Source organism: Megalobrama amblycephala, linkage group LG13, assembly GCF_018812025.1.
Source record: "Megalobrama amblycephala isolate DHTTF-2021 linkage group LG13, ASM1881202v1, whole genome shotgun sequence".
Classification (NCBI taxonomy): domain Eukaryota; kingdom Metazoa; phylum Chordata; class Actinopteri; order Cypriniformes; family Xenocyprididae; genus Megalobrama; species Megalobrama amblycephala.
The window spans coordinates 4,741,334-4,885,512 of NC_063056.1; the positions used below are offsets into that span (position 1 = coordinate 4,741,334).

The following is a 144,179-nucleotide window of genomic DNA, read 5'->3' on the forward strand; positions in this document are numbered from 1 at the left end:
TGAGTCCATGTTGGGCTGCTTTAGAGAAGAGGAAGAGTTGTTGTAGTAGAGTGTTGTTGTCATGCCGTCATTTTACACCGGACTGCTTCACAAACAATGGTCAATTCAACACAAAAGATTAACATGACGGCACATGCTAGTGGATGAGTTGAATCAACTCCACAGCAACTACATAAATTTATCCACTAACCATTCAGAAACGTCCAGTTTCATTCTAAAAGTTGTAACTTCTTCCTGAGTCTCTCCATCAGTGTCGACTCCGGTTTGAACAATGTAAGGCTGAACACCGTTACTGACAATCCTCATTTTGGCTGCGTGAGATTCTCCAGCTTTGTTGTTGTTGAGCTGTTAAAGCTCCGCCCTCTTCTGGAAAGGGGGCGGGAGCAGCAGCTCATTTGCATTTAAAGGGACACACACAAAAATGGCATGTTTTTGCTCACCCAAATGGGACAAATTTGACAAGCTATAATAAATGATCTGTGGGGTATTTTGAGCTGAAACTTCACAGACACATTCTGGAGACACCAGAGACTTGTATTACATCTTGTGAAAGGGGCATTATAGGCCCCCTTTGAGAACACAAACAAATTTCTGCTCACTTTAGAATATTTAATCAGCTAGAAACTGCTTTTTGTCAGTGCAATTTCTTAATAAAATAAAATACTTTTCCAGTAATCAAGAACTGGGGAAAGTCATGGACATTTTATTTCTATGGAAGAAAAAAAGTTAATCTATTTGACGTCTTTAGAATTGTTTTCAAAATATGACAAATTCCACCACTGTACCTTTTGGATATTTTGACCATTAAACTAACAGAAGTGACGACTTGCTCCAGATAGTTTAAAACCCTGAATGCTTTATTGAAAGTATGTATACATAACACCTCTCCTACAGAACATTACATAATAGTACAATCACTTAGAATAATAACACACTGAAATGCAAAACAGATCCTCAGATCCTGACTGCAATAAACTTAAGTCTCCACCAGAACTCCACCCAGGGCGCTACCGTTGCCCCGCCGGCTCAAGCACATAAAGTCAAACTAAGACTGAAATGAAACACAAATATCCAGAAGAAAAGGAAAGTTCAGTTGCATAAACCAGAACGTACAACACCACGATTCTGTGATATCTCCACACGTGTGAGGGTGTTTCTGCATGCACCTGTTCTTTCTTTTCGCTTGTGCACGTCAATCCTCGCTAACGGAACAGGTCTGGCTGGTCAGGGTACGAATAACCTGTACAAGGAGTTTACCTGATGCAGGTGAGAAACGGTTAACATTTGTAAGGGAGGATACATGGCAAGAAATACACACACGTATGTTTTATATATATATATATATTTATATTCTATAGATTCTTCATATATATGTATATGAAGAGCACATAATTACAGAATAAATCATAGTAGGCAAAGTTTCTTTCGCTCGACTGATGAATACCTAAATTATTTCAGGGTACACCTGCGTGTACTAATGCGTAATATGGTACGAAAGTATAAGAAATTCACAAATAGAAAAAAGCATTTAAGAGGCCACTTGCCAAGACATCCTTTATATGATAATATGAGGGAAAAAAGCCAAACAAATTATAAATCAACCCAAAATAAAAGCAATAAAACTAAGAAAATCATAGCTGATGAATAATCGTATACATGTCCAGAAAAGCGTTAAAAAAAACATAAAAAGTCCAGATGTGATAATATGAAAGAGGAAACGAGACCCAAGAGGAGAATATGACGCAACGAACATGATGGAAACAAACATATTTGAGAGTCCGTTCGTTCAACATGCAGTCGTACTTACCGTCACAAAATCACTCCTCTCACACCAACAGCCTGTACTTTCACTGCAAAAATGACCTGGACCAAGTCACAAACACCTACGAAGTCAAAGTTTGCACGCTGCAGGCTGATATTTACATGTGGAACGTGACATCAGCTCATTTGTGTGTCATTAGCAAGACGACTATAGCAAGCCTACATGGGTCGCAGGTGCGTTTTCAACCCCGTTACCAAAAAATAACCATCTTTCCACGTCGGCTCATCTCAAGAATAAAGATTAATAATCCATCACCTCTAGAAAACCTTCCCCCTCTCAAAATGAGCATAATAAAGTACCATAAGCAATGAAAAAAAAAACTGCGGATCGGGGTCATGACTGGAATTTTCGAATCGAAACGAATGTCTAACTGTTAAAAATGCCTGTAAATTCAGTCATTTAAAAATGCCGTGGGTCTCAGAGGGAAAGGAAAACGATATCTTATATCTCTGCTGGTGAAGACACTTACTTTCAAGCATACGAGGTGGCTTAAAGAAGTTCATGCTGAAAAACAAGGATATGATTTGTTTGCTCTCCGTTAACGCGTGCGTCTTTGAGACCACGGAGAAGTTCGCACATGCCGGAAAAGCATTTTTTTTTGTCCCTTGGCTGAAGTGAACATCGTACAGAACACAAAGCAAGCCTGTGGCCTTGATTCATTCACAATAATAAATTAAAGCCGTAATAAATAACGTTGTTTGTCCGTGTTTGTGTGTGTGTGTGCGCGCATGTGGGTTCAGGAGGCAGTCGTCCACTCAGGATGCAGTGTAGAAAGGAGGAGGAGGGGCTTAAGCCGAGGAGGGGCGTGTCCTCGGCGTGTCCGTTTCGAGGCGCCGCAACGGCTTCATGTTGTTCGAGTGAAACGGCGTCTCCGCTGCGCTGCGGGTGGGGGATGTGAAACCGCCAGGAAAAAACATCCATCTGCCGTTAGATTTACTTCATTTGTCATTTTTCATTCACAAAGTCTATAGTGTGTCTCACTGTATGTTTTCCAAAGTGGACATCTGCTCCAGAGTCAACATCAACTGTCCATGCTGTAGCATTCTACAGGAGAAGAGAAGCAGAGACTGAACCACATCCACACCAAAACAACAAACAAGTCATCTAACGTGGTCAGAACTTACCATTCAATTCAGCTCAGTTTAAAGTGCCCCTTTACAGATATTACCATTAATGGAGTGTGTAGTACAGCCATATGCGTAATTTATGGGTGGCACATGTCCCCACCACTTTTTGAAACATCTCGCAGCACAGATGTACCTAATGCAAAATAAAGATCTGCCGCTGGGATGTGTTTTTGAAATCACGCTGAGTGCCCGTTGCCGCTGTCAGTGGCGCAAACAGTGTTCGGTTGGCGCTTATGCACACTACACAGAATGGAAGCTTGTTTCCACCACTAAATAAAAAAAATAAAAAAGGTAATTGCGACTTTTTCTCGCAATTGTGAGTTTGCAACTTTACATCTTACAATTCTGACTTTTTATCTCAGAATTGCGAGATTTGAACTGGCAATTGCGAGTTATAAAGTCAGAATTGGGTGATATAAAGTCAGAATTGTCAAAACTGCGAGATAAGTCACAATTCTGACTTTGGTTCTCACAACTAAGTTTTTATCTCACAATTCTGCCTTTTTTCCTCAGAATCGCGAGATATAAACTCGCAATTGCATCTTATAAAGTCAGAATTGTGAGATATAAACTCTAAATTATAAACTTTATATCACGCAATTCTGACTTAACTCGCAATTCTGACTTTATAACTCGCAATTCTGACTTTTTACCTCGCAATTCTGACTTTTTACCTCGCAATTCTGACTTTGTCACGCAATTCTGACTTTATATGCAATTCTGACGTTATATGGCGCGCCAACCGTTTTTTCGATGTTAAACTAGAAAAAAAAGTGGATTCAGACACGGCCTAAGTGCACCTGTGCCATGCGCTTAGATCGTTAAAATAGGGCCGAATAAGCTGTTAAAAATGATTTCTGGACAATGCAATGTTATTCTTTCTGCAATTGTAATTTATTGCATTACACACACACACACACACACACACACACACACACACACACGCACACGCACACTCCTGTTTCAAGCACTTTTTTTTTAAAAAAAAGTAACGCAAGTGAATACAGCTGTTTATGAACGTAAAAGGTCTGAAAAGTTTCAAAGATCACAGTGCAGATTAATAGAGTTTTTGTTTCCCAAAAGAAAGAACCGATTCTGAACGGTCTTAAACAAGTCATCAGTAATTTCATTCTTACTTCCTGCTCGAACCTACGTAGGTTTGTAACAAATCTGCATAATGCCAGTCTATGGTCTTCATTGGCTGCCCGTAAACAGCTTCTACTTTGACCCTCAAACACTGTAGTTGTAGCTGAGACCTGGAAGAGTTTGGTTTGTGTTGTTTATGTCGAGAAGCACCGTTTTTAGCGATGTGAATCCACTTTGCACGCATTTCAAAAGGACGAGGACATGCGTTGGAATTGATACGGTACAACTGACGCCATCATTACTGTTCGTATCACTGTGTATCAAGTGCTGAAGATGATCTGGAGCTGAAATTCAGATATGCTAAACGTTGTTTGGTTTCTGGCATGTGCTTTAAGTGGTCGACCAATCACAACAAACTGGGCCATCTGACCAATCAGAGCAGAGCAGCCTCTCAGAAAGGAGGGGCTTACTAGAGATACTGAATCCTATAACGAACCGTGTCAGACACTGTGAGAAATGACGTGATGCTGCAATAGATATTATGAGAAACCTAAACTGATTTTTGACCTTGGATGCATGTAAACCTTCAAAATAACATAATGGGGCACTTTAATTCTGAATTTGAACTAAACTTATTTGAATTCCAGAAGCAAATTAAAAAGCAATAATTAAGAATTGTTCAGATCGTTTATATGTATTGTAAAGTCCAGATTAGATGCCTATTTTGTGTCAAGGGAGCATTTTTTTAAATGACTTAACTATTAAGCTATCTGCTCCAGTTCAAGAGGGTTAAAACACAAAGTATCAGTATCAGCCATAACAAGCTTGGTTTTAGTTTCTGAATATTTATGAAAACATAAAAAGGAGTTTCAAGAAATGGCTTGACAAATGTAACAGTCTTTCCTGTATCATTTCCTACTGAAACAGGAAGTCTGAGCAAATGTATGGATTAGCAAAGCTGAGCAAAATGTCTTTGTTAAAGCATTACACAGCAAATGGGTAGTTGACATGTTGCATGTCCATTCAATTTTTGAACATTTATTTGAACGTATAAGCGAAAGTGCATACTTAACTTCATATAATTGCTAAAAATCGCTATTTTATTCAGTACATTTAGTTTTTATCCCTATTTTAAGTGGTCCTGATGTGAATTCTTTTTTATAGTACAAATATTCCATATAGTCTCTCATTTCATAAGAGTTCATAAAATCTGCATGCAATACATTGACAAGATCATTTAAAAATGCTGTTTAAATTCAGCCAACTAAATATTTTTAGTTTAGCAAGTCAAATTTATTTTATGTCAACTACCCACTTACATCAAACTAGGAGCATTGTCCAGTCAGATGAGGAGGTTCATACCAGTTAGGCCCTCGGTCTCCTGGGAGTCCAGAAAGGGGGCGGGACCCCAGACCCTTACGGTGCCGTCATCGGAGGCGCTGGCCATCAGGCCCGGCAGCACCGGGTTCCAGCTCACGCAGTTAACGGTGCGTGTGTGACCCGTCAGCTCAGCTATGGGCAGCTCGCTGCGCTTGTGCCAGATGTAAACTTTGTGGTCTAGAGACAACAGACAGTTCACAAAACCCCATCAGCTCTCTGCTGGAATGAGTTCAGTCCATTAGTCTGAGGTCTACGCATTCTTACCTTCACTGCCACTCGCAATAAAGTCTTCGTTGTAGCCACCAAAACAGGAGTGGATGGTGTAGAAGCCCTGAGTCACACCTTGGTACTTCCTGACTAATACCCGGTCCTGCAAGTCCCACAGATGAACTCCCTAAACAAGCCGAGAGAGGAACATACGGTGCTAAGTTCACACTCAAACACTTCACAGTCTTCACTGCAAAATTATGAATTAAATATAGATGAATCCTTATTAAAGCTACAAAAGTTATTCAGTCAAGAGCAGCGAGTGATTTTCTATTTCTCTTTTTGTTCTTTGATTAACATTAATGACACACATCAGAGCAGCAGGTTTATTAGGCTGCTGTCACTTTAAGACACATGACCCGGATCTGACACATTCAATGTCCTCACAACTCTTTATGGTCATTTAAGACTTTATTTAAGACTGTGCTTACGAGGATACTTGACAAAACAGGCATTTTGGCATACTTTTGTGTGTTTTTGTCCGTTTAAGTGTGAAAGAGAAGTCAATGCTGTGCTGTCACACAGAAAGGATTCACAGACAGCACGCCAGTACAGACTTAAGTTATTTTTTTGCATCTTATCTCACTTGAATGGTTTAATAGCAGTTGAATGAATGATAGCGTGATCATATAATGTAATGCTAGTTAAAGGATGACAGAAAAACTGGATGCTGCATAAATTGCATAAAATATTTTTAAAGCGTTAAACTAAAAAAAAAAAAATTGCATGTGTTAACACATTAATTTTGACAGCACTGGTTTATAATATTTATTTTTGTAGGAAATTCAATGAAAAAATGGTTTCTCTTCTAAATAATAAAATAATTGGATATAATTTAAATAATTGGAAGTACTGTTGCCAGATTGATTACAGAAAATTCATGTTTTTCCTGAAACAAAACAATTTTCCACTGAATTTTCCAAAAATCCATGGAAAACATATCCTTCATATTTTTGACAGCCACATATAGGCTACATTATCTGGCAACATTATAAACATTGATAATGCGTTATGAAGAAGGATCAGAGAATGAATTTCAATTTCACAAATAAGGTATGAAGACTTTTGCAATCTATACCTGCTGTGGTGTATCTTATTTGTCGACTCTGATTTTAGTCATGCCCGGTTCAAAAAATATCCCCACAGGCTGTGCAGATGTCACTGCTTTTTACATTCAGGTACATTGCAGTTGGGTTGGACTCAGGTCTAATTTTATTTAAGCACATCCAGTTCGGGTAAGAAGTGATTCGGGTGGGGTACAGATTTTAGGACATGAGAAGACATGTAATTCAGATCTGCTTCCATTTAGTTAGCAACACCCAACTTCCTATGATCCAATCAATTCCCCAGGATGAAATCAAGCCCTACATTTTTTTCTCATTCCAGAAGCCGTTTCACTCTGATATACGTCACAATAGGGAAGAAAAGACTATTGCCATTTCCGTTTAATGCTAACTTTAAGTTCACTCATCTATTCAAGTGCAGACCTTTTTTTCATTTATCTCCTAAATAACTATGTCTATGAGGACTATTTTTAGATAATACAGTAAATTAAATATTCAAACTTCATCTCCTTTGACTTCTCCGTTTTTGGTGCGTTTACACCATGTTGTAATTACTGTAATTACAAAATGACAACCGGACATTCTACTCTGAGTTGTTCACATCCTCAGACTCAGAATTGTGGCAACACTATAACGGCAAAATGATTCAGTTTGAGTAATTAATAAACAAAACCACAATAAAATGTTAGCATAACAGCCGTTATATAAATTATTAATTATTATTATTATTAAAAAGTTCGTAGGACATTAGATATCCAATTTTGTGCTCACTACATTAAACTGTATTATATATTTTTATAATACAGGCATGTGATCAGCTAAAGACAAAAAAGAAGGAACCCAACCCAAAATGCAGCTCATATTTGTTGCTTTCAGCGACATGAACTCCATGAAATCTGCATATAGCGCAGGAATTGAAGATCGGATTTATATCCATTTTGAGGAGCTATCCGATCAAAAAAAAAAATGCATGAAGTGACCAGGTGTAAATAGGCCCAAACACACAGAGTAGCATTTACTGTGAATCAAAACTTAAAATGAACACTGTGCTGTGCACTACTCTGAAACACGCAGCACATCAGACTACATATTTATATAATTACATCACAACCATTGAAATTTGATGATCGCACTAAGCCATATGACGTTCTCACAACCATGCATTGTCAAAATTCATTAAAAAGCTACAGTTACCCTGATTATAGTTTATTTTCAGATTAATCTTGCATTATTAATGCAAGATTAATCTTATTATTATTAATGCAAGATTAATCTTGCATTAATCTTCATAATCTTGCATTATTAAGACATGAACATGAAGGTCAAAACCTTCTTATGGTCCCCAAAACCCGCTTTAAAACTCGGGGAGACCGGTCCTTCCAAGCAGTCGCCCCCAGACTCTGGAATGCCCTGTCCCGTCACTGCGAGTGGACGATTCTGTTGATTCTTTTAAAAAGCAGCTGAAGACACTTATTTAGACAGGCTTTTAGTTGATTAATTTTTATTTATCATAGTTTTATCTAAGTTTTATTGTTCTTTTATTAATATTGTTGCACTTTGTAAAGCACTTTGTGATTTATATCTGTGAAAGGTGCTATATAAATGAAAGTTTACTTTACTTACTATGAACGGACATATCTAATGAGCGCGTGAACACATTGGCCAATCAGAAATGTTTAAGAATCCGCTCAACAGTGCTCAAAACGTTAGGGGGAAATGCTGGTACTGTCACATTTTTTTAAATTTCATTACCAACTTGGTACCGAATTTGGTACTTTTGACAACTCTAGAATCACACCAAGATCAGATCAGATTGTTCATATCAAATTAATAATAAGTCTGGCATCAATGCAAAAACCGCTTCACATTACGAAACACTTGAGATGAAATATAAGCAGATAAAAGCAGCCTGTCCAGGTCTAGTTAACACTCACCTGAGTTGCGACATTTAACAGAGCTAATCTTCCATTCTTTGACACGGTGAAGGACATTACAGGGTGGTCCTCTTGAACTCTGTAAGAGACCACAACCAAACACACACCAGCACATCCACATAACTCATACAAACACTGTCAGAAAAACCAGAACAAGATCTAAAGTCACAAGTGCAGTCAACATACATGTTCCTGTCAGTCAGATCTTCAAAGTTGTATCCACGGATACGCTGGTGTGTATCAGAGGCCAGCACTGTTCGACCGTCATTCAAACACCACAGGCACTGCACACGAACACCCTCCCAGGAGTCCAGCAAGTTCCCATCCAGATCCTGTCAATAACATATTGCTCATTGACCACCATCACTTATGAATGTATGCGGTAAACAGTCACTAGAAACAATAAACCTGACACCTGGCAACAGGAAACTATTTAAAATATTCTTAAATGGATAGTTAATTATCCCATGATTTACTCACCCTCAAGCCATCCTTGGTGTATATGACTATCTTCTTTCAGACGAACACAATTGGAGATATATTTAAAAAAATATCCTGGCTCTTCCAAGCTTTATAATGGCAGTGAATGGGGGGCGTGTTCTGAAGCCCAAAAAAGCACATCCATCAATCATAAAAAGTAATTCATACGACTCCAGGGGGTTAATAAAGGCCTTCTGAAGCGCAACAATGGGTTTTTGTAAGAAAAATATCCATATTTAAAACTTTATAAACTAAAATAACCATCTTCTGGCAGACGACCGTACACATACTGCGCAAGTCGACGTGCGCCAAATGAGTAATCCTCTGACGCAATGTATGACACAGGATGTAGTAGCATCGTAAACTTAAGACACCTCTTGTGGTTTAAACGAATAGGGCTGTGCAACAAATTCAAGTCCAACCCAAGCTCCGAAATCCTCCAACATTTCTCTTTAAAATTCTCGTTTTAGACTTCTAATTCGTGACCGGTGTTTTGTTTTGCTCTATTCTGAGCTTCCGCATTCGTCAATACGTCAAGCATCAGGTCAGGGGTCACTCTTCCGCCACAAATCGATGCGTATGGTCGTCTGTGGGAAGCTAGATATTATAGTTAATAAAGTTTTAAATATGGATATTTTTCTTACAAAAACCCATCACTTCACTTCAGAAGGCACTTATTAACCTGCTGGAGTCATATGGATTATTTTTCAATGGATGGATGCAGTTTTGGGGGCTTCAAAATCTCACTCCATCCGCTACCATTATAAAGCTGGGAAGAGCCAGAATATTTTTAAATATATCTCCGATTGTGTTCATCTGAAAGAAGATAATCATATACAGCTAGGATGGCTTGAGGGTGAGTAAATCATGGGATAATTTTCACTTTTGGTTGAACTAACACTTTAACGGATTAGTCCACTTTTAAATAAATTGTTCCTGATATGTACTCACCCCCATGTCATCCATATAGTAGACTTCAATGGGCACCAAACAGTTAAAGGTCAAAATTACAGTTTCAGTGCAGCTTCAAAGAGCTCTACATGATCCCAGACAAGAAATAATGGTCTTATCTAGAGAAACCATCACTCATTTTCAAAAAAAAAAAAAAAAAAAAAATTTTTTATACATTTTAACCAGAAATGCTCATCTTGAACTAGCTCTCTTCTTCTTCTCTATTAGAATTCCAGCAGTGTAGACGCTGCTAAGTGTATTACTGCCCTCCACAGGTCAAAGTTTGAACTAAATTGTTATATACTTGCACTAGCATATTGTATATGACAGTTTACTTCAAACTTTGACCTGTGGAGGGCAGTAATACACTTAGCAGCATCTACACTGCCGGAATTCTAATAGAGAAGAAGAAGAAGAGAGCTAGTTCAAGATGAGCATTTATGGTTAAAATGTATAAAATTTAATTTTTTTTTTTTTTTTTTTTTTAAATGAGTGATGGTTTCTCTAGATAAGACCCTTATTTCTCATCATCAGGGATCATGTAGAACAATTTGAAGCTGCACTGAAACTAATTTTGACCTTCAACTGTTTGGTGCCCATTGAAGTCCACTATATGGAGAATAATCCTGGAATGTTTTCATCAAAAACCTTAATTTCTTTTCGACTGATGAAAGAAAGACATGGACATCTTGGATGACATGGGGATGACAGGAAAAGTTTATTTAAAAGTGGACTAATCCTTTAAGGGGTGAATCTTCAAATGCCTGTCAAGAACATGTCTGAGTCATATTTCATCACACATCACTGTTGTTTTGGTTTAACTGAATTTAATGTAAGCTGATTTTAATCATGAAAAAATAATTGTGTTTGTTTGATTAAATATTAAGAAGACTTTTTTTTTACTTGGAATAAGGCGAATCATGCAGAATAAGACTGCAATTGTGCATTAAAAAAGTAAATAGTTACTACCAAACTTCAATACCTTATTGTTATGACTAAAATGCTCTCACTCAATATCATTTCATATTGTTTGGCTAAAATATAACCAGGACATTAGTTGAAGAGATTCACCCAGTTATAGTGGAGAAGACTGTAACTGTACAGCAGCACTTACACACTGGTAGAACTGGCCTCGCTGACCTCCGGTAACAAAACGCTTGCCGTCTGGATTCCAGGCCACGCTGGTCAGGCTGTCCTCATGGGACTGGCTCATTTTGGTTCTCAGTTCCCCTGTCTGGGTGAGCACAGTGGCGATTTAAAGGCGAGACGAGCTGCTGGAAAGAATCTGAGAGCTGACTGTAGGTCAGTGTCGGTGTCTGAGCGGGCGAGACCCTCACCTGAACGTTCCACAGCCAGAGCTCTGAGCAGTCATCTGGGCCGCAGGCTATCAGATACGTGTCATCAGGGCTCCAGGCCAGATAGGAAACCCCATAGGCATGACCCTCCAAAGTCTTCAGCTGCTTGAGCTGATGAGTTTCCTGTCAAAACATCCCAAACCATCAAACTCTTGGATCAGGAGCGTAGTGCGGTGTTATTTTAATGGTGAAGGGGGGGAAAGGTTACTCACGGGGTCAACCTGCCAAATGATGACTGTTGTGTCTTTGGACCCCGAGGCCAATTTGGTGCCGTCATTGGAGAATTTGCAGAACCAGACTTCATTGCAGTGCTCTGTCAAGATTTGCTGGGTGTAGCAGGGGAACTGTTTCCTGGAGATAACAATAAATGCATTTTAGAGATGGCTGTCTGGAGAGTCGGAGCTTCAATAAGCCTGTCTAACTTTGAACTGGCATTCAATCAAGAGCCTACATTAGACTATACTGACAATCCCCAGGAATTGTTTTTTTTTTTTTTTTTTTTTTTGCTTACACTTTATTTTTTTAAATTGACCCTTCGCTGGGAGTTTGATTGACAAGTGATCTAACCAATCATAACGCCAAATCCGCAATTTTGTCTGACAAAGCAGTCAGGAGTTAGATTAACCTCTGTGAACTTGAACTTGAAAAATGGTGTGTACTGACATCTTTCCGTGTTTGAAACAACATTCCTTCTGATGTTCATTCATGTTTATTTGATGCTATAAATTAACTAGTAGGAAGAGATGATCGGTTCACGAACCGCTTGAGCTGAGGCATTACAGAAATCTGTCACGAGACATTAAAGAGCCACAAAACAGTTTTTATTGTTTGAATTTCTTAAAAAAAACGACACAGTTTGAAAGCTTGGACTTTGTTAAATATCAAAAGTAACCCGCTTTGTCTTGTCTGCTGACGTGTTGTCAGTGTCTTCTTTGCTCTGCGATGTATTTTTCACTGCGTGTGGCGTGACAGCGCCATGGCTTGTCGGACAAAGCAACAGTAACTAAGGGGGGCGGGTCTTTGTGAAGGGTCAATTGTCTATGTTAGACATTCTACTAACTATAAGTAACTTTGCAACTACATGTAAACTAACTCTCATTAGAGTACTAGTAGACTGTTAGGTTAGGGTTTGAGTTAGTAGAATAAATTTGCAAATGTACTTATAGTCAGCAGAATGTCTGTTGGGAGCATCAAAATAAAGTGTTAGCAGATATTAAGCAGACAGTCTACCAATACTCTCATGAGAGTTAGTTGACATGTAGCTGCAAAGTTACTTATAAGTAGTAAGTACTTATAATATAGTAGAATGTTTAAAGTGGACTATCTATTTTTTTTTCCCAGATTTAGACTAACATACTGGATTTTATCTGGAATAAGAAGGTCTCCAGGTTGCATAAAGTATATTTACAGAGACTCAAACCACTGGGGGGGATTTGGATTACCTAATCTGAGGTTTAAGTAAGTAATAATTGACAAAGGGCTGTTGAATTATTAGAAAATAATGCACACGAGTTACACCTCGGGTGTGCATTATTTTCGAATAATTCAACATTCCGGTGTCAATTATCCCACTTATACTATGGTTACCACACCTCAAGACACTGTTCAGATGTTGTATTTCAAGACATTTGTCCTTAAAACACTCATGTGTAGGAACAATTTTCTTACGCATATCATCTAAAGCCTCCAAAGGTTTGAGCCTTGATAGCAGACTAATCAGGGTTGCCAGGTTTTCACAAAAATACTCTGCAAATTACTACTCAAAACTAGCTCAAAACTAACCCAGTCGTGTACTGGGGGGTAAAATCCGCATTTTTGGCAGAGTTCCCGTGGTAAAATTCTCATTCCAGGGGATAAATATCATGTTACTTGGGGTCACTTCAACCTGTGGATATGAAAAACAACCTGCGGCAACAGCCCAACTCTGCAGACTTAGGCAACTCTGAGACTACTACAGTTGATACAGTTATTAACGCAGTCGAGAGAGAGAGAGAATAAGCAGATGTGAATTAGCCTACCTAAGTCTGTGCGTCTCTCATTGCAGCAGTGTCTCTACTAATAGCAAAACTATAAGTTTATCTACCTCAAGAACTGCACAATTACCTCGCTAGTGAGAAATGTCATGTAGCTTTTAAGTTGCTAAACTATTTTACTGATTAATTAATCAGAGCAGCGCTGAAAAACGTTTCTGTGCGAGTGTGTGTCAGCACTATACAGTATATGTTTACATTTGAAAGAGAGAGAGAGAGAGCGGGAGAGAGTATGCGCTTTCAGGACACAATAAAACGTATTTTATGGCAAAAGCATGACAATAATTTGTTGTTTTTATCCTATCGTTTACTATATTTATTTGCTTGGTCGGTGTTGTTGTGGGTTTTGGTTCTTTTGCGGTGGTAGGCTGTAAGGACCTAACTCATTTCAGGAAATAACTGAAATCATTTGGTGAAGTGATATGGAACTGCAATGCAGTCAAGACCTGCTAGAACTACTTTAGCCGTGCGTTTCCCTGAAAATAATTGCATACCTTAGAATGTTGGTTAACCAATCAGATTTGAGAATTCAACAGGCCCATAGTATAATGAGTTTTAAAATATTGGATTCAATATGGCCACGTACACGCTGCCAATAAATCCAGTTGTCAGTTCACTTTTTAGTGCTTAATCCTGTTCTGTACATACATTTGATGACTTTAACCTGAGGTAAATTATGAGCAGTGTGAAACGTGAAGCAAGATAACCCAGGATTGAGTTTACCTGGAATTTAGAATGACCCAGGGTTAAACATTTCAAGTGTGAAAAGCCCTATTTACTAGTATTAGTATTATTTTTTATTTTAGTATTGACTTGGTACTGGTTCTTTTGACATTGTTCTAACTAGACAGCATGTTTCACAAGTATCACAATAATGCCTTGTTGTGGCTGAATTCTGAGGCAGTTTCACAAAAAAAATCCTTCAAATATAGAAGGCTCTCAAAATGCACTGCGACAAGTTCAGTGAAAAATTTTATGCTATATTTAGGGCCGGGCGATATATCGCATGCGATTGTCACGCGCATTTCGTCAGTAAAGCCGGTTCCCTGATTACCGCTAAATCGCCATCACCTGCTTTCAAATGGAGCGGCATTTAATAGACAGAGCCGTAGATCACTGACAAGCTACGCAATATCGCGTTCATTATCGAAGGCGATTCATCTGCAATAATGAACGCGATATTGCGTAGCTTGTCAGTGATCTACGGCTCTGTCTATTAAATGCCGCTCCATTTGAAAGCAGGTGATGGCGATTTAGCGGTAATCAGGGAACCGGCTTTACTGACGAAATGCACGTGACAATTGCATGCGATATCTCGCCCAACCCTAGCTATATTAAATTTTTAGAGATTATAAATACACTTTATGCAAACTTTTACAGTGTCATGATGAAAGGGTCTGAAACACTTCAGAATGCAAAAACGCACAAAACCGAGCTTGCACAGCTTAGAAGCATTTGTGTACAGCAGGGGGGCAAAGTTTGGCTGGCTAGCTGTAGTTAGTTCAGCCCCTGCTGGTAGATGCCATAACTGCACCTACAGCATGCATTCAGTAGATGGCGACGCAACTCACTAGGGTTTGGAACAGAGTCTGATCTTGTTCATATCATTTTATACTGACAATACTAGGGTTGCCCCCTACTAAAGATTTTTCCAGTAGACTAGTAGTCGTTCATTTAATCCATTAGCCGACTAACTGCACAATTATATTAATTTAATTACTTACATAAATATTGTGGGGAATACCAAATCATAATGAGCGATTAATACATACAGGCATAACATATAGCCTATTCCGCATTCAAGCGTAACAACTGTGAATGTGGTGGAAAAAAATTTAATTATTTATTAATAAACTTGTTAAACTAATAAACACTGCTATAGAGAGAAATGCACGTTTTTTCTGCTGTTATCAGGAAAAAAATGCAAGTGATAGTGCCGGCACCTCCATGTCTCGCAGTAAAGAGTGCTAATACTTTAGCTTCCAAACTCAGCGCAAACACTTGGATATGCGCCTAATAATAGCGCACATTTATCTAGGTTAACATTAGAGCGAGTGGCCATGTAAAGTTGCTACTTCTTATCCATAAAAACGTTTAGATTTTCTGCCCAACATACTGTAATTCACAAAAATTAAAAAAAAAAAAAAAATCTGACGGGCAACAAAATGCTCAATGTGGGTGCTCAACTACAGCGAACAATAAAAATAAAGAAAAAGTTGGCACACCCCAGCTCCAAAAGTATAAAAGACTTTAAATGTCATGTTTCACAAATATGTGATGTTTCAGGTCTTATGGCTCTTCATCAGACAGACATACTGTAATTACCACAAGAACCCGCCGTTAATGATCTGGTCCATCACGGACTGTGTGACTTTGCCATTTATTGTAGAGTTTTTTGGAAATTTAAGTTTCCTCATGTACCTGCTGCACACGTGGTCTATGAGCAGAGACACATTGTCCAGTCCACTGTCCAGTTTGGTGTTGTGGTAGAGACAGCGATCTCTCTGCAGCTCCACTGCCTGACGCAACAGAGTCTGCAGACGGCGGGGCGGCAGCATCACAGACGGGGGCAGGTATGCTGTATGAGAGAGATGACAGACAGATACAGAGATGGAGCATAGAGGTCATGGAGGGTTAGACTCAGTTTCATCTGAATTCAGCCAACACAGGACATAAAGTGAAATTCACATCTGGGACTTGAGACTACGCCGGTCCTTCAAGTTCTTTAGGTTACCGCCCACAATTCAATTCATCTCCTGAATTGGCTGAACTGAAATAGAACTGACCCGAACCCTAGCTGAAAAAAACAATTACATGAAACTGTAAAAAAGAAAACAAAAGAGGGAATGAAGAGAGGAAGAAGTGAACAGAATAAATTAAAAAGTGAATAATGTTTACACCGATAATTATAATAATAGGTTTATACTTCATATTAAAGGGTAAGTTCACCCAAAAATGAAAATAATGTCATTTATTACTCACCCTCATGTTGTTCTACACCCATAAGACCTTCGTTCATCTTCTGAACACAAATTAAGATATTGTTGATGAAATCCAATGGCTCAGTGAGGCCTCAATTGAGAGCAAAGCCATTCAAACTCTCAAGATCCATAATGGTACTAAAAATATATTTGAATCAGTTCTTGTGAGTTCAGTGGTTCTACCTTATTATAATGTGAATTTTGATCTGCCAAAAAAAACCAAAATAACAACTTTTCAACAATATCTGGGCCGATTTCAAAACACTGCTTCATGAAGCTTCTGAGCTTTATGAATCTTTTGTTTCGAATCAGTGATTCGGATCTCCTATCAAACGGCTAAACTGCTGAAATCACATGACTTTGGCGCTCTGATTCACTGATTCTATTTGCAAAGCTCTGAAGCAGTGTTTTGAAATCGGCCCATATAGATATTGTTGAAAAGTCTTTATTTTGTTTTTTTGGTGCACAAAAAGTATTCTTGTCGCTTTATAATATTAAGATAGAACCACTCAACTCACATGAACTGATTCAAATATGTTTTAGTAGCTTTATGGATCTTGAGAGTTTGAATGGCTTTGCTCTCAATAGAGGCCTCACTGAGCCATTGGATTTCATCAAAAATATCTTAATTTGTGTTCTGAAGATGAACGGAGGTCTTACAGGTGTAGAACGACATGAGGGTGAGTAATTAATGACATTATTTTCATTTTGGGGTGAACTAACCCTTTAAAAGTGTCCTTGTTATTGATTTAAGTACTGAGTAATAATTAACTACATGTCCTAACTGTAGGATTAGGGTTTGGTTTAGGGCTAGTTACATGTAATTATGTATAATTTATAGTTATTACTACAGTAACTACATGTAAAGTGTAATACTTTAATAATCTCAGATATCTGGGTCGGTCTTTTGTTTTGTCAGAGACTTCAAGCAGAAGGTTTCCATTTAATGAATTCGCTAATAAATTAAATAATAATTTAATGAAAGTTTGTGTACTTAATATTTTAAGATGTAGTAATCATAGAATAACAGTAAGGCACTGGTGTACCTGCTGTATTGTGAATATAGTCACTATCCACCTTATTTCGTAACATAAGAGCAGAGCGGCCATTTGTAAATTGACTATGTGTGGCTTCCAGTGTCATTTGTGATTTTTAGCTGTACAAAACAGCTTGTTATGCTGCTTGATACTGCAAACTGATATTTCTTATATTATTATTTTAATGTATTGACAATTATAAACACACTGGTGTGTAGCACAAATAGTTTTAACGTTTACTGCATTTTGTTATACTTCTAGTTATTTACCTTGAGTGGCTGAAGAATCAAAAGTTTTGCTCATTTATAGAAAATAGCTTACTTCTGTGTTGAAAAATAAGGCGGATAGCTATGACTACAGTCACAATATAGCAGCCTCTCGTACCTTTTGCTTATACATAATGCATAAATATTAAACTCACATTTCCTAAAAGATAGAAATCATATTCGTTTTCCTAGGTGCAGTGTGTAAATTTTAGCGGCATCTAGCGGCGAGGGTGCGAATTGCAATATAGAGAAGCTACAGTGGCCAACACAGGACAAATATGTCATCGCCTGAGACAGCAGGGAGTAGCCAGTCATTCAAATGTGTTCTGTAGAGCAGTTTGTCCATTTAGGGCTGCTGTAGAAACATGCCAGCGCAAAATGGCGACTTAACATGTAAGGGGACCCGTGGTGTATGTAGATAGAAATGGCTCATTCTAAGGTAATAAAAACATAACGGTTCATTATATAAGGTCATTAAGCACCAATGAAAACATAGTTATGTATATTATATTGCATTTCTGTCAATAGATCCTCCTAAAATTTACACATTGCACCTTTAAGTGAACATAGAAGAGAATTTCAAATAATTTGAGCCAATGTTTTGTAATTTTTTGTCATGCGTTACTTATTCATACAATTATAATTAAAAAAAAGATTATTATTATTTTCTTTTTTAATTTGATCTGAAATTTATTATTAATTTAATTTTTTTAAACAAACCATTGTCATGGAAATATTTTAATTGATAAACAGTTCATAGGTTTTTCCTGTGCCCAGTATCACATCTATCCAATCTTTTAAGCCCGGGATACACTGCATGATTTTTGGCTGTCCCAGACGAAAGATTGCCATCGTGAAACAATCAATTTCTGTGATCGTGGCTCTTAATCGGTGGTCTTATGTCGTACAATGAGAGGTTCAAAGACGGTTGTTTTCCTGGTCTTGCGACCAAAGGTTGCCTACGATCATTTTCTGACAGTGTCAGAAATTCAGCATGATCAACACACAGTGTGTTTGCTGCTACGACCCACGTCTACTGACCAGCCAATGAAAATGCGACATGAAATCAACGCGACATGGCGCTAAAACTTAAAACTGCTTACCTCGCGCTCTTTTACCTTCTTTCGCCGCTTCCTTTTTTCAGCACACATAAAAACTACAACTTCCAAAGTGTGATTCAACATGGTCTTTTTGTTAACCACTACTGAATGCTGATGACGTTTTATTCTTCTATAGAAACTTGCATCGTAGCCTACGAGTCAACAGGTGTCATCATTGTACAGTTTACATGTGTCGTACCCAAGTTTAATAGATCCATGTCGCACAGTGTGATATGTATCGATCTTAAAGGATTGCTTAAATCGTGCAGTGTATCCCGGGCTTTATAATATTACTTTAACTAATAATGACATCATTTTTGGAGGGGGGAAGTTTTAGCAGTGGACTTTATGAACTGTGTAATTTTGTGAAATTAGTTAGTCTGTGGTGCTTTGGCAAAAGAAAAATACCAAAATTCAAGTGAATTGCACATGTAAGCTTCCAACCTGTTTTAGCTATTTATTTCATCCTGTCATCATCAATGTTTTTTCCCACATTGTGCAATGATAATACAATTCTTTTGTATATAAATAAATAAGTAAATTAATAAATCAGGTTAAAGTGTACAATAGTGACCAAAACTGCTGTCCGGAGGTGGTTTGTATTTAATGACAAAATATGAGGAAAATATTTTATATGAAGGAAGAACAAAACACTACATTTGGTTAAGGTATTTATCTGACAAAATTGTTTAGCAAAAAAAGCCAAACTACAGCTAAAGGTTTTATTTTACTATGCAAAACAAAAAAATGCATAGAAAAACAAAAAGCTCAAAAAGGAAAAAGCAGACATTGGCAACAACATAATCGGTTATTAATATTTGGTTGGTCCTCTCTTGTTTTTGCATGTGTTCATAATTCTTTCTTTGTATGACAGCCAGGCCAAAAATGATGTCTACACAATTTCATTGCATTGTTATCAAAAATAAAATAATCAACTCCAAGCGCAACTACGCAATATGCTTACAAAATCTTTAACACATTCATAATAATATTTGAATAGAGATGTCGGTTTTCCTAGGCCTGACATCACTTTTGGCCACTACTGTATAAGCATCATCAGTGCATTTTTCTGAAAGTTCGATTTGCCCATACATAGAAATTACAACACAAGCATCTTCATTTTTCAGTGACAGGATTTAGGTAGCATAACCGGATTGATCCGGCTGGTGTTGTTTGTTCATACGGGTTTAGAGTAACTCACTCTGAAGCTTGTCGAGGAGTTTGGATCGTGAGGCCGTCCCTTTCCCTTCCCACTCAGCTTTAGCACGCAGGTCATCAGAATTACTGCACATCAGGTACCTACAGCACAGGCAAACAAACAGCACAAGCAATGGATCTCAAGAGCTGCATCGTCTTTACGCACTGATAAAATCAGCCTGGAGTCACAGAGCTATTCAGTGTGAATTAAAGCAAGAAATGGTTCTTTAGTTTAGACGGCAAAAATAAAATAATAAAAAAAACAACTGGGACAGAGGAAATGTTTCAATACTGAATCTGAATTAATATTTTGAGTTAACAGTATTGTTTTTCATAGGCACAGAGCTGGTGTTGCTTCATGGCATGCAAATCATATTAAAGGTCCCGTTTTTCGTGGTTTTTTGAAGCTTTGATTGTGTTTATAGTGTGCAATATAACATGTGTTCATGTTTCGCGTGTAAAAAAACACAGTATTTTTCACATAATTTACTTATCTGTATACCACTGTTTCCACTGTCATAAAAACGGGCTGATGACTTCCTTGTTCTATGAAGTCCCTCCTTCAGAAATACGTAACGAGTTCTGATTGTGCCAGCGGTTCCTGTGTTGTGATTCGACAGCAGCTTAGTGCTCCTTGCCCGGAAAGGTCACGTCTCTTACCATAACGTGGAGATGCACGCGCTCAGTGTTATTGTAAACATGTCTTTAATTTTACCCTATCAATTTGAGCCGGAATCAGACCCGGTGATTGGACTGCGGGATGAAAATAACAGCGTTTCGACGACATGGCGACAAACACACTCTACAAACGCAACTCTTGTGTATTCCTGTGGGCGGAGGTTAGTCAAAAAACTGTTTTAGTGACGTCATTAAAGAAGGAAGTAGAGGGATGTAGTCCAAACTGGCCGTTCGATGTAGGCGACTTCTGTTAAATAAAATATCTCGCTTGGCATTGAACTTTGAGCTTTAAAATTTTACAGATTTTATTTATACTCTAACAACAACATTACACACTAACTAAAGTTTGAAACATGGGATCACGAAGAACAGGACCTTTAAAATGGGCCATATCTAGGGTTGCAAAATTTCGGGAATTTTCAAAGCTGGAAACTTTCCATGGGAATTAACAGGAATATATGGGAATTTGCAAAATTGCAGGTTAGCCTATAACAGGGTACTTAAATGTAGTTGGAAAAAAAACATCTTGCATCATAATTTTGGTTAAAACAACCATATTTAATGCAATTTTAGTTTCATTTTTACCCTGCACATTCCTCACACAGCACACTGCTTACTGCAGGGCTATTGAGGCCACACCCCCTGCATGCACTGTGCATTCCCCCAGTCCATAACATGCACATTTGATCAAAAATACAGAAAAAAACTGTAATATTGTTAAACATAACTACAATTTAAAATGATGGTATAATAATTGATACACATAAAAACGTATTCCTTTGATCAAAGCTGAATTTTCAGCATCATTTCTCCAGTCTTCAGTGTCACATGATCCTTCAGAAATCATTCTAACATGCCAACACAACTGTTTCCAACAATAATAACAAATAAGTATCAAATCAGCAAAATTAGACTGATTTCTGAAGGATCATGTGACCCTGAAATAACGCATAACAATTGCTGCAATAAAAATATATTTAATTTACATATTTACTAAATTAGAATTAATTGAATGCAAAAAATAAGTAACTGTTATTTCATGTTATGACCAAACAAAATGTTTATATTTGTTTTTATATGATACATTTTATATAAATATTATAAATCTCTATAAATTTCCCAAAATTTCCAATTAATTCCCATAAATTCCCATAAATTCCTGTTAAGCTTCCAAATTGAAACTTACCGGAAACTTTCCACCTCTTTGCAACCCTAGCCATATCATACATTTTTTATCATTTTACTTTTCTCACTGAGGTCCACTTATTATGTCATTCATTTTTTCACCAAAATCAGTCAGAATTTAGTTATTCATGACACGTTTTCTGCTCGTCCATGAACACTTAAAATTCAATTTGCCAAATTTTTGCTGCTGTGCCTTTAAAGTCAACACATCATTTTTGCAACAGATTTTACATATATCCAGAGAAACAGGACAATAGTAGTGTGGCACTTGATTTTAGAGAGGCGGATTACATGTTGACTTTAAAATTTTGTGAGCACCTACGATACACATAAAACACAAAACATAAGCTACAAATATTTATAGTTTATTTTTATTAAGCATTTAAGATATGTTTTTAGAATAGCCTGCACAACGATATGAATGAAACCATGATTTCAGACCTCTGTGATTTAAACTACACGTCTCACTTCAGCTGAACTTGCACCTGCACAATGATATTAAGCTGTTATTTTGGTCTTGATAAAGGTTTCTTTCAAGCAACAGACCAGCTGGCGGCACACCCCTATTAAAAAGAAACCTGAAAAGATAAGGATTTAATTGGGGTGGGCGAAGGAGGATGGGCTAATAAAAATTAAAGATTACCCAATGAATGCTTATTAGTTGAGCAAATTCGTAAACAGGTTGGAACAGATTGTATAAGAATGAGACGGTTAGATGTTCTACAGGCATCTCGGCTTTGTTGTCTCCACCATTAAAGTTTAAAGCGGAGTTTTTGAAGAGTGTGCATGTGTGTACGCCGGAGAAACCTATGACTGAAGATGCCATATCCGTATTTTATAGAAAAAAAATTGGGCATTAATTCGATCTCAAACGTATTAAATTTAAAGAAGTTATTACTCCACCACCTGCGTGACATCATTAACCAACGTGGTTGAACGACAAATTCGCGACAGTACAGTTTCGGGAAACAGTCGTGACGAACTAGTTGATTTCTTCAATGATGCATCGTACTATGGTAGTGAAGCAGCGAGTTACATCGTTGTACGGGTAATGCACCCCTGTTTAGTTCCTGTCTCTGTGAAGCCCCTCCTTCTGAAAAGCACAATGTACTCTGATTGGTCAGATGAATCAGTGTTTTGCGATTGGTCAAGTGCTTCCAGCATATTTGGAAAATGTCCTGCCTCTTACCATAACCACCAGTTTCAACACAATCTCAACCAGGCCCCACCCCTTTATTCTGCGTATGAATTATTTAAATAAGGAATATTGTGACGTGTTCGTTTCCTGGAAGAAAACTCAAGACTACAATGGAGGCGTTTAAAGGAGTTCAGAAACAGTGACAGTGATATAGAGAAGAACTCCCGCTGGAGGGACTTTGTGACTTTACAGACCTTTTTCATGCTCAAACAGCAACATTACACACTAAAGAAAGAAAAAGTAAAAAAGCATCAAAGGACCCCGTTAAAAGCATGAACATTTTTTCTCTGCAGCCTCGGTAATAATGCAAAGTTGGCAGGATGCAGGCAGAATTTCTTTCAAAGGTCAGAGCAAATTTGTTTTCTCATTATAGGGGAACCTAAATATGCTATTTAAAAAACAATGAGGAAATGACATTGTTGTTCTAATGCCCCCAAAATAGGACTGAAGTATGATACCCGCTGAGGACGTGGATTCGTTCAGTGTTGTACTTCAGGGGCGTGAGCTCGGCTCTGAGAACCTGCAGCGCTTCTAGAACCTTCCCGTCCTCCAGATACTCCAAATACTTCTGCTGCAGGAGCAGGAACTTCATCCGCTGAACAACACAGGAGGAAATCAATCAGAACATTCGTAAATCTGATGGTGGAGATGTTTAGAGGACTTTGGACTCTCACCACCACAGCGCTCGGTGAATGCATCAGTGCTTTCAGCTCATTGAGGTCACTCTCAGCCTGTCATAAAAAATAAAAAAAAAAAAGACAGATTAACTGAGTTTTCACAAGTTGACAAACCCTTATCTGTTGCTTGTTTGGTTTGTTGTGACCCATATGACCATTACATACACAAAAAGGACAAAGTTTAGAAACACTCATCTCATAAGGTGTAATCTTACTAGCTATTGATGGGAATCATGCGCTGTTTAATGATTCTGATTCCACTAAATTACTCTGTAACACTCTAGCCTGTCGTGTTTTAATGGATTGTACTTTCTAAAGTTGTTGAATAGATTAGTATTATTATGTATTATAACTGTGGTTACAATTGTTCATGAGACCATACAATGCATTATAAGGCGCATTACAAGGCATAATTACTGTGTTGGAGCCATCTAAGTTTGAATGTTTGAAGTGTATTAACTTAATTGTTGACTTAAACTATGATTTAATACATTTTTGATGAATATAAAGGAGACTGATTTTGTAAGGTGACTGTATAAGGAAGAGGGCAGATTGGAATAAGGTGGGAAGGTGTGAAGGTGGAGAGAGCACACAGCTTCAACCATACATTGTTTGATTGACCAACATTAACATTTCATTGTTTTCTTTTGAAAATAAATACTTAATTTAGCATTTACATTGGTATGGAAGTCATTTCTTGGATTATGCGCAAAGAATCCCTCAACCTTTACTCAAGATGTGTGGGTTTAATTTTGGATTAATTATAGACAAAAAGACCCTACATATTGCAATAAAATATTTTTTATGATACATAAAGATTTTAAGTTCTGGTTCCTTTTCGTGTGGATCTGAAGTGATTTTTTTTCTTTTCTTTTTTTTTTTTCCCCTCGGGTGGAGGGGTTGGGGTGAAATTGCAAGCACAATAAACCTTACAGGAATCGAAAATGGGCTATTCCCCATAGACTGTAGTGAGACCATAGATGTCTCTTTAGGTGTTGTGATCAGGATCGCCAGGTTTTCACAACAAAACCTGCCAAACTGCTACTCAAAACTAGCCCAATCGCGTTTCGGGGGGGTCCCCTGGTAAAAATCGAGCTCTGCGGGGGAAAATCCGCATTTTTGGTGGGATTCCCCTGGTAAAATATGCATTCCAGGAAATAAATATCATGTTATTTGGGGTCGCGGAAACAGTGTTAAAGTAGCCTAATTCTGCAGGAAAAGTGCGGACTTGGCAACATGGGTCGTGATCTTTCTTGGCGCTTTGTGGCATGACAGATCGCTGTAGCGCTTCAGTTCAAGCAGAGCGCACGTGAACCGATCATTTCTTCTGCTTTACTAGTTACAACATGAAATAAATATGAATGAACATCTGAAGGTATGTTGAAAGAGAAGTACAACTTATCATGCCACATGTAATCGATCAACCAGTGTTTCAACCGCGGAAAGACGTCACCAAACAGTTGGTAAAAATGTCACCTTTACCGTCAAATTTACCTCAGAAAAGCCGTTTAGGGTCCAAAAACTCATTAGTCAACTACACAAATGAACTTAGAAAGAAGCACTAAAGGCTATTGCATATTCATTGTATTTGTGCTTCAATATTGAATGTTTAAATCCGTTTTATGACAGCCACCATTTAAATGTTTAGGCCTAACGTTACATTAAAAAATGAGAAGAAACATAATTATGTCATTAAAATTTTATTATAACATTATTAAAGATACTTTATATGTAATTTATATGCAAGTAGCTTACAAATCAATTAATTTTAACCTTTAATATTATAATGATGTACCAGCTGTGGTTCCCAGTATAGTTTACAGCATTTGTATATATATTGTAAGATATTTCTTTTCCTGCAAGGAAATATGCCATGTACTCCTCCTGATAGGGCCCAAATTAATCAATATTGAATTGAAGGTAATCAAATCGAAATCAAATCACAATTTTCTGAATCAAAATCTAATCCAATTGTGAAATTTGTGTCAATGCCCAGCCCTAGTGTCAATAAATGTTAGGGGTTATTTTTTTTATTTATTTTTTTTTACTTGAAGCAAATTTTTTTTTTTCCATTTATTTTCTTGTCAGAGTGCACCAGAATGCTTCGTTTACATGTTAAAATCACAAAAATTCTCTCATGGGGGAGGATGACTCCAGACCCACCTACAACTATTTAGTTTGTAAACATGTCAACTTTTTTGCTTGCTGGTAAGTTTTTTTGCCTTTATTATGACAGGACAGTAAACAGACAGGAAGCGAAGTTAGAGAGAGAGGTTACACGAAGCGCAACGCCGCTATATGTCACGTGCTGCCCATGAGGCTGTCGGCAGTGACTTATTCTGGTTCCTTAACAGTTTTGTTAACAACGGTTTTAGTAATTTAGTTGAAGTATGAAATATGGTTGGAAAACAATTCTTGCTGCTTTCACTATACTCAAAAGCCTGTTGTTAAATTGAGATAATTTCAGATAACAAATAAAATATAAAAATTCACAATTCAGAGCTTTTATTTTTAATGTCCATCATGTCTGAGATTCAGCACTTATATTAAAAAAGGCATGAATGTTAATGACAAGATATAACTTAAAAAGATGTCACTTAAAAGATTCACATGACAATGACTATCATGCTTATTATTCAGACATGTGTCAGTCAGAGTAATACCAAGCCATTCTTTAAGCTTCTTTAGTCCTATGCAAATACTACGGTAAACGTCAATCACTCAGTAATATGGCATTAAAATCGGATGCCATCACTGTACCGTGGTACCATCACAGTACTTTTTTCTAATGATCGTCTTTGCATTGCATTTGTGTCTCATCTGCGTGCCACAAAACACTGTTTCTTCCCTTCTTTATTCTTAAGGCAATTCTAGACGATTTCCAAAATTTCAATAACTACAATTTCTAGACAGGCCATGTGAAGATTCACCTTTTCCCACTCTCCCTCCATCACATGATTCCGGAACTTGGTAGCAGCAGGATGCTCAAGTCTACAGCCCGATTCCTGCATTAATAGGTCCACAGTTTGACTGAAACATGACAAAAAGAAATGTTAATTAATAACGTGAAGTGTATTCATATTCCTTTCACATGATAGCACCAGGATTAGAGAACTGATTCAATATACTCCTTCACACACACACACACACACACACACACACACACACACACACTCACAGATACACACACACAGTTCCAATCTCCTAGCAACAAGTCAGTGTTTGATTCATGAAAACAGTAATTAAAATATAAACTCCTGAATGTTTCATTTCCTAGAAAGGAACACCTCTCCCACTCTAGTCACTATAAACGGTGTGGAGCACCAATTCATCTGGTTTTCTACTCCAAAAGAAAGCAAATGGCACTCCTAATAAAGATTATGCTAGGCAAGATGCATTACTGCAACAAGCTATTTTACTTTGCTTTTAGCTTGTCAATATGATTAAAACACAGATTTCAGATTTTATTCAAATTCAGAGTTTTTTTCATTTTTGTTATATGAAGGTCTTACAGGATTTGTACTATGTCCAATCCTGGCTATTTATCAGTACTATAGCAACATTAAATTATACTGTAAATAATGTTGTACACCACTGACACCATCATGAAAATACTACTAAAACCAATAAAATTCACATAAACGTTAAAAAACACCGTCACCATCACGAAAGTACAAAAACACAACTGACACAATCATAAAACACTACTAAAACCAATAAAATTCACATAAATGTTAAACACCACTGACACCATCACGAAAGTACAAAAACACCACTGACACCATCATGAAAGCACAAAAACACCACTGACACCATCATGAACGCTCAAAAACACCACTGACACCATCACGAACGCTCAAAAACACCACTAATACCATCTTGAACGCTCAAAAACACCAGACACCATAATGAATGATCAAACACCACTGACACCATCTTGAATAGTCAAAAACACCACTAACACCATTGTGAAAGCACAAAAACACCACTGACACCATTGTGAAAGCACAAAAACACCACTGACACCATCTTGAATAGTCAAAAACACCACTAACACCATTGTGAAAGCACAAAAACACCACTGACACCATCATGAAGGCACAAAACCACTAACACCATCATGAATGATCAAAACACCACTGACACCATCTTGAACTCTCAAAAACACCACTGACACCATCATAAAACACTACTAAAACCAATAAAATAAAAAAAAACCACTGACACCATCATAAATGTACAAAAAACACCACTGACACCATCATGAATGATCAAAAACACCACTGACAACATCATGAATGATCAAAAACACCACTGACACCATCATGAAAGCACAAAAACACCACTGACACCATCATAAAAACACTACTAAAACCAATAAAATTCACATAAATGTTAAACACCACTGACACCATCATAAAACACTACTAAAACCAATAAAATTCACATAAATGTTAAAAAAAAAACACCACTGACTGACACCATCATGAACGCACAAAAACACCACTGACACCATCATAAAAACACTACTAAAACCAATAAAATTCACATAAACATTAAAAAAAACACCACTGTCACCATCATAAAACACTACTAAAACCAATACAATTCACATAAATGTTAAAAAACACCACTGACACCATCATGAAAGCACAAAACCACCACTGACACCATCATGAAAGATCAAAAACACCACTGACACCATCATGAAAGCACAAAAACACCACTGACACCATCATGAAAGATCAAAAACACCACTGACACCATCATAAAAACACTACTAAAACCAATAAAATTCACATAAACGTTAAAAAACACCGTCACCATCACGAAAGTACAAAAACACAACTGACACAATCATAAAACACTACTAAAACCAATAAAATTCACATAAATGTTAAACACCACTGACACCATCACGAAAGTACAAAAACACCACTGACACCATCATGAAAGCACAAAAATACCACTGACACCATCATGAACGCTCAAAAACACCACTGACACCATCATGAACGCTCAAAAACACCACTAATACCATCTTGAACGCTCAAAAACACCACTGACACCATAATGAATGATCAAACACCACTGACACCATCTTGAATAGTCAAAAACACCACTAACACCATTGTGAAAGCACAAAAACACCACTGACACCATCTTGAATAGTCAAAAACACCACTAACACCATTGTGAAAGCACAAAAACACCACCGACACCATCTTGAATAGTCAAAAACACCACTAACACCATTGTGAAAGCACAAAAACACCACTGACACCATCATGAAAGCGCAAAAACACCACTAACACCATCATGAATGATCAAAACACCACTGACACCATCTTGAACTCTCAAAAACACCACTGACACCATCATAAAACACTACTAAAACCAATAAAATAAAAAAAACACCACTAACACCATTGTGAAAGCACAAAAACACCACCGACACCATCTTGAATAGTCAAAAACACCACTAACACCATCATAAAAGTACAAAAACACCACTGACACCATCATGAATGATCAAAAACACCACTGACACCATCATGAATGATCAAAAACACCACTGACACCATCACGAAAGCACAAAAACACCACCGACACCATCATGAAAGCACAAAAACACCACTGACACCATCATGAAAGCACAAAAACACCACTGACACAATCATAAAAACACTATTAAAACCAATAAAATTCACATAAATGTTAAAAAATACCACTGACACCATCATGAAAGATCAAAAACACCACTGACACCATCGTGAAAGCACAAAAACACCACTGACTTATGAAAACAATAACAGCACTGACACTACAGTGAACGCACAAAAGCAGCACTGACAGTGTCAGGAAACAATAACAGCACTGACACGTTACAAACAACACTAATCACACCACACTGTAAACACGGAATCACCACGATCGTTAAAACACAAAAACACAGTGACAACCCTCGCGAAAGCACAAACGCACCACTGACACCGTCATGAAAGCCGCACTGACAGCATCATGGCTTCATCGGACCAATCCAATAATAACCCGATGATAACACGCAGATAATATCAGCGCTGAGCTCTACTCACTTGAGTCCCAGCCCGTGTAGATGTTGTCCTATGAGCCTGATCACATCCTCGTCGCTCTGAGACAGTCGCTTCTTCTTCTTCATGCTGGTGTCAGGCGCCGGGCTCTCGGTGGACGGCAGCCCGTTATTAGCGGAGGACAGCAGCCCGTTGGAGTGCACCGCTCCCGCGACGGAGGACGAGGACTCTCCGTTCCGGCAGGACATCTGCGGTTCCGGCTCCTGCCCTCCCGTCCCGTTGGCCTGCATGTTATAAAACGCGTTTACACTGGCGGATCTGCGCGACTGCGAGCTGTTATTAAGACGGATGGCCGAGTGCTGGTGGGGGGTTGGGAGAGACGCCGCAGAGAGGCCCGTGATCCCGGCAGCAGACGCCCCGCTCTCTCCTGCTCCCTCCGCCGCCGAGACTCGGCTTTTCTTCCGCGGGGGCGGCGAAGCTCCGCCGGTTTCCGAGTCGGAGGAAGAGGCAGCGGAGGCCAGAGTTTCCTCGCCGACAATGTCAGAGTCGAGATGCCTCACGGGCTTAATATCAGTGCGATTACAGACACGGAAGCCGCTGCCGTTCGCTCGCTGCTCTTGTTATTGTTTGTCACTGAACAGCTGCAAGTCCATTATGGACGTCGGTACGCGATGACGTCACAGGAAGCGCCGCAACAACCTTGAACTATCTCGAACCATAAAGCCACACTACAGAAAAGTTGTGACTGCATGTTGTCTTTGTGCAGTCCGTAACAACAATAGTTTTTTTTTTTTTTTTTAGTGAATGCACAAAAAATAGAGTTTGAGATGTTTATAATACATAGTTTATGTGTATAATACTCAGAAATTAACAACAATACACACCTTGTCAGAGAATAATGAGTTAATAATAACTTGCAAACGACAGAAAATAAGAAAGATAGAAGGGAAAAGAAAAAAAGAACATATGGGTAAGAAATTAGTAGGCATTGCAAATTTAAGTCGTCCTACTTGATTTCTTATTTACTTAGCATGAAATGGTGTTGAAATACTTTTTAAATTCTTTAAAAAACGGTTTTGGATATGAAATTTGCATAGAAGATCCATTAAATACATAAAGCAAGCATTGTCTTCAGTAGAGTCAGATTCATAGTGTCCTAAAGTAAAGTCTTTCAAAGTTATGGTTACATCTCGTAGGATATTATTATCATTAGTACTGTGGCAGTAGCCTACCATAGTACAACGATGCTATCAGATGGTAATACACTGAATGAGTAACACCATGAACTCGCATTACAACGTTTTAACACTTCTTGTTTGGAGGGAGTGGACTTACAGAAAAGTTTTGTTTCAGTACCATGGCCCACTGGTTGATTGTGTCCAGTAATACCACTATACAAAATGATTACCTAGTACCACGTTATTTACAGTAGAAGTCATGTATTTAAATAAGTACCATGCTCAAAAACATGAAATGCGTATCCTCAAAGCTATGGTAATATCATGGTAATTTTGGTATTTTGTTGCTCTCCGGCATGACCTTTACCCTGAGGAGAGGGGGTTTAAAGAAGACTTTAAAATATGGAGAGAAGATTTCTGAAATGGAAACCAGGGACATTTCCTAGTTTAGTGGTCAAAATATCATTGAAATCTCACTTGTTATTATCTATAAAGTAAAGATACGGTGACAGTACATTTTTGTATATTTTTGAATACACACCGATCAGACAGAACATTATGACCACCTTCCTAATATCGTGTTGGTCCCTCTTTTGCTGCCAAAACAGCCCTGACCCGTCGAGGCATGGACTCCTCTAGATCCCTGAAAGTGTGCTGTGGTATCTGGCAGCAAGATGTTAGCAGCAGATCCTTTAAGTCCTGTAAGTTGTGAGGTGGTGCCTCCATGGATCGGACTTGTGCGTTCAGCACATCCCACAGATGCTCGATTGGATTGAGATCTGGGGAATTTGGAGTCCAAGTCGACACCTCAAACTCGTTGCTGGGCTTCCCTTCTTCCCATAGTGCAACCTGGTGCCATGTGTTCCTCAGGTAAGCGACACACACGCACCCGGCCATCCATGTGATGTAAAAGTAAGCATGATTCATCAGACCAGGCCACCTTCTTCCATTGCTCCGTGGTCCAGTTCTGATGCTCACATGTCCACTGTTGGCTCTTTCGGCGGTGGACAGGGGTCAGCATGGACACCCTGTCTGGTCTGCTGCTATGCAGCTCCATACGCAACAAACTGTGATGCACTGTGTATTCTGACACCTTTCTATCAGAACCAGCATTAACTTCTTGAGCAATTTGAGCTACAGTAGCTCATCTGTTGGATCAGAACACACGGGCCAGCCTTCGCTCCCCACCTTGGCCGCCCATGACCCTGTCGCTGGTTCACCACTGTTCCTTCCTTGGAGCACTTTTGATAGATACTGACCACTGCAGACCGGGAACACCCCACAAGAGCTGCAGTTTTGGAGATGCTCTGACTCAGTCGTCTAGCCATCACAGTTTGGCCCTTGTCAAACTCACTCAAATTTATGCTTGCCCATTTTTCCTGCTTCTAACGCATCAACTTTGAGGACAAAATGTTCACTTGCTGCCTAATATATCCACACACTAACAGGTGCCGTGGTGAAGAGAAAATCAGTGTTATTCACTTCACCTGTCATTGCTCATAGTGTTATGCCTGATCGGTGTATAATGAATATAAAATATAATAATAATCATCAAACTAATCTAAACCCTATCTGGTTTTAATAGGCAATTCACTAAAATCACACTATTAAAAAATAATAAACAGTAATCATAGCAAATAGCAAAGGGTTACACTTTATTTTAAGGTGTCATTTTTACAGTGTAATTAAACCTTTAAATGCTGAATAATATTAATGAACATGTACTTACTATAGGGTTAGAGTTTTGTTTAGGGTTATTTACATGTAATTATGCATAATTTATAGTTATTACTACATTAACTACATGTAAAGTGTAACAAGTACACTGTAAAATAATTTTTACCAAATAAAACAACATAAATATGAATATATGATAAATAAAACTGTCACAGACACGCCAGGCTCTAGCACCCTCCAATCACAGCGCACACCATCCCCGGAATACTAATCACCGTCACCTGCACCTCATCAGCACGCTCATCACCAGCACTACTTAAGACACACTCGCACACAGTCACATTGTCCGGTCTCGTTTGCATCAAAGGACTTACCTCTATGCTTACCTCAAGGACTCCTCTGGCTACTTACCTGTACTCCGTGTACCCTAGCTCCTCTCAGTCTTCTATCTGGTGTGAAGTGTTGTCTGAAGTCATCTACTCCATTCAGCAAGTATCATTCTCCATTGTCACTCTGCAACCACAAAAGGACTGTGTCACGGTTGATCAATCCGCTGTCTCATTCTGGTGTCTGTGTGTTTGTGTGGGTGTGTCTGGTTGATTGTTCTGTGTGGGCGTCGCCGCTGATTGTTGATCAGCGGCAGCTGTGTGCAATCATTATCTGCCTATTTAACGCCTTGTCTTTCGTCTCGTGTTTGTCAGATCGTTGTTTGGAATCCTGGTGTTGTGTCCTGTGCTCTCTCGTGTTTGTTTGTTCCCCGGAGTGGATTACCTCGTCGTTGTTTCCTGTTCCTGTTCTCCGTCGGACTCTCACTTTGGATTGCACTCACGGATTCGGACGCACGGACGCACGGACTCACGGGCTCACGACACCATCTCACCTCACCACAGGATTTCCAGCTGCCCATCGAAGTCCCTGCGTCACCACTCTCCTGCTACTGTCTCTTCTCGTTTTATGACTAACTCTGGTGTGAAGCTCTAATAAAGAGATTAACTTGCACTTGCATCTGTCATTCTTTCCGTGACAGACTGTGTCATTCTTCATATCATTCATCAGTCACGAACTTGCATCTGTTTACTCACCTGTTGTCATCCATATACTCTGCTTGTGTTCAATAAACTACCTGTTAACCTATCTTCTGTCTCCCGGCTGGTCCTATTGTAACAGAAGACCGGACCAAAACAGCGGAACACAAGCATGAGTCAATCGGATCCTTTCCAGGATTTGGTGGACGCGTTTCGTCGCACTTTCAATGTGCAACCACCATCACAAATGCCACCGCCAGCTCCAGCTCCCACCATCACTTCCGCATCCACCGTCACCTCTTCCTCACCACCCACGTACGCCAGTCCCATGGCTAAACTGGCGCCCTACTCTGGTTCGGCGGAGGACTGCAATGGATTCCTCCTGCAAGTCTCTCTGACCCTGGAGATGCAACCGCACCTGTTCCCCACTGACTACTCTAAGGTAGCGTTCATCATTTCACAACTTTCTGGCAAAGCTTTACAGTGGGCCGATTCCACCTGGTCGCAAAACAATCCAGTGACGCAGACATATTTAGGCTTCGTAGAACACTTCCGGGAAGTTTTTGGAAAACCATCTTGGGATTCTTCTATCGGTGAGAAACTGTATAACTTGAAACAAGGAAAGTTGTCTGTTAATGAATATGCTCTGCAGTTCAGAACTCTCGCTGCTTGGAGTGGATGGAACGAACAAGCGCTGCTGACGTCATACCGTCAAGGACTGGATCCTCGAGTGCGGTTGCATCTCGCTGCATACGAGGATACCATCGGGCTCGAACGCGTCATCCAGCTGTCAATACGCTTCGCCACTCGTATGCAGTCGTGTCTCGAAGAGCACCAGGGTCAGAGCCTCCACAACACCTTCCTCTGCCGGCCAGAATCCGTCAGTACTCCAGAACCAGCCCAAGAACCCATGCAAGTGGAATCATCACGGCTGACTCCAACAGAAAGACAGAGAAGGCTGACCCAGAATTTATGCCTATATTGCGGATTACCAGGGCATGTACTCTCCTCATGCCCTACACATCCTCCACGCCCCATGGTGAGTGCCATTATCTCTACTTTCCAGACGCAAAAGCCACTCACCACGACTATAACTCTTACTGCTGCCGATGTTTCTCTTCCAGCATCCGCCCTCATCGATTCTGGGTCAGCGGGAAATTTCATCTCTGGCACCCTCTGTCATCAGCTCAACATCAAGACCAAGAGCACGCCGACCACTTACCAGATCCACTCAATAACAGGCAGACCTGTGAGTAATAGACGAGTCAGCCGCATCACGGAACCTGTTCATCTACAAGTCCGAGTACTGCATCACGAGTACATTCAACTGCTGGTTCTGGAGGGTTCCACCACTGACGTGATACTAGGGTGCCCATGGTTGCAGCAACATAACCCCATCCTCTCTTGGAACACTGGAGAAGTCCTGAAGTGGGGCGAAACCTGCTTTCCCAAGTGTTTCTCCGACCTGCCTGTTCCCAAGTCTCCTCGCTCCAACATTCTTCCAGTCTGTGCCACATCCGTTGAGAGTCCCCTCGAGAAACGATCTGTGGACATCCCGTCCTGCTACGTCACCTTCAGTGACGTATTCTGCCCCAAGAGAGCTTCCAAGCTGCCTCCACACCAGCCATGGGACTGCGCCATCGACCTGCTTCCGGGTGAGTCAGTGCCAAGGGGTAAAATTTACCCCTTATCCATCCCGGAGGAGAAGGCCATGGTGGATTACATCGAGGAGGCATTGGCTCAGGGATACATCTGACCATCTACTTCCCCTGCTGCATCCAGCTTCTTCTTCGTGGCGAAAAAGGACGGAGGCTTGCGGCCATGCATCGACTATCGAGCTCTCAACGCCATCACAGTTAAATTCCGGTACCCCCTTCCTCTCGTCCCAGCAGCCCTGGAACACCTCCGCGGAGCCACTGTGTTCACCAAGTTGGACCTCCGCAGCGCCTACAACCTGATCCGGATACGTGAGGGGGACGAGTGGAAGACCACCTTCGTCACGCCCACCGGCCATTACGAATACTTGGTCATGCCGTACGGCCTGGTCAACGCCCCCTCCGTATTCCAGGACTTCATCCATGAGGTGCTCCGGGAGTTCCTCCATAAGTTCGTGCTGGTGTACATTGACAACATCCTGATATACTCCCGGAGTATGGCCGACCACCAACGCCACGTTGTGGAGGTCCTGCAACGCCTGAGGGACTTCCAGCTTTTCCTCAAGGCTGAGAAATGCTCATTCCACCAGCCCTCAGTGCAGTTCCTTGGATACAACATCGATCACAGTGGCATCCGGATGGACGAGGGGAAGGTGGCAGCTATCAAGGAACTGGCCAACACCCACTACCGTCAAAGAGCTCCAACGTTTCCTCGGATTTGCCAACTTTTACAGAAGATTCATCCATAACTACAGTTCCATTACCAGTCCACTCACAAGCCTCCTCCGCAATAAGCCCAAGTCTCTGTCCTGGACTCCATCTGCCACAGAAGCTTTCAACACCTTGAAACAAGCCTTCACGACCGCTCCACTCCTGGTGCACCCTAACCCTGACAAACCTTTCGTCGTGGAAGTCGACGCCTCCACCACCGGAGTTGGAGCGGTTTTGTCACAGCAGCAGGGGAACCCGAGCCGACTCCATCCATGTGCCTTCTTCTCCCGCAAGCTCAACCCGGCGGAGGTGAACTACGACATCGGCAACCGAGAACTCCTAGCTGTCAAGCTGGCTCTCGAGGAGTGGAGGCATTGGTTAGAGGGAGCTCGGCACCCATTCCTAGTCCTAACGGATCATAACCTGGAGTACCTCCGAGCCGCCAAGAGGCTCAACCCCAGACAAGCCCGATGGGCTCTCTTCTTCACACGTTTTAACTTCACCATATCCTACCGTCCTGGCTCCAGAAATATCATATCATATAAAAATCATATAAAAATCTCGTATCCATGCTCCAGATGAGGTTACTGAAGAACCTGAGTCTATCCTACCTGAACAAATGATCATCAGTCCCATCACCTGGTCTCAAGAAACTCTCCCTCCTTCCAATGCCTCCACCAACACTCCGCCGGGTTGCCCCCAGGGCTTGCAATTCATCAACCGAGCACGGCGCACTCCACTGATCCATTCTGCACACTCTTCACTAGGCACTGGCCACCCGGGGGTCAATGAAACCCTCTCGCTGCTGAAAGCGCTTCTGGTGGCCCAACATGGCCAACGACGTCAGAAGGTACGTGCAGGGATGCAAGGAATGCGCCATGTCCAAGAGCCCACGCCATTTACCATCCGGCAAACTTCTTCCTCTGCCCGTTCCCAACCGACCCTGGTCACACCTAGGAGTGGACTTCGTGACAGATCTCCCAGCCTCCAACGGATTTACCTGCATCTTCATGGTTGTAGACAGGTTTTCCAAATCCTGCCGACTCATCCCTCTAAGACGCCTGCCCACAGCCATGGAAACTGCTGAAATTATGTTCAACACTATCTTCAGATACTACGGAATCCCCGAAGACATCGTATCCGACAGAGGACCTCAATTCATTCGGTACTGTCACTGACACGCCAGGCTCCAGCACCCTCCAATCACAGCGCACACCATCCCCGGAATACTAATCACCGTCACCTGCACCTCATCAGCACGCTCATCACCAGCACTACTTAAGACACACTCACACACAGTCACATTGTCCGGTCTCGTTTGCATCAAAGGACTTACCTGTATGCTTACCTCAAGGACTCCTCTGGCTACTTACCTGTACTCCGTGTACCCTAGCTCCTCTCCTCGTCTTCTATCTGGTGTGAAGTGTTGTCTGAAGTCATCTACTCCATTCAGCAAGTATCATTCTCCATTGTCACTCTGCAACCACAAAAGGACTGTGTCATTCTTCATATCATTCATCAGTCACAAACTTGCATCTGTTTACTCACCTGTTGTCATCCATATACTCTGTTTGTATTCAATAAACTACCTATCTTCTGTCTCCCGGCTGGTCCTATTGTAACAAAAACAATATTTAACATATATTTAACATATATTTAATATTTTTTTTTTTATTGCTTATCTGGTCTTCAGTCATGGATCTTCTGTCATCTGCTCCCAGTCCTTTGTGTGCCTCTGTGTTCAACCGCCAAGAGATACTCTAGTTACTCGTCAGCTAAGTCATTCATTGATTCACTTGAACTGCTATACTTACCATTGCTGCTTCCTGATCCTGTCATATTCTCAACCTGTGAAATAAACTGTTTATATATTACTTACCTGTCTGCTGCCTTCTGTTCCGTGACACTATCATTGTCAAACATTCATCTGTATCAGATTTCCTTGAAACAGCAGAACTTTGTATGTTATCTTATTTGATCGATGACCGTGTTGTAATGGGGTCACTGACAAATAATGCTTCAAATTTTTTAAATCTTTTCAAAACTGATGTAATGCATATTTTAGTCATGAACAAACAAGTTTGTTTTAACATTAACGTATTTAAATTCATTTTTTGACTGCTTTTGTCAAGCGGTACAACCAAATAGTTGTACAACCCGAATTCCGGAAATGTTGGGACGTTTTTTTTTTTTTTATTATTTGAATAAAATGAAAACTAAAAGACTTTCAAATCACATGAGCCAATGTTTTATTCACAATAGAACATAGATAACATAACAAATGTTTAAACTGAGAAATTTTACAATTTTATGCACAATGAGCACATTTCAAATTTGATGCCAGCTACAGGTCTCAAAATAGTTGGGACGAGGGCATGTTTACCATGGTGTAGCATCTCCTTTTCAAAACGGTTTGAAGATGTCTGGGCATCAAGGTTATGAGTTTCTGGAGATTTGGTGTTGGAATTTGGTCCCATTCTTGCCTGATATGTTTCCAGCTGCTGAAGAGTTTGTGTTCGTCTTTGACATATTTTTCATTTAATGATGTGCCAAATGTTCTCTATAGGTGAAAGATCTGGACTGCAGATAGGCCAATTCAGCACCCGGACTCTTCTACAACGAAGCCATGCTGTTGTAATAGCTGCAGTATGTGGTTTTGCATTGTCCTGCTGAAAACACACAAGCCCTTCCCTGAAATAGACGTCATCTGGAGGGGAGCATATGTTGCTCTAAAACCTTTGTATACCTTTCAGCATTCATAATGCCTTCCAAAACATGCAAGCTGTCCATACCGTATGCACTTATGCACCCCCATACCATCAGAGATGCTGGCTTTTGAACTGAACACTGATAACACACTGGAAGGTCTCCCTCCTCTTTAGACCAGAGGACACGGTGTCTGTGAACAAGAATGTCAAATTTGGACTCATCTGACCATAGAACACTTTTCCACTTTGAAAAAGTCCATTTTAAATGAGCCTTGGCCCACAGGACACAAGGGCACTTCTGGACCATGTTCACATATGGCTTCCTTTTTGCATGATAGAGCTTTAGTTGGCATCTGCAGATGGCACGGCAGATTGTTTACTGACAGTGGTTTCTGGAAGTATTCCTGGGCCCGTTTAGTAATGTCATTGACACAATCATGCCGATGAGCGATGCAGTGTCGTCTGAGGGCCCAAAGATCACGGACATCCAATAAAGGTCTTTGTTGCCCTCGTGCCAACTTTTTTGAGACCTGTAGCAGGCATCAAATTTGAAATGAGCTCATTTAGTGGATAAAATTGCTCTGTTTAAACATTTGTTATCTATGTTCTATTGTGAATAAAATATTGGCTCATTTGATTTGAAAGTCTTTTAGTTTTCATTTTATTCTTTTTATGTTAACAACTGTTTATTGAATTTTCTTCTGTGAACAGTAGTAAAAAACAAAAAGCAACTGTGCAAATTTAGAGCCCATCCCAACCCATCCCACCCCTGGTAGACTTAAGGGTAGAGAAGAAAAATAATATAAAGTAATACATAAAGTAAAATAATTAATAATAAAAATAAATTAAGTAATATTAATACATAAAATACAATAAAATATTTACAAAGATTTTAGAAAAGATGACACAACATTAAAAGATGAATTCTATAAATAAACAGTTTTCACATTAGATCCATGTATGCGAGAAGTTGAGAATTCCATCGAGATAATGTCCAACAAATATACCGCCCAGGTTCGTCTGTCCATTGTGTGAGGAGGATTCCAAGGGTTGTCTAGCAGCTTTTTTGCTGCAGTGAGAGCAGCTAACAATAAACATCTTTGTTGGACGGACAAGGTGAGGTCCCAAAAGTCATTCATGAAAAAATGGCGTGAAGTCAAACATATCTCAGTACCCAACAAATAAGAAAGGTCCTGTGAGAGCTGAGTCCAAAAAGAAGAGAGAGAGAGGCACTCCCAAAAAAAATGCAAAAATGTGCCTAAAGATCCTTGCGAACAGAGATCGCACTTAGGTGAAGATGACAAATTCATATGAAAACATTTCATTGGAGTCAAGTAGACCCTATGCAGCAATTTCCAATGAATCATTTGGTGGTTAGGGTTTTTAGAAGACCGTTTAAACATTCCCCATATCTGATCCGAAAATAAAACATGCACATCCTCATTAAGATCCTTAGCCCAAACAGTTGTAATAGATAAAGGTTTGTATGAATGCTCAAGAAGAAAAAGATAGATGACTGAAGCAGAAGAGGGAAATTCCTCAGAGGGAAGGATTAGTTTGTGCAAAGGGTGAATAGGCAGTTGAGAGTTCCAGGGAACCCCGATCTAATGTGTAAATACATCAAAAAAAATAAGTGCCTGGCAGATTATATTGAGTTTTGAGATTCTGGAAGGATTGTAAACCACTATCATCATAGATATTTCCCAGAGTGTTTACTTTATGATGAGTCCATTGCGGACAATGGAATGGAGTATTGCCTGACAAAAGATTATTGTTGTGGAAAATTGGCGAATGCTTTTTTTTGTAAACGTCTTTCAACATCCGTTCATGTGGAGAGGAGAAGGGTTACAATGGGACCAAACCTAGATTTACACTGCAAGTTCCACTTTACAAGTGGAACCCCCGAAAAAACAAGATGCTTCAATTTATATGGATAAACAATAGATTCCTCAATTTCTCTCCAAGATACAGACGCATCAGGGTCAAACCAAACTGATACAGGGCGGAGGGAAAAGGCTTGAGCATACAGTCTAAAATTAGGGAAAGAAAGTCCTCCATGTAATCTACTTCGTTGTAAGGTAGTCAGTTTAATACGAGGACGTTTCCCATCCCATATATACAGTGAAACACAAATGCGTCAAGTTTGTTCCAGTAGCCAACTGGTGGAGCGAGAGGAATCATGGAAGAAAAGAAATTAATACGTGGGAGAACATTCATTTTAATCACCAATATACAAGCCTGAAGAGAAGTAGGAAAAAACTTTTCCAGTTTTCATTTTATTCAAATTTTTAAAAAATTCCCAACATTTCCGGAATTCGGGTTGTATATACAGGTGCTGGTCATGTAATTAGAATATCATCAAAAAGTTGATTTATTTCACTAATTCCATTCAAAAAGTGAAACTTGTATATTATATTCATTCATTACACACAGACTGATATATTTCAAATGTTTATTTCTTTTAATTTTGATGATTATAACTGACAACTAAGGAAAATCCCAAATTCAGTATCTCAGAAAATTAGAATACTGTGAAAAGGTTCAATATTGAAGACACCTGGTGCCACACTCTAAACAGCTAATTAACTTAAAGCACCTTCAAAGGCCTTTAAATGGTCTCTCAGTCTAGTTCTGTAGGCTACACAATCATGGGGAAGACTGCTGACTTGACAGTTGTCCAAAAGACGACCATTGACACCTTGCACAAGGAGGGCAAGACACAAAAGGTCATTGCAAAAGAGGCTGGCTGTTCACAGAGCTCTGTGTCCAAGCACATTAATAGAGAGGCGAAGGGAAGGAAAAGATGTGGCAGAAAAAAGTGTACAAGCAATAGGGATAACCACACCCTGGAGAGGATTGTGAAACAAAACCCATTCAAAAATGTGGGGGAGATTCACAAAGAGTGGACTGCAGCTGGAGTCAGTGCTTCAAGAACCACTACGCACAGACGTATGCAAGACATGGGTTTCAGCTGTCGCATTCCTTGTGTCAAGCCACTCTTGAACAACAGACAGCGTCAGAAGCGTCTCGCCTGGGCTAAAGACAAAAAGGACTGGACTGCTGCTGAGTGGTCCAAAGTTATTTTCTCTGATGAAAGTAAATTTTGCACTTCCTTTGGAAATCAGGGTCCCAGAGTCTGGAGGAAGAGAGGAGAGGCACACAATCCACGTTGCTTGAGGTCCAGTGTAAAGTTTCCACAGTCAGTGATGGTTTGGGGTGCCATGTCATCTGCTGGTGTCGGTCCACTGTATACCAGGAAGTTTTAGAGCACTTCATGCTTCCTGCTGCTGACCAACTTTATGGAGATGCAGATTTCATTTTCCAGCAGGACTTGGCACCTGCACACAGTGTCAAAGCTACCAGTACCTGGTTTAAGGACCATGGTATCCCTGTTCTTAATTGGCCAGCAAACTCGCCTGACCTTAAAAATCTAGAAAATCTATGGGGTATTGTGAAGAGGAAGATGCGATATGCCAGACCCAACAATGCAGAAGAGCTGAAGGCCACTATCAGAGCAACCTGGGCTCTCATAACACCTGAGCAGTGCCACAGACTGATCGACTCCATGCCACGCCGCATTGCTGCAGTAATTCAGGCAAAAGGAGCCCCAACTAAGTATTGAGTGCTGTACATGCTCATACTTTTCATGTTCATACTTTTCAGTTGGCCAAGATTTCTAAAAATCCTTTCTTTGTATTGGTCTTAAGTAATATTCAAATTTTCTTAGATACTGAATTTGGGATTTTCCTTAGTTGTCAGTTATAATCATCAAAATTAAAAGAAATAAACATTTGAAATATATCAGTCTGTGTGTAATGAATGAATATAATATACAAGTTTCACTTTTTAAATGGAATTAGTGAAATAAATCAACCTTTTGATGATATTCTAATTATATGACCAGCACCTGTACCACTTGACATGGAAAGTGTACCATCCTACCTATACTTACATTTATATACCTACACCTATACTTATACAGTTTTAACCAGTATTTGAGAGAGCTCTACAAACCTTTTCACTCTGCCAAAGGAATCAGCTGGGCTCCTCTGGATGACGAATTCTCATGTTTACCGTTATTACCTCTTGACAATTCATAATAAAAAAAAAAACATGTTTGCAGATGTGCCACCCTGACATTTGAGAATTGTCAAATCGCTAGGCAAAAAGTTTTCAATCATCTTTAAAACTACTGATATTTATAAAAATCTGTTTATATGAAAGGTTTCAAACCTAAAGTGATGCCATAGTATTTAGTTTTTAATTTTTTATTATTAAGACACCATTTTAAATAGTTTTCTTAGTCTGTTTATTTGTTCGGACAGTTGCACCACCTGACATTTTGGGGGTTTAAAATATCAAAACATAAAATATGCATTATTTAAATGTACTAAAAATGAATTCAAACCCAATAGGTTTTATTGAATAAATTCATTTATCAATTTATTTTAAAAGGAAATAATGCACTAGGACACAAAAATATGCACGTCATGTCATTGACCCAATACGATGTGACCAAAATTTTTATTGTAGTAGCAATAATTGAAGTAGCTATGGTGTTTGGTGAACCATTTTGTCAAAGATGAAAATATTTGTAAAACTGAAAATCATAGTCGGAGGAAGAATTAACGTTTCTTTTATAATCCAAGAGCGTTCGTTGTAACATTTCAATGAAGGTTAAAATAATCAAACTCAGACAGCAGCAGGTAACAGATCATTCAAAGTGCCATTTTATTCCATATCTAAGGATAATTCAAAAATATCAAATTTTAGTCTGGTATCAAACCACAGAAATCGGCCACAATGTCATGCCCTCATAAACCATTTTAACATACGAAAGTCTAAATCAGATGTGACTTCTGCTTACCGATACAGAACGTCCCTGACACTGGCAATAAATGAACTGTCTGGCCAGTTTTTAAGACACACCGTTCCAGCCTAACGTCCGGTCTCTTTGTACAATACTCTTTAACTACAACTTTTACATCATAATATAAAAATATGACTTGCTGGGAGAGGAGGGCTCTTTTTAAAACTGTACTGGAGAGCAAAATGGCGTAAAAGAATAAACTATTGCACATTCATCTAATCTTTGAGGAAAGACACCGTGGGGAATATATTCTGATTTAAGAAACATTCATCCCTGCAATACTGCCATGAATGTAGTGCGGACAGACACACACAATGAACCCGTTCACAGTGATACTCCTACACCCCTGCTGACCTCTGACTGCGTCCTCAGAGTACCACAAACTGACGCACATAGTGGCTTGTATTTGGCACATGAGGAACACTTTACTAGAACGATAGTGGGGTCCAAAAGTCTGAGACCACCAGTGAAAGTGCTTCTGCTTTTATTTTAAGAATTTAATACAAAGTTTTTACAATTTTAAATATGCATATATTAGTGCTGTCAATCGATTAAAAAAATTAACTAATTAGTCGCACATTTTTCTGTAATTAATCATAATTAATCGCACCTAACTATAAAGTTTTTAATATATTTTTATATTGTAATAATTTCACATATAATCTCCGAATGAATGTTAGAAACAACATAAAGACAGTATATTTTAAATATTTGGTAGGAAATATACAGAAACTGAAAAAAATAATCAAACACAACAGTCTTCACTGCATAAATTATAAACTGAAAATAGATTACACCTTATTAAAGCTACAAAAGTTATTCAGTCAAGAGCAGTGAGTGATTTTCTCTTTCTCTTTTGTTCTTTGATTAACATTAATGACACGCATCACAGCAGCAGGTTTATTAGGCTGCTGTCACTTTAAGACCGGCCGCACATGACGTGGATCTGACACACATCCGATGTCCTCACAACTCTTTACGATCATTTAAGACTTTATTTAACTCATTTAAGACTGCGCTAACAAGGGTACTCGACAAGATGCGCATTTTGGCATAATTTTGTGTTTTTGTTCATTTAAGCGCGAAAGAGAAGTCAATGCAGCCAGCGCGCTGTCTGAAACGGCTTTCTGTGCGCATGAGTCGTGTGTTTGTCACACAGACGGGATTCACAGACAGCGCACCAGTACAGATTTAAGTTTTTTTTTTTTGTCTTGTGTCACACTTGAATGGTTTAATAGCACTTGAATGACAAGCATGATCATATAATGTAATGCTAACTAAAGGATGACAGAAAAAAAAGCTAATGCTGTGAGAATTCTGCTGCGACGCTCGCGGCCATGGCAAAAATCCGCATATTGCCCGCAAAGGGGGCGCTCGCGAGCACCCTTCTGAAACCTAAAATGACAACTGGGACACCCTATTGTCTCATAATATGCTCTTATAATAAATACTGCAACATTCTGTAAAAAAAAACAATCAATTTTGATTTCATGGTGACAAGTTAACATGGTAACGCAATGTCTAATTTCAAAACGGTTTCACAGGATGAATTTTGAGTGGTTAAGCTTTTGAATGATGCCTAATTCATGATGATTGATAACATATCTGATAAGGGAAAAGGCATTAAAAAAAAAAGAGCGCCAAGTGTCCTGCCACCAGGACAAAGACTGTTAACAAGCTATGTATTATAGAATTATTTTTAAAATCTTTAAAATCCTAGAACTGTATAGTTAAACTGAATAAAACCCATGATTTGATGTGGTCTCAGACTTTAGAACCCCGTGTATCTCCATTATAAATGGATGCGAAGTTAACAAATAAAGAAAAGGTGACTATAGACTACAGAAATGCATGTCTATACACACACACACACACTTCCATAAGATGCAAAGGCAGTCAGTATGCTTTCCTACGCAGGCATTCAGAGAAGCTTTTCAATTGCAAACAACATTCAGATATACTGGACATTCAGGGTAATCTTTAAATAATAAAGGATTAAATAATAAAAGGATTTCAAATGAAAGAAGAACAAAAATAGGTTTCTTTGAGCAGCGCAGTGTGTAATATACAGTAGAGTTCATTGTAATCTGTGTTTAAAAACAACCTCCTCTCAAACTGTTTATCACTTCAGCAGCCTATTAAAATCATTCAACTTTTGTTTCATTCATTCGTTGCTGTGCACACTTTCAAAAATTATGTTTTATAGTACTTCTCTTATATAAACAGAAAATCTGTCATGTTTCCCACCAAAATTTCTTTCCTCAGGCTAATAAATAGAGAAAACACATTTGAAAGTACTAATTACTGGAGCACATGTACTCGGCAGAAGAGGTATGACGTGAGGTGTGCACGAGCAATTTTGAAGAGTAGGACAGTGTGTGTGTGCGCGTGTTGGTCAAGAGCTGTCCACCACTTGGTGCGGCAGGGTGACAAAAGAGCCGTTAATGAAGGAGCCTTGTTTTTCACGTCCCTTTAAGAAATAGGTGAGCAGCTCTCCTTTCCCCTTGACAAATATCGGTCCCCTCCTCACGAAGCGGAAGCCATAGTCCTTCAGGATGCAGTAGCAGTCCTCCACCACCTGGGGGAAGCAGAGTTTGTTTAGCTGGAATACAGCAGTATGACAGTTACACTACAGTAATGAGTCTTAAAACAAGAACCGATGAGATTTAAAACTTTATATTTTTATATCTTCACTTGTGTTCCAAAGATGAACGAAAGTCTTACGGGTTTGGAACAACATGAGGGTGAGTAAAGGATTCAGTTTTGGGTGAACTAACCCTTTAAATGCCATTTTTCAATGATTAGATTACATATGATGAATGCATTTATAGTCCCTGATGCAGAATATTTCAACTTAATTTAGGAAGTGTGTGTCCAGAACATTAATACAATGTGAAACCCATCACCTGGATGTTTCCCATCACCCCTGTGGACTCCATGCGACTGGCGACATTCACAGTGTTTCCCCAGATGTCAAAATGAGGTTTGCGGGCACCAATAACACCAGCTAAGACGCCCCCTTTATTCAACCCTGTGGAGAAAAGATTTCACAATGCACACAGAAAACATTAACCATAATCATTGTGTCATTTGCACATACAGTACTGGCCAAAAGTGATGTCCAAAGGGGATATTTGTTTTTAATGACCCTACAAGTTCGATTAACCATCAAAATGTGAAGAAAATACTTTATATTTTATAAATAATTTAAATAGGGGAGAACAAAACACTAAACTTGGTTATGGTATTTATCTGAGAAAATTATTTGGCAAAAACTACAGCTACAGTTATTATTTTACTATGCAAAAAAAATACATAGAAAAACAAAAAGCTCACAGGAAAAAGCATATATTGACTACAACATAATCAGTCACTTCTCTCTTCCTTTTGCATTGTATGCCAGCCTGGCCAAAAATTATGTCGGCACAATTTGGCATGTTTCATTGCATTCTCTTATCACAAATGAAACAAGATGTCAATTTTCCTAGGCCCCTCGGACACTACTGTAGATGGATGTCAGCCCACTAACCGATGCGGAGCATGAAGTTATTAAAGGACTGGTAGTTGATGTTCATCAATGTGACTTTCATGGCCAGAGCAAAATCAGCAAGATCTGCCAAGTGCTGCCACCGTTCCCTGTCTGAAATTTCTTCTTTCTGTAGGGAAGGACATAAAAAAATCCTCTTTACACTGTTATCAGCACTAGATGGATATATTGCTTCTAGAAATCCCATCTGCACCTCCTTTACCTTCATGCAAGCATAACCGTTAACAGTGTTACTGTCTGCAGTGACTCCTGATGCTGCCATGTAGGTGCTGCCAATAGTCTTGATCTTGGTTATGAAGCGAAACTGTGGCTCATCTAAAAGCTAAAGAGCACAAAAGCAAACAAACAATGATATAAAGTCTCTTCTTCTTATTTTAACTGGAAACAATTTGGTGAAATTTAAACTGTAGAAAAAAAACACTTCTTACACTATCAAAATCAGAAATAATTTCATTGAGGAACCTCAGACACTCAATCCCGCCGTTGTTGATGCTTTCCTCCGTATAGAAATCAGAGAAATTTGGGATAGAGGCGAACATGACTCCAATCTCATCATAGGATTGGCTGTAGAGCTCCTGGGAAACCAAACCAGAGAATTTACTTGAGTTAGGCTGCATTTGTGCATGTAAAACATGGAAACGGAGGGCCTGTTTACACCTGGCCACTTCATGTGTTCTCTCTGATTGGATAGCTATCCGATTGTCAAAAGACCAGGTGTAAATGCCCTCTGAAACGCTTTCAAGACAGATTTAAATCCGATCACTCAAACCACTTCAGGAGGTGGTCTGAGACGCATTCCAGATGAAACTGGACAAGTGTGAATGCATCTGGTTGCTGATGCCACATATGTAAATTTTACTCCACCCAAAACTATGGCCCTGTTTACACCTGGTATTAAGAAGCATTTTGGTCGTTTGGATCACAAGTGGACGAGGGAGACACATTCCCATTTACACCTGGTGTTTTAATCCATCTCTTTTGTCCACTTTCAACCACTTCTGTCCTGATTTCTTCGAGGGGAGGGTCTGTGGGCGGGTAAATGTCTTTCGATCTAATGGGAAAAAAGCTTGTGCAATTTACATATGAATGTGACAAGAGATGATAGAAAAACAAATGGAGAGCAGTAGCTTTCATTTCTGCTCTGACAACCTCAAGAACGGAAGAACGCTGTGAGTGTGTGTTAGAAATCAGGAATGGTGAGAGAACATTGTGCTTGGTACATTTTTCATCTTCAAAACAAACTTGGGTCTTCAGCTGACAAATCCCATCTCACTAGCGCGCTTCCCATAATGTTTATGCATTAGGTCAGTAGGCGGAGAGGATGTGGTCTTTTGTGGTTGTTCAAACACATGAGCGTCTACACAGTGTTGGGGAGTAGTTAACTACATGTAGCGGTGCTACTAGCATTGTTCAGTAGCTTGTATGTAGTTCAGCTACTTTTAAAACAGTGTAGCTTTTCCAGTAGTTAACTACATTTTCCAGCAAGTAGCGGTGTAGCGCGACCAAAAGCTACAAGCTACTTTCCGTTTTGCGTTCTGACGAGCCTAATTCATTCATTAAAGGGGTACTTCACCCATGGAAAGATGAATGTGTATTTAAAATTGGTCATTTATGTAGTAGAAATGTGAAATTATTTTTGAATTTGGAGCTTTCTAGATTGAGAAAAGGCAGAAAATGTATTTTTGACTAATGTGGATGAAAGACAACAACTCCCAGAATGCACTTGTTTTGCTGCCCTTGCGAGGCCACGCCCAAACCACGCCTATCGGTTACAGGCAGCATTACCAGGAAAATTCAAACAACTAGGCTTGCTTTGTTACATATTAATTCTATAAATCGTGAGTTAGTTCATACATTTACAGCGAAATGGTGCTAAATTGCTTTGTACCTGGATGTACACCCAAAACCAGGAAAGGACAAGTAAGTTTCCATCATTTTCCGATTAAGTTAAAGATTTGGAGCGATGTAAACAGTGTGGAAGTGTGGAGATGACACCGTTTTAGAAAACCTAAAAAAACCGCAGAATATGTAGTCTCCATTTCAAGCACGAGGACTACGAACCAAATATCCTTGCAATGAAGAGAACCATTCTGAAGGACACCGCGATACCATCGATATTCACTTTCCCAGAGGACGAACAGCCTGGGCATCTGGTACGAAGCGTATTCGCCTAGAGGTAAGACTCGCTGATACTAGACTCTATTTCTGATAACACAGTAGCCTATATGTAGTGTTGTAGGTAGCAGTAAAACTGCAAACTTAGCAAAGTAACGTTAGATAGACAATTACATATAAGTTGCACGTAAGTTGACTGTTATCAAAGTAAAGCCTCTGTTCTGTAAAACTGAGTTAGTCTATTTATCTATTTATGCTAACGTTACCACAAAAGCCTGTTGCTGTATTGGTTGAGATGACTGCAGAGACCGATAAATTTGCGAGATGAACCACTGATGTAGTGCAGACAAAATACAGTTAATTACTGTAAGCTTAAAAATATAATTGACACCCACTTTTGATAAAATCTTTGATCTATGTCCGTGAGTAACCTCAAACGCGCATATGTATGGGCGTGGTGAAAAAATGAGGAACTACCTGCTATTACTGGCTGTAGTTTTATGCCTCTGGCCAAAAAAGCCTCCGATGACGCAAAATGACGATTTTTGCGTCATCGGAGGCTTTTTTACAGAATAAAAATGCATAAATCTCTCATCTCGGGCTGATATGAAGGGGGAAAGCACAGTAATTCGAAAATACTAGTGGTATTCTACTAATACAAAGCTTAATGCTAAATCCTGAAGTAACCCTTTAAGTAGCACAGCGTCTTCAGATCACAAACTAAAATCGTGCATTACCGCCATCTATTGTTATATAACGCATCTTGCGGCTTTATCAGTTCATCAGCAGTTCATCGAGAAGAGATCGCCTGATGATTATGTAAAGGACAAAGCATCCGTCAATTGAACAGAAAACAAAATCGCGATATAGTTTAGTGCGCTTATCACACGGCAAAGGCTGATCTAATAAAATCGGTCACTCGGGTATAAGAATGTTCACGCGAGAAGCACATGATTCGTGTCTCAAAGCTTCATCACTGCATGTGCTGTGAGTTTAACCTGCATTTTTCTGTGTATACAATTTAAGTTCCGGTTCGGTTTAAGTGCAGGTCCGGTTCCAGAATCAAATCATTGAGGGTGCTTCTGAAATTAGTCAGGATGCTATAGTAAAGTGCAGATGTAATGTGTTAACAATGGCTCCACCATAATAAGAATAGCAGTGTATAGTGAGACATTTAGGATTTTAAGTCATTTTACAAATAATTGGAATAGAATTTAAAAAATATAGACACAAAAATTCTAATATTTTTCTAGTCTGCATTTACATTTCTTATTATTATTCTTATTATTACATATTTTTGTTCCGTGTTTTGGTTATGGTAGCAATTTTTTGTGTGAATCCTGCATTTATTTGTAGATATCACTTTTGAAACTGCAGAGTGCAACTGGTCGTCAGTCCTCTCATAGCATGAAAAACAAAACTTATATTAAAATTCTGAATGTATTATTTATAAAGCGTGCAAAGAGAGTCAGTGTGAGATATAGGCTACATTTGAGTATTGTATCTTTTGATATAGTTTACAAAATAAAACAGTATGCTTTGAAATCATAATTGTAGTGCATTGCTTTGTTTTAAACCCCAAACATCTTACTTAAACATTCTTCATTAACAGCTATCCAGTTATTTGTAATAAGCTATGTCATTAAAAAAAAAATGTAGCTAGCTACTTTTTGATAGTAACTTGTAGTGTAGCTAACTACTTTTTCAAAAGGGTAGCTTGACTGTAGTTTAACTACTTTAATTTATGAGTAGCTTGTAGCTTGTCAAACTACAGTTTCAGAGTAGCTTCCCCAACACTGCGTCTACACTACGAAACCAATATCTGATTGAATGCGTTTCCGACTGCGTCTTGAAGTGGTCAGGAGTGGACAAGCTCAAAACGTTTTAGACCTCGTTTACACCTGTATTTACTGTCGACCACTTGTGATCCGATCGACCAAAATGCATCTTAATACCAGGTGTAATCAGGGCCTAAAGGTTTGAGAGCATGTTGTACCGGCTCCTGGTAACCACAGATATGGGCCGCCGCAGGTGAGTAGCTGAGTATCTCTTCAGCAATCCGATGCACAAACTGCCGCAAATAAAACAGAAAGTTTGGCATCGCATCCTGAAGCTCAACACACAATCATCTTCAATAAAAGTAAAGAGACTAAATGATGCATTGCAGGCTTTGATCTTAAAATTAGCTGATGCTAAATAAAATCCAGTGCATATCTGTTGCTTTTGGTGATGTGAACTCTGTTGAATTTGCATATTGCGCAAGAATTATTTTAGTTTTGCAGAGACACATTTTATGTGGCCAAAAATGGAACACTTTTAACAAATCGGATAGCTATCCGATCAGTAAAAACGCATGAAGTGACCAGGTGTAAACAGGCTGTAAAACTGAGCGACAGGAATTTCTCACCTCGTCCCTCTTCTTGGAGCCCAGGAAATGTCGGGCAACATGCTCCGGAAGCATATTAGTGACCAGAGCCTCGTTCCAGCGCCTCATCTCGTACACCTTCTCCTTCTGCTCATGCACTTCAATCTTCCACAGGAACAGTGTGCGTGCGAGCTTCTCCACCTGAGTGACGCCAACAGAAAGAAACAGTGAGAACATCCAATAACGTTCAAATGTCAACGTGACATTAAAGACATTTATAATGTTACAAAAGATTTCTGTTTAAAAAAATGTGTATCATGGTTTCCACAAAAATAGTTTTCAACATTGATAATAAGAAGAAATGTTTCTCGAGCAACAAATCATCATATTAGAATGATTATTGAAGGATCATGTGACACTGAAGACTGGAGTAATGATGCTGAAAATTCAGCTTTGATCACAGGAATAAATGATATTTTACAATATATTTATAGAAAAATGGTCAGTTTAAATTGTAATAACACTTCCCAATATTACTGTTTTTACTGTATTTTGATCAAATAAATGTAGCCTTCTTTCAAAAACATAAAAAAAAATCTATTCAACTACTGAAATTTAGTCTACTTTAAAGGAATATTTAACCCCAAAACAAAAATTCTGTCATTAATTGCCCAACATCATGTCAATCAAAAAAAAATCTCTTTTGTGGAACACAAAAAGTGCATTGCTGAACAATATAATAATGCCAGTAAATGGGAACTGGCATGCCAAGCTCTAAAATGAAAAGCTAAATGCCATAAAAGTGCAGCAAAAATAATTCATATGACTTGTGCTCTACATCCCAAGACCTTTATAGCCAAATGATAGCTTTGCATGAGGAATGTTTGTTGAAAGATGTCCCCTCTACCCAAGCAGAAGAACAGACAAAAAGATGTGTTTATGTCATCTAATGTGCCTTTTAACCAAACATCATTGACATCAAATCTGACAGAGTGCATCTAATGTGCCATATTTAATTTGAGAGCTTTGTTATTCACGATTTTCAGGTGAATAACAACTAATTGTTTGGTCTGTTTCTCAAACCAAGTGACGTCAGAAGACTTGGAATATTACACTAGTCATATTTTTAAGGTGTTTTAAATTTTTTAACTATGCCTTTAAGAATTGTTCAGAGAGAGAAAGCTTAATCTTACATGTCGGGAGAAGTAGTAGAAGCTGACCATCATGATGAAGATCATCACACTCATGGTGTATTTGGAGGGCACAAGATAAACTCTGTAAAAAAAAGAAATGAAGCCTGACATATGAAATAACAACCAGAAAACTTTTTATGTATAAATGGAATAATATGTCTTGGTAAGATGATATTTAAATGCTTAGTTTTATGATCAAAGCTCTATATTAAAACATATAATGCAATCCAATACAATGAAAAGCCCGATGATCATATTTGATTGCTTACATTTGAATATTTTTCTAAAAAACATTATGTATACATTAAGTAAACCTAAGTTGTTTCAGTCCAGTAAGTGTTCATCATGAAGTATTACTGACAAAATAAAAGTTATTCTTATGTTTGCTTTGTAAAAAGACAAGCTGAATGTGGACGTTTTTACAAATATACTGGCTAAAAAAGTGTGAACTATCAATCAGATGACAGAATGCTTGTAGAAAATTGTGTACAACAGGTTTTTCAGCAAAGCTTTGATCATGTTGATCAATTAGAAATTTGCGTATCAAATATGATAGAGTAGGCTTTATAAGGTTAAAAGTGACTGACACCCCATTTCTCTCTGATATTCTAGGGCTTGAGAAAGGACTGGTCCACTATATATGGTCAAGAGTAAACTTTCAATCAATGTAGGTTTGATCATTATATCATGCAACAGGTGAACATTTTCTGAAGAAAAATACTTTGTTCAAGTCCCTAATGCAACAGTAGTAGTGATGCTTGCCTTGAAAAAGCCCAACTAATACTGTAACGCAGTATAATATTTGACCCTGATTAGCGCTTGACCCACCTGTATTCCTTAAAACGAGCCTGATCGTACAGGTCAAAGATGTCCCTCCAGCTGTAGATGTTGACTACACCTGTAGCTACAGTGATCAGCAGCATGAGCGTGAGTTTGACCATGTGGCTGACCTGCACCAGCATGGTGGTGGCAATAAGAGCCAGTACGGCGATGTAGCTGTAGTATTTAGGATTCTCCGAACAGTTCCTGGCGGCCGCTGTGACCGGAGGGACCGCAGTCACCTCTCCTGTGGAGGCCTGAGGAGGCCGACAGCTTAACTGCAGAAGACATCAGATGTGAGACAGAAGTACTGAAGCACAGTGTTCAAAAACAGCATCTTAAAGGTGATGTGTGGTATTGTTTCAGTGTTTTAGATGTTAAAAATGATGTTTGTCCAGTTTGGGATTCGTAAGATTTTTGCAATGTTTGTGAAAGAAGTCTCTTCTTTTCACCAAGGCTGCATTTATTTGATCAAAAATACAGTAAAACAGTAATATTGTCAAATATTATTACAATTTAAAATAACCATTTTCTATTTGACTGTTTTAAAAGGTATTTTGTTCCGGTGATGACGCAGCTGAATTTCCAGAACATTTTTTATTATTGTCAATGTTGAAAACAGTTTTGCTGCTTCATTATTTTGTCCAAACTGTGATACTTCAGGATTCTTTGATGAATAGAAAGTTCAAAAGCAGTCTTTACTGCAAATTTTGATCAATTTAAAGGATTAGTTCACTTTCAAAATAAAATTTCCTGATAATTTACTCACCCCCATGTCATCCAAGATGTCCATGTCTTTCTTTCTTCAGTTGAAAAGAAATAAAGGTTTTTGATGAAAACATTCCAGGATTTTTTTCCATATAGTGGAGTTCAATGGGCACCAAATGGTTAAAGGTCAAAATTACAGTTTTCAGTGCAGCTTCAAAACGTTAAACATGATCCCAGATGAGGAATAAGAGTCTTATCTAGAGAAACCATCACTCATTTTCTAAAAAAAAAAAAAAAAATTATATACGTTTTAACCAGAAATGCTCATCTTGAACTAGCTCTCTTCTTCTTCTCTATTAGAATTCCAGCAGTGTAGACGCTGCTAAGTGTATTACTGCCCTCCTCAGGTCAATGTTTAAACTAAATTGTCATATACAATATGCTAGTGCAAGTATATAACAATTAGTTCAAACTTTGACCTGTGGAGGGCAGTAATACACTTAGCAGGGTCTACACTGCCAGAATTCTAATAGAGAAGAAGAAGAAGAGAGCTAGTTCAAGATGAGCATTTATGGTTAAAACGTATATAATTTTATTTATTTCTTTTAGAAAATGAGTGATGGTTTCTCTAGATAAGACCCTTATTCCTCGTCTGGGATCATGTTTAACGCTTTGAAGCTGCACTGAAACTGTAATTTTGACCTTCAACCATTTTGGCTCCATTGAAGTCCACTATATGGAGAAAAATCCTGGAATGTTTTCATCAAAAACCTTAATTTCTTTTCAACTGAAGAAAGAAAGACATGAACATCTTGGACGACATGGGGGTGAGTAAATTATCAGGAAATTTTAATTTGAAAGTGAACTAATCCTTTAATGCATCCTTGCTCAAAATTGTTCATTTTTTACTGATCCCAAACTTTTGAGTGGTACTTTATATGATCCACAGTATGTTAAAAAGTAGTATTTTAAAAGTACAAAAAGTTGTGGAAAACAAAAGAGGCTGTTCAAAAAAGCTCATGATTGACAGACAGACAGATAGATAACATTTGCTGAATTAGAAAAAAAAAAAAAAAAAAAAAACTTTTTTTAATTCATTCACTTGTTTCTTACCATATCCACTATGTCTGCCATTGTGACTATGAAAATGGCTGCCATGGCCCAAGTGTTGCGAGCCCAGCGCGTGTGATCAATCCAAGTGGAGAACGACACCAATCTCTTTGGAAATACCTGAAAGCAAGACGAAAAGCTTCTTAAACATAAAAATCCACACAAACATCCAGTCATAGCAAAAGGTTTTAACAGGTCATGTGCGTACAAGGTTATCACAGTAAGTGACCAATAAAATCAATTGAAAGGCCTGTGATCTAATCACAGTATGTATGCGTTTACTTCAGCCCTGGGGTGGCTGGATGTACAGTGTTTGTGGAAACAATTGATTTCATCCATAACAACATGATTTTTAAAATCAATAAATTTATATGTCCTTTGTCTGTTGCCTAGTGGACGAGTGTGTGACTGTCTCTCCTTTCAAAATCACTTTATCTCTGCACTTGCTGAGTCTGTGTGTGTGTGTGTGTGTGTGTGTGTGTGTGTGTGTGTGTGTGTGTGTGTGTGTGGCTATGAGGGAATCAATACTGGTAACTTTTTGTTGACCTAACTAATGAGGATGAATCAGATATACTGGTGCATGCTGGAACAATAACTGGATGAGGATGAGCCTCAGGGACAGCATTTCACTCATGTAACTCGTCACATTAATATTACATAAGAAGTTGACAAAGATGCATTAGACATGGAAACCTTGTTCGGCAGAACGTGGATCACGACCCCAGAGCCTAATGGAAAGCATAATCATGCAATGCTCAGGAAATCTCACTGCGAAGAAGAACCCTTTACACAAAAGCCAGAACTTTTTTTTCAGGAGTGGCCAGGTTGGGGTGGCAAAAATAAAATTAATAAATAAATTCTGCTTCAAATCTAGAGAAAATCACTTGATATTCATCTAACGTTGAACCTGTATATCCTGCGTGGACTACCTTAACATGGATGTGGAATGGAACACACATAATACAGACTTGGTGTAACTGCACCTCAATAAACACGGGTCAAACTGGCCCCACTGCAATAACAGTGCTGCAATTTCACAGCATGTGACGTGGCGAAACACTCTAGCACATCGATGATGCGTCATAATTATTCATGAGACTGCGTTGTCTTATCATGCGAGAAATAATAAATATTCATGACAGCACATAGACTTTCATATGACAGATGCTTCAAACTGAGAGATCATACAAAGAGTAGTTGGCACGTCCTGATTTTGCAGAGTTAGACATGTTCCTGGGTAAACATATTTTGTTGACCCTGGAACAACATTCCTGTCTGAATATGTAGTCCTAACCCTATCCCTACCTGCAGAACCTGATTTCACCAAGTACAGCATGTTCCTGCATCAACTTTTTGTTGATCCTGGAACAACATTCCATTCAACCAATCAGATTTGAGTTTACAGTTTACATCGACTTTAGGTTTACAACCAGGGTTAGGTGCTTCTATATCAGTGATGTTCTCCTATCATGTCCCTCTGATTTTAGGGATGACTTATGGGTAGGGTTAGGTTTAAGCAGGGCCGTAACCACCAATGGCATTGAGGGGGACAAGTCCCCCACAATAATTGGAAATGGCCAAATTGTCCCGCCCAATATTTGATATTTCTTAAAGGTGCCCTAGAACCAGTTTTAACAAGATGTAATATAAGTCTAAGGTGTCCTCTGAACGTGTCTGTGAAGTTTCAGCTCAAAATTCCCCATAGATTTTTTTTTTTTATTAATTTTTTTAACTGCCTATTTTGAGCCATAATTATATATGCACCGATTCAGTGCGCGGCCCCTTTAAATCTCGTGCTCCCCACCCCCGAGCTCGCAACTATAATACAGTGCATAAACAAAGTTCACACAGCTAATATAACCCTCAAAATGGATCTTTACAAAGTGTTCGTCATGCATACTGCATGCATGCGTCAGATCATGTGAGTAAAGTATTTATTTGGATGTTTACATTTGATTCTGAATGAATTTGAGGCTGTGCTCCGTGGCTAACGGGCTAAAGCTACACTGTTGGAGAGATTTATAAAGAATGAAGATGTGTTTATGAATTATACAGACTGCAAGTGTTTAATAATGAAAATAGAGACGGCTCTTGTCTCCGTGAATAGAGTAATAAACGATGGTAACTTTAACCACATTTAACAGTACATTAGCATCATGCTAATGAAACATTTAGAAAGAGTTTACAAATATTACTAAAAATATCATGTTATCATGGATCATGTCAGTTATTATTGCTCCATCTGCCATTTTTCACTATTGTTCTTGCTTGCTTACCTAGTCTGATGATTCAGCTGTGCACAGATCCAGACGTTAATCCTGGCTGCCCTTGTGTAATGCCTTGATCATGAGCTGGCATATGCAAATATTGGGGGCGTACATATTAATGATCCCGACTGTTGCGTAACAGTCGGTGTTATGTTGAGATTCGCCTGTTCTTCGGAGGTCTTTTAAACAAATGAGATTTATATAAGAAGGAGGAAACAATGGAGTTTGAGACTCACTGTATGTCATTTCCATGTACTGAACTCTTGTTATTCAACTATGCCGAGGTAAATTCAATTTTTCATTCGATGGCACTTTTAATGCTGCTCTCCATTACACAACACTTTGTGTGTTGTTAGGATGACAGACAGTTTAAAAAGTTACATTTTTAGGCTGGTCTTCCTCAGCTGTCTAACAGCACTCGTCAATGTCAAAATGATGGCCAATCATCACAGTAACACAGTGATGCAAACTACACAACTTTTTGATGGAATTTCTCCATTTTTAATTGAAAACATGCTATCATTTAAAATTATGTCATCCAAAACTGAATGTGACGAGCAAGGTGTTTTTTACATTTTTGACATATTAGACATACAAACAAGAGTGAATGTGTGCATATTTTTTTTAAAAATAGAGTTTAAATTGACTACTTCACAACTATAGGCTACAAATACATTCTTATCTCTTCTTTATTCCCTTAAATCCATTTAAATCTTTTAATTATTTCAATTATTTAAATAAAAATCCCTTTTTATTAGGACTTTGGTTCCCCCAATGTTCAAGACATGGTTAGGGTTTAAGGGTAGGAATATGATTAGGACTAAATTTTCAGACAGGAATGTTGTTCCAGGATCAACAAAATATGGACGTGTATCCCTACCCCTAAACCTAACCCTACCTATAAGTTATCCCTAAAATCAGAGGGAAATTATAGGAGAATAACACTGATGTAGAAGCACCTAACCCTGGTTGTAAGCCTAACCTTGACATCAACTGTAAACTCAAACTGTAAACAAATCTGAGTGGTTGATTGGAATTTTGTTCCAAGAGCATCAAGATCTTGATCCAGGAACATGTTGTACTTGATAAAATCAGGTTTTGCGATTAGAGATGCATTCAACCGTCTAAATGAGTGTTTGTTTCCATGGTGTAAGAGTTTAGGAGTGTTGCATGTGTTTCCTCACCATGATTGTTCCCGACTGTTCCCACAATACAAATTACATTCAGAACAGTTCAATGAACACAGTTTAAACAGTAAAGATTTTATTGTGCAAAAACCGACAAATGAATTATAGGCTACTAGATGTTTTACGCAAACTAAATCACTGATATCCAAATGGTGGACCCCGGCATGTTTCCATCTAGACCGCGAGACAGAACGGTAGCACCATTTTACTGTTTCTAGTAGAAGTGAGCAGTGTGTCAAAACAGCGGTGCGGATCACACCACCACATCACGCCACATTAATGGTACGTGTCCACTGGCGCAGAGCAGAGAGAGTGTTTTTAATTTATTCCAATGAATTAAAGGGTTAGTTCACCCAAAAATGAAAATAATGTCATTTATTACTCACCCTCGTGTCATTCTACAGCCGTAAGACCTTCGTTCATCTTCAGAACACAAATTAAGATGTTGTTGATGAAATCCAATGGCTCAGTGAGGCCTCTATTGAGAGCAAAGCCATTTAGTCTCTCAAGGTCCATAAAGCTACTAAAAACATATTTAAATCAGTTCATGTGAGTTCAGTGGTTCAATATTAATATTATAAAGCAACAAGAATATTTTTTGTGCACCAAAATAACGACTTTTCAACAATATCTATATGGGCCGATTTCAAAACACTGCTTCATGAAGCTTCTGAGCTTTATGAATCTTTTGTTTCGAATCAGTGATTCGGATCTCCTATCAAACGGCTAAACTGCTGAAATCACGTGACTTTGGTGCTCTGATTCACTGATTCGATTCGTAAAGCTCTGAAGCAGTGTTTTGAAATTGACCCATATAGATATTGTTGAAAAGTCGTTATTTTGTTTTTTTGGTGCACAAAAAGTATTCTTGTCGCTTTATAATATTAAGATAGAACCATTGATCTCACATGAACTGTTTCAAATATGTTTTTAGTACATTTATGGATCTTGAGTTTGAATGGCTTTGCTCTCAATAGAGGCCTCACTGAGCCATTGGATTTCATCAAAAAAATCATAAATTTGTGTTCTGAAGATGAACGAAGGTCTTACGGCTGTAGAACGTCATGTGATCGACCGATATAGATTTTTTAGAACCGATTAATTACCGATACCAGTAATTTTTGTGTTTATGTGCGCAATATATGCAGAACCAATATTTATTTACTGTTATACTTCTGTGTTGACACGATTACAACACCACTGAACTGAACAAACCATTTTATTTATAACAATCATTCCCTCCTTGCATAGAAAACAAATCTTATTTTACACCAATAAATTTTGTTAATTTTAAACTTCATATTACGAAAATAATTTTATTTATACAAAGCATCAGCAGCGACACTAGTGTTAACAATAAGCAAAATGAATGTAGAATATCTAATGTTTTCAAATGGAGAAAATAAATTAAAGACAGGAGTCATATCAACTTTGCAGAAATGTAATACTTCATTTAAACTACAGTTTTAGTAGATTTATAAGCTGTTTAACAGGCTAAAGTAAAGAGTGAAGAATAATTCGCTGGATAATGTTAAATAACTGTATGATATTCTCTGAAATATTGGAATATAACAAACAAAACATCGTATTTTATTGCATTTCTCAACTTGTATGTTATATCAGAATTATTAATAATGTTTTTGTTGTTCTAGATTATGAAATATCTGCTGACAAAGCGCTGTTTATCTCTGCATTTACACAGAGCTATACTCAAACTGCAATCGCTCGCAGAGATAATAAATAATGAATTTCCATAGAGTTGTGTTTACTTGGATGTTTATTAGCAAATGAATGGTTATATAGTAAATGTTTATATAATTACGGTGTTTTAAACGAGTGAATCGTGTTAAAAGTTACATGCGATGGCCGTGGAGCATTTCCTGAGCATCAACCCGCTGAGTGAAGAGCAAAATACAGATGACTTCACGAGACTAATGATGAGCATAGACAACAGAGAGAGAATTAAATTCAGCGCTTTTATTTCCAACATGTGCTCATTCATAGCTGTATTATTTAATTCATGCAAACTTAATTGGTACAGGACGGATTATCTTACGTGACTCCGTGAACTTATCTCTATTTGTTAGAGACAAGCTGCATAAACTAGCTACATTTCAGGCATTTATCTAATTTGTGCATTAATGGCTGTTATTTAAATAAATAAAGTTTACTAATTACAGCAAAGCAGGTAAGTATACATGTGCACGCCGTTTTCTCGTCTCCCCTCAGATGCGCTGTAATTGCGATCCTGTGCGCAATTCTCAAAACACCCACAAGATGGCGGCGTTTATCTGTAAATCTGATATTACAAAACCTATATCCGATTATGGTAAAATGCTTAAATATCAGGGAAAATATCGGTAAATCGATATATCGGTCCTTCTCTAATGAGGGCGAGTAATAAATTACATTATTTTCATTTTTGGGTGAACTAACCCTTTAAATCCCCCACCCCAATGTTTCACTGTAAACATCATCCGATGCCAATTTGGTAGACATTGCCCAACCCTACTGTGATTGGTTATGGGAGGTGTTAGAACAGTAACTCACCCGTGGGAAAATGGCGGCCAGCGAACAGATAGTAAGAATAAGCAGCAAGACTTCCCCTACGGCCAGAGTCACATAGTTTGTAACCAACCTGTGCAGAGCAGACAGGGGAAAATGAAAAGAAAGACACGAGAACACACAGTAATACAGCAATAAAAAACACACTGGCATCACACTGGCCGTTCGTTTTAATATGCCTCTGGTCATAGATGGATGTTGAGGCTTTTTAGATCGGCTAGAATCTGCGATCTCTGACCTAGTTTGTTTGTTGGCTTCTGTGGCTTCAATACACTGTGTTTCTTCCGCCAAATGGCAACCCGGGGTGTTAAAATACTATTGGGTAAATTGGCAGTGGGCGGAATCACACAGACCAAAACAAAACAGACAAAAACAGACATTCTGACACGAACACACATTTCAAAGTAGAATAACTGGAAGAATTGTTTTTCAGAGAAGTATGTGAACTTAACATATTTCCTAAATATCTGCAAACATATGTTTTTTTTGTGCTTTAGTACACTAAAAAAAATCATACAGCAACTTTAAGGGTATAGGGGACGATTTCGGACACAGCCCTAGTCATTCATTAGTTGTCATGGTTTCTACTTAGTCACACCTGTTCCCTGTTGTGTTAATGATCTTCACTGTGTATTTAAGCCTTCAGTTCATGTTCTTGTGATAACGTTACGTTGATTTGTGTAGTGTTTATTCATTCCCGGTGTTTATTAAAAGTGTTATCTTGGTTCATTCTGTGTTATCTCTCATATTGGTTTACTATAAGCAACTCCTGACAAGTACACTTATTATGATGTGTTGACTAACATACTAAATCAAATGTAAAGTTCTTGATTATAATTTTAACTTTAGTGTGTTGTTTAACATTACATTTAAAGTTTAAACTGCGACTTCATCATTAATTACAAATATTTTTGAATACATGACATACAAGTTTCAATAGAAATGACATTAAAGTATATTTTAGTTTACCATAAAAGTTTGTCAGTACATTCACTTAACTAGGTTTCAATAGACAATAGAAATAATTAAAAAATACACATATAAGTCCTACTTAAGTGAGTCATAAAAGCACTTTTAAGTTCAACTAATTGCATTTAATATACATTTAAGATAAAATAATTTAATTTTAATTATAAATAATATTAAAACATTTACATAAAACATTCAGTTTGCACTTAAGTACATAGTTTTAAAGTTAACTGATTTCCACAATAAGTACTCCTTTTAAAACTACGCTAAAGTGTACTTCTTTTTCACAAGGGTCTGCACAGATGAACTGGAATCAAATCAAAATCAGAATCTAATTGAATCAGGAAATCCGTATGATTCCCAGCCATGAATGAAGGTGGATATTTCATAGCCAGAGACAAAGGGAAACGCTAAGTAGCAACAGGGCCTTATTTTTAGACCAATAAACAGATGCTATAATAGCTGTAAATAGATTATGACTGGCCTTTGTTGACCTTTGGCTGCTAAAACAGCAGGCTTGGATGAGGCCGACCGTGATTTGTTAATAGTTAACTGACCAGGGGTCAATGAGGGCCTCCATGACAGCAGTGAAGAGCAGCACCACACACGAGCAGCTGAAAGCGGCTCCACTCTGCTTCTCCTTCTCCACCGAGAAACGCGTTTCCAGCTCCGGATCGGTGAAGCGCAGAGACAGAGGATTAGTGTACTTCCCTTTCAGCCTGAAGTGCACAAGGAAACACACACATAGGGTGAATTCAGGTTGATTGGGACACTTTTTCCAAGTCATCTCAATGGTAAAAAGTGTCCCAATCAGCCTGAATTCACCCTACAGGAGTTCAACACAACCACTGTGAAAAATACATGCTCTGAATGTGCACTTGTAATGTACTTCAAATCTTAAAAGTATCTTTTTAAAACATTGTACTTGCTGACAATATAATAATAATGTAATAAAAGGCCAGCACACTTTCATGGATGTAAAAGAGAGTACATTTTCATGACTATGCTTTAGTACACTTTTAAAAAGTGGATTTTTTAAATAATATCAAATTAAAGTTTTACTTTAAAGTATATTTTAAATCATTACTTTTATAATTTTTTGCCGTGCTTTAAAGTATACTTATTTTTATGTGTTGAATAACACAAAATACTTGCTTATAATTTTAAAGGTGCTCTATGTAAGATTGACAGCTAGTGGTTGAAATGGGTACTGCAGTCCAAATTCAAAATATTGTATGCCCCGCCCCCTCCTCCTCAGACTCGATGCTCTTGCAGTTTGAAGACACGCAACAGGAGCGAGCTCAATTGACAGTGGAAGGCGAGGAGACTTACACACTGTAAGATAATTAGTTGATTTATTGGTTTATGATGAGTTGATATCGCGTTTTCATATGCTCTCATTCATAGAGATTTTTAGATGGATGCTGAGGCTTTTTAGGTCGAGTCTGAGATCTCTGACCCAGTTTGTTCGCTGGGTTCCATGGCTGCAATTCGCTGCATGTGTTTTCGCCAACTGGCAACCAGGGGTGGCGAAATACTATTGGGTAAATTGGCAACGTGTGGTCTTGTACAGACCGAAACAAAAACAGAAATTCCGACACGGAACGCAAATTTCAAAGTAAAATAACTGGCTGTAGCAATGGTTTTCAGAGAAACGAGTATGTGAACTCAGCATGTTTAATAAATATCTGCAAACATATCATGGTATTTTTATGCTTTAGTGCAGTCAAAAACTTACATAGAGCACCTTTAACTGTAGTGTGTTACTAGATATTAAATTGAAAGTTAATATATTTTGAATGTACTAAATTGCAACTTCATCATTACAAATGTGTAATTACAAATATATTTAAATACACAACATACTAGTTTCAATAGAAATGACATTAAAGTAGATTTTACTTTACCATAAATGTTCGTCAGTGCATTCAGCAGTACACTTTAACCATATATTTCAAAGACAATAGAAACAATTATGAAAAAAATACATATAAAGATGTACTCAAGTCCTACTAAAGTGTGTCAAAAACACTCTAAAGATCAATCAACTAATTGCGTTTAATATAAATTTAAATTATAATATATTTTCATTTAACATGCAATTAACTGTCCGAAAACATTACATTCAGTTTGCACTTCATTGTGTTCTTTTTAAGTATATTATTATTTATTATATAAGTTCTTAATCTTTTTAAAAAGTATTATATGTATTTCTATTGTAAATGCCCTCCTGTAAATCAGTGTTTACAGAGGCTGTCCACACACACACACACACACACACACACATAAAACGTACGCTTGTACGGTCTCTCTCTCCAGCAGAGCTTCATTGAGGAGTTTATTGAGCTCCTGCTCATTCTCCTGAGCGTCGATCACTCTCTCAGCCAGATCACGCAGACGTAACCGACGCCGCGGGTTTGGAAATGAGGGGTTCACCACCTGTGACCAAACACACACATGATCACATGAGAACATGTCTATGATGTGTGATCTGCATGTGTGATCACTTATTTATCCAAAACCATTATCATGCCAAATACATAAAAATTCAAGAGCAACACATTTTCAGCACGACAACATTGTTAAATGAAACAATGCATCCCTATAGATCCCTTCACACTAATTATGAAATGCCAGATTATGGAAATAGAGTACAGTTCAAAAGTTTGCGGTCAGTAAGATTTTTTTTTTATGTTTTTGAAAGTAGTATCTCTTGCTATTATTTGATAAAAAAAAAAATGAAATTTTGTAAAATATTATTTATTTGTTTTGTTTTACTATTTTTTTATTTATAAATCGTATCTTATTTATTTTTATTTTATTATTTATTCTTTAAATATTATATTATACATTATACAATATAAAAGAACAGTTTGGTATTTTTTTCTATGTGAATATATAGTAAACTTTAATGTATTCCTGTGATCAAAGCTGAATTGTCAGCATCATTACTCCAGTCTTCAGTGTCACATGATCCTTCAGAAATCATTATGATATACTGATTTGCTGCTCAAGAAACAATTCTGATAATCATCAATGAAGCTGCTTGATATGTTTGTGGAAACTGACTTTTTTCCTCCACTTTTTTGGAGGATCAGGATTCTTTGATGAATAGGAAGTTAAAGGTGCCCTAGATTCAAAAATTGAATTTATCTTGGCATAGTTAAATAACAAGAGTTCAGTACATGGAAATGACATACAGTGAGTCTCAAACTCCATTGTTTCCTCCTCCTTATATAAATCTCATTTGTTTAAAAGACCTCCGAGGAACAGGCGAATCTCAACATAACACCGACTGTTACGAACAGTCGGGATCATTAATATGTATGACCCCAATATTTGCATATGCCAGCCCACGTTCAAGGCATTACACAAGGGCAGCCAGTATTAACGTCTGGATCTGTGCACAGCTGAATCATCAGACTAGGTAAGCAAGCAAGAACAATAGCAAAAAATGGCAGATGGAGCAATAATACCTGACATGATCCATGATATCATGATATTTTTAGTGATATTTGTAAATTGTCTTTCTAAATGTTTCGTTAGCATGTTGCTAATGTACTGTTAAATGTGGTTAAAGTTACCATTGTTTATTACTGTATTCACGGAGACAAGAGCCGTCGTTATTTTCATTTTTTAAACACTTGCAGTCTGTATAATTCATAAACACAACTTCATTCTTTATAAATCTCTCCAATAGTGTGTAATGTTAGCTTTAGCCACGAGGAGAGTCAAACTCATTCAGAATCAAATGTAAACATCCAAATAAATACCATACTTACGCGATTAGACATGTTGCATGACGAACACTTTGTAAAGATCCATTTTGAGGGTTATATTAGCTGTGTGAACTTTGTTTATGGTGTTTGGGGCATGGAGCACGAGATTTAAAGGGGCCGCGTACCCTGAATTGGCACATTTATAATGATAGGCATTTAAAAAAATTAATAAACAAAAAACTATGGGGTATTTTGAGCTGAAACTTCACAGACACATTCAGGGGACACTTAAGACTTATATTACATTTTGAAAACATGTTCTTCGGCACCTTTAAAAAAAAGCACTTAATTGAAATATTTATTTTTTGAAACATTATAAATGTCTTTCACTTTTAAGAAATTTAATGCACCTTTGCTGAATAAAAGTGTTAATTTATTTTTAAAAAATCTTACTGACCAAAAACTTTTGAACGGTAGCGTAAATAGGTTGTAAATGGTATTTCACATTAACTTTAAAACATATAGATATAATTTACACACATATCAACTTTATTACAACCATAACACTATTTTAACATGATTATTATTAACAGAACTTTCCTTCATGTATGCACATTTTTTCAGGGACTGATGCAAAATCCTTTGCAATTATATTTGGTAATTAAAGAACCTTTTAAGTAAGAACCGAATTAAACAGATTCCGTTAGTCTTAGAAAAATTCCAAATGTACGTAACTACGTATGTTTCCATCCAAAGTTGAAAATTTTACTTGTGCGCAAACTTGAAATAAAGCATAAATCATTTGTGAATAAAGCACCATTTCCATCCTATGTGTTCCTGCAAAATATCTAATAAAATTAAAGTTGCTGCAATTGGGGAAGAAATTGCGGCAGACGAAACACTACAAACGGTCGGATGCTGGAGTTTGGGAACGTAATCGTGTGAGAAGCTTCTGGGAGGGAATTAAACCAAATCTTTCTGATGACAGACTTTGGCTCAGGCATTTCAGAACAACCAAACCAACATTTGAGATGCTGTGTGATGCGATTGGTCCGCTGGTTAGTGATGTCATGTGAGTTTTTTGTTGCACATCCGATGAACCTATTCGGTAAATGTGTTTCCATCGTAGTTTGTCCAAAGTGTATCCTTCTTATCGGATAAAACAACATCCGCCTAAATTGAGCGCATACGTTTTTATGCAATAACCCAAAAATTGCATACAAAATAGGTGGATGAAACACATAGCAAGTGTGTGAGGTCATCATGTTAATACCCGTGTATCCAGCTCCTCCGGATCCTCCGGTGTGGTACATGCCGTGTGGACGCTCCCATTACACTCCGTGGTGTTGATCAGTAATGGAGAATTCCCATTCGATGACGTCACCGAAAGCTTCTGGAAAAAACATTAGAGAGAGCATGAGAATGAGAGAGACACAAAGAGATGGAAATGACAGTAAGAGGAAATGACACTCACTACTCCATTGATGCCATTTTTGCCCACGGGTCCCTTGGGCACCACCACCAAGTATGTTTCAATGCCCCTTTCCTTCAGGTATTCACAGCGGTCTCCTCCATTCCCTGGCTCCACATCAAACTCCCCGTGCAGACACTCCAGGGTATTCTGGGAGATGTGCACTCGCCTACCAGAAACATTTGAGTTCAAGCATAGCCTGTTTTCTGAGTCCGTTACTGGCAGACATAACCTGTTGGTCTGCTGATTACACAATACTTGCAGACAATGTTTATTTGCTGAAAACTCTGGGCTAATTAACTAAAGAGTCACTAACAACCCACAAACCACTTTCAACAGGCGTTATCTGCGCTGGTATAGAGCTGAGCTGATAAATAATTAAGTACAACATGTATTTAGGGTGATATTGAGTTTTACTGATGATGATGACGGATAAGGGTCAGGCATATATCCAGATGTGTCTCATCCATGACTGTTCGCTCATGTGTTGTTTGCAGTATGTGGGCGTACTTCAGTTAGGGAGGAGTAAAGTTTAGTGGCCTGAACAACCAGATGCATTTACACTTGTCTGAGTCACTTCTTGCAGTGACTGATCTGCCGTCTGTCTTCACTGTGTGTCAGAGGGCATTTACACTGGATACACACATGAATAAATAGCTGTCTGATATGGCTGCACGATATATCAAAATAAAATCAAGTTCAGGCTGTGATTTAATTAAGTAAATATACCGGTTACAGAGTGATGCGCATCATTTACACATGTGTTATTCATGATACAGTGTTTCAGAGACTGCGAGCTGCACGCGTGTAAATGAACATATGGCGCTTTCACATTTATTTATTTGCTGGCAACCCAGCCAATAAAAGCTTGTAAATATTAGTAATGTAATTTTACAGTAAAATAAAATGAATTTCATGAAATAGTTTTTTACAGCACAATAGGATTATTACAATATATTTCTTATTTTAATATATTCAGTAATAATCACAATAAAATAATTATTACACCCAAGCTTAGCATTTGTTTTGTTTTGCTATATTCTTTCCTTAACAAAATCATTAATTCATTAATTCTTTCCAAATAGAGCTATCTAAAGTCATCTGGTAAAACGTCCTATATTTTTTGATATCGCAATATACAGTAGTTGCCAAAAGTGATGTCTGGCCTCAGAAAATTGACATCTTTACCCTTTATTCAAATATTATTAAAAATTTGTTGACAATTTTGTAAGTGTATTGTGTAGTTGTGCTTGGAGTCAATTATTTTATTTGTGAAACATGGCAAATTGTGCCAACATAATTCTTGGCCAGGCTGTCACACAAAGAAATTATGAACGCATGCAAAAAGAAGAGAGAACCAACCAAATATTAAAGGGTTAGTTCACCCAAAAATGAAAATTATGTCATTAATGACTCATGTCGTTCCAAACCCGTAAGACCTCCGTTCATCTTCGGAACACAGTTTAAGATATTTTAGATTAAGTCTGAGAGATTTCTGTCCCTCCATTGAAAGTGTATGTACGGTAGACTGTCCATGTCCAGAAAGGTAATAAAAACATCATCAAAGTAGTCCATGTGGCATCACTGGGTTAGTTAGAAGTTTTTGAAGCATCGAAAATACATTTTAAATATTTTTAAAATATTTTCCTCATATTTTGATGGTTTAATTGAACTTTTGATGGTTTAATCACTTTATATCTGCCACTACTGTATATCGCAGAAAAACAAATTATTGCAATTTCAATTTTTTCCCGATATCGTGCATCCCTACTATCTGGTCAGTAAAAACGTATGAAATGACCAAATCTAGTTAATTGACACTAGCATTCTGAACCAAACAAAAAAGCTTTAGCACTGGTGAAGGTGCGGGTCTTTACCCTGGTATTCCTCCTGCCTCCATCTTGTTGGCCACCGTCACGTCAGTAGACCACACATCATACTGCCAGCGCTTCTGTCCGAGCACCCCGCCCAAGACTGTCCCAGAATGCACCCCGACACGCATGTCCACATCGGTCTGCGTCTTCTCTCGAACATATCTGAAATCCAGATGAATGTGTCAAACCTTGTCATATTCAAGCACGCCCAACTTAGGCTATTTATAAATAATTGTTATGAACCAGTCACTAATTTCCATGAAAAAATCCTTGTGACAGTTCATGAACAGCTCAGGAATTAAATGATTATGCATCACTTACGAAATTGCCTCAACCATAGCCAAGCCCATCATGATGGAGCAGGCCGCATGGTCATCACGGTAATCTGGAAGGCCACAAATACAGTAATAGCAGTCGCCGAGAATCTTGATCCTCAACTGGTGGTATTTCTGACAAGGAAAGAAAGCACCTTTAGATTTCTTCAGGCTTTACTGGTCAAAAAAATATCAGCCAATAGACCGTCAATAGAGTGCAACAGTGTACATCCACTTTTTCAGTATTTTTCATTTTCTTAATAGAGACTATTGTCCTATTGTTCCTATTGTTCCTGCTGTTTGCCTTCCTGTGATTTGTTCATTTTTTTATTTGGGTGCGTCTCAATCAGCTCCCTAGCTTCCTAGGCCATGAATCCATATATTTGTGTACATGAAGTCGGGCACTGGTAAGGACAGTAAAGACCCTGGCTCACTACACATTAGGACACTGATGACTCATCACAACGTCCTCATTGTACAACATCACTACAATAGCAGAACTGATATCTTTCTGACTTTATTTGTTAATTTAAAGTACATTATGATAAATACTCTACTTGTTACATACAGTATACATGCAACAGAACTTCCATTAAGGGACCATTGTGAGCATTGATGCTCCATGGTTTTCACGGTGCATTGTGGGACTTTTTAGGGAGTGAAAGTTTGAACTACGAGCCGATTGAGATGCACCCACTCTTTCTACTCTTTCTTACTTGACTCTAGACTCTGGAATCACGTGATTTTGGCAGTTTGATACCTGCTCTGAATCACTGGTTCGAAACAAATTAATCACAAAAGTTTTCAAAGCTTCATGAAGCATGTTTCGAAAGCGCCCATCGCTATTGTCTTACGTGCATTTGTTTTAGTCCTGTTTCTCCTGTGTTTGGAATATCCTGTTTTCTGTCTGGACTTTCTTTTGTTGTTTTGTTTAAATAAACATGTCTACTGCATTTGGATCCAATGTTCCTTCGTTTCTAAAACAGCCACGTGACAGAAAACAAGACCAGATGGATCCAGCAGTAAGATTAAACCAGCTCTGTCAAGGCATATATACACTTGAGGACCCACTAGAGACTTCTTGGACATTGCTTATCTGACTGACCTCCTGGACTTTGCCCTCACTGATTTCTATTACGATGGACTAAATGACCATTTTCAATCAACACTTCTCCGTTTTGGTCCTCAAGGGTGTGAGTTCTTGGATTACGTTCTTCAGTTAAAAGGTTCCCCCTTGTTCTATGCGCCTCAAGCTCCAGTGGCTGCGTGGCTTTGCCCCAGGGCTTGCCCCACCATGGGTTTCCAAGTCTGGTGGTCCTGACTCCCGAGTCCGGTGGTCTCAGCGATTTCAAGCCCAGTGGTCCCAAGTTCGATGGTCCCAGAGGTCTTGCCGCTATCGACTGCGTTTCCATGTGTTTGGGCCACACACAGTTCCCCTGCTCCTCGCAAGGCGTCTGCGACGGCTACAGCTCCTCCAGAAGCAGCTGCGTCTCTTCCTGAAATCTCTGCCTGTCCTGTCAGGGCTAAGGAGGCCATCTCTGATCCTACTGCCTGTCTTGTCACATCGCAGGCCATCTTGGAACTCTCTGTGCTTCCTGTCACGGTCAAGGAGGCTGTCTCTGAACATTCTGTCCACCCAGTTATGGCCATGGAGGCCACCTTTGGACTCTCTGTGTCCCTTCTCATGACTGTTAAAGCCATCCCTGAACTTTCTGTGCTACCTGTTACTGTAATCTCATCTGAACTCTCTGGGCATGTTCTCCCTGTCATGCCAGATTCACTGTGGTCTTCAGCTCTGCCAGGTCCACTGTGGTCTTCAGCTCCACCAGCTTCACCATGGTCTTCAGCCCCGTCTGCTCCACTGTGGTGGTTTTCAGCTCTGTCTGCTCCACAACAGTGGTCTTCAGTTCCTCCTGCTCCTCTGTGGTGGTCTTTAGTTCCTCCTGCTCTGCTCTGGTGTTATCCCACTCCACATTGGTGATCTCCTGCTCCACTGTTGTGGTCATCAGGTTCACCTGCTCCGCCATGGTGGTCTCTGGTTCCGCCTGCTCTGCCCTGGTGGTCTCCAGCACTGTTTGCTCTGCCCTGGTAGTCTTTAGCTCTGTCTGCTTCGCCTTGGTGGCCACCTTCTCTGGCTTCCTATTCTGCCTGCACCGCCCTGGTGCCCCACTCTGCCTGCTCCACCCTGTTACCCTGCTCTGCCTGCACCGCCTTGGTTACCAGGCCTACTTCATCCTCAGGGGCCTGGCCCTCCATCAATCCCCCTGGTCCACCTCCACTCCATCACCCTTCTGCTACATGTTTGTGGAGCGTCTGGAATCTGCTCCATGGTTACAACTCCTGTCTTATTTTCCCCTGTCTCATGTTTAAGGACTCTTATTTTGAAGTGTATTCTTGTTCCTATTGTTCCTGCTGTTTGTCTTCCTGTGATTAGTTCCCGTTTTCTTAGTTTTTTATCGCTCCCCTGATTGTTTCCATAGTTACCCTCATTAGTTACCATAGCTACTCATTATCTACACCTGTTCCTTGTGCCAGTCTTGTTAGCTTGTGTATTTATACCCCAGTGTTTCTCTTGTTCTTTGTCTGGCGATGTCCTATATGGATGTTACGTGTGCGTTTGATTTAGTCCTGTTTCTCCCGTGTCTGGAATATCCTGTTTTCAGCCTGGATTTGCTTTTAACAAGACTGCATTTATTTGATCAAAAATACAGTAAAAATGCCAAATATTATTACAATTTAAAAATAACTGTTTTCTGTTGTAATTTATTTAAAAATGTAATTTATTCCTGTGTATTTTCAACATCATTACTCCAGTCTTTAGTGTCACATGATCCTTTAGAAATCATTCTAATATGATGATTTGATGCTCAAGAAACATTTCTTCTTATTGTCAATGTTGAAAACATTGTTGTGCTGCTTCATATTTTTCTGGAAACCATGATCATTCTTTGATGAATACACAAAATTAAAATCAGGTTCTCTATGGAAAAAATGAATGTGATTTTTACTTTAAACTCTACTGTTGATATTCTATATGAATAGCTTAAAATCATTAGACACCAAAAACTATTTAATCTTGTAAACGTTACTAAACGTATTGAAAAATGCATGCATACAGATAACAGTAACTCACAGCTGCTAGCTTGTCGAAACGGGCAAACAATTCGTTTAGCAACTTAACCAATTCCTGCGCACTACAGGACGAGGACAGCTGTGTGAAGCCCACGATGTCTGCGAACAGAATACTGCAACAGAAATACAGTAAAAGGCTCATTTTAGAAACAATCTACATCAAGCTTTGCCCTCATTTACTGAAACGCTGTAACGAACTCACCTGACATTCTCATGCCGATACATGTACATTGTGTTGAACTGCTGCATCTCTTTCTGACTGGCTTCTTTCTTCATGTCCTGAAGCATCTCATCTGCAATGTGCTTGGGCAAGATGGACAGCAGGAGACGCTCCTGTATGAGGAAGAACAACGACTGATTATAAGAACATAACTGTCTTGTGTATTTGTCACTGTAAATGTACATCAGCAGATTGGATAGATATATTCACACAAGTTCTACACATAAACCACCGCTGCATGTTTGTTTACTAAATACTGATTTGTTAATGGTTTCCGTTACCAATACAAAATTGTACAACTCACAGCTCTGTTTAACAAATTTTATTAACTTAAAAAACAAAACAAAAACAAAACAGAAAATTACTTCTAAAGGCTCTGTTTGGGCCAGGTACAATGTCCCAGGCCTTGTAAGATATATTTTTAAAGAAATTAAAACTTTTATTCAACAAAGGCACATTAAATTGATTAAAAGTGACAATAAATACATTTGTTACATAATGTTACAAATTAATTTCAAATAAATGCTATTCTTTTAAACTTTCTGTTAATCAAAGAATCCTGATAAAAATGTATCACGGTTTCCACAAAAATATGAAGAAGCACAACTGTTTTCAACATTGATAATAAAAGAAATGTTTCTTGAGAAGCAAATCGTCTTTGGGTTACGTATGGAACCCTGGTTCCCCAAGAAGAGAACGAGACACTGTGTCAGGCGCTGATGCTATGGGGATGCGTCCCACAAAACCCGGTATCTGAAGCATGTCTGAATTCATGCCAATCTTTTTGGCCGACGGCAGTCCAATGATGTCACATGGAGCACCTGAGCGTACAAAAGGGTGTTTTGAAGCCAAAAATAATGCATTTATCCATAAAAAAAGTAATCCATACAACTCCAGGGGGTTAATAAAGGCCTTCAGAAGTGAAACGATGCGTTTTTGTAAGAAAAATATCCATATTTACAACTTTATAAATTCAAATAACTAGCTTCCAGTGGACAACCGTACGCAGAATCCGCAAGTCGACTTCCGCCAAATGAGTAATCCTCTGACGTGATGTATGACGCAGGATGTAGGAGTATCATAAACTTAGGTCTGTGCAACAAATTTAAGCTCCTCTTTTCTTATATCGAAATCCTTCGACATTTCTCCTTAAAAATTATCATTTTAGACTTATAATCCATGACCGGTGATTTGTTTTGCTCTGTTCTCTGCACCTCTGTGTTCACCATTACGTTATGCGTCAGGTCAAAGGATACTCTTCCGCCACAAATCGACTTGCGCATTCTGCGTACGGTCATCAACCAGAAGCTAGTTATTTAAATTTTATAAAGTTTTAAATATGGATATCTTTCTTACAAAAATGCATGGCTTCCATACGGACCCCCATGGCATGAGTGCGTGTGGCATGGACAGCTTACACATCTGGAAAGGCACCATCAATGCTGAAAGGTATATCCAAGTTCTAGAACAACATATGCTCCCATCCAGATGTCGTCTCTTTCAGGGAAGACCTTGCATTTTCCAACATGACAATGCCAGACCACATACTGCATCGATAACAACATCATGGCTGCGTAGAAGAATAATCAGGGTACTGAAAAGGCCAGCCTGCAGTCCAGATCTTTCAACCATTGAAAACATTTGGTGCATCATAAAGAGGAAGATGCGACAAAGAAGACCTAAGACAGTTGAGCAACTAGAAGCCTGTATTAGACAAGAATGGGACAACATTCCTATTCCTAAACTTGAGCAACTTGTCTCCTCAGTCCCCAGACGTTTGCAGACTGTTATAAAAAGAAGAAGGGATGCCACCCAGTGGTAAACATGGCCTTGTCCCAACTTTTTTGAGATGTGTTGATGCCATGATATTTAAAATCAACTTATTTTTCCCTTAAAATGATACATTTTCTCAGTTTAAACATTTGATATGTCATCTATGTTGTATTCTGAATAAAATATTGAAATTTGAAACATCCACATAATTGCATTCTGTTTTTTTCACAATTTGTACAGTGTCCCAACTTTTTTGGAATCGGGTTTGTATATGCGTCATCAATGGAGATCGATATATTGAGATATCACGATATAAAAATGCGTTGATGTAAACGATGTGATTTACACAAAAATGGCCATCACAGGCATCAGACACATGTCTCCTCACAGCAGATTGTTTGTGACGGAGGGATTCCCAGCGCTGTTTTGACTCCTTTACGCATTTTATAAGCTCTTCACGGGTTCCCAGCTGGCCAAAATACCATCATATGCAGGTTACGCACACACGAGCGCATTTACCTCAGCACACAGCATTGTTTTGGATGTTCGGTAAGATGTTTGAATGTTCGTCATAAAATCCGACCATCAGGTTGTGAACGTATCCCTATGCCTTTAGGTTCAGTATCTTTTGGTTCGGTGATAAAATTGCCAATCTGAACGCTAAACGGACCAGGACTAAATGTTTTTTTTTCTTTTTTGGTCCAGACCAAATGAACCAAACAAACCGAACTTCAAATGTGAACGCACCCTAAGATTTCGTTCACCTTCCAAACAAAAATGAAGATATTTTTATAAAACCTGAGAGATTTCTGTCCCTCCATTTAAAGTCCATTCCTCTAAAACTTCCAAAAAATGTCATAAAGGCATCATAAATATAACCAAATGAGTGGTCTCGACGTGCATACTGTAGTATTCAAATGCTTGCATGATGCATGAAAACAACATGAGACTGAGTAAATGCAGAATTAAAATTTACTGATGCCTCCAAGCTCAACCGTTTCCTGAACGGGAACTCCTGAATTAGACCAGTCCGAGCACAGCTACAGGACAGCCCAAAGCCCCTACGAACAGAGCTGCCAGGGAAGACCACAGACATAGCTAAGCCCGTAGCACTACGTCTAGCAGCAGCCGAACCAGGCGACAGATGAATTATGGATGGGATCATAGCAACTCTACATATAAACCTACTAGGGATGCTCTGATCAGGATTTTTGCATCCGATACCAATGCTGATCATTCAAGCTTTATGTATTCTGTAACGATGGCAATTCATGAACAACAATACTAAGCAGAGCTGAACGTACAATATAGCCTTTTGTTATGCGTGCTCAAAGAATGTTGTAAACAGTGGAAATTCATTCATGTCTATTTGTAAACATTCTGTAACAAGACATTTGTAATCTTTGTATTTTTACAAAAAAAGAGAAAGAACATAACAGTAAAAACCTTCAACTTTAATCCTGCGTCTGACCTTTTCTGACTCCTGTTAGCTATCTGTCAGTTTTGCCTAGCTGAAACACGCATCTGGGACAGAATATCACGCGTCGGGTCAAAGTTCATTCTTCTGTCGGAATTCGACTCACGTACGGAAGCCAGTGATTCTAGTTTATAAAGTTGTAAATATGATTTTTTTTTTTTTACAAAAACCCATCGCTTCACTTCAGAAGGCCTTTATTAACCCCCTGGAGCCATATGGATTACTTTTATGATGGACGGATGCATTTTTTTGGGCTTCAAAATCTCAAGTACAAGTTAATACTCCCATTATAAAGCTTGAAAGAGCCAGGATATTTTTAAATATATCTCCAATTGTGTTTGTCTGAAAGAAGACAGTCATATACACCTAGGATGGCTTGAGGGTGAGTGAATCATGGGATAATTTTCATTTTTGAGTGAATAAACCTGTTGCAGTCTGTGTCATTAACATTAATCAAAGAACAAAAGAAAAATTAATGAATAACTTTTATAACTTTAATAAGGATTCATTTATGTTTTATTTATAAACGGAAAACTATACATTTGATTTTAATTTCCGAACTTTGTTTAGTTGTATTTATTTATGCTATTGCTTATTTGTTGTTATTGTATTACTGACTGTATTCTTCTCTTTAATCATGTTTGAAATTTATATTTATTAGTTAGTTGTTCTTTAGGCTGCTGATTTTTGTTCATGGTATTCATTTTGCAACAGAATGTTTTGCAAAAAGACACAGAATAAAAACGTTTGATATCTTCATTTTTCTTAAAAAAATACCATATTGGAATGGAAAATGTGAATTCATAAGCATCAGAATCAAGAAGCAGAATGGGAATCGGAACTGGAATTGCTAAAATTCATACAACACCCAACCCTATAACAGACATAGACTAAAAGCAACAAAGCCTTATTTTGATTTCTTCAAAAATAGCAACAAACCTACATATACACTAAAGGAAATGCAGATGAAACTTGAGGGGGAAAAACACACACACACATATAAGGAAATGTATTGTTCAAATACGTTCCTTGACCAGGAACTGATACACCAGATGGCAACCTGTTAACACAGTAGGGGATTTCAGTCCCAAACATATTCCACAACTGATCACAATGAGCGGCTTTGCTTTGACTCCAGTCAACCCCGAGGCATTGACGTGATACGACTCTGACACGACAAGCAGGACAACGCAGAGCCCTTTAGCGCGCACACACCCACACACTGCCGCTTCTCCTCCAACACATTCTACCACTCCTACACACACACACACACACACACACACACACACACTCACACATGAATAGAGGAGGCAGCTGACAACATATCAGGTCAGTATATTCACCCGAGAGTGTGACAATAAAAGAAGATAAAGGTTGGAAAGGATCAAGAGGAGGGAGTCACTAGTGTGATTACAGCTGACATCGTCTCAGGAGGTTGGTCGCCATGGTAACCTGCTGTAGCCGGATGCTCCTTGATTGGCTGGCAGACCCCGTCTCCCAGCAGCCCCTGCTTCTCCATTAGTATTCAGGGAGTTTCTCCTCATATGCTTCTTATCGGCCTGTTTTGCACTCTCTCACTCTCTCTCTCTCACACACACACACACACACACCTATTTTCCTTCTCAACTTTCCGCTAATAGGAACTGTTTGCTCTGTAATGATGAACTGACTGCTGAATCTGTACACACAAACATGAAGCAATTTTCTGTCCACACAAAAACTGAAAATCCTGTATGACATCACACAATTGCAGCCATATCAGATGCTTAAAGGGTTAGTTCACCCAAAAATGAAAATAATGTAATTTATTACTCAGCCTCATGTCGTTCCACACCCGTAAGACTTTCGTTCATCTTCAGAACATATATTAAGATATTTTTGATGAAATCTGAGAGGGTTTTTTTTAATCCCCAATAGAAAGCAACAAAATTACCACATTCAAGGTCCAGAAAAGTAGTAAAAACACTGTTAAAACAGTCAACGTGACTACAGTGGTTCAAACTTAATGTTATGAAGCGATGAGAATACTTTTTGTGCGCAAAAAAAAAACAAAAAAACGACAACCTCTTGGATTTCATCAAAAATATCTTAATTTGTGTTCTGAAGATGAACTAAGGACTCACGGGTGTAGAACGACATGAGGGTGAGTAATAAATGACAGAAATTTCATTTTTGGGTGAACTAACCCTTTAATATACAGTTTTGTAGGCCAATGAGATTTCACTGTGGGCGGGGCTACATAGTGTGACATCACAGAAAAACAAACCAGGTGATCAACAAAAGCAAGTTAGAACATTTTAATATAACATTATGATTTTCATTGGTGCACAGTAAAGGTCCGTTCATAAATTTATTATCATTGTTTGGCGAAAAAAAAAAGAATTTCAATAGCAATCCGCGCAATCAAGAATTTGGTGTGAGGGCAAAAGTTTTTCGCAACAGGTTCAAGTTTGTAATGCAAAATCGCTGCGTTGACCAACAAAAAGCTGTTTGGTTTGAAGAAGCTTCATACATCACTACATGAAATTTCATCAAGATTTTGCTAATGTGACTGAATCTTAAGACCAGGCACAGGGCTGCATAACTAACTGAAATAAAACTGAGTTTTATAAGCAAATAAGCAAAACAGGAAATGCTGCATAGTTCATCAGATGAGCATCTCTAGCTCAGCATATAAAAATTCACAGGCTCATCTTGGTTTTCTCTTATTGTTTCTCTCACCTGCTGCTGACTTTGCTCCTCCAGGTTCAGCTTCACCTCCAGCGACTGCCGGGCCTCTAGAAAGGCCTTACGGTGTTTGCGGTCGGCCATGTAATACGACATGACGCCCACTGTGATGGCACATAAGTAGATCACAATGTTGGCCAGCAGCTGCAAGACAGAACAGCACAATCATGACACGCATCCCACAGTGTTCTTACACAACCCTTCTTGACTTAGTGTCTAAGCTGTATTTTATATATATATATATATATATATATATATATATATATATATATATATATATATATATATATATATATATATATATATATATATACACATACATATATATGGCCGTAAGTTTGGAATAATTACGTTTTTTTATGTTTTTAAAAGAAGTCTCTTATGCCCACCAAGGCTGAATATATTTGATAAAAAAATACAGTAAAAACAGTAATATTAACTGTTTTCTATTTGAATACAAAGTAAAATATAATTTATTCCTGTGATCAAAGCTGAATTGTCAGCATCATTACTCCAGTCTTCAGTGTCACATGATCCTTCAGAAATCATTCTAATATGATGATTTGATGCTCAAGAAACATTTCTGATTATTATCATTGTTGAAAACTGTTGTGCTGCTTCAGATTTTTAATTATTCCAAATACTGACCACCAGTATATATAATTTAGAAAATATAAATAATTGACATTAACAATTAAAAATAAGTGACTGAAATTATTGTCATGAAGTAAGTAAATTAAAAAATTGCTGTAATTTTTTTAAATCATCAAAAACTACTATGATGTATAAATACTTTATAATATACTTTTTTCACATTACAGTTATAAGAATTTGCACACAAAAAAAAACCAAAAAAAAAAAAAAAACATAATGTCCCAAATGATTTCTGAACATGGTGAAAAGACCCAAACTAGTTCTTGACCAGTTTCGTGAGATTCACCCAAATACAGAAGGACCTGCACTGCACAATAATGCCACCATGAACAGTTGATCTTCAGGTTCTTGCTCTGTAATGTATTCTAATAAACTGCTTTCTGTGTTATGTCTCTCGGGGCTGCAGTTTGTACCAAAAACAGTCTTGCTGAGTAAGAAGAGCGAAGCACCTCGGCTGGACACCCACCTGCCGGCCCTTCTGGCCCCTTCTACCATCTTATGACTGCAGTGCCACAAACAGGCACCATGAGAGCACGCTTATACAGAAACAAATATCAAGTTTCTATTTATGATGCATCCCCTGAATCTGATGAAAGCATGCCCAGCCATATTTCATCCCAAAATCAAAAGAAAAAATATAAAATTACATTATATTATATGAAAAATCGAAGACCAGATTTGTAGCTTTGTAGCATTATTTTCATGACAATTAAGTGCATCAATTTATGGTAGTAAAACAAATGTTTAAATGCTTTACAATTTAAATAATATATTAGAATAAAAAGAAATCCAGTAAGTCCAGTATTTTTCTTCGGGTAACTAAACGTATCTAAATTTAAATATATCTACTTCATCTCTAGGTCGCAGGTTTAAAGTTAAAAATAAAAGTTCCAAAAAGGGGTTTTTGCAGCCATATAACAACCATATTTGGTTCCTTAAAGAACCTTTCAGTGAACAGTTCTAAAAAGAACCATTTTTTTTTTTTTAGTGTTAAGAACTTTTTAATAATCTTTAGTGCAATAGAAAGATTCCATGGATGTTCCAAGGTTCTCCGTGGAACCATCGATGCCAATAAAGAACCTTTATTTTTAAGAGTGCTAGCGAAAATGGGGTTTTCACATGTGAGATCCAGCACAATTGTGACATGATTTATAAAGTAAAAATTCTGAATCTTTAATTCAGTTTTAGTAAACAAAATGTAACACATTTTAAACTGTAATGTAGGTACCATTTCTGACAGCTAAATAATTAGTACCATAAAAAGACAAAAAAAAAGATCTAGTAATTAGAATTATGTTATGCATTAAATCCAATTATTTGATATCAAATATCAATGAATGATACTTCACAAGCATTTATTAATTTTAGTTAATGTTAATTTCAACATTTACAAATACATTATTAAAATCAAAAGTTGTGTATGTTAATATTATTTAATGGACCTAAACTATCAGAAACTAGCGATGAGAAGTTGTATTTTTCATTAACCGGCATCAACAAAGATGAATAAATACTGTAACAAATGAATTGCTCTTAGTCAATATTATGTATTAATTATATTATATTAACATTAACTTGTGGGACCTTATCACATCTATAAACTGGCACTTCTCTTACCAAACACTGGCATTTGTAACTCGCAGAGAAAACTACCTGCCAATGTCTGTTAGTACATATGTGATAAATTCACAATTCACTTTGTCAGGTTTTAACACTAGTTGAATCAGACTTTGATCAGAATCCTCAGAAGGAGCTGTGCGATGAGATGATATGGGCACTTCATTTACACTCTTAAAAATAAAGGTTCCCAAAGGGAGGTTTCACAATGATGCCATAGAAGAACTGCTATTGGCTCCCCAAAGAATCTTTCAGTGAACATTTCTTAAAAGAACCATGTTTTTCTTAGTGTGAAGAACATTTTAAAAATCTAAAGAACCTTTTTTTCCAATATTTTGTGGAATGAAAAGTTTCCATGCATATTACAGGAACCAGTGATCACAAGAAAATCTATTTTTAAGAGTGTATAAGAACAATTTTGGGTCCCACAAAGAACATTTCAGTGAACATTTCTTAAAAGGAAAAAAATCCATGGATGTTAAAGTCCCCCTGTAGTCAATAGTTTTATCTCTTAAAACTCATCTTTGATCACCAAAATGACATATTTAAAAAAAAAATAATTCCTTGAAAAATAATTTCTTCATGCCTTAAAATTTCTTGAATGTAACTCCACACCCTTGCCTCATTTAATATACACTGTTCTATAAATATGCAAATTAGCCCCGCCTCCACTCACTCACACCAGTTCAGAGATCCACTCGCTGACGATCACATATTGACGTGATTGCTTACAAGGTAGTTTGTGACGTCAGAAACACCAGCGATTTCAAACTGTGTTTTTGAGTCTTTTTTTCACTGCAGTTTTAAAGAGAAAATACTCAGCAATGGTGTTGACTTATGAATTTGCACATGGTTTGTCTTAAAGCACATTAAAATACACCACATAAACAACATTAAAAACTTGATTTTCACCACAGGGGGTCTTTAAAGGTTCTTCATGGAACCACTGATCTATTTTTAAGAGTGTAGAAGAACAATTTTGGGTCCCACAAAGAACCTTTCAGTGAACGTTTCTTAAAAGGAAAAATTCCATGGATGTTAAAGGTGTCGATGCCAATAAAGAAACTATTTAGTGGTTATTTAGAGACTTTGTGGACTTCACACTAACAAAAAGAAAACAGTCCTTTTAAGCACTGTTCACTGAAAGGTCCTTAGGGGAAAAAAATGATTCTTCAATGGCATCACTGTGAAAACCTCCTTTTGAAAGAGAATATAAAGAACTTTTTGTGAAATGGAAAGATTCCATGAACGATAAAGGTTCTTCATGGAACAAGTGATCCCAAGAAAATGTATTTTTGAGAGTGTAAAAGAACAATTTTGGGTCCCACAAAGAACCTTTTCTTAAAAGGAAAAATTCCATGGATGGTGCCGATGCCGAAAAAGAAACTTTATTTAGTGTAGTGGAAAAATGTTATTTCGAGACTTTGTGGACTTCACACTAAGACAAAAAAATGGTTCTTTTAAGCACTGTTCACTGAAAGGTTCTTTGGGGAACAAAATGGTTCTTCTATGGCATCACTGTGAAAACCTCCTTTTGAAAGAGAGTCTTTTGTGGAATGGATGTGAAAGGTTCTTCATGGAACCATCGATGCCAATAAAGAACCTTTATTTTCAAGAGAGTTTATGATCATTCAAATCTCTCAAGATCTTGCTCCTCGCCATCATTTTTCTCACCTGTCTTCCAAGAGCCGCCCCCTGAATGTCCTCCTGCTGCTGCTGGGCAATAGTGACGCCCAGGACCAGGGTGTGGACGCCGCAGGACACGGCCGTGATCAGCACTATAGGGGTCAGCCGCAGCGGCAGAGTCAAAAAGAAGGAAAAGCTAAAAAAAGCCTGCCAGCCCACCGTGTCGCTGGGCTGATGGAAGCGGGCAAAGTTCAGTCCTAGGTAACAGAAGATCTGGGCCGCTATGAGCACCCATAAGGCATAGGGCACCAGGCGGCGCGTCACGCGGTCGGGGAGCAGGCCGTACCGGCACAGAAAGTACAGGAGCACGTCTGCCACCAGTCCCACCGACGCCACGACCACAGACGCCAGCTTATCGCCGGTGTAAAGCACAGTGCACATCACAATGACGTAGCAGTCAAAGAGCGCTGCGAACACCACCAGCACCAGCAGGGTCTCGTGCCGCTGCCGGCGGAAATAGGTCTGGTAGAGGTTCTCCAGAGATTCCGGCGCGAAGGTCAGACGCATGAACCGCGGCAGACACAGGCAGCAGCCAGAACTGCGCACGGTCACCTCGTGGGTGCGTCCCACCGCCTGCCCGGGGTCAGAGGGCAGGGTGACCGAACAGTCAGCCGAATACTCCGCGGAATACTCCGGCTCAGAAAAAGCCCGGTTCCGAGGCATTCTGGGCTTTGGATTGTAAAAGATGCTGTGAAAACTATTACTCCTTGTGGGATTCAACGCAGCAGATGCTCCGAAAACATTGCGCTTGGTCGCTTGAAAGCCTGGAAACGTGTCGGGCGATGCCCAATCCTGAGATCAGATCCGAAGTCGCCACCTGATTGTCATGCTTCGCGTGTTTGGACTCTGAATCAGATCTTGCATGCATGTTCGTGGCATTGGCGCCCGCCAGCGCACTTCTCGAACAAATGCCCTCAGCCACACGCCTCTGTTTTTTTCTGATGTCTGCAAAGACAAGCCTCAGCAAGTTGACATGAAGGCGACAAAAAGGACTGCGAAGCTGTTTACACATCCATGAGCCTCTCTGTTTCCAATCCAGGATCCAGTCTCGGTGTCCACCTGAGGGTTTCCATGGTGAATCCTCGCATGGATGAAGAACATCAGGAAGGAAGCGAACGAGATGTTTCGCCCCAGATCAGCATGACACCCTGTGATAAGGAAAATGAAAAAAGCGAATGGCTGCTTAAATAGACAAAACAGATGTGATCGTGATCGGAGAGCTTATCGTGGCCTCATACAGTCTGTTATAATGCATTTCTCTTCCTGTGCATACAGGATTCACGCAGGAAATACATGTTGCGCTCCCGCGCCGTACGAAATATGGAAATGCTTTTTACAATACGCCGCTGCCGCCTTATGTTATGCTAAGAAATGATACATATCCTGACATTTTCATTAGTGAAATCACCACAAGACGTGCAGAGCAGGATTTTCGCGGAGGTTCAGTGATGAAAACGTGGATTTATCTTGCAGCGCTGCTTTTATCCGTAACATATTTCACACAACATAACACAGTCCGATCTGTGGCTGCTTCGAAGATGTACAGTGTGGCAAAGATCAATCTCAAAATCACCAGTAAAACGCATGAAAATCACCGTATGGTTGATTCGAAGGGTTTTTCCACCAAAAGTCATCAATAATCACGCGACTTCCCGTTTCGTGGGTGAAAACGGCAGATATTTGGCACAGCCTTCGGTTCTCCTGCCCTGATAGACCAGACCTGGCTGTAGACAACCCCGACTTTTCATTGAGCCTGTGTATATATACGGAGACATTCAGTCGTCCTCACTTTCTAAATGCAAGCGAACATGATGTCCGATTCGCGGAGGAATTGATTCTCATATGCTTTGAGAATCGGTTCATATGAATCAATAATAAGAACATATTAATGATTCGCATGAACCGATTCTCAAAGCTTTTGTGAATCATTCGAATGGAGAAAGTTATATATGAGTTCAGATTATGCAGCGCCAAACATCTAGAATTCGTAATCGAAAACATAGTGTCAAATAACAGGATTTAGCAAAATATTATTTTCCCTACATCAATTTAAGGAAGGAAAAGAAGGCATGTTGAAAGCAGAATCTCTGTAATCTCATGGGAAACATAGTGATAAACAGCATAGTATTTATTATGCTTCTACTAAATAAAGAAATAAAGAAATAAGGACACTTTTGGGAACACGCAAGCGACTTTTGGGAACATTTTTATTTCTCATCCATAAAATAGGCTACTTTATCCAAAGATCCCTTATATGAGGTCATATGAGTCTCTTTCCTTCTAAGATTTGGTACATGCTTAATTTTTCCCCCTTTTACACTTTTGTTTATTGTTCTGAATATGCTTTTGTTTCTTTTATATACATGAACCTGTTTATGTATACACAACATGATAGATACACAAGATTTAATTACAATTGTGTATATTTTCATATGCATATTATTATTCCCTACTTGAGTTTATAGTTTATATATTTTTAGAAAGTTATATGAGTTGAGATTAGTTATGTAGCGCCAAACACCTAGAATTCGTAATCGAAAACATAGTGTCAAATAACAGAATTTAGCAAAATATTATTTTCACTTTTATTTCTCATCTATAGGCTACTTTATCCAAAGATCCCTTATATGAAGTCATATGAGTCTCTTTCCTTCTAAGATTTGGTACACGCTCAATTTTCCCCCTTCCATTGCAACCCCCTTAAAATGTCTGAAGATAATGCTACTGAATATGCTTTTGTTTCTTTTATATACATGAACCTGTTTATGTATACACAACATGATAGATACACGAGATTTAATTACATGTAATGTGTGTATATTTTCATATTATTCCCTACTTTGGGTTTATAAATTGATATTGTTCAATAAAAATAAAAAAAAAATAAAAAAAAACTTTTGGAAACACTTTTCAGCGATGACTCGATTGAATCGATTCTCTCATTCGAATCTTAAAAGTGAACCGATTCGCTGAAATGAATCAGACTTCTCAACGCCACAAACGAAAATTACGAATCGTACTATGGCGGCGGCTTGCTATAATAATATTTATTTGATTGTGCTGACGTATCTTTGCAAGTGTCCAATCACGCATCCTGCTTAATATTCATGAGCGTAACCTTCTCTATAGTAGGATTGGTATATTGGCGTCCCTGTCGCCCCCTCCTTTTCACACCCCCTTCCGTGGGCACGGTTTGAGGAGCAAGGACACGGGCCAGTCCATGTCAACAGCTACATCTCATTACAAACCCTATAGCGAATTTCTATTATATCTATAGCCTAATGCAACAAAATGTTCAGGGCTTTTTACATTTAGGCTATTCTTTACAAAACTGTAAACACTCAAAGATTTATTTGCATGAAAGAATAAGATTGTATTGCTAAAGATTCAAATGTACAACACATGTAGGCTACATGTTTTAGGTTCTAGAGCCTGGTCATGTTGGAGTCACATTTAGATATAAGTTTAGCATGTGCAGGACGATGATGCATCAGCCAATGTGTTACTATAAGAAATAAATAGAAACATTTGTTAATTTAGATCCACAAAATCTCAAATATTAAAAGAGGGATAAGTTGTCCCCCCTACCTGGGGTTATTTTGAATGGGTTTTATTGCTGTATTTTCCTTTTTCTTTTAGATATAGTAATGTTTATTTTGTTTTTTTGTTTTTTTAAATATTTTTTAATTAAAACTAAATTTCAGTTTTAATTTTAGATATTTTAGTGATCAAGTTGCAACTAGCTAAAATAAGTTACATTTTTTTATATATATACTTTATTTCAGTTGCCGTTTATTTTCAAGTAACAAAAATGTTTTTATGGTTTTAGTTTTAGTTAACTAAATTAAGCCTGGTTGGAGTGAGACGATACTTCACATAAAGTCACATAATAATATTTTTAAATATATAAATACCCAGATCTCTGTTTGTATCTGTGGGCCAATATTTCACAGTCAAGCAGGGCCATGCATGTTCAAAAAGGGTTGATTTAACTTTTATCAATAGCATTACATAAAACGCCATGTTTTCGCTACTGTTAAAACCGACTGTGACGCCGGATGCCTGTGCTGCTGACATCACCTCGGGGTCGTATTGATTATTCCACTGAAACTCAGTATTGAACAAGTAATCAATAGTCAGACAGCTGACCTTTATAAAGCATATAGAACACATCAACACCACATCATGCCTGACAAACACATCACATCAGCGCACCCTACTCAAGCATGAATGTGACATCACATTATCACCCACCAAACCTTTTCTGTGAATATCCTGAAATTCACTCCATAGGCTGACTGTGCTGTGCGGTAATTAATATATATTCCCAGGCTCTTGTTGCTAAGTACACAAAGAGAACCCGAGGGAGACAGGGAGCATGGTAATTATTAAATTCGCTCTGCCTCAGAGGTCCATAGGGGAACAATTATGGAATACTTCATTATACTTGTGGAAGTTTGGGACTTTAAAGCTTCAGGGAAAAACAGAGTGAAGAAACTGACCTTTTAGCACCTTTAGTCATTTTCTCTTCTGCACCACTTTCAATACAAGCATTGTCCAATTCGTGTCATAAGCGGTTTGTTTACTGCAGTATGACACAGTGCAAAACAGTTCCTCCGAGGGAGATCAGGGGATTAATAGAGTCTCTCACATTGTGCTTCTGGGTTGTTGTAAATAACTTTTCTTAAATGTTGATTGCTGTGCAACGGTTTCCCAGAAAACACCATTTTGTTTTTCTCTTTGCTATGAAAAGTAAAATGGCAATAAAACTCACTTGGACAAATCAGTGCTTAACTTTTTACAGCTGATTATTTCAGTTAAACTAAAGCCTGAGGAGTAACTCTGAGAATGGGACAAAGCACAACAAAGAAAAAATTAAGTATGTATGTATGTATAAACAAACAAACAAACAATGTGTTCAATAGTATCATTGGTTGCATACTTTTGAAAGTATACTTCTGAATTACTGATCAGAGCCTAGAGCAACATATGTGTTTTACCATATATTTTGATTGACTGATTGATTGATTTATTTACTCCTTAGTCTTTAGTTCAACTGAATTGTTTTACATCTTGAAATGCTATTCATTTTTATTTTTTTACTGTTTATATATATATATATATATACACTATATTGCCAGAAGTTTTGGGACGCCTGCCTTTACATGCAACTTTAATGACATCCCATTCTTAATCTGTAGGGTTTAGTTGGCCCACCCTTTGCAGCTATAACAGCTTCAACTCTTCTGGGAAGGTTTTCCACAAGGTTTAGGAGTGTGTTTATGGGAATTTTTGACCATTCTTCTAGAAGCACATTTGTGAGGTCAGGCAGTGATGTTGGCGAGAAGGCCTGGCTCACAGTCTCCGCTCTAATTCACCCCAAAGGTGTTCTGTCGGGTTGAGGTCAGGACTCTGTGCAGGCCAGTCAAGTTCCTCCACACCAAACTCACTCATCTATGTCCTTGCTTTGTGCACTGGTGCGCAGTCGTGTTGGAACAGAAAGGGGCCATCCCAAAACTGTTCCCACAAAGTTGGGAGCATGAAATTGTCCAAAATGTCTTGGTATGCTGAAGCATTAAGAGTTCCTTTCACTGGAACTAAGGGGTCAAGCCCAACCCCTGAAAAACAACCCCACACCATAATCCCCCTCCACCAAACTTTACACTTGACACAATACAGTCAGGCAAGTACCGTTCTCCTTGCAACCGCCAAACCCAGACTCGTCCATCAGATTGCCAGACAGAGAAGCGTGATTGGTCACTCCAGAGAACATGTCTCCACTGCTCTAGAGTCCAGTGATGGTGTGCTTTACACCACTGCATCCGACGCTTTGCATTGCATTGATGATGTAAAGCTTGGATGCAGCTGCTCGGCCATGGAAACCCATTCCATGAAGCTCTCTACGCACTGTCCTTGAGCTAATCTGAAGGCCACACAAAGTTTGGAGGTCTGCAGCTATTGACTCTGCAGAAAGTTGGTGACTTCTGCGCTGTGTATGCCTCAGCATGCACTGACCCCACTCTGTGATTTTACGAACCACTTCATGGCTGAGCTGCTGTTGTTCCCAATTGCTTCCATTTTGTTATGATACCACTAACAGTTAACCGTGGAATATTTAATAGTGAAGAAATTTCACAAAATGGACTTATTGCACAGGTGTCAACCTATCACGGTACCATGCTTGAATTCACTGAGCTCCTGAGAGCGACCCATTCTTTCACAAATGTTTTTAGAAGCAGTCTGCATGCCTAGTGCTCGATTTTATACACCTGTGGCCATGGAAGTGATTGGAACACCTGAATTCTTGGAGGGTGTCCCAATACTTTTGGCAATATAGTGTTTATATATATATATATATATATATATATATATATATATATATATATATCACCTGATTCCTGTATATGTTAACTGGTATATATTATCTGGTTCATTTTTATGATGTACTTTCCATTTGCATATAACACCAGAAATAGGGTGGACCTCAATGGCAACTACATGAGCTAAAAATAATAAAATTTGATATATTTGTCAGCCAACTGTTTAATTAAAACAACAAAATCCATTAATTAATATAATATCCAGTGTAACCAGAATAAGAAGGTAATAATCATAGGCGGAGCGTCAAAGGTTTCTATTTACAGCATGTTTTTGCAGCGTTGAGTAATGTAGCCAATCACAGACGTCTGTTGATTTCTTGAACACAATGGCCAATCAGAGGCGTTTAAATAAGAATCCGCTCAAAGCCAGAGTTTCTGTCCAGTGCTGAGTTCTGCACATTCACAAAGTGTAAATAGAGATTCATTGTGCAGTGTAGACAGATTCACTGATTATAACAGAACTTTGTGAGATTGCGTCATCCCAATGGACTTAGATGAGTGACAGCTGTTTGGTGATACTTTGCACGCTTTCTAGACGATATATCAGTTCAGAATTTCAACAAACACTTTGTTTTGCTTGACCAAGTACACACGCTACAAAGTTTTTGGAGTGACATCCACTAAATTCATGTATTTGAGCAATTATTGTCATGTATGCATGATCTCCTTTTCCACAAAATAATTATTTTGAGTCTCGTTTGATTTGGTAGACCAGTGAGTAGGCCCCATGTTGCCTCGCCACTGCTACAAACACATTTAGTTTTCGTTTTTTACTTAAATTAGATTTTTTAAAATGATTTTATAATATATTTATGTTATATTTATTATTTACCTACGTATTTAAGTGAATTTAAATAAATAATTTGTTTAAATGTTATAACACTCCATTTCTGTAACCCTTTCAAAATTGTACCAAGGTTTTAGCGTTTGGTTAAATCTGTCCAGGCCTGTTTAGTTTACATTCAACAACCTTGCTTAATGCAAGGTTACATTTCAGTGACAAACGTGTTTACTCTGCTCTGACTTCCAGTTGCATTATTACTACATTTATTACGGTCGCGCGTATGACACCATGCGCGCGCACGCTTGAGAAGCAGGCGCGTAGGATATGACGCTGTGCTGACGTGTATCTAGGGAAACCAAGGAAGTGGATGGTGATTCTTTGACAAATGTTGTGAGAGATCCAGTGGGAAAAGACAGTGGAATGTCCACTAAACACTGGAGTAACTGGAGTAAGAGACTGGAGCGCGTCCGCAGACTCAGGTGCGCTGACTTACACCAACACTGACGCTTTATCCGACATCTGCTGCGAGGCGGCGCGAGCCTCGCGAGATGGACTGATAGATAGCGAACAAAGACAACATGCATAGAGACAGACAGACATATAACAGTCAACAGAAAGAACTGAAACCGTCTGTCTAGTGTTCAGACGTGTAGGATGTAACGTGTCTTGTTGACGGGAAATGCGACGGGCTTATTGAGCTAAAGAGATTAAGGAGCAGATGGTGCTGCAGTGAATGAAAACCCAGAGAATCCAGTGTTTATATTGTTGAAAAACAGTGATGAATGAACTCTGAGATGTGTTTATAAGTCTCTGTGCTCTGTGAGCTAATATATATATATATCACATATCTGTTGTAATTGTAGGAAATCTGGCTATTAAAGGATCTACTATACTTTCAGATCAAGCTAAGAAATGAATTGCAGCTGTATTATTTACACATGAGCAGAAACAATAACTGGATTCCTGACAGGATGGAAATACAGAGTCATTGACAGTCATTAATTTTGATATTTTTAAATGCCTTTTGAAATTTGAGATTAATTTTATAAAACATAATGGCATATTTTAGACCGAGACACACCAGCTAATAACAAAACATCACAAAATTCATCAAATCCGTTGCTAATATATTCTGTTTTCCCACCAAAATGATGTCACTTCCTGTAGTATAATTTCTTTGAAGACTGACTGTAGTTTGTTGAAGGGATATTATACAGATTAACAATATGATCGGAATAGTGCTTTTTGTATTTTCTGAAAACTGTGCAATAATACTGCGTACTGTTCTTAAAAATGTAAATTAAACACTGTATAATGTTTTTTTTTTTTTTCAAACATTAGTATCACAGTGACATTTTTGTCACATAACCATATGTACCATGTGAGTAAAGTCCAGTTATCATCCCAGAAAAAAATGCTTATTCTTATGGTTAATCAACTCTTATGTAAACTGAGATCACTTCCAGTTCATTCATCGCACTGGAAATAAAGGGTTGGACTGAGCGCATTGCATTGTGAGAAGTTATCCATGCATTGTGCTGATTTATACTGCTTATTTAGGGAAATGCATGCACACTATGTGTATATATATATATATATATATATATATATATATATATATATATATATATATATATATATATATATATATATATATATATACATAGTATAGTATATACACTCCTGGCAGAAATGGTATGAATAGGGATATTGATGAATACTGATACCAATTAAAACAATACCAATCAATTGATTAGAGAAAGAAGAAAAAGAGGAAACTCCTGTAAAATTTCCTATTATGATGTCTGTTTTTTGACAGCATTAACTCATATCATCCCAGGTGAAAAAAAAGTACATTTCTATAATATACTTAACATGCTCTATTTTTGTGCACTAATTTTGTACTTAATATACTAAAAATACCTTAGTACTTCTTCAGATCTTCTTAATATACTATCTTTTAATATACTATCTCTGCATTTACAAAATTTATTTAGCTACCACTTGTAGTACACTATGGGTTCAAATGTACTATAAGTAGTATCTAAATAATTTTTTTAAATACAGAGATAGTATATTAAAAGCACATTTTAGTTCATATTTCATGCTGTCTCAAAATAGCACAGTTGAGTACACTTAGATGTACTTAAGATGATCTTAAGTAGTACTAAAGAAGATTTTTTAGCATATTAAGTACAAAATTAGTGCATGAAAATAGAGCACTATAAGTACATTATAGAAATGTACTTTTTTTTTTCACCTGGGATACCACTCTTATGTTCACTTAATTCTGTTATGTGATTACTAAAACGTATTAATATGATACAATCTGTAGAAAAAGTGTTTAATAGTTTATCCAGTATATCAAGAGATGATGAGGAATGACCCATCTGCAGTTCTGCAGAACTTGATTTGGTTGTGTATTGGTTTTGTGGTATTGAATGTAACAATCTGTAATTTACTTTCAGTAAGTCCAGAGATCACAAAGCAGCATGGGTAAACGAAGAGCGCCTGAGCTGTACAGAGCCCCCTTCCCTCTCTATACTGTTAAAATCCACCCCGAGACCGGGCTGATCATCACAGCTGGAGGAGGAGGCGCGTCCAAGACCGGGATCAAGAATGGAGTGGTACTCTCTTTAACTAAGGCCTCTAAATTATAAACATGATCAAAATGTTTTTGATACTGTCATCTGATTGATCCTTTTTTTAAACGAGTGAAAGGAATTTTAATATATACTTTTGATGCTTAATAAAATCTTTGTCTCCTATATATTATCTTTTTTTTTTTAAATAAAAATAAAAATCATGTTCAAATGTGAGCATCAAATATGATTGGCAGATATAGAGTCATATTTTGCAACCAAATTGCATATTTTGCTCTGAATAAAATGTAGGTGTTTCGGGTGTGAGCTTCATATTCTTTTATATCATACTATATGAGCCATAAAATCTGTTTGATAGAAAAACGAAAAGCGTAGATTTGATTAGGAAGCACCACTGTTTGGATTATGTACTCTTTAGTTGTTTAGTGTTGTCGTGTCATTGCAGCATTTCCTGAGTCTGGAGCTGGTCGGTGGTGTGCACAGCGCCACCTTGCTGCACACTCATGAAACGGACACACGAGCCACCATGAACATGTGTCTGGGTGGGGATGTGATCGCTGCGGGACAGGACGGCAGCTGCAGCTTGATGAAGTTCAGTCATCATCAGGCCAAACAGGCAAAGAAACCTGCAGCTAAAGATGGTCAGTAGAGGCAAAATCAAAACATTAGTGGACCCTTTTCACATTACTGGAAGTTGTCATAGTTGATAGTGGTGAATGGAAACTACAACACATATAATTTCTGCATTCCCTTTTGACCCAATATCAAAATAAAAAATCCACAATAGCATTTCTATGACTTTGCAAAAGAGGAAAAAATGATGCCAAATTTGCCGTTACTCCATCAGCCGTTGTGTTGGAAACACTCACACAGCAGCATTAAAATCAGCATGAAATTATTGCGCTAGAGCTGGGCGATATGGCAAAAAAATAAAATCTTGATTTTTTTTTTTTTTTTTTTTTTTTTTTTAAAGAATGATTGATTGACACAACGATTTTTATTTATTTATTTTTTTTTATTATTATGTTTAACAAGTCAATGTAAAAAAGTAACTACAATATGATTCAAGTAACATTCTCTTTATTAACCATCTGGTTAAAGGGTTAGTTCACCCAAAAATGAAAATAATGTCATTTATTACTCACCCTCATGTCGTTCTACAGACCTTTGTTAAACTTCAGAACAGAAATTAAGTTATTTTTGATGAAATCCGATGGCTCGGTGAGTTCTCTATAGACAGCAATGCCATTGAACTTCTCAAGATCCAGAAAGGTACTAAAAACATATTTGAAACAGTTCATGTGACTACAGTAGTTCAATACTAATATTATAAAGCGACGAGAGTTTTTTTGTGTGATAAAAATAAAAAAACAAAATAACGACTTTTCAATGATATCTAGTGATGGCCAATTTCAAAACACTGCTTTGAATCTTTTGTTTCGAATCAGGGATTCGGATCGCGTGTAAAAATGCCAAACTGCTGAAATCACGTGACTTTGGCGCTCCGAATCACTGATTCAAAACAAAAGATTTGAAGCGGTGTTTTGAAATTGGCCATCACTAGATAACATTGAAAAGTCGTTATTTAGTTTTTTTGGAGCACAAAAAGTATTATAGTCACTTTATAATATTAAGATTGAACCACTGAACTCACATGAACTGTTTCAAATATGTTTTTAGTACCTTTATGGACAATGAGAAGTTCAATGGCATTGCTCTCAATAGAGGCCTCACTGAGCCATTGGATTTCATCAACAATATCTTAATTTGTGTTCTGAAGATGAACGAAGGCCTTACAGGTTGCCCTGCCCTCGTCATCAGAGAAGAGAAGAGATGCTGCAAGAGAGAGGGGAAGTTATTTTGATAAAAGATTATGAGGACATTTGAGTATAATGTTGAGTATAATTGATATCATGGTGACTTTAACCAGTTTTCTGTAATTTAGTGGCAAGGTAATAAAACAAAATATATTGTTATAATTGTACATAATTTAAAAAAACAACAACAACAATGTTAATAATAGTGGAAATGTGTCATCACAGTTTGTGAAAATGGTCCATAGTCATGTATACTAATGTTCATGTTTCTGATATAAAAAATGTACCTTTTACCATGGCACTTGTTAACAGGGGCTGGAGATAAAGGTGCAGCCAGGAAGAGAGGCGGGAAAGGCCAGAACGGAGATGGGGGAGGAGGAGGAGGAGGAGGAGACGTACCCCAGATGAAGCAGGAGTCTCCTCAGCTCTCCGTGGAGGATGTTGGTGCGGTGCAGGGAGACCTCAGCCCACAGGACCCCTGCGTGAAGTGTGTGCGCTTCAGCGCTGACCTCACGCTTCTGCTGAGCGGAGGGGCTGACGGTTACGTCAGAGTGTGGGAGGTCAGCTTCTCCCATGAGTCTCTTTTTTTTTTTTTTTTTTTTTCAAGCACTGTCCTTGTCTCAACACGTTTCCTCTCTTTGCAGTTCCCCTCTTTGAAAGAGAAGTTTAACTTTAAAGCTCACGAAGATGAACTGGAGGATATAGACATCAGTCCTGATAAAAAGGTAGCTTGTGTGTTTTTTTTAATAGTTATTAAAGCAATTAAAGGGTTAGTTCACCCAAAAATAAAAGTTATCCAATAATTTACTCACCCTCAAGCCATCCTAGGTATATCTGACTTTCAGACGAAAGCAATCAGAGTTATATTAAAAAATATCCTGGCTCCTCCAAGCTTTATAATGGGAATGAATGGGGCTCAAGATTTTGAAGCCCCCCAGAAATGCATCCATCCATCATAAAAGTAATTCATACGTCTCCATGGGGTTAATAAAGGCCTTCTTGAGGAGTAAGAAAAATATCCATATTTACAACTTTATGAACTTTATAATCACTGGCTTCCGGTAACTGCCGTACACAAGTCTAGTTCTGGCAGAAAAGCCTCGACTCGTTTCACTTGCAAATGCCATCGATGGCCATTTATGAGCGCTATTTATTCATATTAAACATCAAACTTTTTAAAAAGTTAAACATTTTAAATACTTACAGTCTACACAACAGTCTCAGTGCTCACAGCGTCACAGACATTAATATTTTAACGATTTATAAAAGATGAATCACTGTCTGGCCATCTGGAATTTTGGTATGGAGATAAATGTTGTGATTATAATATTTTTTTGTAGTATTACACCACATCATGTGCGTATATTAGCACCGTTTGTTGTTTTTCTTGTGGTATGAGAGAGAGCCTTTGGACCCGGAAGCGCTGCCGCGTGACGTCAGACTTAACAACCGAATAGTTTAAGTTATAAATATGGATATTTCTCTCAGAAAACCCATCTTTCTTCAGAAGGCCTTTATTAACCCCCTGGAGCCGTATGGATCACTTTTATGATGGATGGATGCACTTTTTTGGCCTTCAAAATCTTGGGTACCATTCACCCGATTGTGTTCGTCTGAAAGAAGAAAGTCAGATACACCTTGGATGGCTTGAGGGTGAGTAAATCATGAGGTCATTTTTGGGTGAACTATCCCTTTAATAACTGCTTCTGTATTGCGAATATTGTGCTAATATTGGCTATTCTACAATGTCCTCAAACGTGGTTTGTCCAATTAGTGTTATGTTCTCTTTCTTAATGTAGCACATTGTAACGATTGGCCGTGATTTCGCGTGCAGCGTGTGGAGCGGCGATCAGCTGGCCGTGGGTTTGTGTTGGCATGAAAGCATGCCTCAGATCACAGAGAAGACATACCGCTACAAGGCATGCAGGCGAGTTGTGCACACTTCCTGACAGCTGCCACTTTCCATGAATAGGCTAAAAAATAGGGCTTGAGTCATTTGAGTGCTGAATGACTTGGCAAAAATCAGCATCAAAAGATCTTGTACTCCTGGATAGTGTCCATCAGGCCTGTCTGAAAGTGAGCTTTGATTGAGTAACTTGTAGATCTGTGCTAATTCAGGCCACAAACGGGTGGTTCAGTCCGATTTGGAGAACTGGTTCAACCAGTTCACTAAAAAGAACCGGCTCAAAAGAATGATTTGTTCACAAACTGGACATCACTAGTGACTAGTGCTGTAGAAAAAAGTAATGCGATACCAAATTCGTGGTTGTAACAAACAAGAAGCTGTCAGATGCGCTGATGTTTTGTTTTTGTGTTTTTTCTCACTTGTTCAAAAACAGGTTTGCAAAAGTAGAGGATCAGAAAGATGCTTTAAGACTCTACACAATCCAGATCCCTCACAAACGGGAGCGAAAACCCCCACAATGCTACATCACCAAATGGGACGGACGCGCTTTCCTGCCGTTGCTCACGAAGCCTTGTGGAAATGAAGTTATATCTTGTCTTGCAGTGAGGTAGAGGGAATATCTCTGTCTCTCTTATGCATTAACCGTTGTTATGGTGAATTGTCATGTGTTTCATGGTTGTGTGTTATTCCTCAGTGACTCGGGAACATTTCTTGGTCTTGGAACTGTGACGGGATCTGTGGCCATCTATATAGCGTTTTCCCTGCAGGTACAAACAGCAGAATCATGTACCGTGTCACCAATCGGTTACAAACAGTTACAAAATCTGTTTAACTGCTTTCATAGGCAGCATTTTAAGACAATATAGGCATAATTATGCTGTACTTTAAGTAAGTAATATTGTGAAATATTATTACAATTTAAAATAACTGTTTTCTATATGAATATATAGTAAAATGTAATTTATTTCTGTGAACAAGATTAATGATGCTGAAAATTCAACCAGTCTTCAGTGTCACATGATCCTTCAGAAATCATTCTAATATGCTGATTTGCTACTCAAGAAACATTTCTGATTATTATCTATGTTGAGAACAGCTGTACTGCTTCATATTTTTGTTGAAAGCGTGACATATTTATCAGGATCGGGGTTATTATAGTTAACTAAAACTAAAACAATAAACATTTTATTTAAATAAAATAAACATTAACAAAAATAAAATGAAATAAAATAAAAGATAAAACAACTTTTTTTCAGCTAGTTGCCAAGGCAACTGTTCTCATTTTTTAGTTTAACTTGAGGCACATAAAAGTAATAAAAACTATATAGACATATTTAACAACAAACTTATAGAAATTACAAAAAACACATAAAAATGAGTAAAACTAACCAAAATGAAAATGAAAATTATAAAAATAAAAAGTCAAAGTCAAAATATGAATAAAAAACTATAATAGTAACTTGGGGCCAGTTGTTCAAAAAGTTTAATCTGGATCAGAATGATCTGGTTTTGGAAATCCCATGTTTTGCTATCCAGGATCAGGTAATCCATCTTACTTTTGTGCTGGTTTTTCAAAGAAAAATTGGATTGGATCACCATGATCCAGATACACACTTTTCCAGATTACCAAATCTGGATTACCAGTGCTCTACGGATCTCCTAAAGGAACATGATGATAGCGAGAATATGGGTTTCGAATTAAATATAATATTTTTGTTGGATATTTACAGCTGTTTGGGGATTGTTTTATGGCACCAAAATGCCTTTTTTACTTTACAGTAGGTTACCGAAAGGCTAAATATGTAGTTTAATGTCTACTTCTAATTTATTTAACAGTTAAACTAATCAAGAGCAAAATAAAAAAATGTGTATGTATATTACATGATATAAATGTTGTATTTTTTGACCAGTTTTAAAGTTTTACTACATTTTCCTCCTGGAATCCACCTTGAAATCCTACCCCCTGTTGGGATCAAGGTAATCCTGTTTTTTTTGGATCAAAGTTATCCAAATCCTACTGACAAGTTTTGAACAACACAAACTGAAGGTTTGATCCAGATTAAAACTAGGATTGGATTTTGTGACCTAATCTGATTTCAGAATCCTTTTTTCCTTTTGAACAACCCATTTTCAAGATTTGATCCAATACGAAAGCCGGAATCCGATCAGATTACTTTTGAACAACTGGCCCTTGATGATACTAAAATAACTGATCAGGATTCTTTGAATAGAAATTTCAAAAGAACCGCATTTTTTAAATGTATTTATTTGATATAGAAATCATCTGCAACTTTATAAGTCACTTGAGATCAATTTAATGTGTCCTTGCTGAATAAAGTATTATATTTTGTATATAATAAAAAAAAAATCTTACTTAATTCAAACTTTTGAACGGTAGTGGAGATAAAAATATATTTCTTAATCTAATAATAAATGGACTGTTTTACTCAATATTTGTGTGTAATTATAACTCGAGTATCTTAGCACAATGGCCTGGTTTCACAGAGAGGGCTTAGATTAAGCCAGGATTAGGCCTTAGTTCAATTAGGGCATTTAAAGGTGCAATGTGTAAAATTTGGGAGGATCTATTGACAGAAAAGCAACATAATATACACAACTATGTTTTCAGTGGTGTATAAAGACCTTATATAATGAACCGTTATGTTTTTATTACCTTTAGAATGAGCCATTTCTATCTCATACACCGCGGGTCCCTTTACATGTTAAGTCGCCATTTTGCGGCAGCATGTTTCTACATCAGCCATAAACAGACAAACTGCTCTACAGATTGCGTTTAGTCACTATGTTGTTGTTCTTCTCTAAAAAAAAATTCTCTTCTCTAAGATTGTTAGTATTCGGTCTGGTTTATTAGAAGCAGAGAACGGTCTTTGTTAGAAGTAAGAAGAAATCTCATTGCTTCACGCAGGCTACTCTCTGCTCTCTCAGACGTCGACATCTGTCTTGTGTCGGCCAGACGGCCACCGTAGCTTCTCTGTGTGCTTCGAAAGGGAGGGGTGAGCACCGTTGGTTGCAGTTCACAACCTCACCGCTAGATGCTGCTAAAATTTACACACTGCACTTTAAGTAGCCTTTATAAATGTAGCCTAGAAAAAAACATTAAAGGCAGGGTAGGTAAGAAATTTTGTTCCAAATTTGTTTAAACTTTCTATATATATACATGCATAATTAAAATGTAAGAACTCTGATAAAAAGAGTATAAAAATCGAGTGACTCTAGACCGTTTAATCTGTATTAAACACAGCTCATTATTTCCATCCGGGACGAAACATAGGATTGGCTTAGGCGGCTGTCACTCTCTCGCAACCATGGCAACCACCCTTTTGCCACACATGACCTGCCCACTTGCGCGCGCACGTTTGATTTGGGGAATCCAAGAGGCACGGATCCTAGGAATACCAAAACAATGGCAGAGAAACAGCAAGCTAAATGCACAGTATCGGCCTATGCAGTTAGTGAAGGCAAACCAGGCAAAAAAAGGAAGACAGTAACAGTACAAGAAAAGGCAATGAACAAAAAGTCTTTGGATAAACAAAGAAATAAAACGCGAGTTAATATCGGCGTGGCTTTCCAGCGATGGCGAGAACTGAGGGAACTCAAGGGGCTGAAAAGTGACTCCTTGATGGCTTTATTTCTGCTGGACAGGTAAATCTTTCTTTTTGTATTTTGATCATACGTATTTTTTTGTTTATTTTTTCATGAAGCATGTGTCATTAGCACACTTAGCTGCGTAATATAGCTAACATAACATTACTTAGCGAGCCGTAGTAGAGACGATAAATAATGATAGCTATAGTGTTGAATTGTGCATAATTTTACCCTCTGTCTAACTCTTTTACCATGTTCACCTGTAAGTTTACCTGCACGTTTTTTTTCGCCTGTTTTGTTTTTATATTCTCTACCTATGTTTACTGATGTCTTTATCTTGTATCTGTGTGTGTCGTACACACTTTGTTGTATGTGTGTGTTATTATTTTGTGTCTGCAATGCAGTTGTGAGTTGATATTTGAGTGTATGTTACTCTGTTGATCTGTAGAACAACGTATATGTTATGAATCTTACACGAAATTCATCTTCATCACAGTGTAAATGATGGTAATGGAAAAACGTGTATCATGCAACCTGTTTTTAGCTTTGCCTTATAGATAACTAGCTCGTTAGCGAATCAAAAAATATATATTTTAAACTTTACCACTATCAATATGCTAGCTTGATAGTGAGTACTAAAATACATCTTGTTTGTTTATCTTCATAATTATAAAGTTATTTTTATTACATGTGATTCTGACATGATGTCACTACATGCACTGTGCTCCTTCCTCTCCGCTCGTCTCAGGTAAATAACGCGTCTTCCAGCTCAGTGGTCGGAGTCGCACGTTCATGCGTTTTGGGGGCGTGGCTTTGGAAGGAGCCCAGAAGGGAGGGGGTGGAGTGAATGGAAATAATGAGCTGTCTTTAAAACAGTCGTGAGAGGTCTACAGACACTCGATTTTTATACTTTCTTTTTCAGAGTACTTACATTTTAATTATGTATTGATATATAAATAAAGTTTAAACAAATTTTGAAAAAAAAATTTTTATACATTTTTTTGCCTACCCTGCCTTTAATGGTGTGCATCTTGAGACAAAACAATGGCACTGATATATTTTAAAATGCATCTGTGCAAGTTGCTTTCAGTTAAAACATCTCAAACATGCATTTTAGTCTGGGACTAGCTTAAGCCTTTTTGTGAAACCGGGGATATAAGTATGATGCACAAAGCTTTTGCCTATTTAAATAAGTTCAGCTCTTTTGCCTATGAGATCCCACCTGTTAGGATGCTGACTTAGTAGGTAGCAGCCTATTTACACAGTAGACAACCTCACTAGGTCTTGAAACAGAGCTAGTACTAACCAGACCTTCTCTTCTGATTGACCCTCCAGCAATTGTACTACATCCAGGAATCTCATGGCATTGTCGTCACAGACCTGACGTTCTTACCTGACACTCCTAAAAGTAAAGCCATAAAGGGGGATAATGAAGTCGTCATGTTGAGCGTAGCTGTCGACAGCCGCTGTCAGATGCATGCTGTGTCCAACCGAAGTAAGTATGGCATGATTGGACTTAAAGTTAATGAATCAGATGGTAATTAATTAACATGGTATGAGAGACCTTGCTATTATCACCCAGCTCTTAAATAAAGTAGGGCTGCACGACGATTAATCGCGATTAATCGTTTGCAAAATAAAAGTCTGTGTTTACGTAATATATGTGTGTGTTCTGTGTATATTAATTATGTATATAAAAATACATGCACATACATGTATAAATTGAAAAATATATACATGTATAAATAAAAATACATATTTATATATATTTTAGATTACATATAAATATAAATATTTTATGTATAAATATAATGTTTTTCTTAAATATATACATGTTTGTGCATGTATTTATATATACATAATTAATATACACAGAACACACACATATATTACGTAACACAGACTTTTATTTTGCAAACGATTAATCGTGATTAATCGTTGTGCGGCCCTAAAATAAAGTTGGTTATATAAGGATGTCCAACTTTATCTGCATAAATACAGTGAATAATAAATACATAAATACACTTACACAAGGCAGTATACAGTATATTACTATACAGCAAATCTCAACTGCTTGTATTTTACATTATATTGTCGCAAAATATAAACTCTATTATTGGCCAGCTCTGAGGTGATTTAAGTGACTTTTAAGTGCCATGGTTGTTGGTGCCAGATTTTCACACACTACAAACCTAGGGTTTACAGAGAATGGTCTGAAAAAGAGAAAATATGCAGTGAGCGGCAGTTCTGTGGGTGAAAATGCCTTGTTGAGTTCAGAGGAGGATGACCAGACTGGGTGCAGCTGATAGAAAGACACACAACACGTCCAACCTTGAAGCAGATGGTCTACAGCAGCAGAAGACACACCGGTGCCACTCCTGTCTCCAGCAAACTGAGGCTACAATGCTCTCTGGGAATACTCAATTTTATTTTGGTCAATCGAGCCAAAAGTGATGTGAAGTATGTTAACCCATACTCAGAATTTGTCCTCTGCATTTAAACCCATCTAGTTAGTGCAAACACATTAGGAGTAGTGAGTAACACACACACACACACACACACACACTGCAAACTGTGGGCAGCCATTTTTGCTGTGGCGCCCCGGGGAGTGATTGGGGGTTAGGTGCTCAAGGGAACCTCATTCATTTCTTGCCGGTCTTGTGAATCGAACCCGCAACCTTCGGGTTACTAGTCTGACTCTCTAACCTTTAGGCCAAGACTGCCTTGGTATTTTGTATAACATTTAAATGTGTATTTTATGCAATTTACCTCGTATCATTTTGCAGTCTTGTTTTCCATGTCAACATAAGTTAGAACAGCTTATTGTTTTTGTACATTGTTAATCAGGTCATGTTAATGTGTTAATGACTCTCTTATATTTCAGGATCGTTCCCGCTGTGGCTGGTGCTGTTCTTCTGTGGTCTGATGGTGGTTGGAGTCATTCTGCTCCTGCAGTCTCTCTTCCCAGGATTCATTTAGTGTCGCACAGGAACGTTTTACATGCTAAAATGACTTGAAAACAAACCTGAATCTATGAAATTGTTATAATCAATTGGAAATAATAATGGAAATGGGAATGACCGTGTTTAGCATCATGTTTTAACTGAAGTATCATCTCTGGAGTGTGAATTTGAGCTCTGAATTCTTATGAATCAGACTTGATGAAGAATTTGGGCATTATCTGAAGACTGAAAAGAAGAAAAAAAATCCTGAACTGCTGTTTCTCCTCATCAGTGAGTGAAATGTTTCAGGATCATTGAAAACGGGACTGCATGGACTTCCTCATCAGGACGTCACCTGCTCCACCAGCATGAGTCAAGAATGCCTTTTAAAGTAATGGAGAAAAAGAATATATATATAAATATGCAGGGAATTTCAACAGTGAATTATTTTAAATATTTAAAACCATGTAAAAATATAAATATACATCTGAAAACACATGCCAGCTCTGTCCAGTTATTTAATGAACTGTTATACTTTCCTAAGGAATCAGTTTCCAGATCACTCACATCCCATTTGACTTCCGTAATGTGAAATATTTCAGATTAAAACATATTTAGGGGGATTAAAAAAAATAAAAAGGAATTGATTGGATTGTGAAAAGTGGGTGTTATGTCATTAGTGGATTTGTGACATAAAAATTTGAGTTCATACAATGAAGGTGATCGGTTTAATCAACAGAAACTCAAAATATTATGTTATCTGAACCACATGAATTTTTGAAGTTGATTTGACAAAAGAAAAAATGTTATAATAAATCATGAATATATTTTTTATAGTGCATGAACATCTATAGTAGTGTCCAAAAGTGATGTCCAGAGGGGATATTTGTTTTTAATGACCCTACAAGTTCAATTAAACCATCAAAATATGAGGAAAATATTTGAAATATGAGGGAACAAAACACTACATTTTTAAAGGTATTTTATCTGACAAAATCATTTTGGAAAAAAAAAAAAAGTTTTTACTTTTTCTATGAAAAACCAAATGTATAGAAACACAAAAAGCTCAGGAAAAAGCATACATATACTACAACATAATCACTTATTAATATTTGGTTGGTCCTCTCTTGTTTTTGCATGTGTTCATAATTTCTTTGTATGACAACCTGGCCAAAAATTATGAGTTATCATAAATAAAACTGATTCCAAGCAAAACAATGCATGCTTACAAAATCTATAACACATTCGTATAAATCTTTGAATAAAGGCTGTAGATTTTTGGCCACTACTGTATTAGGTCATTTAGATTTAAAGTGACTGGTGTTTTTCTTCACTCCACTAGGGGACGCCATGGCATTTTATTTAGACCAGTTCTCAAATGGTTTTGCTTCAGGACTCAGATTTTACACTAGACATTAAGCAGTGAGTAAACATCATAATTGAATACTGTACAAAAACAAACAAAATGTCCCTAAAATGGAACATGGAAATAATGAATATAATCAAATACCGTAGTTTGATTGGATGCACAGCCTTGACAGTCAACAACTAAAGATGTTGGATGTCAATAAGCCTGTTTGTTTATTTTATCCTAACTATGCACACTTATTTGGTTAGTTGCATTGTATTAATCATGTTTAAGGATCATGTTTTTCCCTGTTGTCTGCTGTGCCATCAGTGTTTAGTAAGTTCAGCTTTCCTTGTGAAAAGTTCTTGCTTATAATTTTAACTGTATTGTATTATTTGGTATTAGTTAAAATTTGTTTTTGCAATTTCTCCTCTTAATTTTTCAATCAAAATATTCACAAAAATCTAATCGTTATATTTAAAGATAATAAAAAATTCTTACAAAACATTTGTGTTCCACACTTATTCATTTAATACTTTTAACATCCCTTTTCCGAGATAACAGCTCTGGATCCTATAATGCGTAATAAGCTTGATGAAGATATGGTGAGCGATCTGAGACCGTTCCTCTAAACAGAATCTGCAAGTCCTTCAGATTCAGAGCTTCATGCTTGTGGACTCTTTTCTTCAGCTCATCCTACAGGTTTTCTTTGGGGTTTGGGTTCGGGACTGCTGTGTCCATGGCAAAACCTTCATTCTGTGGTCAGTAAACTACTCTGTTGTTCATTTGGAGATGTTCTTCGGATCATTGATGTTGGAAGGTCCAACCATGGCCCAGGTTAAGCTTCCTGACAGGGTCAGTCAGGTGTTGATTTAATATCTGATGCTACTTGATGGAGTTTATGATATCGTGTATCCTAACAAGTTGTTTAGGGTCTTTGCCCTACAGCATTAAATGATCCACCATCATACTTCACAGTTGGGATGAGGTGATTTCTACATGGCTATATATGTTTCAGTTTACCCCAAAAAGCTTTTCCAAAAAGCTTTATTTTGGTCTCATCTGACCATTAAAACCCAGTCCCACTGAAAGCTCCAGTAACGCCTGGCAAACTGTAGGTGCATGAGATTCCTATTTGATGTCACTAAAAGCTTTTTTTATTGCAACCTTACCAAACAAGTTCTGGTTATATCGGTGAGGTCATATAGTTTTGGAAACTTTCTGACCCCAAGACCCAAGCAGCATCTTCAATTCTCCAGCTTTGATCCTTACAGTTTGTTTGGCGACTCCAACCATCCATGTGGGGCCAATAAAGACACACAAAAGTATAATTTCTGCCCAGATATTGGAAATGAGTAACTATTAAACTATTATCTTATAGCTGTTTTATGATTTCTGCAGCTCAGCAACCTTTTGTCACACATCATTACTGTATTCTCAGGTCTTTCCCATAGTGATGGATGACTATAGGAATCTGGCACTTCATATTTAGAGCCCAGAGAAACAGGAAGTCATGACTTGTCACTTAAGTGTTCCTGATCACTAAGGTGAACTTAAAAACATCCCATATGAATGGGAATATACTTAGTATTAAACTTAGGAATATAATTAACTAGTTCAATTTTTACTCATTGGAATTTGTAGGGTTGCCAATAATTTTGGCACATATTTTTGAGATTCCACATTTATATGTTGTGTAACTCAAATTCAGTTAAATGTTAAATTGTTGTGAGCATTTTGAATGAAAGACTAAGAGGAGAAATGGCAAAAACAAATTTTCGGTCAGTTTTGCTCATATTTACCTAAGGTGCCAATATTTACGGATCCCGCTGTAGTATACTTAACTCTTTACCCACCAGGGTTTTTTTTTTTTTTTTTTTTATAAAAGTTGCCAGCCATCGCCAGCATTTTTGATCATTTTCACAAAATTTTAATGGCCCCCAGAATATTTTGTTGTATAAATATCTGAACATTCAATATATCAAAAAGAAAGAACAGAGCCTCTGTTTTTAAAAAAAAATGTTTTATTCTAGCTTCATGCATTTTTATCAACACTTGAATGTGGGTAAGTTTCATAAAAAAACGAGGCCTACGTGTTCCTATCAACATCCTTGTTGGTCCAGAACATCATTCCAGCCAAACAAGCAGATCTCACATTTAGGATCTTGAGGCTTCAACAACATTCATATTAACTGCTGATTTTTAGGGTTAGGACTGTTTCCTTAACAGGAATGTTGTATAGTGCCTTTCAGAAACACATGGACACTTCGCTCTGCATGACAAGAAACATTTGGAACTGAAACAAAAAGAAGAAAAAAAAAAAAAAAACTACACAACAATGAAGGTAAAAGAGACAGAAGAAACAAGTACAACAAAATGAGGGACAAATTGATTGCAATCACAAGAACTGAGTAAGCATGCATAAACATATCAATAACAGGGACAGGGAGTAAACAGATGTGTCTTTAATTGAGTTTTAATGTTGGGAAGATCTGGAATTTCACAGAGATGTTGGGAGAGTGAATTCCAGCCTCTAAAGGTCGTAGCCCTGCTAAACGCACCACCCAAGATGAACTTGGCAACCACTAAGAAATGCATCGAAAGACTAAAGATGAATCACATCAGATAAGCTCTGAGGCATGAGACAATAAAGGGCTTTAAATGGTCATTAGAATTTTGTATTTGCGATAATCAACCTGGTGCCAGTGGAGTAGCCTATGGGACAGATATGTTGATTTTTTTGTGCGTGTTAAGGTGTGGTCACATTAGAGACATTTCAGCAAAATTTAGCAGGCAAAAAGGTCCATTGTTAGTAGTGATGTATGAAGCAGATGTATGAAGTCACTTTCAAACCAAACCGTTTTCTGTTGGTTAATGCTGCGAATTCATGTGACATAGAAAGTTGAACATGAGTGAAATCTGTGTGGGGAAACTTTTTTGCCTTCACGTGAAACTCCTGAACATATGAAAGCAAATTTCCACCACATAAGAAAACAAAAAACATGCTTTGGTAAATCAAAAGTCATAATTATGAAGTAAAAAGTTGAAATTATGACGCACAGAGTTATATTGATGAGATAAGTCAATATTATGAGTCAATTATTAGATGAAAAGTTTTAATTGTGACAAAAAGTGGAAATTATGACAAAAGTAGTAATTATGACACACTAAGTCATTTTTCATTTTTATTGACAAAAAGTTTAAATTATGAGATAATGTTGAAATTATGACAGTCATAATTATGACTTTCTGTTTTTAGCATGTCATAATTTGGACTTTTCATCTCATAAATATGACTTAGTGTGTCATAATTAGACTTTTTATCTCATAATTGTGATTTACTAATGCATGATGTTTTTTTTTTCTCATGTGGTGGAAATGGACTTCCATACGAATGCATGGATTCCTATTGAAATGTTTTCGCCCGTGAAACTTCACATGTGAGCAACACCTTTACGATCTGGGCAGCAGAGTTCTGGACCTACTTTTCTTGTAAACTTTTAAACTTTTAATACTAAAGATTTAAACAAACCCATCACCCTAATATGAGCAACAAAAATAGTGATGCTCACCTTAGTGAACACCAGAGCGTTCATCCAATAACTCTTCTTTTCAAGTAATACAACAAACCCGACTATTTCTCTCTCATCATTGTGGATTGCAGACAGTTTTAAATGTTTGCATGCTAATAATTTCCAGACTAGTCCGGGTCGTTCAAAGAATCATTTAGTTGTGGACACTGACACGATAACTGTTAGTGTTTGTCATTCTCAGTCCTTTAGGTATTTGTGAAGATTCAAACAGTTGTCCACATTCCCCATTTGTGCCAACATGGGAAAAAAGAAAGAAGAAGATTTCAATAGCCAGTTTAGAAGCGGCCTTATAAACAAAGGTGGATATGGAGCGGAAATAATCCAGAATCCTTTCCAAGCATCTGACTGAATGCGCCACCATTTAAACTAGGACAGCATGACATTGAAAGCCTCAAACCCTTTGGACGCTGTTTATATGTTTTACAGCAGTGCCTTAAATATCTCAAGGTAAATAAGTCCTTTTATTTCCATCCAATTAAGCACTTTGTCTAAGTTTATATTTGCAGCTTAATGGCCTTTAAGTGAACGACTTACATTTGTGTTTGCTTTTTTCAAGTCACATAAAACTTGACTGTGGTCCATGTAACCACTAGCTGTTTCACAGCAATGTTTCTTGTTTTGACACCCTAGCTGTGTTACAAAACCTAGTAAGTTTTCTACATAGGCAGCATTTTAAGGAATCATCAGCACACATCCTCACACGAAGGCTGCTCCAGAGAGACGGCAGGAAAACTATTCTGACCATTAAAGAATGATAATACTGACTACAGCAGGGATGCCCAAATGTTTTTGCCAGTCAAATTCACTTTAACCCAAAATATTTAAAGTATCCATGAGATTTAAAGTTAATATGTCACTTTTTTTTTTCAATAACTTTTTAGTAGGCCTTAATGTTTTTAATTTTGATTGTTTTTTATTTTAAAATGTTTTAAATGTTGTATTTTTTAGTTTTTATGATTTAATTAATTATTACATTTTTTTGTGCTTTAATTATTATCAGCTTTTTCTACAGACATGTTGAGAAGAAGTAGGCTACCACTTTTATAAGCAATCCAAGCCTATGATTTTTTGCCTTGTGGACAATAAAATACGTGAAAAAATCCTGTAGATTCACGTTAAAAGTGGAGCCAGAGGCATATCTAATGTCTAGAATGTTCCCAGGTGGGGTCTTTTATAGCCGTACTGAAGGCAACAATGGACAATTCAGCTCAGATTTTCAAAATAAATAAAAGGAAACAAGAACGTTTAAACTGTCAACTCATTGTGAACAGACAAGCGAATTCTATGACAAAAATTGTTTCAGTAACTCAGTATTTATTTTTAATAATGTTAAAATGTTGTAATATTCATGAATTTGATTATGTACTTATCCATTTTGTTGCGAGTGCCGGGAGCTTGCCGAGAGAGCCCACCCACGTGCTCTTCTGATTGGCTGTGATTTTTGATTGACTTTATCACGTCTCATAGTCGCGCCTGGTGTGGACAGACAAGTTGCTTGTTGCTGAAATCTTATTGCATCGCGTCTGATTAGGACATGGTGTTAGGCTACGTTCACACTGTCAGTCCAAATCTGATTATTTGTGTATCTGATTGGAATCTGATCTAAAATTGTTGACTGTCCACATTGTGTATCTCAACTGTTTAGATCCGATTTGTGTGTCCACGCCGCTCTTTCGTTTTCCGGAATATCTGCATTTCCAGAAACCCGATCAGAGCGGTCAGACCGAAATGGATTTAAAGAAATGCGATTTGAATAGGATACACGTGCTAAATCTGATCGGATTTCAATCGGATATGCAAAAAAATCAGATTTGGAATGACAATCTGAATGAGGCTTTTGACACCTTGGGTAGACCATCCACTCCAACTGTCAGTTTGCTGTAGGCTTTGACAATGAGCTGAATGAAACACCTACTTTTCTAGATCCAATCAATTCCCAGTGGAAAATAACAAGCCATGCCATCCATCAAAATAGTAAAGTACACCCCTTGTGTGTATATATATACACCCCCGTGTTTCTCATGTTCTTTGACTTGTGTTGTCCTATTTGGACGTATTGTGTGCATTTGTTTTAGTTCTTGTTGTTCCCTGTTATAGATTATCCTGTTCATTGCTTGGATTCTTGTGTTCTCTGCCTGGATTTACCTCTGTTGTTTTGTTTAAATAAACTCTTAAACTTCATCACGTTGGGTACTATTTTCTAAAACAGCCATGTTACAGAACACCAGACCACACATGGATCCAGCAGTGAGACTTATGAGTCTCCAACAAGGAGATTACAGTATAGAGGACTATACGTCACCGAGTACAGGACATCACCGAGCTAGCTCATTTGACAAACTTGGACACGGTATGTCTCATGATTTTTTTTAGAGGGGGACTATCCTAGCCACTCAGTTTATTCATGCAACTACATGACCCTCATTGGACGTTTTATATTGACTTGTCACTGCAACTGAGCGGCTCAGCATTTACTGTGGGAGATGCGGCGGAGGAACACAACATTCCTGCTGTACAAGCCACACCAGCTAAGATGGCCGCCAAGCTTAGATTATGTTAAACAAGTGCAATTTAACCACAATGAACAATGTTTTTCCCTCAGGTACTTACATTTGAAAAGAGCCGTATCGCTGCTTTTGTTATGATACAGACGGCACAGAGGCAGAGGTAAAAGCAAGTATGGTGGTTTATTTGAGAAACAGCAATGAGCAGGTGAGTAAATGGAAGATGGAGAGTTCAAATGAGATGATAGAGGTTTGATACTGTCCTTGTGATTGCAGATGGCGGTAGAAGTCGAGGAGATGGAGAATGGCTGACGAGGAACACTCACACACACGGAAGGAGGAACACAGGAGGGGAACTGGAGACAACGGAGCGATAGGGATCGCTGGTAGCAGGTAAGTAGCAGGTAAGTAGCAGGTTGAGTCCTTGAGGTTCGCATACATGAGTCTGTACTATAAATGAGACCGGACAACTGGTGTGTGTGTGAGTGTGGGTTAAATAGTGCTGGTGATTAAGTGGCTGATGATGTGCAGGTGGCGATGATTAGAATTCCGGTGATTGGGTGCGTGGGTATTGACGGGAGGTGGAGCCTGACGTGTCTGTGACAGCTTTCCACCATATTCGAATATGACGAATCCTCTCCTGTGGCCTCATGGGATAGTAAAGTGTCCATTGTATGCCTACTACAGAATTCGGGCGGAAGCAGTAGGTCATCCGGGTACTTCTCACCTACTGTTTTTGAATACTATGAATTCGGACATACTATTCGCCTCACATACTTTTTTTTCCGCATACTATATAGTAGGGAAGTGTGCAATTTCAGAAGCAGTACGTGTCTTCAGCCATCATGGCTGCCAAGCCAGAGTCTTCAGCCATCATGGCCGGCATGGCCGCTACGCCAAAGTCTTCAGCCGTCATAGCCGCCAAGCCAGAGTCTTCAGCCATCATGGCCGCCAAGCCAGAGTCTTCAGCCGTCATGGCCGCCAAGCAAGAGTCTTCAGCCGTCATGGCCACCACTCCAGAGTCTTCAGCCAGAGGTCGTCCATGAACTTTGTCAGCTCTGAGCTGACCACTGAGGCCAAATGGAGACACCTTGCCAGTCCCATTATGTCCATGGAGGACACCCTCAAGCTCCCTGCCTGTCTGTCACAGTCTCTGAGGCCAACCTCTCTGTGCTCAATGTTTCAGTTCTACCTGATCAGCCGTGGTGGTCGTCTGCTTCGCCGTGAGGGTCTTCAAGCCCATCTATTCAACTGTGGTGGTTGTCTGCTCCACCATAAGGGTCTTCAAGCTCATCTGCACTGATGTGGTGGTCGGGCTCTGTCATGATCCCAGCCTGTGTTCCCCTGTCTTGTGGACTTTTGTTGTATTTCCTGTACTTGAGTACATTTTTCAATTTTCTCTATTTTCTTGAGTATACTTAAATTGTGGTACTCTTACTTTGAATTAAAATAAAGTATTCAACTTTGCTACATTTATTTTTCAGCAACAACAGTGAAATAAGATTGCATGATTTATCTGTCAGATTCACGTAAAAGTGTAGATGCTATAGCAAAAGTGGGCTCCCCGCACATTTTCGGAAAAAAGGGCATTTTATTAAACATGATAAATCGTATTTACTCTTTTACTCATTTACTCTTACTTGAGTCATATTATTTTTCAGTACTTCTACTCAAGTAAATTATTTCTTAAGTAGCAATACTTTTACTTAAGTACAAATTTTTAGTACTCTTTCCACCACTGGATGTGAATCGTACAAAAATGTATGATTTTTAGAAAAAAGCAAGAAAGTCCACACCTAACCCCTCCCCTAAACACACACAACACTGGGCGTATGCAGATCATACGAAAACATACAAATGAGATTGTACAAATTCATATGAATTAGCCACCAATTCACTAAAACATAAAATGATTATGAATTGCCATGAGAGTGTGTTCATATAACAGACTGTTATTGTTCAGCTAAAATAACTGTAAGCGAATGACATCGGAAGCCAGACACTTTTAATTTACAAATGGCTGCTCCTGCTCTTACGTTAAAAATAAGGTGGACAGAGCAGAACTGAGATTTATTGAGATCCGTACAGACAGATGGCGCTGTGGATCAGACCCTGTGAGCTCCAGCTGTGTTGTTGCCCTAACCTACATTTCCCAAGCTAGGCACAACCTTCCCACACATGTGGCCTCAGAATAGGCACATCTTCTCACGCGCTGTGACCTCAGTGGTGTCGACTCTCTTTGTGAAGTGACCACGCTGTTGTCCAATCCCGCGGAAAACCGCTGTCTAGTGCACGAAAAAGAGTCAAGCCAGAAGCCAGTGTGTGCAAAAGCGCTGAGGCATCAGTCAAAAGGACAAAATGATGTCGTAAAAGGTTGGCGGCTCGTGTTTGTATAGGCCTTTGGAAATGTCATCCTTCAGGCCACATTCAGGGATTCAGACGTTCTCTAAACACGCTCCACCCTCCTCACTCCACCCGACTCCAGCACACAACACCCACCTCACACCTACGCTGGAGCCCAACAGGAAATGAACACCCCAGACAGACCAGTGTCTCGGACGCGCTGAGGAACAAACAGAATTCCTTTTCCTCTCCCTCAGCCTTTCTCATACAATAAAGGCCAATTCAGCCTGTTTGAGGAGTCACAGTTTATTTAAAACATCAGTGTTAGCAGGGCATGAAATCCTGTAGATTTGTGTCTGTAGGGAGTGACTAATTCATTGACTATTTTTATCTCTTTGCTTATTGTCAGTTTATGCCACAGGATGAACAGCTTTAGCTTTCTGTTCAACCGTGTTACTATGTGACATTCCCTCTTAAAATGAATGCCTTGATCTTTCTAACATATTGGAGGGATTGACATCATAATGGTCCACATGGTTCAAATAGAAGTTTGGTTCACTTTATCAGTTTTTCGTATTTTTGTTACCCAAGAAAGTACTGAGTAATATAAGGCAGCTACATGGGGACAGATCACCCAAACATTAAAATTCTGACCCTCAAAATGTTGTTCCAAACCTGTATTAGTTTCTTTCTTCTGTTGTCAAAAAAACAAAGGAAGATATTTTGAAGAGTGTTGGTAACCGGACAATTGACGGCACCCAGTAACTTCCATAGCATTTTCTTTCCTTCTTTTGAAGTCAATGGCTATCGTCAACTGTCTGGTTACCAACAGTCTTCAAAATATCTTCTTTTGTGTTCAACAGAACTCATACAGGTTTGGAACAACAAGAGGGTGAGTAAATGAAGACATAATTTAAATTTTTGGGTGAACTATCCCTTTAAGGTTAGGTTTAGGGTTAGATTCAGTGTTAGTGCACAGTTATTACCCAGTTATTACTATAGTATGTAACTAAGTAGTTATTACTTGGCATGTACATACAGAACAGGACTTTAAAAAGTGCCACCAAAATATTGAATGTGATTATAATATGGTGAATTGTAATAATATTTAGTTTAGTTTAGTTAAAGTTTAGTTTAAAGTTAAGGCCATTACTAGCAATTTTTAGATCATCTTCAACTCTGTAACTTTCAACTAGGGCTGCACGATTTATTGCACGATACGAAAAATAACATTGAAATCGCACTTAAACGCGATTCTTAGTGCGATTATGAAATCACAAAGGCTGCGATTATTTTTTTATGTGCCGCTTGTCAATAAAGTATGGCTCCAAATGCAGCTCCATCTGAAAGCACTGCGAGTTTGAGTCGCTTAAAATGTACATTTGAAAAAGTAACACGCATCAAACATCTTTCCAGACATGAGAAGCATTTATTAACATCTTGTCCGACAAAAGACAACATTAATAACAACATTACGACAGTTGAGCATCCTTCTGTGAGATGATGTGGCTTCTTACACAGAATAAGGCAGTCATGTGTTTATTAGTCATGTTTAATAAATCAAAGCGTTTCAATCTTCTGTTTATTCAGCTACAGTGATATGATGCGTGTTATCTACTTCTACAGCAGGGCATATTTAGAGTTTCTACACAAGAGCGCCCTCTGGCTTTCAGATGGAGAAGCATTTACAATTGATCACAGAGCCGTACAGCTCTGACAAGCCGCGCATAAAATAATCACAGCCTTTACCAAATTGCGAAAATTCAAAATGCAAAATCGCGATACATTGTGCAGCCCTACTTTCAACCTTGAAATATTTTAAATGTAATGCACTTAAATTGAGATATAAAATAATAAAATATTTTTAGAACAAATTTTGAAATATAGAACACTTTTGATAGTTTTTATTTTAAAATTATTTAAATATTCTAATATTTCATTTTTGTGACTTAATTTGTATTTTTACAAATTTAATTTTTATTATTTATTAGCTTTTTTTTATATAGACATGAATGATTCCTCAAACTGTGTGCCTTGTTGAGGAATAAATGTTTTTTGTTTATTTTTTAAAATATGATTACAAGGCAAACCGAAAATGACTGAAAGAACCATTAGGTTACCTATTCAAGTTAAAAATATACAGTATGAATTGTAAAGTTCTTGTGAAGGCATTGAAATAATGTGTGGCTCTAAGTTTCGGCCATTGAAATATATATGAAATCTGAATGCTGGGGTGGACGAGTCTGGCTATGGTGGTAGTTAGGCCTGAGGTGTTCAGCAGTAACATTTTCAAATTTACAGGTTAAACCATTTTTGGCCTCAAATTACAATGACCCATGTAAATAATGAGTGATGTACATAACCTGGGTTTTTGTGCACCAGCTTGCTTATTGAAAGTGCCTGGTCCTGGTACTCAATTCTGTAAAAACCATAAATCAGCTCTCTGAGTTGGAAAGAGTTATGGGTTAAGTGAGCAGGCCTTATGACAGGATTTCAAAGGTGTGATTTAAAATATGGGAAACATGCACGTTTCCCTCATAAATACAGGGCCTCTCTTGATGCCGCCTAACACGCACAGGAAGATCAAGCATTTCAAATTAAGGAGAGAAAAATGCATTCTGCCAGATGAAAAAGGTTTCCTGGGGTCAATTTCACATAAAAAATCCTCTTAAATGTAGAACAGTCAAGTAACCATGAAAGCTAATGTAAAACAGACAGGCCAGAGCAGCATTACCTGCTTCTGCTTGTGTCAGCAGCACCACAAACAACTGAGAAAACAGAGCCTGAAAGACCTGCAAAAGTGCATTCAGATACACGCACAAAACTGTGCTGAACTTCTTCAGTATGACTGAGATCAACATACAATAACAGATCATGTGAAGCACAGAAGGTCAGTTATTACAGGTGCTCCACTAAAATAACTGACAGTACTGCTTGAAATGTCAAGGTTGTGCTTAGATACGTCTGAGAGAAACAGTGTGCTTTCTGTGTGTTTTATTTGCACTTTATTTTCTCTTTGGCCCTTTTTCCACCTGGTATTAAGATGTGTTTTGGTCGATCGGATCACGAGGGAGACACATTCCTGTTTACAGCTGGGCTGCGTTTCCCAAAAGCTTCATAAGCCTAAGTTGATCGTAGCTCCATTGCCACCAATGGAGCTACGATCAACTTAGGCATACAATGCTTTTGGGAAACATTATCCTGGTGTCTCTTTTGTTCACTTTCAACCACTTCTGTCCCGATTTCTATGGGCGGGTAAACGTATGGGCTTTTTCAGATCTTTTTTTGTCTAATGGACAAAATAAGCTTGTGCAATTTACATATGAATGTGACAGAAACATACTGAGAGCATCAGATTTCATTTCTGCTTTGACAGCTGCAAGACCAGCCGAACTCTGTGAGTGAGTGCTAGAAATCAGGAATGGTGAGAGAACATTGTGCTTGGTACATTTTTCATCTTCAAACCAAACTTGGGTCTTCAGCTGACAAAGTTTAAATCCCGTCTGGCTAGTGCACTTCCCATAATGTTTACGGGAATGTTTGTCTTTTGTAGCTGTTCGAACACATTCTAACGCGTTCAAAATGTTTTAGACCCAGTTTACACCTGTATTGAGCGTCATCCACTTGTGATCCAATCGACAGAAAGGCTTCTTAATACCAGGTGGAAACAGGGCCTAAAAGAAAAGGTTCTATAAAGAACCTTAGACGGCACTGCATCACATACAGGAATGCTACTGTACACAATCCACCGTGCCATTCACCGTTGCCGGCTAAAACTCTATAGGTCAAAAAAGAAGCCATATCTAAACATGATCCAGAAGCGCAGGCGTTTTCTCTGGGCCAAGGCTCATTTAAAATGGACTGTGGCAAAGTGGAAAACTGTTCTGTGGTCAAACGAATCAAAATTTGAAGTTCTTTTTGGAAAACTGGGACGCCATGTCATCCGGACTAAAGAGGACAAGGACAACCCAAGTTGTTATCAGCGCTCAGTTCAGAAGCCTGCATCTCTGATGGTATGGGGTTGCATGAGTGTGTGTGGCATGGGCAGCTTACACATCTGGAAAGGCACCATCAATGCTGAAAGGTATATCCAAGTTCTAGAAGAACATATGCTCCCATCCAGACGTCGTCTCTTTCAGGGAAGACCTTGCATTTTCCAACATGACAATGCCAGACCACATACTGCATCAATTACAACATCATGGCTGCCTAGAAGAAGGATCCGGGTACTGAAATGGCCAGCCTGCAGTCCAGATCTTTCACCCATAGAAAACATTTGGCGCATCATAAAGAGGAAGATGCGACAAAGAAGACCTAAGACAGTTGAGCAACTAGAAGCCTGTATCAGACAAGAATGGGACAACATTCCTATTCCTAAACTTGAGCAACTTGTCTCCTCAGTCCCCAGACGTTCGCAGACTGTTATAAAAAGAAGAGGGGATGCCACACAGTGGTAAACATGGCCTTGTCCCAACTTTTTTGAGATGTATTGATGCCATGAAATTTAAAATCAACTTATTTTTCCCTTAAAATTATACATTTTCTCAGTTTAAACATTTGATATGTCATCTATGTTGTATTCTGAATAAAATATTGAAATTTGAAACTTTCACATCATTGCATTCTGTTTTTATTCACAATTTGTACAGTGTCCCAACTTTTTTGGAATCGGGTTTGTAGTTTCAATTAATTAATTTTGCTTTCATTTTAATTACATTTTAAGAATTAAACAGCTTATAAACATACTTTATCACTAGAGAAAAAAAGAAAAAGAAATAACCTATTAAACATGAAAGCATTATGCAATATATATGTAGAACCTTTTGGCATAAAGTGTACTTTAAAATTGAGTCAAGAACCCTAGAGTTCTATATAGAACCCCATAAAATCTTTTTGTTTTCATTTATTTTTGTGCTTTATCAACATGTAGCTTCATATAAAACAATATGTTATTGAAATTAGTATTGCAATTAATAATTCAATAGTGACAATAAAGACATTTATAATGTTACAAAAGAAAAAAAAAACAGTTCTTTTGAACTTTCTATTCATCAAAGAATCCAGCTTGTTGAGCATAAGCGATGAATGACTTCATTCAAAAACATCATACAACCCCAAACTTCTGAATGATGGCATCCTTATTTAGATCTAGGGAAATATCCATATGTGAAACGTGGGAGAAACTATACAGTATAAGACATCAACAGTAGATCATGGCTGGATAGTTTAAGGAATATATGTTTGAAGGTATGCTGGAGTTGAAGTGTGTGTGTGGGAGAGTTTTGTGCTCGTATGAGATGGAGGCGTCGCCAGAGTGGCACCAGGTACAGCGCTTTATGAGAGATGGAACACATTAGAGTATTATTGCTTCAGCATGTTTTAACCCACACATTATTTCTGTCTCACTGACTCCTATCATAACCAGCATGCATGGGATGGGTTAGAGGTTAGGTTTATATTTCACAGATAAAGCTGTACATTTATTTTCATTTAATCTGTGTGTGTGTGTGTGTGTGTGTGTGTGTGTTTTGACTGAATGAGTGTGGCCCTGCTGTGCACATGGAAACTTAGGATAAACAGAGAAATACTGGTAACAAGGTTGTTGGTGGTCGTGTGTACAGTAAAATGTGATCTGCACGGATTCATTTTGTGGTGGGCAAAACCCTGAAGAGTTTCCAAAAAGAGTTTGTTTTTGACTGAGGGCTGCAGGGCATGGCATGGAAGAAAATAGCAAAAATGTGTGTCAAGAACTTTAATTGCGGGGCCCCTAATCTGGAATGATTCACCCCCCCGCGTCTGTGTGGCAGACAGTGACTCAATCTGTAAACGTGAACGAAAGGCTCATCACTGTCTCACTGTAAACCCTGTTTGCTCTGGTTTGGTGAACCATTTCTGTGGGAGTTTATCATTCATTTTCAGTGTTTAAGATGACTTTTTTTTTTTTAGCTGATTAGACATATCTTTCCAAATTGAGTTTAATTGTTTAATTTAACAACTTTTTTCTCGTAATTTAAAGAGTTTATTCTCAACATTTTATCTCGACTTTTTTCTCGAAATTTCTCGAAACAACTTTAATCTCGAGATGGTTTTATTTTTTTATTATTGCTTGGCCCTAATCTTCTTCCGTAGAAATATTTCCTTGGTTTTTGTATATTTTATTTTATTTTATTTTTTAAGTAACAAAAAAAAAAAAAAAGAAAAAAGAAAAAAAGGTTTTTAAATCAAAACGAATTTAATTTAAATCTAATTGTAAATTAAATATTTTCCATACAGCACCTGATAATATAAAAATAAAATATATAAAAATAAGAATCAGAATTTGTATCCCCAGTTTCTGCACAGATTTGCCATTAAACAAAATCTCTGTAACCTCTACTTGTTTATTTAAAAAAAAGAAAAGAAAAAAAAAGTAAGCACAATTTTGTTATTGTTATGTGGTCTGATTGTATTTTGGTCATAAATATTCTATAAATAAAACAGTTTTAATTATTTGATTATAATTTAAATAGAATTTTTTTTTAAATATTTAAGTATACAGACTGTACAGTCAGATTATACAGTATGTTACTTAAAACCTACATAAACATTCCAGAAATGTTTTGTTATTGTAGTTATCAGACAGATCAATGTTTTGAGGCTTACTTAATGGCTTACTTAACGTTTACATGACAACGATGTGCTAAAAACTGAAAAGTTTTTCCTTTGCATTTTTCATGTACAGATGACAACGTTGTCAAAATGTTCTATTCACACAGAACCTCAAAAACAAATAAAAATTTGTATTCATGTCAGGCCAGTAGTTGGCGATGTCACTTTGTAAAGAAGTGTCTACGTGCCTATTGATTGAACATGTAATATGCATGAGCATGACATCACCGTTTTCACAAATTTGTGTTTTTGTTGTTTACACAGAGATGGTAACGGTATCATTTTCAAAAACTTTGAATCCCGTATTCAAAAGTTTTTAGGCCCCCAAAACGCTGTTGCTGTGTAAATGAACGGCCAAAACACATAAAAAGTTTTCCAGTTTTACTTTAAAAAGGTGTCCTCCAAGGAGGCAAGGGAGGCAGAGCCTCCTCAAAAAATTAGATGAAAAATAATATAAATAGAAAAAAACACACACAAATATTACAAATTATGACATTAAAAAGTGTATAAATCACTATTTTTTATAGTAACACTGTTCAACAGCGATACCAGCAGATAAAGTTACAGCGGGAGTCCGTGTCTCTCTTGCCTCCCCTGAGCCCATTGACTTATAACAGACTCCCTAAAGCGTGCGTTGGGTTTAGTTGGGGGTCATTTAGAACGAATGGGGGAAAGTCACGTGAGAGGAGGCAGTACCTCCATTGCGATATGATCGGTTATGATTAGATATGATTGGTTTGTGCGATAAATCCCACCTCTTGTTCTCATGCACATTCACGAATTGGTCTGAATGAACAAAACGATGGCGTTAATTGTAAGACTAATTAAAACGTAAACAAATAACTCCACCACTTATCACCACCACTATCACAGCTTTATATCACGTCAAAATAAAACTTGAAATGGCCTGAAAACATGATGGCTGTGGGGGTTTTAGTGAGCAATCAGCTTGGTGAAATTAAAGGTACATCTTTGTGTCTTTGACAGTGTTTACCGAGGTTAATGACTGATGATCTGAAAATAAGTAGATTATTAAAATAACAGCTGAACATCAGTTCACAAATAAAATATATATTTTACTGCCTTTAGTTTTCTCAGTGCTGCAATTTGTAACTGAATTCCTGGTATTATAAGTAAACTGTATATGTGTTTACATTATTACTATTTTTTATATTGTTGTAAAGTTATATCGTTTCTAAAAAGTTGTACAACAGAAAAACATTTGCAACTAAAATGCAATATTGTAAAAGCGTTTAGTGTTTGCTCAGTGTCTGTACTCTGGGGCACCACACACACACACACACACAAGGAAGGAGGCAGTGAGTAAGCTGGGTGTTGCAGGGAGAAAACCCAATCCTATTTACAGTACATCGCAAGGGTTTGTGGAGCTCTGACGTCAACTCACCAGTCGCCACACAGCCAAAACGGAAAGCTGTTGCATGCAGCTAAAAGTAGACACAGCAGTGTGTAAACATGATTAATGTAAGAGTACCAAAAATATACAGATTCCTTTCACCCTTCGCTGAACTTCAGCATCCTTTTGAAAACAGCTAATTCTATTTAGCATCAGTATGAGCCAATTAATAAAACACATGTTGAGAAATCAAAATGTAATCTATAGTAGTCAACATCTGAAGTGGATCAAAACCTTTCATTAAAGTTCTCCAAAAACCTTCTTTTTAGGACAACTGAGCTCTTAGGACAACTTTGATGAACTATTTTGATCCACTTCAAATGTTGACTACTGTATTTCTTGGCATTACATTGAAAGCTCTTAGCAGGGTTGGAAGGCAAAGTCTGTGTTCACACTTGGCAGGTTTGGTTCGATTAAAGCGAACGCTGCTGCGATTGCTCTGTTCATCTGGTTCATTTGAATAAATGTGAACGCTGCCCTCTGAACCTTGGTGCACACCAAACTGAAAAGGTGGGTCACGGTCTGCTTTCAAACAAACTCTGGTATGGATGTGATGTCTCAAGATGTGACCATAAAAAGGACAGAATGCTGAAGCATCTCAGTCGAGATGTTGCCCATTACAGTTCAGTACAGGTATCAGAACCGCATCTCCTCGCAGCAGATCCTCGTTTGTGTGTGTAGCGAAAGAATTCCTGCTCCTGTTTTTACTCTTTTACACATTTTTTAAACTCTTCACAAGTTCGCAACTGCTAAAAATACCATCATATGTACACACATACTAGAAATGCGTTTAGCCCAGAACAGCATTGTTTTGGATGTTCGGTAAGTTCTGTCGCAAAATATACGTCAGTTAAACATGACAGTGTGAACGCTAAGTTATCCAGGACTATATGTATCATTTTCTTTTTTGGTCCAGACCAAAAGAACCAAGAATACCAAACTACAAGTGTGAAAATACCTAAATTCAAAAAAAATTCTAATTTTCAGATTTTTCTTTTGTTTGTAGTCCGTGTTAGGTAGCAGCATAAAAATGGGCAAGTTTAAAAATGTCATATTCCTAACCATAAAAAAAATAAAAATAAAGCCAATGTCATCATTGACAGATGCCAGATGCTGATATACAGAGGGTACGGAAAGTATTCAGACCCCCTTAATTTTTTCACTCATTGTTATATTGCAGCCATTTGCTAAAATCATTTAAGTTCATTTTTTTCCCCTCATTAATGTACACACAGCACCCCATATTGACAGAAAAACACAGAATTGTTGACATTTTTGCAGATTTATTAAAAAAGAAAAAATGAAATATCACATGGTCCTAAGTATTCAGACCCTTTGCTGTGACATTTAACTCAGGTGCTGTCCATTTCTTCTGATCATCCTTGAGATGGTTCTACACCTTCATTTGAGTCCAGCTGTGTTTGATTAAACTGATTGGACTTGATTAGGAAAGCCACACACCTGTCTATATAAGACCTTACAGCTCACAGTGCATGTCAGAGCAAATGAGAATCATGAGGTCAAAGGAACTGCCTGAAGAGCTCAGAGACAGAAATTGTGGCAAGGCACAGATCTGGCCAAGGTTACAAAAAAATATGTGTGGAGATGTATGCGGTATGTGTGGAGAAAACCAGGCACTGCTCATCACCTGTCCAATACAGTCCCAACAGTGAAGCATGGTGGTGGCAGCATCATGCTCTGGGGGTGTTTTTCAGCTGCAGGGACAGGACGACTGGTTGCAATTGAGGGAAAGATGAATGCTGCCAAGTACAGGGATATTCTGGACGAAAACCTTCTCCAGAGTGCTCAGGACCTCAGACTGGGCCGAAGGTTTACCTTCCAACAAGACAATGACCCTAAGCACACAGCTAAAATAACGAAGGAATGGCTTCACAACAACTCCGTGACTGTTCTTGAATGGCCCAGCCAGAGCCCTGACTTAACCCAATTGAGCTTCTCTGGAGAGACCTAAAAATGGCTGTCCACCAACGTTTACCATCCAACCTGACAGAACTGGAGAGGATCTGCAAGGAGGAATGGCAGAGGATCCCCAAATCCAGGTGTGAAAAACTTGTTGCATCTTTCCCAAAAAGACTCATGGCTGTATTAGATCAAAAGGGTGCTTCTACTAAATACTGAGCAAAGGGTCTGAATACTTAGGACCATGTGATATTTCAGTTTTTCATTTTTAATAAATCTGCAAAAATGTCAACAATTCTGTGTTGTATATCTAATACATATGTAGGAACTGTTAAACGGGAGGTTTAATTTCATTAATGTGCAATATAATGAGTTGTGATGTTGATGCACAATCTCTTGGTAATTCATAACTATTTTCCATTTTGGCAAATTGGTGGCTAATTTGTACAATTTCATATCTTTTCATATGATCTGCTTCGACCCAACTTTGGTTTAGGGGTTGACCTTTGTGCTTTCTTTGCCTAAAAATAGTATGTTATTGTACGAATCACATCAAAAGAATTCATACGAAATCGCCACCTCATAAAATAGTTTCACATGAGATTGGGTTGGCTATGCCCACTTTGTCAACTCATATATTAATGCCTCATACTTTGCTAGTGTTTTCATGCCTTTTTCGTTCAAAATTGTACACAAGACTTTGTGCTCATAACTGAGCAGTGATAAAAATATATTGCATGTCTGTAAACTGGTCATAAATATTGAGGTTGTACTTTTACAATCAAAGAAAACTGTTTTGGAACCAAACCCAACTTTTTATTCCAAACGTATGGGTTACCCATCGGTGACCCCGTCTATCTAGTATTAGGGATTAGTTTGATTGAACAGAAGTTTAAATAATTTAATTCAAACCTAAAATGTCTAATTATATATAAACATTTCATATTTTTATTTTAAAAAACAAAATGAATCAAATTTTTCAATTTGCCAAGCCCTCAAACAATCAACCCCAGACAAGCCCAGTTTCCACACACTTAGTAACTCTGGCTTTGAGCAATACTTGTTTTACATTCAAAAACTTTCATTTACAGTTTTGTTTTTTTTTCTTTACAAAAATAAGCTTTTCTATGTTCCATCCAGAAAAACAGCCTGACATTTTGACTATGCCATGTGTGGAGAGACAGATGTGGTGTTTTCATGGGAGAACTGAAATATACATGCTGTTTAATTACATCTGATATGATACTGTTTCCGATTTTGGCCATTACAGCATACAAGGTCTGACCACAATAAAGCACTGAGCAGCGTTTAGTGGTTCTGACTGAGACTCTGGGGTTTTGCTGTTGTCTGACCACTCAGCCATGACCCACCCCTCCGTCTCCCCACCGGCCGTCCTGCCCAGAGAGCGAGGGGCAAGCTGTGGGCCCAAACCTCGCAATTTGTCTTCCACTGGCTTGTAGTTGCGCTAATGAGTCAGACTTGCGAAACCCCAAACCGTTGGGGGGGGGGGGAGAAAGAAGGACGTCACCACATTTGGCCTGGTTTATGTGAGCGTGGGAGAGAGAATTTTTAGATGATGAGTTTAGTTGGGGTGCACACACGACCAGAGGGCAATTTGCCTTTTAAAAGCAACTTCCAATAAATACCAGGGAAAAAACAACACGTTTGTATCGAGAGCGAGAGCTCTGGTTTCTGGACGAAAATGACAGGGTGAGCGGAACAATCGTGTCCCCGCGTCTGACTCGTTCACGTTTCCACTCTCTCCTGACGCTCCCAGAAGGGTCTGGAAAGCGGGAAATATTGTCTACTGAAGCCAGACAGTTGGAAAACTGATTTTGTGGGGTAACGGGATCACCATGCCACATCACAATTCAGACATGTCAAAGGATAGACACACTTCTCTTAAAGTCTTACAGAGCTGACATCACAAGCTTAAAAAACTTGAAATATAGGACGCTGACAGGGAGAGGAGAATGAGTGATTACGCTAATGATAAAAATGAAGGGTGTGTGTTATAAGATGTAGGCTAAGATACCCCATTTGTAGAGACACCCAGAGACATACAGTCTGGCCCCTAATGCTCCCAATGATGAGGGAGATGTGCCTGACCTCAAAGGCAGCTTGGAGCCAAAGCCATGTGTAACATTACATTTTCGGCTGCTGGCTTTGCGGTGGGGGCTCCTCTCGCGCTCATGACATCACTTTCCCTGCCGCCTGCGCGCACACTCTCGCAAATATAATAAAATTATACGTCTGGTTCGTAACGCAAACATGTTGTGATTCAGTGCGGCATTTCGTCCTATTCCAGACGTGTGCTTTCGTGGGAGTTGCTAACGCTTGCACTCACCACTGAAAGGTCAGTTGAGAAAACGAGGGCAGGGGTCATTTCGAGTGGTATGACATGAAATAAATCGGAGCTCTGGTCCAGCTGCTCCAGATGTGGGCAGCCTCATTATCATGAGGTGAATTACAGTAAAACATTACCAATCTCTAGCCTGTAATGAGCTTTACAGATGTGGCTCAAACTCGTGGTCTTGTTTCCCTACTGAGCACTCATTCCGAAAGCTCATTTTACCTGGTTAACATTCCCCTCAGGCTCAGGGAGCTAGGGACAGGACAGTGAGAGAAACCCTCAACAATGGCATGCATTGCTTCAGAGAAATATAGACTTGTTGCTTTTTTAATGTTGTGTTCAATATTATTCTGTTCATCTAAAATAAGTGAAATCACCTTCGCATGCACAGTCAGCAGTATCAGAGCTTGTGGTTGACACTATTTCTGAAAATGATTGTTCAGTTTTAGACTTATCTGTCAGTTCAGTTTTAATCTCAGAGGTCACTGTCACCAGAGTTTTCACAAAACTGGATTTTTGTCTGTATTTTTAATTTTTTTTTGCCTCCTTCAGCACACTCTTAATCATTAAGGTTATTTATTGGCATAGATGGTTCTATGAAGAACCATTCATAGAATCTTTCCATTCCACAAAAGGTTCTTTGTTGTACAAACAGGCTCTTTTGAGGACTGTTCATTGAAAAGTTCTTTGGGGAACCCAGAATGGTTCTTTTATGGCACTGCTGTGAAAACCTCCTTTTGAAACCTTTATTTTTTAGAGTGTTTGTGCAATTTTTTTTTGTGGCATTTTGCATTTAATTTGGCAGAAAGCAATGGGAAAGGAAAGAAAACAACAGGTTCTTGAGCTGAGAGATCTTGATCTTGCATTGCCTGCAAACCTATAGCTCATACCAACTTAGTTCCCATGATCCTGGGAACCTAGGGGACCCTCAGTTGATGCCTGAAAAGTCTGTACATACTAAGCAAGTGGCATATGTATGTCTCAAACTAATCATAGAATATCCAAAATTTTAGGCAGAATGTCACTTTACATCAGTTCCACCACCGTAACTTTGTGGCTCTTAACATGTGATCTTCACATGGCTGTTGAATGCTTGATTCTGATTGGCCATTTAAGATTTGCAATTATTTACTAGTAAACGCACAGATGTCTGTCAACCGCATTGCAGTTCCATATCATTTTACCAAATTATTTCAGTTATTTCAAAGGTCCTTACAGTCTACAACAGCAGATGAACCAAAACCCACAAAGACTGACCAAGCAAACAATGTCTTAAGGAGTGGATGCTTTGCACTGTGGCCTTATTACCACCTTGGTATTACTGAATTACTTGTAAAACTTTATTTTATTGTCCTTGTTACAAGTTACATGTACTTACTGTACTAAATTATGCATAATTACATGCAACTTACCTAAACCAAACCCTAATCTTAACCTGTAGTAAGTGCATGTTGTTAATCAATATTGCTCAGTACATAAACATATTATTACACTGTAACAAGGACACCTTCAAATAAAATGTAACCAAATTATTTTTCAATAATTTAATGGCCCATTGTCAGTTTTTCTTTACTTATTATTTACAATTTTTGGCTGCTTCATTCAACTACTTGCACTGCTCAGATCTGTATGTCCATTAATATGAACCTTAAGGCCTGCTAACACCATGAACGATAACTATAAAAATAACAATAATGATAACTATATTTGCCTCCGCACCATCGAACGATAACGATCTGTTTATTCTAAGCTTGCACACTGCAGTTTCAAAGTGTGTACAACTGTTCTTGTTGCATTTACACGGCTTTAACCAGCAGATGTCCTCAGCATGCTAAGTTTCGAGTGAATAGCTAGTGTAATCGATCTATTCTAACAGTGAATTTAGCTGACGAAGTCAATATAGTGGAATAAAAAAGGACGTCTTGTCTTTTTCACTGCAACTTCAAAGGAAGCAAGACAATGTTGTCGAAACTAGAGTTGGATACCTAGGGTAGGCTAACTGTTACACTTTGCTAGCAATGCTCTCATCTCCATTCAATGATCTCATCTCCGTTAATACTTCTCACCATTTATTCCGAGGGTATGGTCGATTGTTTTCCATATATCCATTTGTTTGTATCCTTGAAAAGGGGGTTTGACTTGTCAAACAGTGGTGGATTTTGATGGACCTCTGCGATTAACTTCTCTGCAGTGTCGTCTGCCATTTTAAATGTGTGAACCCTTAAATTAGAATGGATTCTGATTGGCTGTCATTGTTTTATTGTTCAACAGCTGAAGTTCTGAAAGTGATCCCAACAATATCGTGCCTCTAAATCATTATCGTTATAGCTGTAGTGTGGACTCTGCTATTCTTTTACATTTAGAACGATTTTCAGAACTATATCATCTTTGGGGTGAACTTTACATAGCTTTTTATTGACAATACAGTGGCAGTCCAGCTTAAATGGTACATGCATTAGTGGACCTTCATAATGGATTATAATATATAATATTTGGTGGACTGAGAAGGATAACCAAGATAATGGGATTCAGCTAGGATAACCTGGATTTAGCTTTGCAGACTTATAGAAATCACCCATATCAATCTGCTTCTAGACCCAGAGGCCAGAGCTGCTCTCAGAGAGTGGGGCTTTGGCACATCCACACCAAATTTTTCAAGTTCTCTGACAGAGGATGAAACCAAATATGCATTAGGGGGACCAGAGGTAAAATTATGAGAAATGGCTATTGAAAAACATAATCATTTATACCACTAAATTTATGGTAGTTACCAAGGGGTCAGGGATTGGCTGGTTATAATGCTCCAGTTAGCCCTGAAGGTAGATGGGATGTGAGGCTACACCAGCCAAGGAGCTGCTGTTGAGATGGATGGGAATTTTAGATTTCTCCAAGAATTATAAACCTCCTTGGTGGTTCCAGCCTTGGCCAAAGGTCCTCATCTGAATCAACTGATTCTGATTTGAAGCTGTGATGATCCCTTTCCTTTGAGTCTTGATTCCATATGCATTTACTGACATTGTGTGATGTCTTACCCTTGCATATTGCTACATTTTAAGTGTTTTTACACTTGTTGTTTTGCATAAGTGTTCATGGCGATGTTAAACTCCACTTTACTCTTTTGAAAGACTTTGTTATATGTTTATAGGCACACATGGTTGGTCACACCCTTCCTATATTACATTAGTAAAGATGTCAGTAATCATCTCTCAACATATGAAATGCATTAAATGGCTTTTCACTTTAAAATGGCTTAAACAACTGCTCCCTGTTAAGAATGTATTACATAACAGTTCAAGTTTTTATGACACTTCTATAAATAAAGCAAAAATAAAAAAGAAAATGCTCTGGTAAAACCATCAGTGGTCTCATAAACAACACACCCCTGAACGCCCTGTGAATCTGGCTCGGAACGTCACAGCCCATAGAACCTGGCAAAGACGGCCTATCAAAAATCCATGACAAATACAAGAACAGTCTGTCTGTAATGCAATGCTGTGTGTCAACCACTGGCTGGAATCAGACTGCTGGAATGCTTTCTAGAATGTCTACAACTATTGGCCAGATCACTCGTGCTATTAGTCAGGCATTATATGATTGGCTAAAGACGTTATACCAGCAGCACTTTGTATTTTTAACTCATTCTTAATAGGAGTGGCATTTCACAAATCTCCATGTGGTGTATCCTACCGTCTAATCTTTCGCTGTTCTTTCATTAATCAAATCAAGTCACGTCACATTTATTTATATAGTGCTTTACACAGTGCCGCTTTAAAGCGGAGGCTTCAAATATTGTTCGCCCGATAATGTCAGTGCAGTTAAATCAATAATATTACTGAATATTAACTGTCTTTTAAACCCCAACTGAACAAGCCAATGGCGACAGTGGTAAGGAACCCAAACTCCATCAGGTGACAGTAATCAATGGAAATACACACTGCAGGGAAAGTCAAGGTAGAATTACAGAGTGCACCGTTCCCATTGTGTAAATTCAAGGCTATAAAAAAGCCTCGCACGCATGACTTCACCTTACATTGGCAGCGAGATCAGAAGAATGTTTTTGTCGAGGTGCAAGGGGTGTGATCTTACTCAGCCATATGTTTAGGTTAGAAATGCACGTTGCAAAGGGAAAATAGTGCATGTGAGCTACAGATAAACAAAAAGGAGTGTTAAAAAGAAAACAAGGGGAGTTAAATGAATGGCTGTTTGGATGAATGTGTGCACCACATCAAAGCTTCGCTGAATTTGGTTGTGCGGCATATGATCGCGCTGGCTTTGTACTGTACCACAGACCTTAAATGGGGACGGCCATCTATAGCATCTCTGAACACAGTGCAGGCACTGTCTCATGATAGCACAGACTGTAGAAAAATATGTGTTTTGGAGGAGAGCCCACTGTTAAAGAACCTCATTCAGGCACTAATGGAAACGTTTGGGGACTTCTACCATCTTATTGTATCTGAAATAGACATGCAGAAGGATTGTCTTCCATGAATTTCATGATAACATATTGAGAAATAAAGGGGGCCACCCTGAGGCCAATGGTGTATGTTTCAGGTTGGTCCAACAGATCCGCAAATGCAGCGCAGAGCAAAGGCTGAACACATAAAGATGAGACGATGACCAATTGGTGATTGGCTGTTGTATTTGGAAGGTGGGACTAGAGCTGTCATATTAGGCATTCCAATTTCTGCCATTCATTGTAATACGTTTGGTCCATTTCAGCAATATGCCTATACAGTCTCTCGTTTCCCATTAAATTATGATGTATGTTAACATTTTCAATTTGCGGTGTAGCAATGTTTATATATACTCATCTCAAAATGGTCTTGAATAGCAAAAAACCTCCATATGAAACTTTTCTCTGCATACCGTTTAAGACTACCACCTAATGGGGGTAATTGACTTTGTCATCCATTACTGTACTTCAATGTTATTGAAATACTCATCAATGTAGTGGGGGAAAACACTGAATTTTAAGCCACCAGCCATTGTTGTAGTCAAGACCAGCTGTTGTATTCGAGTCCAGGCCGAGACCTGGACAGGTTGAGTTTGAGTCAAGACTGAGATCAGAAGGGTTGAGTCAGAGTCCGAGTCTGACTTTGAGTGATTCAGACAGTGTAAATATGCTTTCCATTGGGGTGAATGAAGCCTGGTTTGCACAAATGTCATGTGAACCTATCTGCAGTGTTGGAGTCAAAGGTGACATTGTTTTAGGTAAATCATGGCCATGTTGTGTTAATTCATTTCCTCTGTTTAGTTAAATCACAAACACAAATATAACTAAATTAAAACAATGGACAAAGAACATGACTACAAATTAAAGCTAAAACCATAATTTCAAGAAATTTGAAGTTCATTTAGATTCAGAAATTACAGAAAGTGGAAATGCTCGAGTCACTGGACAGAGTTACTTTAGAAAAAAAAAATGGTGTTTTACACAATTTGATCTCGTATTTAGTCTTTTTTGTTTTGTTAAAGCCTATTTTTGTACTTTTGAATTATATCACATCCGAATCTTATTACGGAGTCAATGCCTCCCTCCCGCCTGAGGCCCGCCATTGGGCACTACATTAAAAGTAATGTGTTCAGCCATTTGATCATGCTTTGAAATGTTAATAGAGTGACATTTGAATGTGATCCGTCTTCAACATAAGCAGATTCGGGCAGCATGTATTGTGATTGGAGAGAGGAGTGTTTACTCTTGTGCTAAGCCACAGTCTCTGCAAGTGAGAGGTTTTCTCTGGCAGCGATGGCCCCACGCAGCCCAAATAAAGCGGCGTATGAATTAAAAAAAAAAAAGTTGAGTAAGTTTCTGTCACCCTGAGTGCTCCAGCTGCCTGGCCCCCAAACGCCGAATGAAAACATGAGCGCCCTCACGGGGCTCTGAGTCAATATCGCCTCCTTCCGTTGGCTGATGCTTGCAGCTGCTTTTGTAATCACAGGGAAAACTATCAGCAGAGCTCTGAACCAACAGTCGCAAACACATACACATAATCTTACGGCACTGCCGCAAATGCACAATATTATCATCGGTGTTGGAGAGTAACTAACTAAAGTTGGAGACACTATTAACTGAACCACATTTTTCAGCAGTTTGACAGTTCACAACCATTAAGCTTTTCCAACAGACAGTTAACTATTTTTTCCAAGTGAGCGATTTGAGGCATAATCAAACATTGAGGCAATAACCAAACACACTTCAGTCAATGTCTAGACTGCGTTTCTCTGTTGGGAAAGCTGATTCATCTTTACTGAGTCGATTTGTTAATGATCTGGTTAAAAAAAAAAATTGAATCATCACTCCACACTATAAACCCTAACGCTCAAAATAATTAATTGGTTTGAGTAGGGTAAAACACTATTTTGTGAAGTAGCTAACATAGCATAATTAGATGCAGCTTTATTTTTAGTAACAGTAATACAGAATTTTCTCCATCATACAATACATTTTAAAATGAATTGCATGCCATTTATCAACACAAGCCATCCAGCATTTAATATGATATTCTAAAATCGATCTATCTTACTGCAGTGTGTAACAGTGTGTCTCACAGCAGCCGCCGAGCGAACGCACAGAGTAACGTTATAACATCATTTTCAAGACTCTCAAATGTATCTAATATGATAAACAGAGCTGCGTTACCTCATACTCATGACCGGAAAAGCGGTAGCGGCGCGGGCGACTGTGTCATAATAAAAGTTCTGCTGCTCGCGGTGTGTGTCAAGCAATCGCTCCAGAGGCCTCGTTCAGCTCCCACAACACTCGGTCCTGCTCTGCTTCATACTACAATAACATTAATAATCGCATCCATGAACATGATTTCTTCCCGAGTCCTATCCTGATTCTTTTCAACCGGCTGTGAGGTGAAGACCACATTTTTCCGCACTCAAACTTGCCATCATCAAGCTACGCCTTTGTTTTGAATAGGCCTCTAGCGACCTCTAGCGAACAGAAAATATTACATATTGCATCTTTAAGAATTAAAATACAATGTTACAGTTTTCATGTGTCAAAAACAACTATGCAAAAGAAGCATTTTTTTTGCATTTATTATTGGCCATATGACAGAGATCTGATATTCTATTTGTCATATTTCTGTTTTGCATAAAACTGAAGAATATTCGGTACATCCTATACTGTATTCTAAAATGATCTGATATTAACATTTGCATGGATTTTATTGAAAAGAGCTTTGGCTCACCAGAAGATTTAATGGCAAGCCATTCTTTGTAATCTTCTTTGGTGAGCCAAATATATTTTTGCAATGTTTCACGTTGTGTCTGTGAAACGTTGAGGTACCATCACAGTAGTTTTGTGTGTGCGTGAACGTCATGGCAATGTACAACACAAAGTACCTCAAGTGGGGAAACGCTTAACATAATGCGTAAATGCAACTAACGGAAATCAAGCAAGCTAGTATGCATATGCCACGAAGTGTTGGCGAAATAACACAATTGAGGGAATAATGTGGAATTTTTTCCCAGAAAACTTCTTGCACAAAATAAATTCAAGCACTTTCAAGGACCTGTACCTATGTATGTATGTTTATTTTTAAAAACTTTCCAGGGCGTTGAAATTTGGGAACCCTGTTGGTTCTTTCTTTAATCAAATGATACATTTAGTCCTGGTTCACTTAGCATTCACACTGTCAATGTCTTGCACACTGAGTGCGAAATTTTCAAATGCGTTTTTTCGTATTCGTCATCCAAAAATTCGTCACGCTGAGAAAAGTTGCACACTGAGTCCGATGCGTATTTATCCGTTGCGAAAAAAATCGCGAAACAATATGTAGTCTTCAAACAGTGAGGATGATTTTGTTGTCCTCTGTCTTAAAAAGAGAAAAAGAAAGAATTATCAAATATTGAGGCCATCCAATCCTGAGATTGCATATAGAGAGGAAGGAGAATGCCACCTCCTTAATCAAGGAGCTGCGGGATTATCCAGAACAATTCAACGTTTAATTCAGGATGTCTGTGGGTCAGTTTGATGCTTAGCTATCACACTTTATTTGTCATACAGTGCTTTGTGCTGCGAGACGAAGTGGATCAACTTGTCAGATGCAATTCTGGATTTTGGCGTTCGCTTGTAAGGTGGCTCTGAATTGTCAAAACATCTCTCAAAATGCTTGCTTTGGATGCGAAAAAGGCAGAAAATTGAACCTGATCCAAATTTTCTTATGACGGACGAAAGATGTTTTGTATTTCGGTCAAACTGTACCAGAGTTTGTTTGAAACCGGACTGAGACCCATCTTTTCAGTTTGATGTGCACCAAGGTTCAGATGGCAGAGTTCACACTTATTCAAATGAACTGCAGAGCAATCGCACCAGAGTTAGTTTTAATTGAACCAAAGTGTGAACACATCCTATATGTGAGCATGCATTTACTCATCTCACATCCACAAACATATTCCTAAAAATGAATAAAAACAGCGAAATATAAACTATTAAGCAGGCCTCCAATAATTAAAATGCTAATGTATTTATTCTCACTTTATTAACCAATGTCTTTGCTGTTGACCTTCAATGAGGCAATTCATACTAAGCAAAAATTACTTTAGGGTAACACTTTACAAATAAAGGTACCTGAATTAATACTTCAGCGTGAACTAACGACAACCCAATGAAGAGCTATCCTTAACTACAACTGAAGTCCTAAGGATTCATGCATGAATAACGGCAGCCTTAACTACATGTTAGTACATGTTTAATAGTTAAAGTATAAGTATAATAGTTAATGTAAAGGTACAATTTCAATATATTTAATCTACTTGTCTAATCTAAGTGTAGCTTAACTACTAAAAATGAAAATTAGGTTGTATTTTGACAAGCAACAGTTTTCCTAACACTAATTATTCAACAGATCGCATGTGACTTAGACGTAAACAAATAATCCGACCGTCGGACAACTATGTCCACGTAGACTAACGTGAGTCATCTGGTTACGTGTGCTCACAAATTCCCCAAACTCTCTCGATGACACGCGCGTTGGTGTTTATACTTTCATTATTTAAAGCAGCATATTCCCTGTCTCCCAGTAAAATTCAGAAGCACTGACACAGTGAGTGATTCACAAAACTGTAATGATATCATTGAGTCTGAAAAAGGCAGCATGACTAATCTCCGTAGACACCGGTGCCATAGTGTGTGACATCATCATCATTGTAAGAGCAGTCTGATCTGTTCAAGGTATTCACATCTTAATTCCAAAATTTTATACCATGTGTTGGCCGTCTCAAAGAAGGATGAGTGTTCTCTTGGCAAGTGCGCATGTTTTCCAGATAAAAACTCACATAAACACACACAAAAAGGAGTGAGGGAAGAAAAACAGACAGACAGACAGACAGACAGACAGACAGACAGAACATGAGTCATTTAGTCGTGACATTACCACATATGAGATATATGTGCTATGACTAGTGAAATAGAACAGTCTCAAGGTAGATGCAAGTAAATTTGAGTGTGACATCATCATGTAAAGAATGGCTGCTGCTTTATCTCTGAAAAAGTTCCTGAGCTGTTCGCTCACACTGAATCTTTAGTCATAGCAGGAAACAGATTGCACTGGGTAGTTAGTTAGCACTAAACAGTCACTACTACCTGTTGAATTTGAACAAAACTATTAAGTTTGATCTTCCTTTAGGCTCCTTTAAAGGAGTATTCCAGGTTAAGCTCAATCAACAGCATTTGTGGCATAATGTTGACTACCACAAAAAATATTTTCCACTTGTCAAACAAACAAAAAAAACTTACATTGAGGGAGCTGCAATGGAAGTGAATGTGGCCATTTTAAAAACATTAAAATACTCACGATTTCAATAGTATATCCACAAGACATAAACAATATTTATAGAATAAATGCTCTGGTCAAACTTTATATTAGGTATCTTTAACTACTATGTACTTACATTAAATATATGAGTACAATGTACTTATTATGTTCATATTGTATTGGTGAACACTTTTGCTGCTATTGAGGTGGATACAGGTAAGATAAGAGACAGGTTTGGTGGTATGGGTATATTTAAGGGTGGGTTAAAGTGTAAGGGAAGGTCAACAGTGTAATTATAGATGTAATTACAGAAATTTATTACAGATAAAAATATAAGCACAATATAAAAACATGTACATGTATGTACACAATAAGTGCATGGTATCAAATGATTAATTTAAATGTAAGTACATAGTTAAAGGGTTAGTTCACCCAAAAATGAAAATTCTGTCATTTATTACTCACCCTCATGCTGTTTCACACCCGTAAGACCTTCGTTAATCTTCGGAACACAAATTAAGATATTTTAGTTGAAATTCGATGGCTTCGGGAGGCCTCCATAGGGAGCAATGACACTTCCTCTCTCAAGATCCATTAATGTACTAAAAACATATTTAAATCGGTTCATGTGAGTACAGTGGTTCAATATTAATATTATAAAGAGACAAGAATATTTTTTGGAGCGTCAAAAAAACAAAATAACGACTTATTTAGTGATGGCCGATTTAAAAACACTGCTTCATGAAGCATTGGAGCACAAATTAATCAGTGTGTCGAATCATGATTCAGATCGCGTGTCAAACTGCCAACGGCTGAAATCATGTGACTTTGGCGCTCCGAACAGCAGATTTGACACACTGATTCATCTGTGCTCCGATGCTTCATGAAGCAGTGTTTTGAAATCGGCCATCACTAAATAAGTCGTTTTTTTTGGTGCTCCAAAAATATTCTCGTCGCTTTATAATATTAATATTGAACCACTGTACTCACATGAACCGATTTAAATATGTTTTTAGTACCTTTATGGATCTTGAGAGAGGAAGTGTCAATTGCTCCCTATGGAGGCCTCACAGAGCTACTGGATTTCAACTAAAATATCTTAATTTGTGTTCTGAAGATTAATGAAGGTCTTACGGTGTGGAACGACATGAGGGTGAGTAATTAATGGCAGAATTTTCATTTTTGGGTGAACTAACCCTTTAATGCCACCTAATATAAAGTGGGACTAACACTTTTATAAAATTAGAAGCAGTGTTATTTTAGTATTATTTGTATACTATAAGAATATGTATTAATATGTTGAACTAGTTTTTATTTTTATATTTTCAGTTTTAATTTTAGTTTAAGTTTCAGTAATTTTGTTTTTTTTGTCATTTTTATTAGGGTTTTTTTTTCAATATTTTTTATATTGATTTAGATAATTTTTATTCAAAAATTTTGCACGTAAAAAAATAGATACAGCCTCCTGTTGTGTCAATCATATTTACACACTGGCTCCGAAACTTTTGTTCGTCATAAAAAAATTCAGATCGGGTTAAATTTTCTGCGTTTTTCGTATCAGCGGCAAGCATTCTGAGAGGTCCAGAATGGCGTTTGACAAGTTGATCCACTTCGTCTCGCAGCACAAAGCATTGCATGACAAACAAAGTGCGGATCACAAAGAGATGGAATACAAAGCGATTGTGGCAGAAAAGCAAAGAATCAAATTGAGTCACTGACATCCTGAAGTAAACTTTGAATCGCTCAGTATAATCCCGCAGCTCCTTGATAAGGAGGTGGAACTCTCCTTCCTCTCTATACGCAATCCCAGGATTGGATGGACCCAAATATTTCCTCTTTCTTTTTCTCTTTTTAAGAAGAGAGAGGTTCACTGCTTGAAGACTATGTTTTGTATTGTTTTGCGAATTTATTTTTGCAACAGATTACTTAATATGCATCGAACTGTCGGCCACTTCAGAGTTTCTATTCCCGGTGCGAACGCAACCAGGAACATGACCTGGGGGAGAAATTAGTTCTTGGGGAACTATCTTGACTTGACAATGACAACTAATTCGAGTTCCTAGAACTATTTGGTGCGAAAGCCCTTTGAATCCTTCTAGGGACATTTTCCTGGTTGTATTCTCACCGCTAGTAGGAACTTTGAAGTGACATAATCTGTCACTTAAAACTTTAATTAAAATCGTTTCCAGTTCCTGCGGTGTGAACACGGCAAAAAGCAGGTACTTCCGCCAATAGTTATAGGAACTATGAAAAACGTTCCTCCAGTGCGAAAGCCCCTATTGTTATGATACCTTACAGTGCCTACAGTGCTTTTCATAGTGCACATTCTGTAGTAGTCTCCACAGAAGAAAGTAAGTCATACCAGTTGGAGAAACCGGATGAGAGTGAGTAAACAATGATTTTGAGTGAACTATCCCTTTAAGGCCCCCCCCAACACTTGGGTTTGTTTTCATTGTTTCTCTCCACAGTAAAACAGCAATATTAGCTTCTTTATGTGGTTACCACTAAATGCATAGTGGAACCAGCTAGTTTTTTAGGGCTTGTTAATGTTATACTCACAGTTATAAAGCCTATTTGTAAGAAACAGGAAAAGGCCAATTGAACTTGGACAATTATGATGAGCTAAGTTAAAGCTGCGTCCCAATGGCCTCATGCAGCAGAGCTGCTCCTTAGGGAGAGGTGGTGGGCGCTCGTATAGGGAGATAAGTCATTGTGGAGGTCCACATTTGGTAGTTCTCAAATGCCCATGAAAAAACAGGAGGTAATATGTTTTCATCATGTGCATATACTGCACTCTATAACACACCCTATGGGAACTCCCACTGCATCATTTTGAGAGGCCCTGAGAGCCCACTGACAAACAGAGATTGACAATTAAAAACATAGATGTCTTTGAGCTCAGGGGTGGCCTTCTTGTGCCAGTTATGACTACACTGTGCTGCCTTGAATGTGGGAAGTCCCAGGAACATCGTACAGCTCTGCTGCGTCGGCACTCAAGACTCTAATAGCGTAAAAATGGAGCCATAATAGGAGGGCAAAGTCAGCACTGGGGGTTTGGAGTGAATGGGATCACGGGAAGAATAATTTGGGGTATGGGAACAGAATGTCAGGTATAATAATTATGAGTTGAAGGACCTGTTTCCCCCATACTTTCACATGAATGCATGAATTTGTCAAGTCAAATTTATTTGTATACATTTTACAATACACCTTGTTTCAAAGCTGCTTTACAGAATATCATGATTTTAATGTTTATAATATCTTAGGGTGTTTTCACACCTGGCTCATTTGGAGTGCTTGTTTCAGAACCTGGAATGTTTTCTTCCTTAGTATGGTTCTTTCAGGCATATATGGAAATGGAAATCGCACTTGAATCCAAACCCCTGAGTGAGGTGGTCTCATCCCGCTTGTGGTGATAAAGCAATCTGTCCCATTGGACCAACTAAGCAGGCTGTATCACAATGTATGATGGGTAATTATGAATGTTGTGTAAAAAGCAGCATTGCTTTGTTTTGCTTATGCCTCTCAAAATAAATCATGGGTTAACCTGGAGCAAAGATCTTAATATCTTCATGCCTTATGGTCACATTTAGCAGATTAGAGCTGGCAGATTACATAGTTTACATTTTGAATGTACAGGTTTTAAGTGATAAAGGATAAAGTTTAAAGAGCTGGGCGATAATATAGATACATTTTGAGCTAGACTTTAAAAAAAATCAAACAGTTGAGATTTGCTCTATAGTATATATTGCTCTACGTGAGCATACTGTATACATGCAGGTAAATTAGGATGCACTATTTATCCAACTTTTAATATATTGCTGGGCAATAATATTGTTTACATTTTTCAATGATACAAGCAATCAAGGAGTTGAGATTTGCCACATAGTATATACAGTATTGTCCTACGTGAGTGGAGAAAGTTGGATATAATATATACAGTATATACAACTTTATACATAGAGATGTGCGATAATACAGTTTACATTTTGCAACAATATAAACAATCACGCAGCTGAGCATATACTGCTTAACACGAGTCTACAGTATGTGTGCGGGTAAAGTTGGATATACTTTTAGTAGTCGAATAATGAATTATTAATTTGTTATGTGGTGATACTGAAAATTATGTAAATTGTGAGGTTTTGTTCAATTTATAATTATTTGGTGTAGTGATGAGCCTAATTACAATTTGGTGATTTCTATCACTGACACGGTTAACTGATGAAAAGCATTCAAAAAGATTCGCCCACAAGTTGTGATGTCATGCATAAGCGTTTGTTATTGTTGTGCATATGTCTTTAGTTGTTGCATTTCGGTACTGGGGAAAAATTGGGGATGGGCAGGGCTTAAAGTTGGCATGAAATGGAATTTGCGATAGTCTTTTCTTCCCTATTGTGCTGTATATCTAAGTGAAACGGCTTCTGGAATAAGAACAAATGTAGGGAGGGGCTTGATTTGGTCCATGGGGAATTGGATGATTGTGGTTTTCTATTGGTGGATCTCATGTGAATGACAGGTTGCCCCGCCCTCGCGCCAGTAAACACGTCATCAGAGAAGAGATGTCGCTGCAAGAGGGAGGGGAAGATATTTTTATTCAAGATTAAAAAACAAAACAAACAAAACACAGGACATCTCTGTATATTATAATAAGACCAAGAATGCAGGACCTCGAATTGTTATTGCTAATATTATTAGTTATGGAACTATCCAAAACAATTGATTCAGGTCAAACTGATTCATTGATTCCAAAGAACTCTCTGCACACTTGTCTATAAAACTGCTTGTCCAAAACAATGAGACAAAATCAACGATGTAGCGTTTTGTCATGCTACACTGCTACTTGTGGTAAAAACAACCTAATCTCTTGGGAAATGTAACTATTTTTCAAGGTGGCGATTTTGTATGAATTCATACAATGTGAATCGTACAAAAATCTATGATTTTTAGAAAAAAAACATTTAATGTAGAGTAGGCAACTTCGGAGAGGCTAGCAATAGCTAGCTAGCTTTGAAAGCATAAGATCCAACCCTCCCTTTAGAGCATCCCCTAAGCCACACCTCCAAAACACATGAATGTGCACAGCCAGAGCAGATTCTGCAGAATGTTATTTATAAAGCACCAATAACAGCAGATGCTGACCAAAATGCTGTACTGCAAAGAAGAATAAACATCTAACAAGATAAAACATAAAATAGTGCAGAAAGATAAGCATTACAAGATTAAAACATACACACAGACACACACATAATACAAAGATACTAGACATTCCTCTGGTTTCACAGACAAGGCTTAAGCTAGTCCTAGAGTAAAATGCATGTTTGAGCCGTTCTAACTGAAAGCAACTTGTACTGACAGATCTTAAAATATGTCAGTGCCATTGTTTTGTCTCAAGATGCACACCAGTAATGTTTTTTCTAGGGTATGTTTATTAAAGCTACTTAAATATCCTAATTGAACTAAGGCCAAATACTGGCTTAGTCTAAGTGAAACCAGGCCATAGTCTCTTGATTTATGCTTAGATTTAAAATCATGTATTGTTGATGCTAATCAAATATTCTTCCACAGTTTAAGCCTAAGTGTCTGATAAATTTACCATTCAGGTCTTTTAGAGAACAAATAATTCTCTGGGGTAAAATCTGTTGACAGGTGAAGATCAGGAAACCTGGGTCTCACACTTTTAACATCTTCATTCAGAAATTGTGATCCTCCATTCCAGACTAAAGAGAGAGGGGAAAGGCTTGATTATTCACTCTGATAGGTTATTTGAATAAAATACAGTTTGGGTTTCAAAGCTCTGACTTTGGGAAAACAGTGTGATTGTTTTACCCTTCATCTGAACTACAGATCTGGATCCTGTATTGGTACAGAAGTTAAGGTCAGTTGTCCATCAGAGCCATGACCCTCAGATGGGGGGCGTGGACAAAGGGGCGATCTGGGATCCGTCAACACCTCTGTTCCCCAAACAGGCTTCTCCTGCCCGGAGCCTCTGGAGCGGCACCACATGGAAAGTAAGTGCAGAGTGGAAACTGGCTGCCAAAAAGTCCAAGCTCTGCACCTCTTCCAGATTAGCATTCCTTCCATCTGACACATGTGCTGTGAAGCAGATTATCATCTAAGTGGACAAAGCACAATTTAGAGAAAGGTGGAAACCTCAAAGGCAGGGTGAGGAGGTACCTTATAACAACACCATTTACTGAGGGTAATTGCACCATGGGAAAATGAGGCAGTTATGTGATTTGGGAAATGGTCACTGGGAGTTTCTGGAATGTAAATATGACACGTCATCCAAGTTGGGTTGGGAAACCATTTTTTCAGAAATACTGGAACCAAATTATTTTCATTTCCGTGAACAGTTCTGGAACGTCTGCATTCTTCCACCAATGCAAATGTAACACCGTTCTAAAATATGATCCTTGTATCAGAGGAGGCTGATGCCACTTTGGTTCTGGTTCTTAATAACGATCAGTGTGTGTGTTGTTTTGCGATTTTTCTTATGGAGAGTCTTTTTCCGAACTCATTTATTTCATCCATTTCCCATCGCATATCAGTTTGAAGATGCATTAATATTAAATTAAAATGAAGAAAATATTAGAAAAGTGGAAATGAAGTCCCTAATGGGTATTTAATGAAGTGTTTATTGGGTAGGGTTAAGGGTAGTTGTAGTGGAGGGCTTTAGGGACAGGGACAAGTAATGTCCCAATAAGGTGGCATCCACTATTTTGTTATTATGTTGTTGTGGCGACCAGGGCGGGCGAGAGCCGTGAGGGAACGGCGCGAGGCCGGTGGCGCGAGAGTTAATGAGCTCCACCTGGGAGGCGCACCGGCCTTGAGTCTCTCACGGAGGAGCTTCGGAAGCATAAAAGGAGGAGCGACGACAGTGAAGGATGAGAGAGGACCAGGCCTGGACTTTATTTTATGTTTTATTATGTTTGTGTGGCTGGCAGACATCCGTGAGGGTCTGACGGCATTACTTTAGTTTTGTATTTGTTTGAGTTAAAGTTTTGTTGAACATTCGCCGGTTCCCGCCTCCTTCTTCCCATACTTACGAACTGTGTTACGTTGGTGCCGAAACCCGGGAGGAAGGAGGGACATGCTGTTGGCGAGCCCTCGCTGCAGAGGGGGATCGTGGTGCTGCGGAGTTCGGGCAGCACGGGAGTGAAGACCGCGAGAGGCTGCCCGAGGCGGTGGTACTGGAGCCTTGTGAAAAGTGGGACGGAGACCCGGATGCCGTGCTCCTGGGACGAGGTGGGGTGGCTGCCATCCTGGAGGGAGCAGAGGAGTGCCGTCGTCTGCCGTGGGCCGGAGCCTGCTACCGTCCGCCATGAAGGGGAGGAGCAGGGGACGGCGGACTCGCTGCCAGCTGCCCTCAACCGGAGGAGCCATCGCTGGCCGCCAGGAGGCGGTCGAGGATCAGGCCGTCTACCGAGCGTCCAGTGCCATTGCATGGCACTGCGAGGAAGAGCCTCTCGGCAGGCTGAGGACCGAGTGGCAGTGTGTCTGGGAACTGGACCCAGAATTTTTTTCTTTCTTTTTCCTCTCTCCCCTCTCTCGTCCTGTCGCTCCCCTTGCTTCCGTCTCCTTTCTCTCATCTCGTCTGTCCTTACCCCCAGGTGCTGCGGCCGCCGAGACAGGCCCCCTGGGGGGAGTAAGCGCAGTCGCGGGAGTACCCCCTGCCTGCGAGGGGTGATGGGGGTATTTGGCAACCAGGGCGGCCGAGAGCCGTGAGGGAACGGCGCGAGAGTTAATGAGCTCCACCTGGGAGGCGCACCGATCTTGAGTCTCTCACGGAGGAGCTCTGGAAGCATAAAAGGAGGAGCGACGACAGTGAAGGACAAGAGAGGACCAGGCCTGGACTTTATTTGATGTTTTATTATGTTTGTGTGGCCGGCAGACGTCCGCGAGGGTCTGCCGGCATTACTTTCATTTTGTATTTGTTTAATTTAAGTTAAAGTTTTGTTGAACGTTCGCCGGTTCCCGCCTCCTTCTTCCCATACTTACGAACTGTGTTACAGTTGTTAATACACACATCTACGAACACTGACTGTTTCTATAGGAACCGGATCTTCTAACAGCAGCTGCAGTGATGCTATGACTTTACCAATCTGTGATTGCCTCTTTTATTTAGAAGGCAGGACTGATATTGTGGACTTATAAGGGCCATATTGCACGTTGCACTTTCTCCCATTCATAGTAATATGAGTGGACCATCTTTCTGTATATAAAGTCTTTGTTCTTCACAGCAAAAATAAATTCATACTGGGTTTAACATAAGGGTGAGTAAATGATGACAGAATTTACATTTTGTGAGAACTACTCCTTTAAAGACATCAACTTTAATAGACAATGATGTGTGTTCATTTCCTCACCTGATGTTACCCCATGAGGGGCAGACGGTGAGGAGCCGTCTTCATTACCGTCATCTATCCCTGCAGTTAAATCATAAAATGCCTGAAGGGCAGTCTGGCTCCAGCGCTGGATGAGGAGGAGCAGAGGGAGTGTGGGAGAGGGATGAGGGAGTGAGGCATGGGACGCCCTACTGTACCATTCTGTGTACACTCAGCTGGAAGTGTGTGTGTGTGAGAGAAAGAGAGAGAGAGAGAGAGAGAGAGAGAGAGAGAGAGAGAGAGAGAGTGAAGTGACAAAAACAGAAACAAGAAAAGGACAGAAAGTCCAGGAGTAAAGTATTGAGAATAGAACAAATGTGTGGATATGATCCAGTGTCATTTCTTTGAATTGATATACTGTTATACAAAAAACAAAAACAAAACAACTCAACTCATTATATATATATATATATATTTATTTTTATATATATTTTATACTATATATAATACACCTATCTTGATTTTTTTGCATGGCCATTTTTGAATTTTACACTATAAAAAATGAAATGATTATGAAAGTCATGACATCATATGTTTTTATATTATCCCATAACTCATCAAAATAAGTTAAGTATTTTTCAACTTTTATTGTAAGTTACACAAGATTCAACTAATTTTTTATAATTACATCAAGTCAGTGATGTTGTGAGTTGTCTTGTCAAC

At 38.3% G+C, this 144,179-nt stretch overlaps 3 protein-coding genes and 1 long non-coding RNA gene across 8 annotated transcripts in view; 1 reads left to right on the plus strand and 3 right to left on the minus strand.

Moving 5' to 3' along the window:
• Positions 1-836: 836 nt before the first annotated feature.
• Positions 837-30,547, minus strand: wdr26a (WD repeat domain 26a). 2 transcript variants are annotated; one of them, XM_048151802.1, is made up of 14 exons: positions 29,911-30,547; positions 26,746-26,845; positions 23,813-23,869; positions 23,597-23,733; positions 20,082-20,179; positions 15,918-16,074; positions 11,679-11,817; positions 11,449-11,589; positions 11,226-11,345; positions 8,867-9,012; positions 8,681-8,759; positions 5,680-5,809; positions 5,355-5,592; positions 837-2,866 (listed from the first exon to the last, which is right to left on the minus strand). In XM_048151802.1, the coding sequence occupies exons 1-13, from the start codon at positions 30,153-30,155 to the stop codon at positions 5,378-5,380; spliced, it is 1,764 nt and encodes a 587-aa protein (XP_048007759.1). In that variant the 5' UTR covers positions 30,156-30,547; the 3' UTR covers positions 837-2,866; positions 5,355-5,377. The 2 variants fall into 2 exon arrangements, with proteins under 2 accessions (XP_048007759.1, XP_048007758.1); XM_048151801.1 differs by having other exon boundaries at positions 5,398-5,592; positions 29,911-30,546.
• A 12,979-nt stretch (positions 30,548-43,526) lies between these two features.
• adcy3a (adenylate cyclase 3a) lies at positions 43,527-85,028 on the minus strand. 3 transcript variants are annotated; one of them, XM_048152961.1, is made up of 21 exons: positions 84,794-85,028; positions 83,187-84,346; positions 79,236-79,385; positions 73,247-73,377; positions 73,046-73,157; positions 69,920-70,047; positions 69,602-69,760; positions 67,728-67,893; positions 67,527-67,646; positions 64,831-64,973; positions 63,092-63,253; positions 61,551-61,638; positions 55,550-55,666; positions 53,738-54,006; positions 52,910-52,991; positions 51,759-51,917; positions 47,665-47,811; positions 47,439-47,558; positions 47,219-47,345; positions 46,596-46,720; positions 43,527-46,267 (listed from the first exon to the last, which is right to left on the minus strand). In XM_048152961.1, the coding sequence occupies exons 2-21, from the start codon at positions 83,859-83,861 to the stop codon at positions 46,085-46,087; spliced, it is 3,363 nt and encodes a 1,120-aa protein (XP_048008918.1). In that variant the 5' UTR covers positions 83,862-84,346; positions 84,794-85,028; the 3' UTR covers positions 43,527-46,084. The 3 variants fall into 3 exon arrangements, with proteins under 3 accessions (XP_048008918.1, XP_048008919.1, XP_048008917.1); XM_048152962.1 differs by having other exon boundaries at positions 67,527-67,643; positions 83,187-85,028; XM_048152960.1 differs by having other exon boundaries at positions 83,187-85,028.
• Positions 85,029-90,677: 5,649 nt separating this feature from the next.
• On the plus strand, positions 90,678-103,732 carry preb (prolactin regulatory element binding). Its single transcript, XM_048153489.1, has 10 exons — positions 90,678-90,841; positions 92,831-92,989; positions 93,411-93,606; positions 95,095-95,342; positions 95,427-95,507; positions 96,582-96,709; positions 97,122-97,295; positions 97,383-97,455; positions 101,630-101,789; positions 103,179-103,732. The coding sequence occupies exons 2-10, from the start codon at positions 92,855-92,857 to the stop codon at positions 103,271-103,273; spliced, it is 1,290 nt and encodes a 429-aa protein (XP_048009446.1). The 5' UTR covers positions 90,678-90,841; positions 92,831-92,854; the 3' UTR covers positions 103,274-103,732.
• Positions 103,733-138,094: 34,362 nt separating this feature from the next.
• LOC125244211 overlaps positions 138,095-144,179 on the minus strand; it is a 6,167-nt gene continuing 82 nt past the window's right edge. The window contains exons 1-3 of one of the 2 annotated variants that reach the window (XR_007179250.1): positions 140,959-142,535; positions 140,726-140,849; positions 138,095-139,697 (exon numbers count right to left, since the gene is read on the minus strand). This is a non-coding gene — a long non-coding RNA (uncharacterized LOC125244211). Of the gene's footprint in view, positions 139,698-140,517; positions 140,850-140,958; positions 142,536-143,498 lie in introns of those variants that run through there. The other variant, XR_007179251.1, reaches the window with a different exon arrangement.

Bases quoted from the DNA above. Each gene is read 5' to 3' on its own strand.
- wdr26a (XM_048151801.1), bottom strand. From the start codon at position 30,155: ATGCAGGCCAACGGGACGGGAGGGCAGGAGCCGGAACCGCAGATGTCC. The intron at 23,734-23,812 runs GTGAGAGTCCAA...TGTGTTGTTCAG, and splicing joins ATTCACCGAGCGCTGTGGTG to CGGATGAAGTTCCTGCTCCT. The intron at 11,346-11,448 runs GTGAGGGTCTCG...GTGCTCACCCAG, and splicing joins TCTGGCTGTGGAACGTTCAG to ACAGGGGAACTGAGAACCAA.
- adcy3a (XM_048152961.1), bottom strand. From the start codon at position 83,861: ATGCCTCGGAACCGGGCTTTTTCTGAGCCGGAGTATTCCGCGGAGTAT. The intron at 67,894-69,601 runs GTAAAGACCCGC...TGTTTCTGGTAG, and splicing joins GAGGCAGGAGGAATACCAGG to GCGAGTGCACATCTCCCAGA. The intron at 61,639-63,091 runs GTCAGTTAACTA...TGCTCTGCACAG, and splicing joins GAGGCCCTCATTGACCCCTG to GTTGGTTACAAACTATGTGA.
- preb (XM_048153489.1), top strand. From the start codon at position 92,855: ATGGGTAAACGAAGAGCGCCTGAGCTGTACAGAGCCCCCTTCCCTCTC. The intron at 96,710-97,121 runs GCGAGTTGTGCA...GTTCAAAAACAG, and splicing joins TACCGCTACAAGGCATGCAG to GTTTGCAAAAGTAGAGGATC. The intron at 97,456-101,629 runs GTACAAACAGCA...TTGACCCTCCAG, and splicing joins ATATAGCGTTTTCCCTGCAG to CAATTGTACTACATCCAGGA.